The 105,255-nt window shown below is 41.6% G+C and overlaps 7 protein-coding genes across 13 annotated transcripts; 2 read left to right on the top strand and 5 right to left on the bottom strand.

Annotated features, from left to right (window-relative positions):
• Positions 1–5,190: 5,190 nt before the first annotated feature.
• areg (amphiregulin) lies at positions 5,191–11,115 on the bottom strand. The gene is made up of 6 exons (XM_058071070.2): positions 10,935–11,115; positions 10,628–10,777; positions 9,000–9,213; positions 8,749–8,922; positions 5,940–6,056; positions 5,191–5,505 (listed from the first exon to the last, which is right to left on the bottom strand). The coding sequence occupies exons 1-5, from the start codon at positions 10,969–10,971 to the stop codon at positions 5,963–5,965; spliced, it is 669 nt and encodes a 222-aa protein (XP_057927053.2). The 5' UTR covers positions 10,972–11,115; the 3' UTR covers positions 5,191–5,505; positions 5,940–5,962.
• Positions 11,116–17,201: 6,086 nt separating this feature from the next.
• LOC131128678 (proepiregulin-like) lies at positions 17,202–24,378 on the bottom strand. The gene is made up of 5 exons (XM_058071763.2): positions 24,198–24,378; positions 19,531–19,614; positions 18,274–18,403; positions 18,030–18,176; positions 17,202–17,567 (listed from the first exon to the last, which is right to left on the bottom strand). Exons 1-5 carry the CDS (start codon positions 24,235–24,237, stop codon positions 17,501–17,503), a joined length of 468 nt encoding a protein of 155 aa, XP_057927746.2. The 5' UTR covers positions 24,238–24,378; the 3' UTR covers positions 17,202–17,500.
• A 1,391-nt stretch (positions 24,379–25,769) lies between these two features.
• On the bottom strand, positions 25,770–27,803 carry epgn (epithelial mitogen homolog (mouse)). Its single transcript, XM_058071762.2, has 5 exons — positions 27,657–27,803; positions 27,461–27,571; positions 26,429–26,549; positions 26,137–26,307; positions 25,770–26,075 (listed from the first exon to the last, which is right to left on the bottom strand). The coding sequence occupies exons 1-5, from the start codon at positions 27,679–27,681 to the stop codon at positions 26,021–26,023; spliced, it is 483 nt and encodes a 160-aa protein (XP_057927745.2). The 5' UTR covers positions 27,682–27,803; the 3' UTR covers positions 25,770–26,020.
• Positions 27,804–28,551: 748 nt separating this feature from the next.
• On the bottom strand, positions 28,552–39,565 carry LOC131128676 (bifunctional methylenetetrahydrofolate dehydrogenase/cyclohydrolase 2, mitochondrial). 2 transcript variants are annotated; one of them, XM_058071760.2, is made up of 8 exons: positions 39,262–39,365; positions 37,110–37,294; positions 36,825–36,947; positions 36,554–36,706; positions 35,816–35,923; positions 31,978–32,070; positions 29,427–29,552; positions 28,552–28,885 (listed from the first exon to the last, which is right to left on the bottom strand). In XM_058071760.2, exons 2-8 carry the CDS (start codon positions 37,198–37,200, stop codon positions 28,770–28,772), a joined length of 810 nt encoding a protein of 269 aa, XP_057927743.2. In that variant the 5' UTR covers positions 37,201–37,294; positions 39,262–39,365; the 3' UTR covers positions 28,552–28,769. The 2 variants fall into 2 exon arrangements, with proteins under 2 accessions (XP_057927743.2, XP_057927744.2); XM_058071761.2 differs by lacking the exon at positions 39,262–39,365 and adding an exon at positions 39,394–39,565 and having other exon boundaries at positions 28,553–28,885.
• A 3,666-nt stretch (positions 39,566–43,231) lies between these two features.
• On the top strand, positions 43,232–85,696 carry slc20a2 (solute carrier family 20 member 2). 6 transcript variants are annotated; one of them, XM_058069559.2, is made up of 11 exons: positions 43,232–43,313; positions 43,496–43,818; positions 66,410–66,550; positions 66,707–66,792; positions 69,012–69,108; positions 69,267–69,386; positions 71,380–71,613; positions 72,489–73,131; positions 73,227–73,412; positions 77,459–77,543; positions 81,050–85,696. In XM_058069559.2, exons 1-11 carry the CDS (start codon positions 43,255–43,257, stop codon positions 81,212–81,214), a joined length of 2,139 nt encoding a protein of 712 aa, XP_057925542.2. In that variant the 5' UTR covers positions 43,232–43,254; the 3' UTR covers positions 81,215–85,696. The 6 variants fall into 6 exon arrangements, with proteins under 6 accessions (XP_057925542.2, XP_078645781.1, XP_057925547.2 ...); XM_058069564.2 differs by lacking the exons at positions 43,232–43,313; positions 43,496–43,818; positions 77,459–77,543 and adding exons at positions 58,000–58,327; positions 64,414–64,965; positions 78,683–78,767; XM_058069563.2 differs by lacking the exons at positions 43,232–43,313; positions 43,496–43,818 and adding exons at positions 58,009–58,327; positions 64,414–64,965.
• Positions 85,697–86,336: 640 nt separating this feature from the next.
• LOC131127560 (E3 ubiquitin-protein ligase KCMF1-like) lies at positions 86,337–95,428 on the bottom strand. Its single transcript, XM_058069565.2, has 7 exons — positions 95,258–95,428; positions 93,102–93,269; positions 91,430–91,569; positions 90,391–90,492; positions 89,333–89,513; positions 87,776–88,094; positions 86,337–87,480 (listed from the first exon to the last, which is right to left on the bottom strand). Exons 1-7 carry the CDS (start codon positions 95,271–95,273, stop codon positions 87,153–87,155), a joined length of 1,254 nt encoding a protein of 417 aa, XP_057925548.2. The 5' UTR covers positions 95,274–95,428; the 3' UTR covers positions 86,337–87,152.
• A 2,753-nt stretch (positions 95,429–98,181) lies between these two features.
• On the top strand, positions 98,182–103,777 carry lipg (lipase, endothelial). The gene is made up of 10 exons (XM_058071359.2): positions 98,182–98,454; positions 99,180–99,370; positions 99,463–99,642; positions 100,830–100,941; positions 101,019–101,237; positions 101,309–101,551; positions 101,644–101,764; positions 101,838–102,065; positions 102,132–102,236; positions 103,115–103,777. Exons 1-10 carry the CDS (start codon positions 98,364–98,366, stop codon positions 103,125–103,127), a joined length of 1,503 nt encoding a protein of 500 aa, XP_057927342.2. The 5' UTR covers positions 98,182–98,363; the 3' UTR covers positions 103,128–103,777.
• The last annotated feature ends 1,478 nt before the right edge of the window (positions 103,778–105,255 follow it).

The raw sequence follows: 105,255 nt of genomic DNA, 5'->3' as shown, positions 1-105,255 counted from the left end.
CATGCATGCACGGGGAGAACATGCAAACTCCACACAGAGATGGTCGAGGGTGGAATTGAACTCCGGTCTCCTAGCTGTGAAGCCTGCATGCTAACAACCTTGGCATATATCACAATACTTTTGGGATATATCACAATATGATGATAGAAAATTGAAATACAGCAGAATCTTAAACCTTTAAAGGGGAACTGCACTTTTTGGGGACTTTTGCCCATCATTCACAATTGTTATGTGAAACATAAACACATATTTCTTTCCCTTTTCTGTGCATCCAAGTGCAAGAAAAAGAGTTCATTTGAGCTACCTACAACGGCCGTAATGGGAAATACTTATTTTGACGCTAAAGGTCAAAGAAAGCCATACCTCAGGTTACTACTATGCATGACAAACCCAAAGAAAGAATATGACTTTACATCTAAACTGAATTCGCAATGAGGGTTGACTCATTTGAAATGAAGCCTGATGGTGGAGCATTTCTGTGAATGACGAGGGCTAAATGTTCTCAAGAACACGGAGTCCTGGCCCGCACAGGAAGAAAGGGGTTGGAATGAGACAAAACCACAAGAGAACTGAAAAAAGGTTGGTGGGTCTCAAACCCACCACACAGGAAATGTTGTGCAAAATGCCGAGAAACATAAAAGGCTGTATTTACGCATGCCAGCTTCATTTGCCTACAAAAGGATTTGTTACAAATGTAATCAACAAATCAAAATGTAGAAATTGTGTTACGATAGGGGTGTCCAAACTTGTTCAATACCCGATGCACAGGCCCGCTTTGAGATTTGGTAAAATTGCATCTAAGCTTTGTGACATAGGTGAAAAATAATATCAGTATGATCTTCAGTCTCTTTTTTCACCCATTTTGGTTGTTTATTTTTCTCAGAATATTTTGACTTTATTCCCATAATATCAGCACTTTCTACTTCCATAAACAATGGAGCCTAACCCTGTTATCTTCGGGTGTGAGGCGGGGTACACCCTGGACTGGTCACCAGCCAATCACAGGGCACATATAGACAAACAAACATTCACACTCACATTCATACCTATGGACAATTTGGAGTCACCAATTAACCTAGCATGTTTTTGGAATGTGGGAGGAAACTGGAGTACCTGGAGAACATGTAAACGCCACTCAAAGATGTCTAAGTGGAGGATCAAACCCAGGTCTCTGACTGTGTGGCCAACATACTGAACCAAAACATTATATTTTCTGTAATATTTCAACACAGTGCAACATTATTTGTGCTCATGAAATAATCAGTTTTTTTCTATAAATTGAGACTTTTCTTCACTCTTTGTTGTTTTTGTTTTTTTTATATTTTCCAATTATTTCAAACTTTCTCCTTGTAAATTTTCATCGAGTTTTCCAAAAATTACAACTTTGTTCAGAATATTTTTTTCTGAAATATTTAAACTTTAAGCTACCAAAATTGTACTTTTTTTCATATTACAAAGTAAAATTTAGTTTTATTTTTTCTCTTCTTTTTCATTTTTCATTTTTCTTGTTAAATTCTATTTTATAAAGAGGCACAGACCAATAAAAAAACAACTGTGGGCCACAACTAGCTCCCAGGCTGCACTTTTGGAGACGTCTGATCTCATGTGTATGTCTCCAGTACCACCAGGTGGCACTGTATGCAAATGAGAGGGAGATACTTAAAAGTCAAGTGGTAATATATGTCACTGGCACAAATATCATTTTTGAGACAGGTTGTCTTGCCAAACAACTTCTCCCTAAGCGAGTCAGCGCTTTTCTTCTTGGTATACACACAAAAACACTAAAGAGTCTTATATTCTGGGTCATCTTATGTTTTAGAACAAATAGTTCATTAAAATATCATCACCTTATATAATAAATTCTCCCATAGACATCATTGCGGTTGTTATACTGCTATACAGCTCCACTGTTGCACTGTAAATACTGTATTTGAAATGCCTCATTTTGTTGTTTTAATGCTGCACTGTGAGATCCTTTGTTTGATGAGAGGTGGAAAAAAGAAAAGAAATCGCCATTGGGACACAAAGAATGGCAACAACATAAAATATATTGCATGTGGTGACCCGCAACCGACCTAGAGATGATGCAAGCGAACACCGTAAGCCGCTAGACAGCTAGCAAACCAACAAAAGAAAACTCTGTACACAAGCCTTACTTTTCTTGCTTGAGTGAAGCTTTCTTTGACGCACATGGAACTATAACATACAAAAAAATGCAATTACTATCAATACATGTACATATTCTTAATGCTAAACACAAGTAGCTAGCCAAAACACGGCTAACTGCTAATAGCACACCACACACTCCATGGTTTCAACATTTTAGAGCAAATCTAATAAAAAAAGAACTTTTTCCAGACCTTGTTTCTGCTGTTTTGTGCTGCTGCTAGCTTGAGACACGTCAATGATTGTCTTTTTAGAGCAAATCTAATAAAAAAAGAACTTTTTCTGGACCTTGTTTCTGCTGTTTTGTGCTGCTGCTAGCTTGAAACACGTCAATGATTGTCCAATGGCAAGAAGAGCACTCACTCTTGCTGTGGCTAAAACTATCCTTTTTAGGATTTAACTTTTTATCCATAGCTTTTGAACCATATTTTACCACATATTTTTACTTATTTATATACCAAACAACCAAATCACATGAAACCACTGTATTTGAGCAAAAAACATGACAACAAGCATGTTGGATCAGATATCTTACACCTCAGGGTGGATAAAGTGTGAGACAAATAAACTACAGATTGGCTTAAAAAAACAACATGTAAAAAATGTAAAATAGTCGAAGCTAATACAAATAAATGTCATTCAACAAAAAAATGCTGACCTGCTTCCATAAAAAGGCAACTGAAAAGATAAAAGTGAAGCCACACCCAGGAAATTCCAGGTGCCCTTTGTTTAAACTGGATGCAAAATCACTGGGATTGACCAGCCATTGCTGCTTTGTTTACCTGGTTTCCATGGTCACCCACACAAAAGCCCATGTCCCACATGCAAGCAGCGGAAACTCACAGACCACACCTTTATGAACCTATTTTGTAAAGCGAATTAAAGTAGCCTTCTGTTTACAGTCTATGCAAAAATGAAGCATACAGAGAAACCTTCTGTGGAGACTTGGTTCAGGTCTGTGTCCTTATTTCAGGTGTTCTCTTTCTGAGTGAGGATATTTTTTTTTCTACCACAGGTACAGTTACATTTCAAGACTCTCAAGGGAGCCATATGACTTGGTCTCAGTGGCAGGTCATGGGTCCTGACCAAAAACACACACTCAAGAATGGAAAATGGTGAAACATTGGATTATTCTGAAGTGGCGTTCTATGAGTCCTGATTTAATTAGGACTCCAATGAGTCAAAATATAAACACACGCATTAATCGCACATTTGTAGAACATCAGGTCGGAAATGGAAACTATTTGTTTCTATTTAATTTGAAAAAGAACAAACATTGAATAAAAAACTAAAAGTTAACCGGCTGCACGGTGAACGAGTGGTTAGCGTGCAGGCCTCACAGCTAGGAGACCCAAGTTCAATTCCACCCTCGGCCATCTCTGTGTGGAGTTTGCATGTTCTCCCTGTGCACGCGTGGGTTTTTTCCAGGGACTCCGGTTTCCTCCCACATTCCAAAAACATGCTAGGTTAATTGGCGACTCCAAATTGTCCATAGGTATGAATGTGAGTGTGAATGGTTGTTTGTCTATATGTGCCCTGTGATTGGCTGGCGACCAGTACAGGGTGTACCCCGCCTCTAGCCTGAAGACAGCTGGGATAGGCTCAAGCACCCCTCACGACAGAAAATGAATGTATGACTAAAAGTTAACCACCTTGTTAAAGGGGACCTATTATGTTTTTTTCACTTTTCTGATGTACTTAGAATATTGTATTCTCTTGCTAAACGATGCCACTGTTGACTTGCTAGCAATGCTTCAAAAGGCAACGCCACATTTGTTTATAATTCCTAAAGACGCCACCATCAGGCACAAGTGGTTGGAGTTCCTGATTCCTTACCAGCAAAAGAAACACATTTTAATCTGTCAACTGCATTTCACACTGGACTGTTTCGTAAACATGGGCCAGTATGCAGCTGGACTAGCCAACAAACTTGCTGAAGCCCTACGCCTCTCCAACGGTAGAGTCAGAAGAGCAAGCACTAAGTAACAGTTTATCCGTGTCCTTTATTTTGTGTAAGTCATGGAGCAAAAGCGCTTTTCTGTGTAGCATTATAGCATAGAGAAGGCTGTGTTGCCCAGGTTTTTTTACACAATGGTAGTCCCGCAAAACACATTACACATTACAGATGCTGTAGAAAAAGTAACGCTAAAGTGCTAAAGCTACTAACCATTGAGAGACGTCTTGAAGTAACCTCTTTTCTTGAGAAACATCGGGCTGTCCAGTCTTCCGGATCGGATTCGGGATCCAACACATATGGCTGTATGTTTATTTTGAAAAGATAAATTGCCATTTATTATCAACTCCTATACCGTTTATCAACTCCTATAAAGTTGGCGATACAAACTGAAAGTCTTTCTATGCACTCGGCAGTGGTGGAAACCACTGGCTATTATTAACAATCTGAACTCTTACACCATTTATCAAGTCCTAAACAGTTAGCGACACAAACCGGAACTCTTTCTCTGCACTGGCAGGGTGACCAACCACAGCAGAGTGGGCATCCCACACTGTGGAATACATTAAAACACACCGTTTTCACAGTAACCACGAAATCCAAAGAAATACAACTGAATAGGTGCAGATACTGGAAGAACCACAACACTTTCTGTGCTGCTCCATAGGAGTCCACAACTCAAGCAGTCATGCAGTAGTCATGCAACCCCAGACGATGACACTACCACCACCACGTTTGACTCTAGACAAGACGCAATTATCTTGGTACTCACTTGTGTTGCCATATGTTTGGACATTGCATTGCATTGCTATGCACTGACGACTTATATTGTTTTTTTTTTGTTTTTTTGATGACTTGTATTGTAATAAAAATGGTTGCTGAAATGTGTGGGGTGTACTCACTTTTATGAGATACAGTCTGGTTGTTTCTATTGTATTTCTATCTTTTGTGGTACTCTAATGCTTCAGTGATGTCAGCGTCTGTGTGTCACACCGTAAAATTCTGAGTACAAAAGGTTGAGGCGTTGAGGTAATATAAATACAAAAGTCAACACAAAGGTAACACTCAAGACATTTTATTGTTCAAATGTCACCTCATCTTTTCCCACAGTTAGATAATGACAGTTTCTCTGACCTATATATATATATATATAACAAGAGCAGTGCAATAAATAAAACTGTCTGTGAACTGAACGCTCAGCATCCTCACATACAGACAATCATGTAATAATAATGGAAATAATAATAATTCAACATACAAACACTCATACAGATAAATAATCACACTAAATAAATTAAGTGCTAAATTGTGGACAGTTTATGCTGCATCTAATGTAGCAATTATTCAATCTTCAGCTTCTGGTCGTCTGGAGGAGATGCGGCTGCCTGAGGAGACACCATAAACACACAATGTTAGAATGAGTCATCTGTTTTGTATTACCTGTGTGAAAATACACCACATTATGGCACCCCATTATTACACCCCATAAGTCTAAGGTGCTCTACACACTGCAACTCCATGAATCACCCCCAAATTTGGTACACATCTTTAGGGGATCGACAAGCACACATGTGCAAAATTTGAGCAAGATTGGTTAGAAACCATGTCCCCCATCAAGCAATTTTTGCGGGAGTACCAAACTAATTTCCTGTACTACATGTATGCTAGCATGTCTTCCAAAGCATTTTGACCACAAGCCATAAGGAACTCACAGGTAGTGAAAACACATGACTGGATACGTTTTGTCCTTGTGCTTATTACAGTACAAATTATTAGACTCATTACAGTATGAATTATTAGTGTGACAAACAGAACCCACCTCCTTCCAATTCATGTGTTCCGTCACACCATTACATCACTGGTAGGTTTCTGCAGCTTCTGTTGCTCAGACCAGCTACCCAGGTAGGACGCCAGAATGTTTTTATGTGACCTGTAACTACAAAAAATACATGATGTGAGTAGTTTCAAAAGTAAAATTCCAGCAGCCGTTTTCACAAGTCGCCATTTATGAATCAGGTCATAAAGTATTGGGTAATGTGATGTATCAAAGCCAATAAAAGTGATAATTGAAAAAAGAAGTGCAATATTGATATTATAAATTCGTCAATTTAGAAGAAAAAAAGTCATAATATTACGAGAATGAAGTTTATGAGAAAAAGGCAAATGTACAAGTTGCAATATTAAGAGATTAAAGTCGTAAATTTACAAAACAAAAGTCATCATATTACCAAAATAAAGCCGTAAAATTACCCCAAAAAAGTGGAAAATTTATTTTTAAAAAGTTGCAATATTATGAGAATCGATCCATCCTTTTTCCTACGCTTGGTAACACAGAGAAGTAGGGAAGCCTAGACTTCCCAGTCCCCGGCCACCTCTTCCGGCCCCACCGAGAGGACACCAAGGCGTCCCCAGGTCAGCTGTGAGACATAATTCCTCCAGCATGTCCTAGGTCTGCTGGGGGGCATTATCCCGGCTGGGCCTTCCCGGAACACCTCACCAGGGAGGCGTCCGGGAGGCATCCGGACTAGATGCTCGAGCCACCTCAACTGGCTCCTCTCAATGTGAAGGAGAAGCGACTACTCTGAGCCCCTCCCGGATGACTGAGCTCCTCTTAGGGTGAGTCCAGCTCCCCTATGGAGGAAGCTTATTTCACCCGCTTGTATTCGCAATCTCGTTTTTTCACATGCAGACCGGTTGGGCAAACTCCCTTCAGCACCGTGACCAGGATGAAAACCGCATGGAACCTCTTGTAGCAGAGGTTTGTTATCACACAGTGTGATCCCCTTATAGTTGGAACACAACCTCCAGTCACCCTTCTTAAAAAGGGGGACCACTACCCTGGTCTGCCAATCCAAAGGTACTGTTCTCGACTTCCACGCAATGTTGACGAGACGTGTAAATTTATGACAAAAAAGTCATAATATTACGAGAATACAGTGGTAAATTCACAAGAATAAAGTCGTAATACAGTATTAGGTGTCATATGTGACAGGTGGGAAATAGCTTTTATTTTTTAGCGTGGTAGCAAAACTACAGTTGAGCACGAACCTATTATGAACAGCTATGAAAAGAGTGGATTCGTGTCAATATTCAGTCATATGCAGGAAATGCTTGTCTATGAAGGATGAAGAAAATTAGGATTATTCAACACTAATAGACTACTGCTGATTTCCATTCTATTCTCTTGTTATTTTCACCTATATTTGTGGAGAGGCATGTGATGTTTTTATTCCCAGCGTAATAGTTTCTTCTTCTAATCAGTCCAACACCATTGCAGTCTCTGCAGTTGTAAAGCCATAAAAAAATCAAGTAATATGGACTTTTGACCTGCTTGCACATGCATCCCTTTGGTGACATATTGAGAAGATTAAGCTGCTGTGCTCTTCCCAGGAAGTGTGTCACTTTCAGGTGAAACATGAGCCATCGTTACTACAGCATAGTCGGGAGATTTGAGGAGTAAAAAAGTACGAGTGAGATGCAGACGATGTACACTGAGGGTGTGTTTAGGGTGTGTTGTGTACTTTCTGTTGTGTAAGTGGCTTTTGATACCAACTCACAGGATGTTGCTCACTTTTTTACCTGTGATATTTGTGTAAAATAAACAGTATTACAGCAGGTGTTGTTCATTCATTCATTCATTCATTTTCTACTGCTTATCCTCACTAGGGTTGTGGGGGTGCTGGAGCCTATCCCAGCTGTCTGGCGAGAGGCGGGGTACACCCCGGACTTGTCACTAGCCAATCACAGGGCACATATAGACAAACAACCATTCACACTCACATTCATACCTATGGACAATTTGGAGTCACCAATTAACCTAGCATGTTTTTGGAATGTGGGAGGAAACCGGAGTACCTGGAGAACATGTAAACTCCACTCAAAGATGTCCATATGGAGAATCAAACCCAGGTCTCTGACTGTGTGGCCAACATGTTGAACCAAAACATTATATTTTCTTTAATATTTCAACACAATGCAACATTATTTGTCCTCATGAAATAATCAGTTTTCTTCTATAAATGGAGACTTTCTTCTCCTAATATTTTCACTCTTTGTTGTTTTTGTTTTTTTATATTTTCCAATGATTTCAACTTTCTCCTTGTAAATTTTCATCTCATAATTATAAATATTCCATTAATACTGTATTTTGACTTCATTCTTGTAAGTATAACTTTTTCCACCATCGAGTTTTCCAAAAATTACAACTTTGTTTTGTTTTTCAGAATATTTATTTTTTTTCTGAAATATTTTAACTTTAAGCTACCAAAATTTTACTTTTTTTTCCAATTAACGTAGCATGTTTTTGGAATGTGGGAGGAAACCGGAGTATCTGGAGAAAACTCACACATGCACGGGGAGAACAAACTCCACACAGAGATGGCTGAGGGTGGAATTGAACTCAGGTCTCCTAACTGTGAGGCCTGTGCGCTAACCACTCTATAATTAATGCACGGCGGGTGCATTAATTATAATATTTAACTATGTGATTTTACAGTATTTTTTTCTGTTGTGATTTAAGGAGAAATATTTCTTAGTTCAATTGCAATTCATGGACAGTTTCACCTCTTACGTCAAGAGTCCTTTAGACTTTTCTCTGATCTCAACAGAAGGTGCTGCGGTGTACTCACTGTGTGCAGGCCATGAGCAGCACGCCAGTGCAGCTTAAGATGGACAGAACCAGGGCAGTGATCACCAAGGGCATCTGGACCCACTCAACGTTGTCATGGATGTGTTCTGGTTTGTTTCTTATCGTCTCCAGAGTTTGGATTCCGCAGCGTTCGCCGTCGTAACCCTTCATGCAACTGGCAAATGTAGGAATAAATCAGTCAATGATGTGGAAGATCAAAATAATGAGCAAATAAACGACTTGTGGACTTACATGCACACAGGCTCCCGCAGGCCCTCCATGCGCTTGCAGTAGCCGTGAATGCAGTAGCCTAAGTGGGTAGAGGTGCAGGGGTCCTCTGTGGTTTCAATGGTGGATGTGAAGAACGTGTGCCCGGGGTTGGATGCAGTGGTGCTCCTGCTCTTCTGCTTGTTCTTCTTCTTGCCTTTGCCTTTTTTTCTCTTTCTGTCATCTCGGAGAAACTCACCTGGAAGTAGGAAAAAACAACAAAAAGGTTATGGCAATATTGTCTAACTCAATTTCCGATACCAATATCAGCCTGTGGTGGAATGAACACAAATGTGTTGTATATAATAGCTTTTTTTAAATATAGGATTTGGTAAATGGTATTCAGCTTTGATACTCTTAGCACATTTAGCTACTGATGAAGCAGCATCAGGAGCAACTGGGGATTCTTGCCCAAGCATACTTCGACATGATCACAGCAGGACGGAGGACGCACCCACAACCTTCAGGGTAGGAGACGACCACTCTACCAGCTGAGCCACATCGCCCCCCATAATTGGGAAAATACCGATATCAACTGATATCGCATTTTTATGCCCATATCAGCCTAACTGGAAAATGGTTTGATAGCATCACCGGCGAAGGAAAAAAGAGTGCAGCTATGAATCCAACAGAAGATGCTGTCTCATGAGACAATATACTCAACATTTTCCAACAGGAAGATGCTTTGACAAGATGTGATGTTGTTTAACTGCACAGTACAATAATGCAGGCATGAAATTGTTTCTTAATATATACAATTTTATTTTAAATAACTGTGAGGTTTTTTTGAATATCAAAAAAGGCATTTTTCTGGCTTTTTATGGGTCCATTACTAATTGTTTACTTGCTTTTATTCAACTCCATTCTTCTGTAATGTGTCTGAGTATTTTGAAAAGCGCTATACAAATAAAATGTTTTATTATTATTATTATTATTGCTTTTTTGCTATTCGCTGGGGTCTTAGTATTTTGTAATTAATACAGAGCCACGTGAAATGATTGTGTATAAATGTACTGTTGGTATGAAGTATGTTAGTTGAAGCGCCATCGAAGGAAGCCAAAGTACAGTAATGGCTGTCAAAAACATGAAAGAACTGTATTATAAATATTGATGTCAACTTCAAGGAAATTAAAGATATAACCCACAAATAGCTTTATTATTTCGTATTAATGTATAATTTTTCAAATTGTATTCATTCTCTTAATAATGCACAAGGTTTATAGTGTCATTATTTTAGGTAGGATTAAATAAGTTCTGTTTCTTTCTTCTCCTTTTCAGACAGAAAGAATTGTGCCAATGTAACCATGTGATGTAACTTGCTACACATGTCTGAAACAAATAAACATGCTATACCATACCATGCCAAAGTGGCTTGTAGTTTTTTTTTTTAAATTTACTTATGGGGCAGTTACGGTTGAGCCCTGCATGTGAAGTCTGCCTAGCAACAAGTGGCTGGGCCAACATGTAAAGAATTGTAGAAATGTTAATATTAATCTTGTTGTCTGTACAATTTAGAGCACTGACTGATCTAATAGAACTAACTGACAGGTGCCTCGCCCAGTTTTTGCCATATAAAAAAGAAGAAATCCGAATCAAACCAAAGAGAAACTCACTTGCAAGTTCATCTAGGTCAATATCGTCCTCATCGGCATTGCCCAGCAAGACCTGGAGGCCTTCCCCAGAGGCCGAAGTCCCTGTTACGGTCCCTAACTCTCCGGAGGACGAGGCTTCAGATCCCTGAGCGCCAAGAACACTGTAAAGTACTAGGGTGGGTGTGGAGAGGGGGACACAAATATTTAAAAAAAATAAACATGAAGTGGTCTTAAGGAATAAAGTTACTGCCATATTGTAAACCATATACTGACATTTCATGTGAAAACATTAGTATTTAATATCCCTGCAGTAATTGGTAAGACTTACCGAGGCAGAGGAGGCAGGTGAGAATGAAGGTGTTCATATCCCAGGAGGAGAGTGTGTGTGTCCGACTTGTTCGGTGATGTGTGTGTGAAAGAGACTGTGCTCTCTTTAACCTATACTGTGCTTGGGTGCAGCCTTTATAGACGTGTGCCTGTCTATGTACTCCAAGGAGAAACGTGTGTGTGTGTGTGTGTGTGTGTGTGTGTGTGTAATGATTAAGCTCTGCCTCAGGCATTTTCAGTCCTCACACATGTTGGTGTGTCTGTGCTGGAATAACGAATGTGAAGCAATGAAGACACCAATTGCATTCATGTATTCTGACCCCCCTCTCATCAACATTAAAACTCTCTAAGCAACATTTGGACTTCCGTATTTAATTGTTATGACTTCCACTTTCCTTATATGGTCATATATGCATTGCAGCATCCACTCATTGGATAGTAGAAGTAACATCTCTTAAGTCATGTTTTTAAGAATAAAAAAGGCTAAATGAATGAAAGTACAAATTGATGGCATTTAAAAGATGTGGTATGAAGTGTAATACAGTACAGAATATGTGATGGGAAGTGATGTGTGTAATGTCAGCTGTCAGCTGAGTGTTTGCAGCAGTGTTAGGAGTGTAGAGAGTGGCCGACAGCAGCTCCTGTGTAAACGTTCTCTGCTTGTTAATAACAATAATTAAACTGAAGCGCATTCTGAGTGTTTGCTTAACCATAAACAGCAGCAGTAGACTCGATGAGTTCAATGATAATCTTATCTATTCATTTAGAGTCGTCAATTAACCTAACATGCATGTTTTTGGAATGTGGCAGGAAACCGGAGTACCTGCAAACTGCAAGCAGAGATGCCCATGTGGAGATTTGAACCCAGGTCTTCCCAATCTCCTGACTGTACCTACATGCTAACCCCTCGGCCCCTGTCTTTTCTTATTTGCTGCATGTGTATTCATATGTCTACTGTATTGTTATATAAAGGTGACTATATGGGTGTTATTTCATATCAACAGGGCTCTAATAATGGTTAATTGATCCTAGTATGTAGAAGATCATTAACAGGTTTTCTGAGCTCTAATTATGAAAATATTCCATTTATTAATATTGAATCCTACTTTGCTTATCTCGGTCGGGTCTGGAAGCAATCAAGGGACGAGTGTATGTATAAATGCTAATGTAGTAAATCTCTTTGTGGTCGACATTTTTGAAATATGGTCCATAATTTTATTCAGAAAACAACCTACAGTTATAAATCCCACAGTTTTTGCATTTTTAAGTTGGTCCTTGAAGGTACCATCTCCCTCTCTCACGGTGCGCAGATAGACTCCCCGTACGGTATTTTTCCTATTTTTCATTCACCTCATCTTTGGTACCAAATGTTGATAATGTGTGTGAATGCATAAAGGTAAGATTTCATGACGTTGTTATTATTATTATTATTTGTTTGGTGCACCTCACTGAAAAAAAAAGTCCAGGCTCCTACTGGTGGATGACGGGTCTCTTAGTGCTTTTAATTTGACGTTGTTCCTGTCTTAGTTTTGCATTAGTTATGCATAATTTGCATAATAAAAAAATACTGTATATAATAATATAAGTTGTTGTTTTCATGATATGAACCTTCTCCGTCTGTGTGTTACCCTGCAGGGATGTCTTCACTGGTTCTTCACTATTTGATCAAAAGATGCCGCAGTTACTATTTCGGTACATATGAATTAGGGTGGGTTGTGTTTCAGTGTGTTGTTGTGTCTGCACATCCTTGGTGTTGCCCTAGAATCCCGACACATGGAATGCTGGGACTTCTTGGCAATTTTTGTTGATGATGCTATTGTTTGGGTTACGTGTCTGACATGATGAATATGTGAGAAGTCTCACACAAAAAAGCCTGAAGGGAACCATCTCGGAACGGCACACAACACAAGCTTTAACAAGAAAATAAAATGTCTGGACATGACAAGGAGTGTCAATGAAACAGCGTGTGTTCTGTAATTGGGAGTATTACAAACAAGCATTGCATGCAGGTAGGTGTGATTTGCAGAAATATTCCACATTGTGGCAGATCAGAGTATCATACTGTATCATACTGTAAGTATAGTGAAAGGACTGGCTCATACATGCAGTCTGGTCGAAGATCTGTAGCAGCTTCTTGTATATGTTGAAGGACGCCAGCCTTCTGAGGAGCATCCATGTTGGCCCAGTCTAGTTTATCGTCCAGACTCCCAGGTATTTATAAGTTTCTCCAGACGGTCACCTTTAATTTTGTGTCTTGATCGTCCTTCTGGTCCGATGTCAGTTGTTGGCCAATGAACCACTCTGCTGGTACTAATGCATTATGGGTAGAGATTAAATTTGTTATTTAAAACTTGGATTTATTCTTGTCTTGTATATTTCTTAGCTACCTTTTCAGTGTTAAGTTGCTGTGTGATAATTGTAGCGCGTTCTTTGGAACATGACACCGTGAGTCAGACTGTTATGTTGAGTAATGACCTCCTGCAATTTCCAATGGGTTGATAAGCCTGTGGCGAGTTTTCTCATATCTCATGAGGGGTTCCTGTCAAACAAAGAGCTACCCGTTCCTTACGGACTTGTGCCCATGACAATATGTCATTTTAGGGCTGTCAAGTGATTAAAATATTTAATCAGATTAATCATTTTTTTAGCCTAATTAACCATATTAATTGCCATTAAAGGATGAGTGGTTAGTGCGCAGGCGTCACATCTAGGAGACCCGGATCCAATTCCACCCTCTGCCATCTCTGTGTGGAGTTTGCATGTTCTCCCCTGTGCATGTCTTGGTTTTCTCCGGGTACTCCGGTTTCCTCCCACATTCCAAAAACATGCTAGGTTAATTGGCGACTCCAAATTGTTCATACAGTGAAGAAAATAAGTATTTGAACACCCTGCTATTTTGCTATTTCTCCCACTTAGAAATCATGGAGGGGTCTGAAATTTTCATCGTAGGTGCATGTCCACTGTGAGAGAGATAAACTAAAAAGAAAAATCCAGAAATCACAATGCATGATTTTTTAACAATTTATTTGTGTGATACAGCTGCTAATAAGTATTTGAACACCTGAGAAAATGAATGTTAATATTTGGTACAGTAGCCTTTGTTTGCTATTACAGAGGTCAAACGTTTCCTGTAGTTTTTCACCAGGTTTGCACACACTGCAGGAGGGATCTTGGCCCACTCCTCCACACAGATCTTCTCTAGATCAGTCAGGTTTCTGGGCTGTCGCTGAGAAACACGGAGTTTGAGCTCCCTCCAAAGATTTTCGATTGGGTTCAGGTCTGGAGACCGGCTGGGCCATGCTAGAACCTTGATATGCTTCTTACGGAGCCACTCCTTGGTTTTCCTGGCTGTGTGCTTCGGGTCGTTGTCGTGTTGGAAGACCCAGCCACGACCCATCTTCAATGCTCTGACAGAGGGAAGGAGGTTGTTCCCCAAAATCTCACAATACACGGCCCCAGTCATCCTCTCTTTAATGCAGTGCACTCGTCCTGTCCCATGTGCAGAAAAACACCCCCAAAGCATGATGCTACCACCCCCATGCTTCACAGTAGGGATGGTGTTCTTCGGATTGTACTCTTCATTCTTCTTCCTCCAAACACGCTTATTGGAATTATGACCAAAAAGTTCTATTTTGGTCTCATCTGACCATAAAACTTTCTCCCATGACTCCTCTGTATCATCCAAATGGTCATATGCAAACTTAAGACGGGCCTTGACATGTGCTGGTTTAAGCAGGGGAACCTTTCGTGCCATGCATGATTTCACATCATGACGTCTTAGTGTATTACCTACAGTAACCTTGGAAACGGTGGTCCCAGCTCTTTTCAGGTCATTGACCAAGTCCTGTCGTGTAGTTCTGGGCTGATTCCTCACCTTTCTTAGAATCATTGAGACCCCACGAGGTGATATCTTGCATGGGGCTCCACTCCGATTGAGATTGACCGTCATGTTTAGCTTCTTCCATTTTCTAATGATAGCTCCAACAGTGGACCTTTTTTCACCAAGCTGCTTGGTAATTGCTCCGTAGCCCTTTCCAGCCTTGTGGAGGTGTACAATTTTGTCTCTGGTGTCTTTGGACAGCTCTTTGGTCTTCGCCATGTTACAAGTTAAAGTCTTACTGATTGTATGGGGTGGACAGGTGTCTTTATGCAGCTAACGACCTCAAACAGGTGCATCTGATTCAGGATGATACATGGAGTGCAGGTGGACTTCTAATGGGCAGACTAACAGGTCTTTCAGGGTCAGAATTCTAGATGATACACAGGTGTTCAAATACTTATTTGCAGCTGTATCACACAAATAAATTGTTAAAAAATCATGCATTGTGATTTCTGGATTTTTCTTTTTAGTTTATCTCTCTCACAGTGGACATGCACCTACGATGAAAATTTCAGACCCCTCCATGATTTCTAAGTGGGAGAAATAGCAAAATAGCAGGGTGTTCAAATACTTATTTTCTTCACTGTAGGTATGAATGTGAGTGTGAATGGTTGTTTGTCTATATGTGCCCTGTGATTGGCTGGCGACCAGTCCAAGGTGTACACTGCCTCTTGCCCAAAGACAGCTGGGATAGGCTCCAGCACCCCCGTGATCCTCGTGAGGATAAGCGGTAAAAAATGAATGAATGAATGAATGAATTACCATTAACAATTATGTCTGGAATATGCTCGTTTTTTACTGTATTTAATGAGTAGAAAGATAGATAATTATATATATTTGTATGTATTAAGAGCTCCAAATGAACTGAATATGTCAATCAAGCTAAAAGATAGCACACAAGTCAACAAATATTTTTCTAACACTCGTCTGTTTAATTTTAGTAGAACACTTGAATCACACTTTAAACCATGTTATTATGAGCAATTAGGGGTTGCATTCGCAGACATCACGTAATTTAAGGTTAATGTTCTTTCAATATAATTTCCAGCATACTTAAATGTAACAAATTGTACATCTGAGGCACTTGGGTTTCTTTCAAGAAGATATTCAGTTTCAGGGGTGTCCAAAGATTTTCCACCAAGGGCAACATACGGAAAAATCAAAGGTAAATACTTGATAATATTTATATTTGATAAACACTTACATTTTAGCTTTTTCCCTTTGCATTCTACCTTTTTGCTTTATTTTCCCATTTTTGCTCAGATGTGTTTTTGGGGGGTTGAATATATGCCACAGACCAAAAAAAAAAAAGGTTTCATCAGAGCCCATGCAAAGGTACGCATTACTGCAGAGCATCCATTAGTAACCCTCTGACACACAACCAACCATGAGGTAATAATAATGACAACGTGAGCACACTTCCAGGAATAGCAAAACGGAACAGCGCTACAAATAGCACCGTGTGTCGAGTTAATGTTTACGTGTGATCATTGCCTCCATTTGCATCAAAAGCACCATGACACGCTTCATTCAGGGGCTTGTAAACGGCTCAGTGAGTCTGCATTAGACCCTAATTAGGCTATGTGGAGTACGATGCTGGTAGGCATTAACCTGAAACATGACGCTTAGCTTTGCATTATACTAACACATAATGTAAGGTCTCCAATGAATGCCCTTTTCAATGAACTGCTCAGTCTCCTGTAGTCACCGGGCGTGTGCTCTACAAGAGCAAATAACTGTCAGCGTCTCATATTAGGTCCAAAACATTTGCATTAATGACAACATTTGCATTTTTCATTAGTAGCTGCATGTGAAGTATCAGTAGCTTTATCTATCTCTGCATGTGCTTTAAAATGTTGGTTGCATTACTCAGCTGTTGGTGTGAAAATTGTGTTATTATTGCCGCTCTGTTGTTTACATTGTACTCATCAGTGTGCTGGTCAGTGAACTCAGCAGTTTGCCCCTTACCGCTAGTACAACATTGGTTCTGTTGCTGATGTGTTGTGCAATATACAATAATGGGGCATTTAAGGAACACACCTTTTGAAAAGTATTAAGTAAATTTCCATTGTCCAAGTTATTTTACAGGCGGCATGGCGGTCTAGTGGTTAGCGCGCAGACCTCACAGCTAGGAGACCAGGGTTCAATTCCAAATCTCTGTGTGGAGTTTGCATGTTCTCCCTGTGCATGCGTGGGTTTCCTCCCACATTCCAAAAACATGCTAGGTTAACTCCAAATTGTCCATAGGTATGAATGTGAGTGTGAATGGTTGTTTGTGTATATGTGCCCTGTGATTGGCTGGCGACCAGTCCAGGGTGTACCCCGCCTCTCGCCCGAAAATAGCCATTGAGAGACTTATTTAAAATAAAACAGAAATCAGTGCAGGAGTTCAACAACAAACTGCTTTTATTTCTTTGTGGCAATAGCAGAACTTCCAGTGTATACACAGAGGCAATCCTTTACAATAAATTATCCAACTCCTCGCCGACTAAACAGAATGACAATGACAATCATGGCTTTTGAGTTAAAAGTCATCCTGCTTAGAAAATGCAGACAAGTATCAATAAATACGAGCTAAACCTCAAGAAAAATTAAAGTGCCAGGTTTAAATAATAATAATATTGAAAAAAATACAGCAATAAAAGGGTTCTTGTTTGTCGTTGTCATTTTTCCAGCGTGGTGTATCACTACATTGTCTGCACGCCTTTGTAGCCTTGCCGCTTCTGCCTGGGATTGCATTTATTCTTCTTATACCTGGAAAAACAAAACACATGCACATTGTTTATTCAAATGAAGCTTGTAATTCAAGCATAAAAATAGCTTTGAGGGCATCAGAGGACATGCAGCGGTATGGGGGACTATGAATCATTCGGAGAGAAACACTTATTAAAAATACATTCAATAATACCCAATAACCAGGGGTCAAAGATCAAAATAGTCCCTCATAAGAACCCATCTTCTTTGAAAAACTTTGACGACTATTGTACCACATTATTACATTATCTTACTATTTTACTGATGTAAAATGTATGCATTTTCAAATTAATTCAGCCATAACCAGAAGTATCTTCGGTATCCCAGAAAATAAACAGGGTTGCTAAAGGCTATGATGACTGACGTTGTAGTCTCCACTAAACTAAAACAGCCAGGCTTTGCAGTATTATATATGTTATAATCTGAAAAAAAAAAGAATAATGGTAGCAGTATGATATTTACCACTTGCAGCACAAGTACAGAGCTCCAGCCAGGGCAACAAGCAGCATAGTCACACAGAAAATGGTGAACACAATCTGCTTTTCTCCCATTGGCTTAAAGACCAGCTCCAGGTTGCTGCAGCGGGGACCATAGAAACCACTGTGACACCTGTGTCGTGGGAGAGAGACAGCCGTCACACACTGTAACACACACACACACACACACACACAACTGTGTACAGTATGTACAATATCCACACACTCACTTGCAGTGATGCTCATTGACTTCCACCAGAAGCATGCACTGACCACCGTTCATGCAGTAATGGTCGAAAGAGGAGTCACAGTTCTGTGTTGAGCGTCTCACCACCACATGAGGGCGCTGTTGTTCCTGCTCTGAAGAGGCAACAGCAACATGTCATTACAGTGTTCATTCATTCACTCATTTTCTACCGCGCTTATCCTCACAAGGGTCGCGGGGGTGCTGGAGCCTATCCCAGCTGTCTTTGGGCGAGAGGCGAGTACACTTTGGACTAGTCGCCAACCAATCACAGGGCACATATAGACAAACAACCATTCACACTCACAATCATACCTATGGACAATTTGGAGTCGCCAATTAACCTAGCATGTTTTTGGAATGTGGGAGGAAACCGGAGTACCCGGAGAAAACCCACGCATGCACGGGGAGAACACACAGAGAAATGGCCGAGGGTGGACTTGAACTCGGGTCCCCTAGCTGTGAGGCCTGTTTGCTTACCACTCATGCACCGTGCAGCCCATCATTATAACAATACAACTAATTATGAACAATCATTCATTTTCTACCGCTTATCCTCACGAGGGTCGCGGGGGTGCTGGAGCCTATCCCAGGTATCTGCGGGCAAGAGGCGGGGTACACCCTGGACTGGTCGCCAGCCAATCACAGGGCACATATAGACAAACAACCATTCACACTCACATTCATACCTATGGACAATTTGGAGTCACCAATTAACCTAGCATGTTTTTGGAATGTGGGAGGAAACCGGAGTACCCGGAGAAAACCCACGCATGCACGGGGAGAACATGCAAACTCCACACAGAGATGGCAGAGGATGGAATTGAACTGGGGTCTCCAAGCTGTGAGGCCTGCGCGCTAACCACTCGTCCACCTTGCAGCCTTCATAATAGTCATAGTAATAATGTCAAATTTAAAAAATTACATTAAAATTTATGGTTTCTGTGGCATACATAAAACATAAAAAATAACTATTATTATTATTACAATTATAGTAATATTTCATATAGTATTGTAATGTATGCATTAGACTGCATTGCACTGCGATATCAGAAATTGAGAATCGGACAATATCAGCACATCAGTTTTCAGCAAAAAAGCCAATATGGGCCGGCCCTAATTCATCCATCCTATATAAAGATAAAACGTTACTCAAAACTATAAATTATATTTTTAAAAATGACTTCATCACAAAAAACATGACAGTGCGTTTAGCGGTGCATTGGTGAATGAGGGAGAATACCTGCAGACATGAAGGCACCGTGTGCCGTTTGGAGTTTGGATGAAATACTCTTCGTCAGGGCAAAAGGCCACAGCAGCATGACACCTGTTAGACAGAAAATAGTCATTGTAAAAAAAAACTGCTTTACAGAAGCTAACAGGCCCCATGTCGGCCACAATGATATTGGCGTGTTCAGTCTGACATGCTAACACAATGACAGTACATTAAGCGGAATCAAGGGAGAAATAAATCACTGTATTTGCATGTCTGTACTGGTCGTGTTCCTGCACGCAGGATAAAAAGTCACCAATTCCAAACAAGATGTGTTTGTATTTCATTCATCATGGTTGTTTTCCATGGCAAAATACTGACTGGTTGTTGGGTGTTTCTCGTGCTTGAAGAAATATTGTTTTTTTCTGAAATATCTAATTATAATTATCTCATATATCATTATCACATGAGTCACTCTCTTCTGACGTGGTCTCCGTTCTATCCATTCATTCATTCATTTTCTACCTCACGAGGGGGTGCTGGAGCCTATCCCGGCTGTCTTCACGCTAAAGGTACACCCTGGACTGGTCGCCAGCCAATCACAGGGCACATTTAGACAAACAACCATTCACACTCACATTCATACCTATGGACAATTTGGAGTCACCAATTAACCTAGCATGTTTTTGGAATGTGGGAGGAAACCGGAGTACCCGGAGAAAACCCATGCATGCACGGGGAGAACATGCAAATGCAAACTCGGTCCTCGCTGTGAGGTCTGCGCGCTAACCACTCGTCCACCGTGCTATACAGTTGATAGCAATACTTTGTACCTGGATGGCTTTTTGCACCATAGGCTGCTATAAAAACGTGTTTTACAACATCCATTATGAGCGCTTACGTCAAAACTATACCACATATCATCAACATTAATGTTTATACTAATACCTGCATGACAACAACTACTACTATCAACACCAATACCACTATTACAACTATGACAACCACCAAAACTTGTACTCCAACTACTGCTTCAATAACTGCAACAAATACTAATATTATGACATCTTCTGCTACAACTTCAGCTTTGACTACAATAACTATTGTTAGTACTACCACCTCGGCTACTAATACTTACCATTACTACTTCAATTACCTAGTACTACAAGTAGAAGCACCTATCTACAAATATTATTATTACAGGTAGATACTATTAACAGTGCATCAACTATTACTAACACTACTACTGCAACTGCTACTATTACTTTAACTTCAACTGCTTATAGTTGCTACAACTACAATCATTTAGTAAAACAACTACAAAAGCAACAAGTATTCCAATTACTATAATTATGTATACCTGGACTGCTATGTAGATGTTATAATAATAATAATAATAATAATACATTTTATTTGTATAGCGCTTTTCAAGATACTCAAAGACACTTTACAAAAGAATGAAGTTGAATAAAACAAGTAAACAGAATAGAAGACACACCAAAATACAACATTCATTGGTTAATACATGAGTAAAAACATGAGTACAGTTAAAACATGAGTAAAAGCGGAGCGGGGCACAGCAGTCAGATATAAAAAGTTAGACATTAAAAACAGATTTAAAGAGGTGGGTTTTGAGTTGTTTTTTGAAGGGGGGAAGGTCAGGGCAAGCACGGAGTGAATGGGGCAAAGAGTTCCAGAGGGTGGGGGCAGTGATGGAGAAGGCTCTGTCTCCCCAGGTTCGGAGCTTGGTCTTACAGGGGAGTGCCAGGAGGTTTGAGTCTGAGGAGCGAAGGGGACGCGGGGGATTGTGTGGATGGAGGAGGTCTGTGAGATATGGGGGGGTCAGATCGTGGAGGGCTTTGTAGGTGATGAGAAGAATTTTGAAGTGAATGCGTTGGGGAATGGGAAGCCAGTGGAGGTTTTGGAGGACAGGGGTGTTCACGGGAGCGGGTGGAGGTGAGGAGGTGGGCAGCGGAGTTCTGAATATATTGTAGTTTGTTGAGGGTTTTGGATGGTGTACCGTAGAGAATGCTGTTGCAGTAGTCGATTCTGGAGGTGATGAATGCATGGATCAGGGATTCAGCGGCAGAGAATGTAAGTGATGGACGGAGTCGGGCTATGTTCTTAAGATGGAACAATGCAGTCCGGGCTAACTGTTTGATGTGGGGTTCAAATGAAAGGGTGGGGTCTAGGAGGATACCAAGGTTGCGGAGGAGTGGGGATGGAGTGAAGGTGGCGCTGTCAAATTGAAGATGGAAATTATGGGTGGGCGCTGTGGTGTTTTTGGGACCGATGATGATAATGTCTGTTTTGTCACTATTAAGTTTGAGAAAATTTTGTTCCATCCAAGTTTTTATATCAGCTAAGCAGTTGGTGAGGGTGGAGTAGATGTTGGAGGTGATGGAGGTGGTAGAAATGTATAATTGAATATCATCAGCGTAGCTGTGGAAATTGAGGCCATGTCGACGGATGATATTGCCAAGTGGAAGGATGTAGAGGATGAAGAGAAGAGGACCAAGCACCGAACCTTGGGGAACACCTTGAGGTAAAGGGGCTATGGAGGAGGAGCAGCTATTTATGTGCACAAACGGTTGACGATTGGTAAGGTATGATTGGAGCCAGGACAGAGCAGAATCGGTGATATTGAGGCTGGTTTTGAGGCGGGACAGGAGGATGGAGTGGCTAATGGTGTCAAAGGCTGCGGTGAGGTCTAGGAGGATGAGGATGGTAAGATGGCCGGAATCGGAGGAGAGAAGAAGATCATTGGTGATTTTAAGAAGAGCTGTTTCAGTACTGTGTTTGGGACGGAAACCGGACTGGAAGGATTCAAACAGGATGTTGGAGTTGAGGTGAGATTGAAGTTGAGCAGCTATGACACGTTCAAGGATTTTGGACAGGAAGGGGAGGTTGGATATGGGACGGAAATTGGAGAGGTTATTGGGATCGAGACCAGACTTTTTGAGTGTGGGGGTTATGCAGATCTACTACTACGTACTTGGAACAACAAACTTCTATGACTAACACTACTATTACTAAAACAGTACCTACAACTATACCTTCACTAGTTACGATTACTACTACTACTACAGGTACTACTCATTCTACTACAATTACCTAGTATTACAACTTCAAACAACTATTGCTACAAGTACCATTAATATTTGAACTAGAGTTATTATTACTACTACTACGACTGCAACCAACGTACACATAAATAGGGTAATTATTGAGGAAATAATGAGGACTAATAAGTACTCACTGAGGAACTAACGACTAAGGCACCTACATTTAGAGTAGTTACTGAGGATCTAATGAATAACTAATGAGAAACAAGTATCACTACAATTATTGCTACTACTGTTACTTCATATACTACTAGGACTATTACTTCAACATCTTGTGCTACAAAAACTACAATTACAACTATTACTCAAAATACCTATTAATATTACTTCAACCACTCTACGTACTACTACTGACTACTACTACCTTACTACCCGTTCTAAAACGACTACTATTGTCACTACAACGGATACCAGACCGTTCTTAATTGTGAAGTCATTACAGGAACAACATATGTGTTTTAGCGTCCTCTAGCGATGAATTGGTTGCATTGCAAGTGGGTCTTCCTCTGCCAAGCATGCCTGACTGCTAGCTGGCTAGCAACAGGTCAAATGATGACAACAAGAAAGACACATTTGACGTCAATGTGACAAAATATTGCCCTGCATCCGTGTGGACCGTTCAAGTCTTATGTAAGACCTTCTCTCTTTACTGCTGCTCCACATTTCATTTTGCCGTTTCATGTTTTGACATGTTTGACAAAGACTCACGCAGGCAAGACATTTGGCAATATCAGCAAATCACCAATTTTGCACTCACTAATACCAGAGGTTATAATGACACATCGAGTACATTAATTAATGGAGATTTAATGGAAAAATACATTTAATGACCTACCAATACATATCTTCGACATATAATGAAAAACTAATTGTATAATATATTCCATAAATGCCAAATCAGACTCAGAAATAGTCCGTGCTTTTAGTGCTTTTGCAAATACTTGGCAAAGTATACAACCAATAAATAACCAACAGTGATGTGTTTTCATCTTTTTAATCTTATTTATGCGCTTGTTATGATTATAGGTTGAAAAGGAAAGAGGTGTTTATTATTGTGGTTGTTGAAACTGACCTTTTTATGTATATTGAGTTAAGTTCAGAGGTTTCACGATGAGTTAATGCTGCCTTTTTTCCAATAATTAGCCAGAAAATGTGTCGAATATTTACAAATATTTTTTTCCTATCTTTGAATGCCTGTTCTTGTAAAAAATGATTTGTTTTACAGGTCGTATTAAGAACGTTTTTATATCACTTTGAATGGAAATATCCAGACTAATTCCTAATTTTGGTGTGAATAAAATAACAAAATAATAATAATTTTAAAATGTAACTTTAAATTATACACGACTTTAAATAATCCACCTGCGGTTTTGCTAAGCAACTTTGATTGTACACGTTTGACGTTTGTGCTGCATTCAAGACTCAAAGTCAAGTACGGTAAATTTCAATGCAAATGGTTTCAGTTACTAGCATACCAAACAGGAAGGTATCAACAGATAAGCAACGCACGTTGGTTTTGATTCAAACAACAGTCGACGAAAAAGTTGTGCAGACATTTTAAACACAACTTACCAACAAGTGAGAGAAGAGCGGACACTTTTCCGTTTGCCATTTGGGAGGATGACGTGAAGCTGTTTCGCTGTTGCTAAAAAGCGTAAAAGTAAGTGTCGTGTCTTGTCTTGCGGAGGAACTATCTAACAGTGAGGTGAGAGTATCTGGGCGGTGTGGGCGTGGTCACCGTTAAGTCAAGATGTGCTCCCAGCCGAAAGACGGGCCCTGAAGGCATCATCTCATCGCAGGAACAATCGCGCTATTGTTCCTGTGGTTGTAATGATGGGACTGTGCTGCGCAGCGCAATCACATCATTTTTATGATTACTATCATCATCATTCGTTTTTTCTGTCATGATGGATGGCTTTAAACATCCCGGCGGAAGCCCACCCGCCACCCACCAGCCTCCAGGACTCTTATTATGATTTTTTTCAATGACACTCTACCGTGGACTTTTAAACACCCACCGGCCACTTCATTAGGTACACCTGAACAGCTCCAATACACGAGTTGTATGAAAAATTGTGTCTTTTCAAAGACAATAATGTTTATATTTCACTGTCAGGAATATGGTAAATGAACAATACAGCTGTGGTTGTCACCAAAAATGATCAAATACAGTTTTTAATGAAAGTTTTATTATTAAAAGAGAAAAAAGTCCAAACAGTGAAAAAGCCATTGTCCCCTAATAACTGTTTGTGCCACCCTTAGCAGCAACAACTACAATCAAGTGTTTGCAATAACCTGCAAAAAGTCATGCAGGCCATTTTTGTCCAATGTCTTTCTTATGTTGGAGTCATGAACACTGATCTTAACTGAGGCAAGTGAGGCCTGCAGGTCTTTGGATGTTGTTGTGGGGTCTTTTGTGACCTCTTGGATGAGTCGTCGCTGCGCTCTTGGGCTAATTTTGGTCAGCCGGCCACTCCTGTGAAGTTCCACTGTTTTATGTTTGTGGATAATGGCTCTCGCTGTGGTTCGCTGGAGTCCCAAAGCTTTAGAAATAGCTTTATGACCTTTTCCAGACTGTTAGCTCTCAATCATTTCAAAATAGCATTTTATGTTCAGTTGTGTTGTGAGTGACTAATATTTGTAATTTTTTTGATGATATTAAATATTTAAGAGTGACAAACTCAACACCCGCAGGCCTCACAGCTAGTAGACCTGAGTTCAATTCCACCCTCGGCCATCTCTGTGTGGAGTTTGCATGTTCTCCCCGTGCATGCGTGGGTTTTCTCCGGGTACTCCGGTTTCCTCCCACATTCCAAAAACATGCTAGGTTAATTGGCGACTCCAAATTGTCCATAGGTATGAATGTGAGTGTGAATGGTTGTTTGTCTATATGTGCCCTGTGATTGGCTGGCAACCAGTCCAGGGTGTACCCTGCCTCTCACCCGAAGACAGCTGGGATAGACTCCAGCACCCCCCGCGACCCTTGTGAGGATAAGCGGTAGAAAATGACTGAATGAATGAAAATACACACCTTTTCACACCATTGTAAGCATCTTTCATTTTAAATATGTTTTTTTAAATCAGTGTATTATAAGCCATCATTTATTTTGTTTTGTTATTCTACTGGAAGAAAAGGACACAAAGGAGATTAAAAGTTTAATTTATTATTTTAACCATAATAAATACAAAAAGCACAAAATAAGTTAGATTTTACAAAATAATAAATAATCACACTGTGTTGTTTGAAGAATCATTGTTTTTCTGTTGATTGCTGTGTGCTTGGTAGAAAACATTTAAGGTGCAAAACAGCTTTTCTTCCTGCTGTACTGTAAAATAGTGGAAGGGGCGACGTCAAAAACGATAACGATGGTAGAAGACATTGTCAGGGGAAGATGTCACACCGTTATCTCAGATGGACTGGATTCGACTAGTTTTGTTGACGTCATACACCTGGAAATAAAATAACGATGAGCCATCTGAGAATCAATAATGTAACCATGATCTGACTCACCTCTTTCGGACAATACAATAGATGAGAAAGGCCAGGCTGAAAACAAGTATGGCCGCCGCACAGCTGATGGCGATCAAATGCTCCGTAGAAAGGCGATAGCCATAACAAGAAAGCAAGGATTCCAGCTCACGGTCAAATTGGCAGCGATTCCCGCTGAAGCCGGCCGGGCAGCTAACGAGCAAAGAGACAAAGATCAGTGGGAGAGCATTCCAGGGTGGGGGGGGGGGCACGAACCAGCATGTGGACATGAAAGCAGTAACGTGTTCATACATGCATGTCTTTTATATCTTACATGCAAAATGCTTTTGTGATGTCTTGGGGGTAGATGCATGTGCCGCCATTGAGACAGTAGCGCTGGTCTGTACTTCCACATGGCCTGTGTGAACCCAGGAGCTGAGGGTCCTCCATGTTGCCTGCACAAAAGCCAACATTCTCAGCCAACTATAAAAGCATCTATTCCCATAAAACAGGAAAACTAATCTTTAAAGAATAATTTTGGGGCCTCCCCTACTGTTTCTAGAGCATATTTTGTGGATGAACATAACTCGAGTTGGCTTAGCAGGCTTGAAAGTTTTTCTTCGTTTTTTTCAAGCTGCTGTGCAACAAAAACTCCCTTCACAAACATAACCATGCTATTGCAATGGTGATTACTTTCTGTCATGCTCCGATCCCTCAGGGCCACAAGGTTATTCATTCATTCATTGTGCTGGAGCCTATCCCAGCTGTCTCTGGGTAAGAGGCGGGTTACACCCTGGACTGGTCGCCAGCCAATCACAGGGCACATATAGACAAACAACCATTCACACTCACATTCATACCTATGGACAATTTGGAGTCACCAATTAACCTAGCATGTTTTTGGAATGTGGGAGGAAACCGGAGAAGCTGGAGAAAACACAGGGAGAACATGCCAACTCCACACAGAGATGGCCGAGGGTGGATTTGAACTCAGGTCTCCTAGCTGTGAGGCCTGCGGGTGTTGAGTTTGTCACTCTTAAATATTTAAGATCATCAAAAAAATATTAGTCAATGACAACACAACTGAACTGGTCATAAAGCTATTTTGAAAGCTTTGGGACTCCGGCGAACCACAGCGAGAGCCATTATCCACAAACAAATTGAATTGCATGATTATTACAATAGATGAATAAGAATCTGTTTCCAAGATACTCATGCCCCCTTCTGCCTCAATATTTGAGAAACACTAGCATACGGTAAATAAAAACCCAATATTGTATGATGCATGGCGAGAAAATAATTCTAAATTATAGACAATTATTTTGTTGTATTTCTTAAAGTAAAAGCAAATGTCATCAATAGTTACTGTTTTCAAGCTGAGTGGTCAGTGATGAGTTGCTCAGAGTGGGATCTGTGGTTGGTTCTTGTGCCGATAGTTTCGATGCCGCCATTAGAAGTAGACTGGCTGAGAGGATGCCTGGAAAAGACCCAGTTATTCACTTCACACCAACCCAATAAAGGAAGAATGTGTATTTTGTGACCAAATCGAATGAATGACTTACCCATCTGGAGATTCTGCATGATCATTTTGTCAATCGTTGCTTCAATAAGGTGCTACTGAGATCCTCAGAACTTTATATAGAGCACGCTCCCAACCGCAGGGAATTCGTTATCGACCAATCAATGACACAGAGGCTTCCACAGAAACCAAGAGCAAAAAAAAAAAAAAAGCATCACGTACTTAGTGCTTGCTCAGACAAGTCCTGATGGGCTGATGATAGGTGATGAGAGTGGTAGTGGCGCTGTTGTGGGTGGGTGTAATCAGCCGGAGGCTCATTGTTAAACGTGACTGCCTGAAAATCAAAGACCTTGAAACTCGGATTATTCATTCATTTTCTACTGTTATCCTCACGAGGGTCACAGGCGGGGTACACCCTGGACTGGTCACCAGCCAATCACAGGGCACATATAGACAAACAACCATTCACACTCACATTCATACCTATGGACAATTTGGAGTCGCCAATTAACCTAGCATGCATTTACATTTGCATGCACATTTTTGGAATGTGGGAGAAAACCGGAGTACCCGGAGAAAACCCACGCATGCACGGGGAGAACATGCAAACTCCACACAGAGATGGCAGAGGATGGAATTGAACTGGGGTCTCCTAGCTGTGAGGCCTGCGCGCTAACCACTCATCCGCCTTGCAGCCTTCATAATAGTCATAGTAATAATAATAATCAGACAATATCAGCACATCGGTTTTCAGCAAAAAAGCCAATATGGGCCGGCCCATATTACTCTAAACTAAACGCTACTAAACTATAAATTATATTTTTAAAAATGACTTAAGCACAAAAAACATTAACACACAAGCACAATTAACCTACCATGTTTTTGGAATGTAAACTCCACACAGAGATGGGAAACTCAGATTAGACGTGGTTTTATTTCATTTTTGGTTTCCAGTGAAATGTTCAACCAGGAATTGAAGTAGAAAAAATATGAATCTCAGAAATAAATACCAGCAAATAAAAACAACCATGGTATTATACAGTATAAACGTGTCAAGTAAACGTCCCAGCAGGTATGGAGTCTTGTAGTGAAATGTGTGCGTCTTTGTGTGTCGTATCATTCAAGTGACATGAGGCGACTTTTTTTTCGGTCCGTGTTAATGCATCAGTGCGTTTCTGGCAGCGGTCACAGTGTTCTTCATCAACATGGCCACAGTCATCGGACCCACGCCTCCCGGAACGGGTGTGATGAAACTAGCTTTCTCTTTCACACCTGTGTCACAAACAAGACAAGCGGTTCAGTTACCTGCCATAGGTGCTAAGGAATAAACACACTGATAAAATCAACCTACAGATAAATACACGTTTCTCCCTCCTTTGCAACGCTCTTTCCAGTGTGCAAGACAACCACAGGAATAAAAGTAAAACATGGTTCTCTATTTTTTTTTTATTATTGTTTTAATTTTTTTATATAATCTTTTTATTTTTGTATTTTATACGCCCCAAATACGAACACTCGACTTACATTGTACTACTTCATTGACAGAAGACCAAACCAGGGCTCTCATCCGAACAAAAAACTCTAGAAGTCCCAGAGACAAGATCCAGTTTTCTTCATTTTTATTGTATTAGCCTGTTTTTGTGAAGATTAACTATGATTTAATACTGTATATAATGCAGAACCAATGTTCGAAGCTAAAATAAGGGAAAAAAAAGTCTTTAGACTCTACGACCAAAAAGATTTGCATGTTGCTTTTATTGCTGTCCGTTGTGCTAATTCACACTTCTAATTCCTGAACCGGAGTGTCATTTACCCTCAAAGTCCACGTCCCCAATGAGCCTCAGTTTCCCCGTTTTAGGGTCCACGATGCGGTTGATGCCCACGTCAATGACTGCTGCACTTTCTTTCACCATGTCTGCCGTAATCAGCCCGGGAACACCTGAATACAAGGAGGGGTGACAAGGGATTGTACCATGTGGGGAAACATTTGTTTTCCCTCCGAAGAAACATTTGACGTTATTGCCAACATCACCACTTCGGAGGAAGATGATGATACATGAGCTTATCTTTGTTTTCTTTCGACTAAACCTGGCTAAGGCTAACTTTCCCTCCACTGTGTTGTAGTAATGCCCGTGGCCAATAAATGTTATACTGGTTGACATATTTTGTAGATTATTCCCTTATTTGCAACTCATTCTCTTGTTTGGTGTTTCTGATACACTGGCTGACTTAAGTCTTACAGTGAAGAAAATAAGTATTTGAACACCCTGCTATTTTGCTATTTCTCCCACTTAGAAATCATGGAGGGGTCTGAAATTTTCATCGTAGGTGCATGTCCACTGTGAGAGAGATAAACTAAAAAGAAAAATCCAGAAATCACAATGCATGATTTTTTAACAATTTATTTGTGTGATACAGCTGCTAATAAGTATTTGAACACCTGAGAAAATGAATGTTAATATTTGGTACAGTAGCCTTTCTTTGCTATTACAGAGGTCAAACGTTTCCTGTAGTTTTTCACCAGGTTTGCACACACTGCAGGAGGGATCTTGGCCCACTCCTCCACACAGATCTTCTCTAGATCAGTCAGGTTTCTGGGCTGTCGCTGAGAAACACGGAGTTTGAGCTCCCTCCAAAGATTTTCGATTGGGTTCAGGTCTGGAGACTGGCTGGGCCATGCTAGAACCTTGATATGCTTCTTACGGAGCCACTCCTTGGTTTTCCTGGCTGTGTGCTTCGGGTCGTTGTCGTGTTGGAAGACCCAGCCACGACCCATCTTCAATGCTCTGACAGAGGGAAGGAGGTTGTTCCCCAAAATCTCACAATACACGGCCCCAGTCATCCTCTCTTTAATGCAGTGCACTCGTCCTGTCCCATGTGCAGAAAAACACCCCCAAAGCATGATGCTACCACCCCCATGCTTCACAGTAGGGATGGTGTTCTTCGGATTGTACTCTTCATTCTTCTTCCTCCAAACACGCTTATTGGAATTATGACCAAAAAGTTCTATTTTGGTCTCATCTGACCATAAAACTTTCTCCCATGACTCCTCTGTATCATCCAAATGGTCATATGCAAACTTAAGACGGGCCTTGACATGTGCTGGTTTAAGCAGGGGAACCTTTCGTGCCATGCATGATTTCACATCATGACGTCTTAGTGTATTACCTACAGTAACCTTGGAAACGGTGGTCCCAGCTCTTTTCAGGTCATTGACCAAGTCCTGTCGTGTAGTTCTGGGCTGATTCCTCACCTTTCTTAGAATCATTGAGACCCCACGAGGTGATATCTTGCATGGGGCTCCACTCCGATTGAGATTGACCGTCATGTTTAGCTTCTTCCATTTTCTAATGATAGCTCCAACAGTGGACCTTTTTTCACCAAGCTGCTTGGTAATTGCTCCGTAGCCCTTTCCAGCCTTGTGGAGGTGTACAATTTTGTCTCTGGTGTCTTTGGACAGCTCTTTGGTCTTCGCCATGTTACAAGTTAAAGTCTTACTGATTGTATGGGGTGGACAGGTGTCTTTATGCAGCTAACGACCTCAAACAGGTGCATCTGATTCAGGATGATACATGGAGTGCAGGTGGACTTCTAATGGGCAGACTAACAGGTCTTTCAGGGTCAGAATTCTAGATGATACACAGGTGTTCAAATACTTATTAGCAGCTGTATCACACAAATAAATTGTTAAAAAATCATGCATTGTGATTTCTGGATTTTTCTTTTTAGTTTATCTCTCTCACAGTGGACATGCACCTACGATGAAAATTTCAGACCCCTCCATGATTTCTAAGTGGGAGAAATAGCAAAATAGCAGGGTGTTCAAATACTTATTTTCTTCACTGTATTAGTAACAAGGACCTAGACCAAGGCTAGGTTTGGAGTCATTTTTAGTGGATAGTAATTCTATACTGCTGTACTTTACATATATACCAGCATGCATCTTAGCTTAGCTTACCATAACAGACAAATAATCAACTATAATTACAGTACCGGCGGCACGGCGGTCTAGTGGTTAGTGCACAGACCTCACAGCTAGGAGACCAGTGTTAAATTCCCGCCCTCGGCCATCTCTGTGTGGAGTTTGCATGTTCTCCCCGTGCATGCGTGGCTTTTCTCCGGGTACTCCGGTTTCCTCCCACATTCCAAAAACATGCTAGGTTAATTGGCGACTCCAAATTGTCCATAGGTATGAATGTGAGTGTGAATGGTTGTTTGTCTATATGTGCTCTGTGATTGGCTGGCGACCAGTCCAGGGTGTACCCCGCCTCTCGCCCGAAGACAGCTGGGATAGGCTCCAGCACCCCCGCGACCCTCGTGAGGAAAAAGCGGTAGAAAATGAATGAATGAATGAATTACAGTACCTGCAGCAGCGACAATGATGTCTGCCAGGCTGGTTAGCTCCTTCAGTCGCTCCCTCGGCGTACATCTGTGAGTGATGGTCACTGTGGCGTCACCTTCGACAGAAAAAACCACGTGCTGAATTACTAATGAAGGTATTTGCTCATATTTTGGCTAGCTAACAATGAAGTTAAAATCAAGCACATAGTTTATGAAGATGGTTTTTAGTACACGATGCAGCTTATAGCTTAGACAAGCTTAGTGTGACCCTTGTCATCACACACACACACACACACACACACAGAAAAGAGAACTAGGGTGATGACCAAGGCAGGGGATATCTGGTATGTATGATATGGCTTGTTTACAGCATAAGAAATCGCAGAACGTTTCAGAACGTCCTGGCGCCGTCCTTGCTGACAAGAAAGAGAGAGATGGGCCGGTGATGCTGAAACCAGGGTGACGGCGTGTGCTGATTGGTCCATGTCTTGCACAATATTGAATGTATAAAAAGCCGGGCAGGGAAAGAAAGGGTGCTTTTTGCAGCTGCGCTGTACTAAGACCCAACTTACTGTTGGCATACAGGGAATGCAATTAAGCCCGGACGTCTGTATTAGATATTGTTTGTATCAGGAATAAATACTCTGCTTTTCATATACTGGTTTGGTTATTTAGTCTTCCAATATCCTCAATTCGACACCCACGTACGGAGATTTCCGTCACTAAAAAACAACATTAGTGCACCTGCGCTAATGTAATGCCTTAAGAAATATAATTCTCATTTTTGATTGACACTGTCAGACCGGTATTCATTTAAGTGGTTGTCATATACAGTGGGCTACAACCGCTAACATGCGGTAAAATGAACTCATTGGGTTTGATTAGGTTTTCAACTGCGTTACATGACATAACACACATTGTTATCAGCAGTTATTTCGAACATCATGTAAAGCACAACAAACCAAACATAAATCAACACAAATAAAAATACCTATGCATATATATAAATGTACACATGTTCGAAAGGGAATGGGAAGAAGTCAAGACTTAGCAGTTAAATCGACATATGAAACTAAACAGGTATTTTCAGGTGAGAGAGGAGACTCAACCGGATTAATGTAAACAACAACCTATCAATAAGACACGCATTCCTATTGCTGTCTTCAGTCAGCAGCGGCAGTGAAAGTCGGGGGGACTTAGTTACACATAAGACACAATATTGTCAGTGTTGTCATTATGGACCGAATCCTTCTTAAAACACTGATCCCTTCTTAAGTACACACGGATAAAGAAATGTTTACACAATTACACAATGGTAATGATAGCTGTGTGTTGTTTTTTCCCGCCTCCTGGTATGTATGCTTCTATCGGTCACAGCTGAGATGTTGTTACCCCTCTAGAGTTCAGGTGTTCAGCGAACGATAGACCACAAGGAACATTTCAATGGAGTAAGAATGTAGAGGAAGGAAGGGCAAGTCAGAGCACATCACTGCTACCATATTACATACCTGCGTGTGTGTGTGTGTCCTGATGCCACTAAAGTAATTTTGGCCCGCTGTTTAACCTCTGATTTGCTCTGACTTTGATGTAATATTCCGCAGAAAATGATAAAAATACTAATAATCTGTTCCGGGGTGACAATGTCCTGATTAAAAACCATTTAATAATAATGTTTTAAGTAGCATTTTAACATTTTTACCATAAATGCTGTAATTATGGCCCAGGCGTTTCACAACCAAAACCATCAATACGACAGGGCGTAAATTGGAAGCAAATGACAAGGCTGAAATTTGAAAACTCATATATATCTACTTCATATTTAAACTTTAATAATGATTCGGCGTGCGTGAGACGGTCGAAAGGAGAACATAGCTCTCTTCGACCACATGGTCATTTATTAAGAAGTATATTGCACAACATTGCAATAGCCGTAAGTAACAAACTACTCAGCTAGCATTAATACCGCTGATGAGTTTATTGTATACAATAGTACGGAAAGTAACAAACTGTGGTGAGACCACCGATGTTGTTTGGTCTAGAGACACTGCCACTGAGAAAAAGACAGGAAGTAAAACTGGAGGTAGCAGAGATGAGGAGGCTGAGGTTCTCATTGGGAGTGACCAGGATGGATAGGATCAGGAACGAGTACATCAGAGTGACATTACATGTTAGAGGCCTTGGAGATAAAGTCAGAGAGGCCAGACTGAGATGGTTGGGACATGTCCAGAGTAGAGATAGTGAATATATTGGTAGAATATCTCAATATATTGGTATATTGTTTTGAGCTGCCAGGTAGACAGGGTTGGATGGAGGAGATTGATTTGCTGTGGCAGTCGGGGTGAGTCTTTTTATTTGCATTTTAGGTGGAGGAAGTTCACTCTGGCAAGGGATGCACATGAATATTTTACTTAATCCCATACGGATTTGTTTTATTGACACTTTGTTTAGAGGGGTTTCTTTTCATTAGTAAAATAAAATAAGATATTCCTGGTAGCAGGAATGTACACTTGTCTAAGCAGGATATTTATTGGACAATATCACTCACTTTCTGTCTGTAAGCTGCTCATGCCTTTGACTTAATGTTGCTGTTGCTTCATACTTAAAAGGAAATTCCAGTGAATGCCTCTCCAAATCCCCTTCCTACTTCCTACAGCCTTATAAGGTCAGTTGATCCGTTTATCCCCCCCCCCCCGTCCCCGCCCCTTGACCCTCACACTCACAAATACACACCCTGGTGTTTCTTTCTTGCACGCAATAGGAAGTTTACGATGATGTAACATGTACTTGAACATGGAAGTGAAATGAACAAACAATGAAGAATGAAATGAATGAGTATGATTAATTGTGGTCAATTACACTGTTGCATCATCATGTACCCTCTCGAGTGCTCTTTCACGGTACGCTGATGTCTCGTGAGATGTACAAATTAGATCAGAGGTCGGCAAACTACGGCCCGGGAGCCACATGCGGCCCACCAAGCGTTTGAATCCGGCCTGCCAGTTCCTTTTTAAGTATTTCAACTTTTAACATACAAACTGGTAACATGACAGATGTCTTTCATTCATTCATTCATTCATTTTCTACCGCTTTTCCTCACGAGGGTGGATGAACATAACTCGAGTTGGCTTAGCAGGCTTGAAAGTTTTTCTTCGTTTTTTTCAAGCTGCTGTGCAACAAAAACTCCCTTCACAAACATAACCATGCTATTGCGATGGTGATTACTTTCTGTCATGCTCCGATCCCTCAGGGCCACAAGGTTATTCATTCATTCATTGTGCTGGAGCCTATCCCATCTGTCTTCGGGCGAGAGGCGGGGTACACCCTGGACTGGTTGCCAGCCAATCACAGGGCACATATAGACAAACAGCCATTCACACTCACATTGACAGATGTCTTATTTAGTTAAAAAAAAAAAACTGTAAAATTAAATGACATAGTTTGATGCGGTCTGATGTTTAAAGTGTTCCTGAAAAAAGGGACATGAGAACATACGGCTGACAGTATAGTATGCAACACTTTTACAGATAAAATGAGACAAATACTTCCATGAAAATTATAAGCATAAAAGAGTGTTTGTTAAATATATGTTCTGGCCCCCCGGACAATTTTGTTAACTTAATGCAGCCCACGAGTCAAAATATTTGCCCACCCCTGGGTTAGATTCATGTTTCTCCTGAATATTTTCTTCGCTTTTCAAAATGACCTTATTTTGGAGGTTACGCCGTCATATAATGCTGACTCACTTGTGCTGACAATGATCACCACAACACCAATGATGATGGTTGATGTTATGGGAGCTTCCTCTCTGTCGGAGAGTGTAAACAAAAGCCCGCAACGTGCACATTCATGACAAACACATACCCCCAGATCGTTCGTGGTTGCGATCGGTGTGCAGTAACATCGCGATAGGCATCCCAACATTTTTGGAGCGTCCGGCAACCAGCACATTCTTTCCCACTGTCTCGATACCTGCAAGGGACATTTTCAAGGGGAAATAGTTGGAGAGAATTATTCTCGGCACCTCAGGGAAAAAGATAACTCAAAGCTTGTATGCAGATGGAATGAATGAATACATTTGTTAACATGAATTTTGCTGCATTTTTTCTCCTTCCTCAAGGTTGAAAAAGGAAGGAGTGGTGGAAAATGGGTTATGTTAAGCATCCGACGACTGCAGCCTGATATCTAACTTGACGATTTACACATATACATCATTTTATACACTACCAAATGAACCTTATCATTAACCATCATTGTGTACTCATTAAAATTAAGAAACTGAGAAATCCCATCGATACAATGTACAGCTTTCACGACACAAAAATGTTAGAAATGGATGGCACTGTATAGTCATGACTGCAGGATACATAAAATTACAATTAATCACCATCTAGTGGTCTTTACGTGGAAAGACAACAGTAAACAAGTACCTAGGGGACATTACATAATCCTGTTTACCGCTGTTTACTATTATGTATTATTCAATGGGTAATTGGAAGTGTATAGCTGAACTTTTTCATGCAAATACGGGAGCTACAATCATTTGCACCCATGTGATGAAAGAACAGAAATGCAATGCAAATGTTAGTTTTGGTGGTTTACCTGATCTTTTGATGATCTCCCACACAGCTGCAGGCGTGGCAGGCACCATGGATTTCTGGTCAAGACACAGCTTGCCGATATTCACAATATGGAAGCCGTCCACATCTTTCTCCGGAGCTATGGCATTACACACTGCTCTTTCGTTGATGTGGTCTATAAAAGTAGATGGATGCAATTTCAAGCCCAGGTTAAGTACTGTAAGGCAACAAACATGGTGCAATAATGATAAATCTTCAGGGTGATGTCTGCACACATTTGCATTTGTGTTTACCAGGAAGTGGCAGCTGCACCAACAGTCCGCTGACACGCCAGTCACGGTTCATCTTGTCAATTAGATCCAGCAGCTCCTCCTGGGAGACGGAGCTAGGTCGCAGCACTGTGTCACTGGAAATACCTGTGACGTGCATAAGCATTGCACAAAAAGATAGAAAATAGATGTAGTCACGCACATGTTAGTTGGATTAGTTTTGCTGTTTGTCCTTGTGTCAAACATCAATCACGTCCACGCATGCCTACAGATTCACAGAACAAGTCATAAAAAGTGTGTATATCTGACCCAAAGTGCTAGCAGCCCGTGTCTTGTTCCTAACGTAGGTCCGACTGGCTGGATCGTCCCCCACGAAGACCACTCCTAGATGAGGTCTCATGTTACCCTGAGCGACAAGCTCTTCCACGTCACGTTGGATTTCTCTGTGAAGTTGACGAGCCAACGCCGTCCCCGAAATCACCACAGCGGCATGTCTGGGGATGAAAATAGACTTTTAAAACTAAAAAGTAGATCTAGTATAAATGGGCTGCACGGCGGAGGAATGGTTTGCGCAACTAGTTCAATTCCACCCTCGGCCATCTCTGTGTGGAGTTTGCATGTTCTCCCCGTGCATGAGCGGGTTTTCTCCAGGTACTCCGGTTTCCTCCCACATTCCAAAAATATGCTAAGTTAATTGGCAAATTGTCCAGTGTGAATGGTTGTTTGTCTATATGTGCCCTGTGATTGGATGAGTGGTTGGTGCACAGGCCTCACAGCTAGGAGACCTGAGTTTAATTCCATCCTCAGCGATCTCTGTGTGGAGTTTGCATGTTGTCCCTGCATATGTTGGTTTTCTCCGGGTACTCCGGTTTCCTCCCACATTCCAAAAACATGCTAGGTTAATTGGCGACTCCAAATTGTCCATAGGTATGAATGTGAGTGGTGCGGGGTTGTTGTCTATATGTGCCCTGTGATTGGCTGGCGACCAGTCCAGGGTGTACCCCGCCTTTTGCCCGAAGACAACTGGGATAGGCTCCAGCACCCCCCCACGACCCTCGTTAGGGTAAGCGGTAGAAAATGAATGAATGAATATAGTATAAATGTCATCACATGCTAAGATAAGCCAATCATGAAAATGTCATCGTGCTAATATAACCAGAGTGTAAAATCGAATTCCAGATTTAGTGGACCCAGTACAAAACCTTGTGGCACACCGGCAATGATTATAACTCTTGTAGCTGACCTGGAGAAAACAGGTTTTCTATGGTCTAACTACAAAAATATTCAATTTATAAGTAAGGAATCCTACCTTGTGTGAATTCACTTATCAAGGTCTGGTACGAACTAACAGCGATAAACAAGGGATTACTGTATACCATATATGCGTCAATGTTGCACTAGAGGCGGGTACAATAGGAATATAAATGCATTTGGAGTCAGTCCACAAAAAACCTGTATACTAGACAGAGGGGTAATGGTAAATTGAAAAAAATGTTTTCCACCATAAGGCGCATTTGTAGAGCTTAGCAGCAAATGTAGCCTTGAGAGTGTCAAGGCTGGAGTGTCAGAAAGTATTTGTACCCACCACCACTGTATCTGATTACCATGAAATCCAATACGTGAGTTGGATTGGACAATTTGGTTTACTCCTTTGATGGAATTCGCTTGAATGCCACCAAAATGTAATTATACTAGACCGGGGGTGGCGAACCTGCAACTCTCGAGCCACATGAGGGCATGAAAGCATGTTGAAGTTTAGTTCATTATGGTATTTGCTGCTTGAGTTCATTACGGTATTTTTGCTAGCATGCACATGCATTGAATGAAAATAGCTTGAAGTTTCCCAGTTGGATCACAATCTTTCCAGCAAATAATTTGTCACACTCGCGCTCAAAATGGCAGGGGAAAAAATGCCCACCACCATCAAAATTGACCCCTGTGGTCTATACAGATGGGCGATGACAAATTGCTATATTTTAGTTTTCCCCGGATGTTGTTGATGGAGTTTGTTATTATGACCATGCCATTCCCAAATAGCAATCCCCCTATCGGCCATGAGACATCGTCATCATCTTTGGAAGTGCTATATTCTTCTGGATATGTAATATTTTGGCACAAAAAAATGCTTGAACTGAGAAAAAAAGACAACGTTTAGCATTTAGCATTGCAGGAAAGCATTAGAGTGATGACTTTTAATATGCACTCAAATGAGATGCTTGGTAATGCTAACCTCACAACCTCAGGAAAAGTAGAGAAGCAGCATACAGCGATTGATCATTGGTCTGTGCCCCAGCCCCCCACCAGGAATCATTCATTTCTGACAGTGTAGGCAGCCATGCAACTGAGTGAATGCGGTCAGCGTGGTCTTTAACGTGTCAACCGGTCAGTGTACATGTTATTACGTGATGTTATGTTGTTATGTTGTCAAATGTGATTTAGTCACAAGCAAAGTGAGCAGCACCTGCAGTCTCCACGGTGAAGCCGCCTGTCATTCACCTCACTGGTCCATCCCCCAACTACAGTACAACCTCCCTCCGCCTCCCGGGTACTCGTGTGAATAGGCCAACTACAGCTGACCGTGTGAGTCGTTTACCTTGTCGCCGACTGGTGTACGTGTCTCCGGAGACTCTCGCATTTTCTGTGTATGCGCAATTTGGCCCGGCAGCAGCAGTGAGGGTGCGCTAACCTGCTACAAAGCGTGAAGGAGGAGCGTAGCGGTGAAACACAGGACGCCATGTTTGCGTGCGCGCGAGCGTGTGCGCGTAAGCGTTGTCATAGTGACAGTGTAGCTAACGTTAGCTGCTGAACAAGCTATGCTGTAAGACAAGAAATGGCTAATTCTGTGAATATAAAACTGGAAACGAAGAATAAGAACAAGAACATTTCTAAAATGGCAAATGTCAAGAAATGTCAAGAAATGTCAACTATATTTATTCAATGTAATAATCTGAAATAACCTACCTTTAATCATAATTTAATTGAATTAGCCTAAAACAGCGATGTTAGACAAAAAGCTACACATTTGTTCTTCGTGACAAAAAAAACGTCCTAATTAAAATGCCATTTTGGATTGTTTGGAATGGTGCATATATTTATATGTAAATGTGTATTTTAGGCTTTGTTTTTTTGTTTTGTCTATCAGCTGGGATAGGCTCCAACATACCCCCGCGGAAAGGCATAGAAAATTGACTGATGGGTGTTATATATTGTACTACTGTAAATAATGATAAACAATAGTACTGGACTTTCATACTTTTTGGCCACTAGATGGCGACAAATACGTTGTCACCAAGGAGGGCTAGCCAAAGTATCCCTGGAGCAACAAAGCATGCCAACACTATCAGTTCAAATGGCCCAGAGGACATTTATTTACTGTTGGCTGTAATTACCCAGGAGAACAATAAGTGGATGTTAACATAATTAAATTGTCTGTGTGGACTACACTAATGGTTGAAAGAAAATGACCAGTGCACTGTGAGCATTGCCTTGTAAGAGCGTATGTTGTTTTAGATATGAATGTAGCATGTTTTCTATGTTTCATATGTTTATGTCATGAAAATTGTTGAGCAATAATAAAACTGTGTACAATATACTCAATAAAATGTGCTTTAAAACAGATTGGTTGAGTTGTTTACAGCATGTGGCACTGTATTAGATGTGTCTGAAGGGGTTGTTTTGTACAGATGGGTAAACACCACACCCTACCAAGCTTGCCTAGACAGGAGATTTCATAAAGGATGCTGGTGGCATTTGCACTAAAGCATGTAATATTTAAGTACTCAGTCAACCCACAAAGTATAATAAATCCAAAAACATTCACATTTCCTTCGTAGAGAAAACTCAACCATGTTGCTGCTGATACATCCCAGTGAGGGTATTCATTGCAATAAGTGAATCCATAGCGTTTCCTGCCAGGAAGACTGTGAAAATGAGAAACAAAAAAAATCTATTTCCTGTATTTCCTGTGAAATACTGTAAGTTCATCGTAAGGTCAAGATTATGGCATTCCTAAGACAGACAGTGAAACCTTTGGGGTTGAACATGTGTTCCAGATCCCTACCTTATTTGTACATTGAAATGTATAGAAAAATGTGCATGCTAGGTTAATTGGCGACTCCAAATTGTCCATAGGTATGAATGTGAGTGTGAATGATTGTTGCTGACCGGTCCAGGGTGTACCCGAAGTCAGCTGGAATAGGCTCCAGCGTACCCCCGTGACCCTAGTGAGGATAAAATGGATGGATGAATGAAAAAAATGTTTTAGGGTCACCCTATATAAAACTTTACAGGCAATTTTGTCTACAAATACACAAACTACTGCTAATATCAAAACCTTTTTTCTCTCAGATAGTTATCTCTCATCTCCTTTTTAACCTTTTTTTCTTGTCACTACAGTGTAAAAACAAGTAAAACATCAAAGCAAAACTCCGCCTGAGTGATGACGCATAGAAGCTGCAAGCCAATGTCACAAAAAAATCCATAAAATGCATAGAATGAATTATTTTCTGAACTGAACTCTGAGTCACATACGACTTAAGGCATATTTGCCCCCCCCCCCAAAAAAAAGGCATCCCACTGTATTAAACATTCAAACTAACTTAAACTGAACTCATCCTGGTGTTATTCTGAAATAGGCCGATGGTGCCGCCATATTAGTTCAGGGAATCCTGCCCAGTGCACAAACCAAGTAAAGAGGGGGGCTGAGATTTGCCTGAATAGAATTTTTTAAAAAAATCTACCGTTTACATTTGTCAACCGCTTTGTTCACTCAAAGGGTGACTCACTTTTGCCTCTTGACAAGATGGTACAGGCTTAGCGGGAGCTTGTTTTCAAAGTTGGGAGGAACATGATCTCATAATATATCCTGCTTCGTCTTTGTTTCTGCACCACATGTTGATATAATTAAAAGAAAGGGCCCTATAATCTGAAATTGTTACTTTTTTTAACTTACCAATGGGGTTTCATGGGATTTCATCAGTGTCTTCACTAGGGGTGAGGCTCATATGAAAGTAGGTTGAACTACTCAGAAGAAAAAAAGACAACAATGATCATGATACTGTAAGCGGATACTGTGAGCAGATAAAACAACATTGTGTAAAACAATGTGATAATTGTCATGATTTGTGGATTTATTATTTTGTGGATTTATTATATATATATTTATTATTTATGTAGTAGTATAATGTAAGTAGCTAGACATCATGCACCCCTAACAACTGTTATGATGTTTGTCAATGTGCTGTGGCCGTAGCCTTGGCGCGTTGAACAAATTAGATGTCTCTTAAACCCACTGTGGAGTAAGGAAACTCCAACAGGCGTGGGTGAAATTCTTCATAGTAAGTAATATGTTCCACCCAACGACTGAACGGAACACTCATGTCTCAACTAGACACAGACTTTATGAAAGGGGAATTTGTTTCTCAAGAGTATCATTACTCATTTGTACAGGTTTTTAAGCTGATAATGATGCTCCTCACAAGTAGAGTGGAACCTCCAAAGTCGAACATGAGGTTGATTCTTAATTGTATGCACATGCATCACAAGTTAAACAAAATGTCTAGGTTCAAACCATCGCTTTTCATGACATCAGCATCGAATTAGACTTCAGCTCAGTGAACCACTGTAGCAGAGAGGACGTGTGATGATAACCGTACGACCATAAATGCAACTCTACTGGAACACTGTGTTTATCTAGCTGCTCGGAGTGGTCATTCCCTAACAAGTATGCTGTATTGTACAACACAGTCGAAACAGAACCAATGTTGTAACAGCAGTGAGGTGCAAACTGCTCAGCCAAAATTAATACTGCTGATGAGTTCATTGTAAACAACAGTATGGCAATACTTCAAACGCAGCTACTGTCATTTTGTTACATTAATAAAAATGTTTTTTTGACAAAACACAAATTAGGTATTTGCTTTTGTAAATCATGCACACGGCTACTATTCTTTGAATAGAGGCGTCATTTAATGCAATTGCGGTAAGAGTAAATATGCTTATATACGATAAAGTAACCAACATTCCTGCAATACCTATAAAACTTCACTAGGGGTCAGCAGCGCTCTGCAAACACGTTCGTTCTCCCTCCCCATTATACCGTACAGAACGACTTTTGGGTGAGTATTTTTAAAATGTATTATACCGTGTTTAAACTGTGTACGATCATATGACAGTTAGAAATGTTCAGTTTTAATTTAAAATGCCCTCTAAATGTAATAAAGTTGTATGATGAACCAGGAAGTAATTAAGTTACTCTGAATGGATTAGACATGATAATGGATACTGATGGAGATTCCACTGCTCCTCAAATGATCCTCCCTGCCTCCTTTCTTCCCTCCCCCTTTCCCAAACACCGTTGCTGACTGGTTGCGCTGCTTACGTAACACATATAGAACCCTGAGCACGTTGCTGCGACCACAATGCATAGCAACACGTAGTGGGATTAGACAGCATTATGGAGGCATTGATGGAACGACCACACACACGAATCCAAACAATCAATGAATTTATGAGGTTGACATGGATTCCTCTGCTTTGACGCGATGACTGTAAAATGTATCCCACAATGTACAATATACGCATGCTGTAGGTTGTTATTAAATCATGGGCAATATATTAATGTAGAATGCAAATCCAAATCATCTTGGATGTATATGTCTTTTATTTGTATAATTATGTCCTGTATCCCGAAGCAGATTGACCACAGCTCCCCGCCTCCCCCTCCTCTATCCCAAAAGCTGTCATCCCGAGCGTGCTCGCCTCGCAATCCCTAAACGCCCGGATGATGAGAAGAGCCAGGCGACGTGCGCGGCAACATGGTGGCGTGAGTGGCTTCCAGTGAGGACAGACATCACTCTCCCAAGGCACGGAGACAGCCAGGGGCACGACGTCAGACGACCACTGGAATCTGTGACATATTCGACGCAGAGCAACCTCAGTGGGAACATACGGACGGAGACGTGGAGGCGACACACGGCGGCGTATTTCTCCCCCGCTTCCTCCTGGAGGTGTTTTGTCGGTAAGTACTCATTATTAAAGATACCCCGGTGACCTTTAACCTTGCATTGGGCGCCATTGTTGTCTTATGGGCTAGTATTTATTAGCTAGCTTGTTGTGTGAAGGAAGAACAGGCCTGTCGGGTGAACGCATACATTTCAATCAGCTCCCGAGTCTGAAAGTCACGCTGCCTTCTCGCTTGTGAAATGACACTTAAGTGTTGCATTTCGCTGCCGAGTGGCGACATTTTTCTACCATCGTCCTGTGGCACGTTGCAAGCCGAGTGAATGGTAGCGTAGCTGCACGTGTGGGACTTCCCAGCCGAGTGTGCGCCCACAATAGCGCATATTTTTAACAAGAAAGCCTCCCTTCAAAGACTTGGATAGGTCCCCAGTCGTAACAAATGTGGTAAAGTGGACACGCCAAGCGAGGGAGAACGCTCGGTGGAGACGTTTTCACCAGGTGTCTGGCCATTTCACTGTGAATCACGCGAGTTCCTTTCACTCCGTTGGGCAGGGAAAGCCACTCGAGTGCTTGGCGTCGAGGCGGATTTGCGCATGCGCACTCTACCTCATTGACCAATATTTTGGGGAATTGGACACACGACTAAAATATTGTACTCAAGTACAGTTACTTTGCTTAAGTTTTAATCAAAAGCAAGTAAAAGCACAGCTCTAAAAATCTACTAAAGCAAGGGGGTTAAGTCTTACAGTCTAAATTCATAGTACAAAATACTCAATGAAATAGCCGGTGATTGCAGTGATAAGTCTGATAGCATGTTGTATCTTCTATTTAATTGAGTGATAGTTTGTCGGGTGAAGCCCAGCCAATTCAGATACAAACCTGATGCATGTGAGGAGCCAGACACAATTATGCTTCTCCTACTGGGGGGGTACCAATCCTATTGTCAACATGATACATTTCCACCACAACAGAGTAGGCATGCAGGAGGTGGAAAGAATAGCAGGAACACCCTGCAATACAATCCTTCTATTAGTGAAATGAAAATCACAAAATGAAGAAATATTACAGTCAGAATGTATTTATAGCTAGGCTATTGTTCTTTATTTCAGGCAACTAGTAACACGGGACACTTTTCTGGCTCTGTAATGGCTTAAAAAATAGCGTTTCTAGTGTAGTATAATTCAAAGCACACGCATACACTGTAGTGGTGTTTTGGGTTGGAGTGGTCTACAATTTAAAACAGAGGAAGTGATGGTCAAAAAGGAGTTTGTGAGTTAATAATCAATCCTCGTATAACGATAAGAGTGCAAGAAAGGACACAACTTTGTTTCTGTTGTTTGCAGTCAAAGAAAAAGGTGTGTCAGAGAAAACACTAGTGGTTTCGGGCAACTTGGAAAGTTTCAAAAACGAAAAAGACACGGATTGTCTGTCTTGTCAAGCCATAAAAGCAGACATGAAAACACATTCTGATAAGATAGGCAGATTAATGACTTCCGTCTTTTCACACATTGTTTTATGAGCTGCCGGTGTGACTGAGACCTTGTTCACACTGAAATGCTCTTGGGATTTTTTTGGAGGGCGGTTTGGAAAAAAAACGTGTATCCACATTGTGTTGGATTAGTAAATAGTGGCTTCCAGATGGGAACGGATCACTGGTTGACAACAATATAAAACACTAGGCACACCTGCCTACGTGTGGACATGGGTCCATTGTCTTTGGCTTGTTTAGACTTAGGACGATGTGGACTTAATTCTGTAAGTTATTTTTGAGTATAAAACAACAAAGTATGTCAACTATGGTGAGTCATGTCAGTCAAAATATTAAGTTATTATATTGGCTTGTCGAGTTGTCATTTCTGGTCACCTGACCGCAAAAGGTCGGTGATGTCATTGTTTTCAGAAAGTAGCCACTTTGTTGTCTGAATGGCAAGTACCAGCCAGAGTTTTTCAGATTTTCCAACTGTAGAAGTCGTTTTGGGGAAAAAAATCCACAGTTTCTGGGCACCCAGAACGCTGTTTGCATGTGAATGAAAGGCTGAAATGGTACTTTGCCATTTTGACCTGAAAACGTTTCTGTGTGGACAGCTCCTGAGCTTCATATAATGAGGAACATGCCACTTCTGGCCTCTCCCTTACTTATACTTCAAATCATCCATCCATCCATCCATCCATCCATCCATCCATCCATCCATCCTTTCTAACAATAGGGAACTAATAATGAATGTATTTGCATTTGCCCACACCCTTTCACCCATGTTTGTATTGTAGAACCCGCGAGTGAGACGTTTGTATACTGTTAAAAGGCGTGGTTTACCATGGTGTTTTTAATCCAAAGAACCATTTCATCAAGTTCAATATTTGGTTGCATTGGAAGCAGTCTGACTGGCTGGTTTGGACTTTGTTTTTTCTGTGAACTAACATGTCAAAACAAGGCCCTTAAACAGTGCTTTATTCTTCTCATCTGTTTAAATGACAATAGTTTTAGTAGTTTTTACACCTGTATGATCATTAAGAATGTTACAGCATTGCATAAAATATTGACTGTACAGTTAAAATATTTTAGAATGGAGATAGTTATTTCAGTTGATATTATTTCCTATGGCAAATATTGTCTTTAAGAAATCTATAAATTGTCTAACATCCTGGAATGGATTATGGATTGTTTTTGACTTGAAAAGTTCCACCTAATTAGTCATTTCATTTCGTCTTCTTAGTCTGGCTTTGTGCTCCAATTAAGAAATAAAACTGAGAAATTACCAAATAAAGTGTATATAGTGATTGTTTTTATGTCTGAGGTATTACAGTTAAGTTGCTCTCTATTTGTTCTCTGCTGTCAGCACAAGCCCCCACCACACCTGTATGAATCTGAAATAGATTACATGGAATATGGAATTTATTATTAGTGTGCTCAGGTTTTGCAGCCAGTTGTAGTCTTACTGATGGAATACCTGTAGACAGTGTGTTCACATCGACCATGATTCTTGTGGTGTTTCCTATATGAGAAGATCCCCTGTTGAAACACTGCTATTATAAATCAGTGGCAAAGGAAATGACGGCTTGTCTCTGTGGACAATTTCCTAAGGTTGGTTCACCGATGTGTTAAGGACAGTTTTGATTAATAAGTGGCTGTTCTTTGACCTTTTTGCCAAGAAAAAAAGGAAAAAAATTCTGTGGGTGCAGCCTCAGCTGAGACCACATCATCGTATTGACACAAATGCTTCATAGCAGACAGCAAATAGTTGTTATGTCATTTTTGGTAGTTTAGTGTTGGAGCTGTTGTCTAAGTGTCGAGGAACAGTGGTGGTGTTGGGCGGGTGTATATTGTGTAATGTTGTGTAACACAGAGTACGGAGTCAGACCAGTTTTCATGGAGCCGAGCTGCATGTTGACAGATCGGGGAGACTTTATGCCATTGAGGCATATTCTTTGCTCATTGGAGTGAGTAGAGAAAGTACTATATTGACCTGAATGCTGTAGGTCAATATATTGTGTATTTTGAAATTGTCAGTCTTAGGTGAAATGTGTCTATAATCTAGGTACATTAATCCATTCCAATGCAGCGAGATCAACACATACGTTGACCTCATATAACTCGCAAAACACAATGGTGGTGTCTGTGTTGATCTCGCTCCCACATTGTCTTATCTTTATCAGAAATCACAAACTTTAAATCAGGAGAGTTGAAACGAGGGCTGCATATTGAAGGGTGCACAGGATGCCTTGATGTTTGGATACTGTATGTTTAAAAAAAAATGTAAAAAGCTTCAACTTAAACAAAATACTACAAACATAATTAAAGACAAAGCTCTGTGTTGGTTAACAGTGTCAGTATTCAACCTTTTTCTTTTAACATAGTGCCTTTTATCTTTATTTTCCACATTTTTGCTGTCTACGATGTGCCGCAAGCCCAATAAAAAATGAGTTGCAGACTGCCAATGGCCTCCAGACTGCACTAGTGACACCCCACAAAAAAAAAAAACACAAAAACTGCCGGAGTTCGGTTGCAGAGGTTGTTTGTCATGTCAAACTCTACAGACGCTTAAGTTTTTTTCAGGTTTCAAGACCAGCTTCATCCGTACATTTTGCTGGTTTCAGTTTTGGGCAAAATTTTAAAAGTTTGGACACCCCTAAAGTGTTCATTTATCCTTTTCATTCATCATTTCGAATTATTACTTATGGGGAAAATGATTTGGCTTTTCAGTTTGAAACTAATTAAAGACGCTAACCAAGGTTCTGCTATATTTGGGTCAATACAATAATACTTCATGCCAGACGTTGCTTCACGTCTGATTTCTATATCTAGTTTTTATCTGTAATTCATTCACTCGAGGCCATGCAAACCACACCACCAGAGCAGTTGCACCACAGTATGTTAGTTAAACCAAACAACACAAACAAGAGTGAACACTGCCTCTCTTATCAATTTCTTGCCCTGGCAAGTCTCGCTCATCCTGTCAGACCTGCACCTTTTGAGACTTTTGCTGTTATTGTGAAACGGATAGGCTCAGGTGGGATGGTGAAATGCACATCACATATCTGTCACATTCAAACTCGCTGCATCATCATGTTGTAGTCTTTTTACAACTCTCTCTTCTGTTATATTGTCTAAGAAATGTGTTTGGACTTCGATAAATACTTTGTTAGCATTCAGAGCTATGCGTTTGAAAAAGAATAAATGTATGGGTTTTAATGCCAGGAGGTTGACTTCACCCTTTGAGTTGTGGAAGTCTATTAGTGGTTTATACAAGTGGATACCTGCTGTTTGGTTATAATGATCATGCCACAAGTGTAACAATAGGTGACCATCTCATTAAAAAAAACAGGACATATGGAGCAAAAGCGTATTGGAGTTCTCTTTTGGTTTCCATGACAATACTGCAGGATGCCGGCGGGTTCTTGTTGCTCATGTCTGGCAGTGTCACAGTTGCAGTAACAGAACAGTCTGTCTCTCTGGTCGTCCCACCTCACCCTCGGAGCACAATCACACTGTTATGTCCAAGCTCATCATGGCGATGACAACATCACGTGACTGCGTAGGCAGAGAGGAAAGCATCATGCTGTGTGTATGTATATATTTGAGTGAATGTGTGTGTAGATTCTTAAAGGGGAACAGCGCTTTTTTGGAATTTTGCCCAAAAAACATGAATACATATTTCTTGCCCTTTTCTGTGTATTATAACGCGAGAAAACGAATTAATATGAGCTCGCTTACAATGCACATCATTGGGACACATCTATATCTCGACAATGAAGCCGTCTAAGGTTGTGAAAGGTCAAAATTCCAAAAAAGTGCAGTTCCTCTTTAAGCCCGGGTTTCCAAAATAATGTTTTTAAAATGAAAAATTAGAATTTTGGAAAACACCAGTAGATTTACACAGACTGTCAAGCATGAGTCACAGCAACAAATGGCATTATAACCCCTAACAATGAGCTTGTTTTACCCACTCACAAGCCTGCCGAAATTCCCTTCTGGAAAAGCCAATATAGCAAGAGCAAATTGGACAATCATATGGGAAGAAATACTGAAAGCAACAGTTGCAAATGAAGCGTGTAAAAGGATGAAACATCAATAAGTGAAGAATCACGCAGGCACAAAAAAATGCTGATCGACCCCCCCACTCCACCTAACTTCAATGTCAGTTTGAGTGTAGACAAAAGGTTAAAGAGCATAGGATTTTATTGTGCTTGTGTGAACACGGCCGAAGGCATAGCAAGAGATCAGATTCCGAAGCCTTTTTTTTTTTAGCGTTTCACACCTCTGTATGCCTCGCCTACTTGCTGACCCTTACCAAAACCAAACCGGGTGTGAAACCTTTTGACAACTCATCTCCACAGACTTACAAAAGTAATGTATTCATATGGTGGGACCTCAGTTAAGGAAATACCTATTTTATTGGTTGGTTAGTTGTTGACAGTGACAGTGTTGACAGAAAGAGGCTGAAAAGAAACACTGACAACTTAGAGGTATTCTTTGCCACTGTATTGTCTTGACGGCATTAACTTTTAATGCAAGCCAAGCATTATGTACCGCCAATGAGTCCTATTGCTTCTCTGCGACTACTTTTGTGTATGTGTGCGTGTCACAGGCATGTGCATGTGTACGAGGCAGCCATGAGTGACAACCATTAAAGGCAGTCATGCCATTTCGGCAGAATGACAATTTCTGTTTTTTTGGCCAATTATAATATATATTTTTATTAATCTTTCCTTCTAAACCACTGATGGTAACATTCTAGCCAGTGGTGTTCTTATATATTTTTGTTAAAAAAATTGTTGAGGCAGTTGGAGATAGGGTAGTCCCTTTTAAAACACAGTGTGACTCTGAGGGTCAGTCACCATTTAAATTAATCACAACTGTTTCAGAGTTTTAAAAGTGGCGGTTCAGCTTTGCCTCAGCATCACGGGGGGGTATGCCATTGCTTTTGTAGCTGTGTATCTTTGGCTCGCTTTCACCCTCTCAGGCCTTGAGAGCTGCGTTAGTATTTTCTGGTGGGCTTCTGGGAGCTGCATGGTCACTATCAAAGTGTGGTAAACAGAGTGTCTCTTGTTTGGCTGCCGATGTGGCGTCAACTATGCTAATGACAAAGCTTGCTGTTAAACTGCAAGGCAATCCCCTTTTACATATGGAACACAGTGCCGACATTGTTTTTCCTGCTCTCCCCTTTTACAAAATGTTATGTTTGTTCAGGAGTGCCCAGGGCTTGTTTGACTCAATTGAGTCATGATTTTGCTGCTCCGGGACCGGGTCATTTTGGGTATTTGGGGAGAAATTAGTAACTCTACATGAAAAATGGGCAAAATTGTTTGCCTGGAGTCATGTCGACGACACATATCACCACTATTTTCATGTAATTTGCCTCAACATGTCTACTTCCCTGTAATGCATGGCATACATTGTAAGATTTTAAAGTGTTGTTTTTAAATCCAACAAAGCATCATCCTTATCTTATTTGTGCCTTGATTTGTATACATTTGTATAGCAGCCACCAGCCACCTTCACTCAGTTAACTATGGTTGCCAGGTTTATGGTCTACAAAAGCATATTACCCCTGAGGTCTCTAATTAGTCAAAAACATTGTCCACAGCTTGGCGGTAGCTTAATTTCATACACACCACCACTGAGGGAAAAAGCCTGTAATAAATATAACTGCTTCAATTGTATGAGATTTCCTTTTTAAATTGATTTGTTGTCATTTGTGTGCCCGGTTCGGTCGAGTTGAGGTAATATCGTAACTAGTCATTTCACCTGAAGGAATTATTCAGAATTTATGTGCTTTTCATTTTATAACTGTCCAATTTTTATGTGACACTCTTGTGTCGTTGTTGTGTTGAGAGCAGCCTGTTTGCTTTGGTCCACACCGCCATGTCAGTAATGGTCTGGGTCAAAATTTGACTGTAGGGGCCAGGGCAGGGGCTCCATTTAAGGATGAGCAGCTGGCTCACTGGTCACCGCTCATGTGACGCTGCTATTTCCAGCCAAATCATTCCCGCTTCCCGACGTCTTTAGCAACTAGGCCCAAGCGATAGACATGTGACACCTCAGGCAGCGAGGAGGAGGCTGAAAGTTGGGGCAGGTACCGGTAGTTTGTCTGAGGTGACATCCAGCCATCTCAGAGACTGGGAGGGTTGAACAATGGCATGCTGGTCGATTTAGTGCAGATGGCTGAAGATAAGGCAGGAATGAAGGTATGCAGTGTGGAAGACAATGACTGAAATTTAACCTCAGTCCTACAAACAAACATATGAAAGCAAATTACTTAGAACTTAGTTATTTAAAGGTTAGTTAAAAAGTACTTAGTTATAGTTACTTGTTACAAACTTGGAACAGATAATGGCAGTTTTTGTGCTTTTTTACTGTTGCGCAATGGTGTTAAAACTCCCATGAGACACTCCATAGAGGGCCATAAAGATATGATAAAATGATAATACTGCCTTGCAATTCTCAACAAAAGACAATAACACACTGGAGACAATGTACTGGTACATTTGTTTTCCCTATCCATCGGTCTGCCAACCGGTTTAATTAACAAACTCCCATGCACTCCCATGTTTCGTGACCAGGACGAAAACCGTATTGAGCTTCTTGTAGCAGAGGTGTGACCAACAGCTGTACCCTTCTCTCCAGCCACCACCACGGTCTGCCAATCCAAAGGTACTATTCCCGACTTCCACACAACATTGAAGAAAGTTGTCGGCCACGACAGTTCCTTAACATCCAGAGCCTTGAGGTATTCAGGGCAAAACTCGTCCACCCCGGAACATTTTGACCACCGCAGATACCTGAGCCACCATGATGGAACTGTCTTCATTCGTATTCTCTCACTCTGCTTCCTCTTTGGAATGTTTGTCAGTGGGATTGAGAAGGGCCTGAGGCGGGCCTGATGACGCGACGTTGCAGTATTTTGGCCCATCATTGATTTAGATATTGGACGGGTGAAAATGGAAGAGACCGGGTTATTTGGGAAATTTGAGTCATTCATAGCATGTAAACTTGATATTGCTTTCAATTCTGATCAGAAACAGATTGAAAGCACCCAGATTTGGATAATTTTTTTTCATCTACTTACTGGTTCACTGCTGAGAACATTATTGTGATCATATCCCGGTACTGAATCATGTGATTAAGCTCCGATTAAGTTCAGTCTGTTATTTGCCAATTCTGTATTTCTCAAGAATAAAGGGTATTTATTTATACAGAGGGGAACTCTGTTTAGCAGTCTTGTACAGTTTCCCTTGTACTCCCCTCCTCAATTATTGATGTTAACTTGCATAATTTAACCTTCTTGGATGGATGATACTCCAAACATAGCCATGAAAACCAGTTTGGAATGGAGCCTGGAAAATGCACTGATACCCAAAATACTGTACTTGTATTCTTTAAGTAACCCCAGGGAAGCACTGAGTGTGTGCAAGAATAAACAGGTCTTCTCCATATGTGACGGTGCTATTCTCGGGTAAAGTCAGGCCAGTGAAGTAGGAGAGCAAGATTGAATGTCGTTCAAGTTCTCAATGATTCCCTGACTCTGAACAGCTGATGACATCTTCATAATGTTTCACACGTTATAAGTATAGTTCTCCATGAGGAAACAACCGCAAGTATTAATGCTCAATTGGCGTCTGTGGCAAGTCTGTCAACATAATGTTTACACATGAGTAAGAAATGAAATTAAATCATGTTATTTTCCATTCACTCTGCAGTTTGTTTTGTTTCCTGTGGGGATTGTGGGTGAATCCACTTGACGATTCTTGCTGCACTGATTATGTCAATGAGTCATTATGAAGGACTGCTATTGTATTGTTCATTGGCAACTTTCTGTCCACAGTTTTTGAGATATCAACTCGGGGTATTATTCAAAGAGTTCAATTAGTATTCACTTATTGGTGACTTCATTTGTAAGATTTGCATATGTGAACATGGAAAATGATGCTAAATGAACAATGTATTTTTATTTTGCTTTGGTCCCAACAAGAGTACCAACATAGACCACATTGTTAATGTTACTGCCACAAGTTCAAATTGTCTAATTCTGTCTGCACATTTGTGAGTGTCACTCTTAAGTTTTCACCTTAGCATAACAGACCGCTAATCCACTGACTTGCGGACATAATCCGACGAGCCTCGTGCCTCTGCCGCCACCGCGGCTTCAAGAAGCCCTCGTGCGGCAAGGTTAAATGCATTGTTAATACGAATCGTGCGTCCACGTCTGAGTAGGAAGGAAGCCATTGCTTTAGAGTGGCAGCCAAGGAAGGACCTCATGTACCCCCACCCCGCCTCGTCTCCCACTATGTGCTCACAGCAGCAGGCCTAATCAAAGAGCCCCCTAATACTGTTAGCTGGGTCATGTGCTGAAAGCCAGGATTAGGAGCAGGAGGGCACAGGCCAATAGATCCAGCTTCCAGTTTAGCAGGGAACCTTCTCTGTCACTCGCTTACTCTTACTTTACAGTGACTCTCTCCGTGTCTCTAAAAATATGCTCCACATACAGTAACAGTAGGTTTATTCTTTTCCTCTAAACTCTAAGAAGAGATATCTGAGAGATATGTGAGAAGTTGTACATATGTCTGATCTTTTTAAAGCGTGCCTTATTGCTCTCAAGGATCATGTTTCATTTGAGTGCATTATGTAACATGACAGCCATATGTTAATTTGCTAATTAATTCATTGATTTTCTTGCTTATCCTCATGTGGGTTGCGGGGGTGCTGGAGCCTATCCCAGCTGTCTCCGGGCGAGAGGCGGGGTACACCCTGAACTGGTCGCCAGCCAATCACAGGACACATATAGACAAACAACCATTCACACTCACATTCATACCTATGGACAATTTGTCATCGCCAATTAACCTAGCATGTTTTTGGAATGTGGGAGGAAACCGGGGAGAAACAGAGGAGATTCACGCATTTCCATAAGCATTTTTCTGTTACTAATTAATGTTGCCCCTCACCGTCTATCCAAACCCTTGCGTCCTCAGCTGCTCTTTAATAAAGTCCAGTTTGCCCCACTTCACATCGAGACTTGCCAACGCTAGATTACCAGTCTTGGCTGTGGAGAGCGAGGTCGGTATGTAGAACTTCCTGGTGCTCCTGTATTTGCAAGCTTCAAGCCAGATTAACATTTGTACAGTTTGCACACACAACCTTCAGAGAATTTAGAAATGGGGGGTGGCAAAGTGCCAAGTTTTTGCCTCAGAACTTTATGGCTTCTTTTCTTCTTGTTTCTTTGTTAAACATTTAAATGAGCAAAAATCCAGAGTAATGCATCACATGCTTTTTTTGTCAGTTATTCAAGTTGAAGTGATGACAAGCCAAAGTGGAAATATGTTGTTAGCTAGCTCATATGAACTTGTTTTCTCTTGTTATAATGCACAGAAAATGGAAAGAAATGCATCTTCATGTGCAGTTTTCCTTTAATGATACACATTCGCTGAAATGACTAAAGCATTAAAGAATCAATAATTTGATCTGAGAATCGATTTTAGAAACTAAATAACTCGCATCTGCCGTATCGATAATGCATTATCGATATGTAGTACATCCCTACCGACCTGAGCAACATAACAGAGTCTCTGTCCTGGATGTATACCATGAAGTAAGTCAAGGCAACTCAACTTTCAAGAAGTAATTCCATCTTTGCTCATGATCAAATGTTCGATCACATGATTCAGTACTGGGATTTGATCACAATAATGTTCTACATAATGTACATTTTAATCCATTCACTGCTAAAGACATTTGTAGACATCTTTTCAAAAAGTAGCACTGACTGCCAAAGACGTCTTTTGCTTTTTTTAACGGGAACAATAGATCTCAATTGGGTTAAATAGACGCTATCTTTGCTATTGTGTATCGTTTGTATTTCTGCCATTTCTAACCAATTAAAAAGTTCTAAACTAAAGAGCTAAAGCTAGCAGCGTACAGGTATTTTTTGCTATTCTTGATTGAGATTGGCACTCAGTGTCTCAGCTTTTGTTTTCATGCTGCTCATTTTCTCAGCTTTCCAGCTTGCTAGTGTAACCCCTTCTGCTTAGTGTTGACATATACAACGCCACGCATTTTGACCAATCACATGTGCCTTTAACAGGAAGAAAAGATGGGAAAATGGCTCAATCACTTCAAAAGGCTGACTTTGAGCTGTTTCGTTTTCCACCGTTCACACATCGCTCCATTATAGGTTCCACTCCAACTTGTTTTCGGCTGTCATGGTTTCGCTGTTATTCAGCGTCTAATTTTGGATAGTTTGAAACCAACAACACTCACTCACACAGTGTCAAGACAGCAGAGTGTTATTCAAAACAATCAAAAGTGAGGAGTCACTTTGCCATTTCAGAGCGGGTGAGTCAAAGCCGAGCCTCGGTGAAACCGAAGAGATCTGACCTTAAAACACAATTTTAACATAACTTACTCATCTCTCTAGGGCGGTGGGGTGGGGGGGATGAATTGTTTGCTGTTGTAACATGGCTGGCATTGCTGGTTGTTGCTAAGGCCTCAGGCACTGGTGGATTGTTTGGAGCCTGACACTTTTAATCTCTCCAAACTTTAATTTCTTTTTATCTTTGGTTTGTATTTGTAACTGAACAACTTCATCCATCCATCCCTTTTCTATGCCACGTATCCTCATTAGGGGCGCACAGGGGTATGCTGGAGCCTATCCCAGCTGAGGGTGAGGGAGGGTACACCCTGGACTGGTTACCAGCCAATAGCAGGGCACATATGAACCATTCACACTCGCATTCATACCAATGGACAATTTAGAGTCCTCAATGAACCTAACATGCATGTTTTCTGAATGTGGGAGGAAACCGGAGTATCCGGAGAACACCCACGCACACACGGGGAGAACATACAAACTCCACACAGAGATGCCCAAGCAGAGATTTGAACTCAGGTCTTCCCAATCACCTGACCGTGTGGACAACATTAACTGCACAACTCAGTTAATGAAATCAACATTTGCTTGCCACTTCACAATACTGAACATGGTAATCATCCCGACTTTAATGGGCAAATGGATGTGTTGGTCGAAGTAGACGTGTGTGTCTGCATCAGCTTCTTGTTAGGATGGTGGGATTGTGCTGCAAGATGTTTTACTGTAGAGTGCTGACAAGAAGACAGCATGATGATGCTCTCCATGTCATTTCCACAATCGTACATCAGACAAATTTCTATTTATTCTTCGCGATAGCCTTGGCTTTCTTGAAGGGACTTGATAGTAAAGATCACTGAGCCTTTTACTTCCATAAAGATGCCAAGCAGCTTGTTTTTTTTTTTTAAAGGTATATACGGTCCAATAGCAACAATAACAGTGAGAGTTTGCTTACATTGATATGATGGTCTGTCCAAATATAATCGGGAGACAGTGTTGATTTGGCTTAGTTTGCTTATGTGACAATGTAGGTCCTGCATGAGCATGTCGCAGTCAAAACAGTATAGTCGGAACATTATGATATAGTAATGTTTGTGCTTATAAAGGCCATTTCTGGTCATTTTTGGTGGTCAGTGACCATTTTCCAAATGTTTAATTTGACAATTGCAATGAAATATAGTGTCTGCAAAGGTCCATCCCTGAATTTGACTTGCATCTGCAAGAAAGCAGCAATACTATACATTTAATGGCTATTCGACCGATGCAGATAGGTTATAATTATCTGTGCAGTCATCGCTCCCTCACTCTATTGCAGCTTTTCAAAAATGTATCCATATTTAATTTGTGATCGCTGCTCCGTGGTTCACTACGGTCTATTATTAGTCCAAAAATATTCATATTTAAGCAAACTCTATGTAAATCTGGCAAAATTAGGCATTGCCTAAATCTGCTAAAGTACAAATGCAGTATGACCTTAAGACCACCAACTTGTGAATGTTAGTCTAGATCAGTAACTGTTTGCGACCACCACTGAAACACCAGATTTGAACAACTTGCTTTTATTGCAGGTTTAAATTATCTCACAACAGGCACAATCATAATAATAACACAAAAACCATAATCATAATAACATGGATTACTGTTGTGGCGGCCACAACAAGCTGAAACCCCACTCTGAACCCCAAACATCACTTCCTGTCCATCGATTCTACTCCCTATAATGTGATTTTAAATGGATAATTTTAAACGGTGGCTATATGGTTGTTTCATGTCTAGATAATAATAATGTTAAAATGTTAAAGTTTTCTATGTTGCAACTATGAAAATATTCAATTTCTAAAGAAGGAATCCTACTTTGCAGAAATTCACTTTTCACAGTCGGGTCTGGGATTAATTAACCTCGATAAAGGAGGAAATACTGTATAATCAAACGTTGTAATGAGATTAATTATGTCAATGTCATAAAATTTAAATAATTCACACACAAGAAGCATGATGAAAGTGGAGTCGGTATAGATTGTGTACTGTACTAATAGACATACTGTACATAGAGAAATGCAAATGGTATGTCAAGTTATGTTCACTGAGTCATCATGTGGTGCAGTTAAACGTGATGAGAGTTTGCAAATGCGAGGTTGTACAAATGTACAGATAACTCCACTGTGCCACTGAAATGTTTTCAACGCTGTTGAAAAATTGTCAGTGGAGCACTGGCTATGTTGAGACACGTGAGAGATGTGAGAGACGGGTTGCATATTTCTGTGTACGCGTGCGCGTATGTGTGTTTGTATGTGAAGCCATTAGAGGTGGTGTTGAAACAGACATGCTCAATGCAGTCATGAATGCTGTTGTTGTCATTCTTTAACACCCCCCACCTTCTCCTCTTGTACATGGAGCCTGACTGATCATAACAGTGTGTGTTTGTGCGTGTGCTGGGCTCGTCGAAGGCAACAGCGCCCCCCGCTGCGGAGCACAAAGTCAGAGGCAGCAGGTGCAGCTGACGCAAAGGCTTTCTAGCAGGCAGGGCCAGTTGGGGCACCGAGAGGGAGAGGAGCCACTGGAACTCCAGCAAACACTGAATCAGAATTCACAGACAGACTGGACAAATCAATGTGTGTTTAGAGAGGGAGAGAGCGAGAGAGAGAGAGGGAGACTGGACCGAAGCCAAACCACTCGACAATCAAAATACCTGCCTCAGTTATGAATGTAAGTAATATTTATGTTGCTTATGGTTGAGCTGCTATAGCATTTGTGTGGCAAACTATGTGGCATGTACTGCAGTTCAAGTCAAAGCAGTCATAAACTGTCAAATATTACCAAACCATTGTGCTAAAGATGTGGAAGGGGAAAGCAGCTTTGACAAGTTAGTTAATCATGTCTGCGGCTCTCACTGAGGCATTGAAGCATTCCTCTTGCAAGATTGTTAAGCATTAGTGAACCGGACTCTGCTTTTTTTGTCTTGAGATCAAAGATCCTGCTGTGACTTAGGACAAGGCTGGGAGAACCAAACACAGCAACATAACGGCACACTGTTTCCATTGTGTGATTGAAAGGAACAATTGTAGCAGGGATGGTGTGTGGTCATGTGCCAAGAGCCTCTGTAACCAAGACAATGTCTCTACGTGTCGCAGCATCAGCATCATTACCTCCTCCAAGGTTGCAAGGTCTTAATTACTGTTTGCTTGCAGGGTTATGGTAAAAAAAATATTTTCCATGATGGCTCCGGGACCAATATACGGTGGTGGGTCCAATTAGGAGGTCGTTGCATGACTAACCTGCGATGTTATCTGTAGGCCTGAAGGAGTTGTGACATTGTGTGAATGGATTGTTGCTTCTGACCGGATTCTCCTGTAAATGCCTTTATTAAGTTTGCTGATATGTATCTTATAGTCGTCAGGTACGTTTTCTACAAAAGCAAATAACCGACAGCGTCTTTATCGTCGGGCAAACGAATACAATTACAACAAATTAACTCCACAGATGGCAGTATTGACACTACTCTAGCGACGAATAGTCGGACATACGAACAGACTGTCGTATTAGCTTTAGCCTTCACGGTAATGTAGCAACTAAACACTAACCCACTATCATACTATTCATACACTATGTTGCCCAATTTAGATTTTTTTGTTGTTGCTAAAATTTGATATTTTTTTTAATGTGGTTTTTCATGTTACCAAAAAACTACCAAAAAAAAAAATCACCTCCCCAATGTTTTTAATTTTAAAAATAATTTTCGGATGCCTACATTGGTGAGTACCTTTTACACCTTTCGACGGCCTGAGTTGCATTAAAAAAAGGTAATTGTTCTGGTCACACTGACATGAACATATCAGGTGAACGACCCGTCGCCTGCAGGCATGCCCAATCTAATGGTCCCACTCGTACAGCTAACTTCTACAGCTAACAGCTTATACAGCTTGTACCGGGGCACGCCCATATAAGGAAGTCCTGCTCACTGTGATGTCACAATATATCAGTGTTAGAAAAAACTACCTGAAAACGAGTGTTCAGAGCCATCCCGAACCTCTTCCAGGGCTCACGTCCAAATGGGCAAACCTTCGTACTGAAACTTTGGCATCGTTAAACATGAGAAGACAACATTTCTAGGTCAGAAAAGTGGAAAAAACACTATGTCCCCTCTAAAATAAAAAAAAACCTAAATTGTCATACACGGTATGTAAAATTTTCAAATTTTATAAAAATGATGCATCTCCTGCTTCCAGGTAACAAACCATCCACTTTGCAGTTTTACTAAATTAACAGCCAAGCTGTGATTAGAGCATTCATGGTAGTTTCGGTTAACAGGGCCTTTGCTGGTTGCACCAAAGAGGTACACTGCATTCAGTTCAGATACCATCAACCATCGATTTCACACACTGGACTTCTCGCTAAGCCCATCCCTACTACTGAGTGCTATTATCGTATTTCATCAGTGGTTGTGTCCTATCAGATATTCAAAATGCATCCTTCAAATTGATCTTCCTTTTATTTCCTTTTTAAGAAGGAAAAGTTCTGGCTTTGAATGTCCTTGATGGACCGTCTCCCACAAAAATCACCTGTCTTATTTCCGCTGCTCTGACATCATTGGCTGCCTCCTCCTCTCCCGTCCGTCCTCTTTGCACGCCGACAGCCACTCATTGGCCGGCGTGTGTTCTCAGGGTTGGATGTTATCATTTGAAGAGGCTGTCTAGACTCTCCTCTGTTCAGCTTCTCCTGCAACACCGTCACAACCTGCTGAAGTCCCACTCTGTCTGTCCTCCTCTGTCCTGCCTCCATTTACTCCTCCTGTCATCGGCTGTTCTCCACTCTCTACTCATCTCCTTTCCTGTCAATCACAGGCTCTGCCTCGCATTTAATTTTCCTCTTGCTAGCTTACCCCTCCTGTCCCCTTGCCACCTCCCGCCCCCCTTTGGCTATCTTCCTCTAAAGTGCTGCTGCTGTTTTGTCTGTATCTGCGACACTTTCTCACAGATGTGTGGACACGTGAAGGTGAGTCGAGTTGACTTTTAGGATTCCTCACTTACTCTTGCTTTTCACCACACCGCTGTCGTAACTCAGTGAGACATTTGTATATACAGGTACAGCCCGTGGATATCAGGTGTGTCAGAATGTGTATCCCATGCATGTGACTTCCGCCTCTGGTCCTTTCAAAGTCAGAATGAGGGGAGGACGGTGCTGCTGCATGTCAATGCGGGACTGAGCTCGTGACACAGTGTTTTGTACCCGACTGTGGTGGTGGTGCTGCAGTGGCATCTCAGGCAGATTAATGAACATTGTGCTGCAAACAGTGAAAGGAGGGGAACACATTGTTTGCACATTGGTGGTGCACGCTTCTAGAGGCTGATGCTGTCGCTGCTTAACGTGATCGTCTGGCGTTGGGGAAAATGTTCTGCTTGTCTGGTTTTTACCCTTATGTGTTTGCTCCCTGGCACATAAGAAAGAAACTGTCTCCACTAGAAATAATTCTTTAAAAGCTTGTTGTCGCAAAGATTGTCGTGTTACAGTGTGTTTATTGTATTCAGGTCAGGGTAACAGGTTGTCTGGGCTTTTTTATACTCTTATGCACAAAATGCCCATTTGATTCCTCGTTCTTTCAGACTTGCGCTGTGCTCAGGATGAAAACTACCTACTTGTTTACATTCAAGCCACTTTCTGTTTTATCAACTTGCGCATTGTACACTATGGTTTGGTAACTTAGCTTGGAAATGCTAAAAATAGCCATAACTAGTGTCGCCCAGAGTGTAATTGGAGGATTTACCCTGCAAAATCTCTGACGTTACAATTGTTGTCTAGATTGCCTCCAGAAAGCACTGATAGAGGCCACATTTTCTGCATATGACTATGAACTCTAAACAAACTCTGTACTGATTATGCACCACAGAGATCTAAGAGATTGCAGGGTAATCTTCTTTGCAGTTTTTGGGGAAATTTATGTTGTGTAAACATGAACTTTGTCAGGGTCAGCACCTCGGACAGAGGTTGTCCAGGTAGGTTATAGAAGATATTGACACATGGGTATACATTATACAGTAGGCTTATCACTGTGTTTATAGTTAGATGTAGTGCAGAACTGCACTGCATCATACTGAGATCTCGAGATTTTTCATGTGTGCGCCTTATGTTTTGACTTGGCTATTCTGCTAATTATATTTTTCTTTTTCAGTTGCTTAATGATTGCTTAAGTATCTTCTGTTTGGCATCAGTGCTTGCATGTGCCTTCTTAAAGAAATGCCCAATTCTTTTGTTTTTGAGGATGTTGAAGATATTTTGTTAGCTTGTTTCTCAGTTCTTCATGTAATTTTTTCCAAGATATGACCTTCATGTAGGTAGCATAATTAATTAATTACCAACATTTGTTTCAACTCAGAAGTCTAATTTTTAAATTAAATGTATCTGCTTTCTACCCGCCTTATTTTTTGTCATCCATACTGAGAAGTTGAAACACGATATAAAAACAAAAACTACACCTTCGAAAAATAAAATACACAATCTATGGGATGTGCCAAAAGGTGCTGAAATCCACTTCCTGCTTCTGTGGAGACAAGAGACAAGGAAAACAGACAGGCATGCACATTGCAATACAGATTCAGAATTTGGATAATAGCAGTTTTGCATGCCACTTGAGACGCCATCAGCCACTTGTCGCTGATGGCTTCTGCCTGTGGGAATTTCACATTAGCGAATCAGGAGGGGACTTTGATGTCCACCAACTGATGTCATTTGACATCTACGGGGTGATGTCTGTGACTTGAATTACAGAATTGTTTGAGCCATAGTGCGTATTAACTCGAGACAACTGTACTGGATGTTTCAATATAGGCACATGTACTGTATTATTGCGTCCCTAGTGTTCATGTATCGTAACACATATCACAGGCAATCAGCTGACCATGGTTTCATTTTGGAGGAATGCCAAGTAGCAGGTGTATTTGTTAATATATGGTAGTCTGGTTAATATCCCTAGGTTTTGGCGAGTAGCTGACAGTTTTTAGTGAATGGTGAACCAAAGTATTGAACTCCTTTATCTTCAAAGGGTGTGTAGACCATAGTAAATTACAGGAAAAAAGCAACAGATTGTGCACAGGAGGGATGGATTTAGAGTCTCAGCAATGACCAACTAAAGCCTTTCTGTGTGACCTCTGGTTGTCATTTGTTCTCACTGTAAACACGTGCATTTTTAGACCCATTTCCTCAAGCTCTTAGCCTACAACAACTCAATAGTTAGAATGCCATGGAGGCCGTTTCCATTCTTGGATTAACATAACTTTTCCCAAAATGTGCTCATTATAATGGCTTACCCATCTAATACTGCTACAAATTTGTTTTCTTGTGCACAACAATTTGAAATGCACAGATTTAGAGCTGTAGATGAAAGGTAAAATTAATAGCCAATAACTAGGACACCCCCTACCTGTGTGGGCTGTGCTATTATTTTTCTGACAAAGGTGGCATGGTGGCATTATAGTAAATACTCCAAGACACCTACTGTAACTTTAGGCACCAAATCACCATGAAATTGCCAGTACTGACAATCACAAGTTGGTAAAGTTAGTGCAAAATTGTTTGGAAAACATGGCTGCCTCAACCAAAACATTGTTGCACGGTGGGGTTTTGTTACTGATTGCCTATAAGTCTCATCCTTATGAAACTTTGAGCCTATCTGTATTACATTTACAGTATGGCACCATGTCTTCCAACACACACAGAGGTATGCATAACCCAATAGAGGTAGAAATGTGACAGAAGTCTGGTATTTCCCTGCCCGGTGGGAGCGACAAGATTCCGTCCTTTTATGACCATTTAGTAGGAAGTGCTGTAACTTTCCAACGGGAGCTCAGGGCTATTTTACTTTGTTGTGAATTATTAACTTGATGTGGTAACCATTTAGTGGCTATCATCTTGGCAGACAAGCATCTTATGGCCCAACACAGCAGACTGTTACTTGTTGCTGATTCCTCGGTGGAAAAGGTGATAATAGTTATCTTTTCACAGGGATAAGTGGCACATCATATAATTTGCTGCCATTTTAGAGACATGACAGCAAAGCCTGAGCTCCCTTTATAGCCGGCTGCTCCACGGGAGGCGAATTTAACTAAGGAATTAAATAACAGTTGTGCATCACTCCAAGATGACACATAACGATCCAGTGTGGTTTGACCATGACCTAATCAAAAACAATTAAGCTTTTTATGTGCCTATTGTGGTCCAACGAGGAATAAAGAATAGTGTGTGACCTCAGTATTTCCAGATGGAGCTCTCCTATGAGGAAGAGGGTAACTGCCTGGCCCCCTGCTTGTGATGAGCACAGCTCATGCTGAGCTAATTGACGTGTTTATATGGAAGTCTGCCTGTGAACAATTGGCATAACCATCGAAGGCAATGGTGCATTCGCCTCCTGATGCAAGCGGCAATATGTTTGTTTCTAATTATACCTCACAATAACAGTATTAAAATCAGTTGGCTGTTATGTCTGCTAAGAACACCATCTATGGCATTAGCTAAGGATGGCCATAGTAATCGTTTTGCCAAAGAATTGTGTGGAATTAATGGTCAGTAACGGCATCTTGAAACGATTGAGACAAACTACTTGGTCAACAAGCACTTTTAAATCAGTCTCGACTAGTTTGTGGTTCAAAGAAGAACATGACTTTCACCATGCAGAGCTCCACTACAGTAAAAATAATCTCAGGAAATTACAAGGCATTGTTGATATATGTGGGCTGATGCTGTTGAAAAAGAAGTCATGAATCACTCATTCCGATAATCTGTTTCTTCTTATTCTCCTGCAGGTTAGGGAACGTGCAGACAACCTGCCTCATATTAAACTATGGAATGCTCCCTGAACTCACCATCACTAGTCTCCAATCTTTGGACTCAACTCCAAGAGCTTAGTTAGCAGCTGTGTTCCTCCCCTCCAACTCTTTCCGACCAGGGGGCGAAGAAAAGGAGTGGGACTACCTAAGTCCTCCGCAAAAACACAGCGCAGATCACTTTTTTTTTTAAATTTCATTTTGTTGTCGTGTGTTTGTGTGTGAGGGAAAACCATATCAACATGGATCTGGAATCGTACCTGTGGATGGTCATTTTTGGCTTCATCATCGCCTTTGTTTTGGCTTTTTCCGTGGGCGCCAACGATGTGGCCAATTCCTTTGGCACGGCGGTGGGGTCCGGCGTGGTCACACTGAAGCAGGCCTGCATCCTCGCCTCCATCTTTGAGACGCTGGGCTCTATGCTGCTGGGAGCCAAAGTGGGCGAGACCATCCGCAAAGGCATTATCGATGTCAGCTTGTACAATGACACGGTGCCTGTGCTCATGGCGGGGGAGGTCAGCGCCATGGTTGGTAAGTTACATCAAGTGCACAATTAATAATTTGGCTCCAGTCTGCAGGCTCTTTACTGTAGAGTTTTTTGTGACTGTGCTGCAACCAATATAAACGGAACTCTTAATATCACACGTACGCTACACGAGTGAAACAAACTTTCATCTTGGGTATTACAATGTACATCCAGTGTTGGTTGAGGCATATGTACAAACACTCATCACCATGACACACGTACAAAAGAACAGGCAAAGAGGCTACACAACTGAATAAAATATAGGTGAAATGTACATGTCAATTTAGGATATGAGAAAATTGCAAATATTTAATCCTAAAATGGATTATGGATACTTTCTTGCCGTGTATCGTTTTAAAACAATGCTTAAAATACAGCCCCTATAAACTTCTCCCACTGTTCCGACATTTTGCATGTCATTTGCGAGGAGAGAATGCTGCCCATTGTTGTGTATATGTTCCACAGTGTTTACATGCGTCTCGCATCACAGCAGTCTTCTTCCACAGTGGAACACATACACAACAATGGACAGGCGACAGCATGCAGTGATACGATGGGAGAGAAAGTAACGCCAAACGATTCAGAGGTCAGATTTTATTGAAGAGGCATTTTTGTGATGCAAATACATTACTCTTTTGAACGCATATTGTTTTGAGAAGCCAAACTCTTTATGTAAGTGGCCCCATTAACTATCTCAAATCCGAAATATCTCTTTAAAATAGCACCACTGATCGTCAGATACCTAAAATAAACATCCTGTTAACAATTATGTTGCACTGAAACAGTGTTTGCTTTTTCACACTTGCTGGTTGTGTACTGGTTAAAATATGTGAAATATCTACCTATTTTCTATACCCCTTGAACTCATTAGGGTCGTTGGTAAGCTGGAGCCTATCCCAGCTGAAGGCTGCAAAATAAAAACTATGAAATTGAAATTAAATTGAGGAAAAAGTGGTAGAAAATGAATGAATGAATGTTATTTTTTGTTTTCTTTCACCCTATCATCATATTGAGGTATTATTGTAATCGTATTGTCGTACCCTGAGAGTCCAGCCCTAATATAAATTACAGCGGTTAGATTGTCGTTCAATGGATTAGGTATTCTCAAATTAAACTGAATGCTTTTTTTCCCCTTCAGATTTCAATGGCATCCACAAGCGTTTGAGTACATGTTTCATGATTTTCAGACAGCACGAATGCATGTCAATGAATCACATAAGCCCGCTTTCAGTGTCTCAGGTGTCTGGATTCTCCAATTCAGTCAGTTATTTGTGTGGTCACGGATAAGGAACTAGCCTGAGTCATGTTGTGACACAAACTGATGCACACAGCACACAAACTGATGAATGGCTTTTTATGTCTAAAAATAGCGGAGGAGTAAATGTGTCCATTTGCTGTGGTATGTGCTGTGATCATAAATTCATGTAAGATGACATGTTTTGTTTACAGGCTCGGCAGTGTGGCAGCTCATCGCCTCCTTCCTCAAACTGCCCATTTCCGGAACGCATTGTATTGTGGGCGCCACCATCGGCTTCTCCATGGTTGCCATCGGCACCAAGGGTGTCCAGTGGATGCAGCTGGTTAAGATTGGTAATGCTGTGAAACTCAGTTGAAAGAGAAGAACGTTGCTTGCATAATTAGTTGACCCAGGTTCACATGAGCTGACTGGAGACGCTAATACAAGTTGCTATGATATAAAAAGCTTATTAGTTGCCTTCCACTTGTCTGATCATTTTCTTTCTGCAGTGTCGTCGTGGTTCATCTCTCCCTTGCTATCTGGACTTATGTCTGGAATCCTCTTCATTCTCATCAGGAACACCATCCTGAATAAGGTGGGTTTGTGTCATTGGACCTAATATGATATGATATGATATGATAATAGACAAAATAGGAGTGGTTATGGCATAGATGAGGTTGGGATTGCCAAGTAATGCAGCAGCCATTTTGTGTCATTGCTTCATTTTTGCAATGAATTGACAATTTTACTCAACGCAACTGTATGAATATGCCACCATAGTCGTTGCTTATTGAGTTGGATTGCCTTTGGTTAGAAGCTGTTATTTTCAAAAAAGTTGCAATGTTTGTAGTTTTGAGATACTTTTATACTGTCAACATGTGGAGGTACTTGGTGGTAAAATTGGGGAGAAAAAGTGAAGACACAGAAACACACACACACACACACACGTGTCCACACAGACTTGTCTAAAAAGCTTCAGCACTGATAAAATCCATTTGATTTGGCAACACCGCCGATCTCATCTTACATAACAGGCAATCTCTGGCGGAGACAGAAGGAGAACGTGTGGTGGATCATCGTAAGGTCACAAACGCAAAATTGATGACTCACAGGAGGTGTCGTCCAATCGGAGCAGGACTGTGTTTCGGCACAGTCCTGTGCGGGTCATCGAAAAGGGAAAACGTTTGATTATTAATATTTAAGGCTTATATTTGACTTGCGGGTCATTTATCAGACTTCTCAAACATGCACACACATCTTGCAAGAGTGAATAGTTTGACGTCATTACCTGTTATCACAATTTCACAACTTGAATATAAGATCTGTAAGAACACCAAGCACAGTGGTACAGTACTTCTTGCATAAAATAACTGGTAGCTTACTGTAGCAAAACTGATGATGTCATTGTGTTTGTGAAGCTATCTCTATCCTGCAACACACTAGATTAGGATTTACCAATTCTGTGTCATGATGATGTGATTTGAACTGTACTGCTAAATGGAAATATGGCTTAACGTTATAGGGTGCTCAACCCTTATTACTGTTTTGTAAAATATAGTATCTCCTTGTATCATTTAAATAACAGGCAGGAATTGGTGCATTCTGTGCGTGTCATGATGCGCTACAACATTGCTGTGTTTGCATGTGACTGTACATACAGAGACAGAACAGCAGCTCTGTGTTTCAACAATAACGGTGTGAGCTAAAATAGTCTAACCGGCAGCAATATCACGCGACTGTTTGCTAAACAACACTGACATCGGAGAAGCTTCTCATCAGCTGATCTGACTCAGCAGGGGTAGAGTTCAGCGGCTGTTGCCATGGTGATGCCATAGCTTTTTCACATAGGGTTTCAGACTTGTCCGCTAGAGGGCCGAGAGGGCTCATTTACAGGTTATATAATTGTGAATGCTAGCATATGAAATTCTGAACCACTTTTTCATCCATTTCTTAATATTACACCCTTTTTTGTCCGCTAACTACTCCCACAGTTTCCAACCGATTTTTCAACATTGATACATCAAAACGTCATCAAAAAATTATTTTGCATAATTCCACATTTTCCAGGACATTTGTCCCATAAAGATGAATTCTCACATTCCTCAACTGATTGGTCCAAGACAGACTGCTTATATAATAAGGGACAGCAAACAGTTTTGGTCTGCGCCATATGGTGTGGGAATTTTCTTTGCGGGGTCACTCTGGTGTGAACTCCAGAGCTGTAATTCAGGGTGCATGCAGCCTAGGGCAGTAATGCTTGTTGAGAGACAGTAATGTGAGTGAAAAGAAAGATGTTCCAAGGTTTCCACATAGATGAAATCCCTACATAAATACAGAATAAATGTTCATCCACGAACTAAATATGTTGATACGGCGGCCTGAAACGCTGGCGAAAGTTGGTGGAAAAACGCCTCTTATGGAGTGTGAATGGAAGCTAGCTGGGTTTGTCTAGTTTAGCAGAGCATGCTAGTGGAGTAGTGTGTTTGGGACTCAGGCTTTTTCAGCGTGTTTACACAGTTTTCTTTCGCCTTCTTAATGTAAGCCAGCATTTTACAATGCATGCAGACATTGTGAAAGTTATTAGTTGCCGTTAACAAATCACAAAAACACACACTTTAATGTCATGTTACACTGTTGCTGTGCCTGAGCTGTGGAGACAATTCAATATTATGCAGTCCTACAGTCTCCACTTTGCTGCAACAGCCTGTTTTCATGTTGCCCTCAGTCTCCACTTGGATAAAATGCCCCATGTGTGTCTTGTTCGCCTTCACTGTTGCATGTCAATGCAGTTTGTTTTTCTTTTTACCTGTGTAGGAAGACTCTGTTCCCAATGGCCTGCGAGCGCTGCCGCTGTTCTACGCTTCCACCATTGGGATCAATACTTTCTCCATCATGTACACTGGAGCACCATGTAAGAATTGCATGATGCGTGTGGTCTCACACCAATGTATGATCAAATTATCATGTCAGTCATAAGAGGTGCTGATGCCACTGTAAAATTCCTACTGCCGGTGTGACAAAAGTATTGATAGATTAAGATATTTTCTTTTCCTCGTAATCATGTTGCAGTGCTTGGCTTAGAGATGCTCCCGGTGTGGGCAATCTTTCTCATCACACTTGCCGGATCGCTGGTGTGTGCGGCTGTGGTTTGGATCTTCGTCTGTCCATGGATGAGAAGGAAAATAGCAAGTAGGTATCCCAACACACCATCATGACTCATGCCACCTTAATGGTGAGCACTGGCTTAGTGGGAATTGCTGTGATTATCAACCTGCTACAATAATTGACCTAAAGAGCAGAGCCTGTGCACTTGAAGTTCAGAATTTGTGACTAGTCATGAACCCTGCACATGAGGCCAAGTGGACCTGTTGCCAAACGCATTGTGACCTGCATACCCGGATGGATTATAGGTGTTGTTAACACTCTTAGCTCGCTCATTATTACATCCGTCTAAAACAAAGTGGTTAATGGCTGAAGTTGTGTTTGGATTGGGGGATGTTTTTGAACTAGACTGGGTGAGGGTAGGGGTCGGGGTGGGGGCTAGCTCTAACGGAATTCTTTGGCTTTGAACCAGCTGGTGGCTGAACTTGTGTTTTGTTTCTTCAGCGGAATGTCGTTCTGTAGTTTTCAGTCCAACTATTGCAGTTTGAGTCCAACTACAGTACAATCTGACAGTGAAGCATCTGCCATGTCTAGTTTTACATTTGTTGAGAAAAAAAAAACAGTGTGCCCTATTTAACGGAGTCTTAAAGAGGACCTAATGTGCTCATTTTTGGGACCTTTGTTTTGAGTTGTGAATTCCTGTAGAGCAGATACACACATTAACTCATACACCAAGCTTTATAGATCTTACAGAATCGGCGCCTATTCCAGCTGTATTTCCTTGGCTTTCCAAAACAGTCTGTGTTAATTTATTCTACCCACGGCGCGTCTTTGGGCATGCCCACTCCTTTGTGATTGGTCACACTCCCAAGCGGACCTCCGGACTACTGCTGAACCCTATTTTCTAATTTTGTCAGTATAGGAGTTGAGAATAAATGAATAAAGCCTTTGAGGAGGTACTTGAAAAGTGGTTAGGAGCTACAGGTAGCTCATTAATAACAGGTTGGAGACCCATGACTTCACGTGTATGAACCCAAAGAGTGGTAACGTAGGTCTGCGTTAATTGAGTGCAGACAATCTTGGCACAACATTGGTATTGGTAATGTGGTCATTACACATTTGGCGGATAGTCAAGCTCCGCCCATGTCCACAGAACAGTCCCATATTTTTCTCTTGCTGGTCAACCTGCAACTCCAACCACTTCTACCTTATATTTTCCACTTTAGGCAAGTTAGCATTCCCTCAAACCTGAAAAAATATTTCCTGGAAGCCATTGCTCTGTGCTAACACAGTGAAATCTTCAACAAACTGTTGTACCCAGGAACATAAGGAAGTCCGCCTAACTGTGATGTAGGAACTCCCCACCCCACACACACACACAAACACATCACACTGACACAATTTAGTACGATATAGAAAACATTTCTCTCATCATTAAAGTTTGTGTTGTGCACGCTAAAGACAGAAGCTAAAGCAGGCACGGCAGCTCCAATCCGTTCTGTGTGTGTGCACATGCTCGGAGAGAGCGCACATACAACACGACACGCATTTAACCTCAGCCCGGCGTTCGCTGAATGAAACTCCTACAAACACCATGGGACTGAATTGCCAGCGTTGACATTAAAGAAGTGTTCGCTGTACATACTAGCCTCCAACTACATCAACAGCTCCCTAATTACAACTGTAGGCATTTTTAAAGATGAACATTCCTATTTCAAAGCAGGTGGCAATATTTCAACTAAGTTTAACTGTTAGAGGCTAATTAAAAGTTGAACACGTATCCTTGTTGTGATTCACCACTCTTGCAGTGTGGGAGGGGTACCGCGACTGCATGTGTTGCAGGGTCCTCCGGCAACACAAAGCTGCCCAGCAGATGCCTGTCTGTAAAACTTGCCGCGAATACACACGCCTATCAGCTGATACCGATTCAAGTAAAGAACGCAAATATTGGCCGGCCGATGTATCGGTTGATCCTTAATTCTAACTACATTTATAGGTCAGAAAAGTGGAAACAACATTATTGGTCCCCTTTATGTGAAAAATGTCTTTTCAGCCTTTTAACTCTCCTCCCTTTTTACAGGTCGTCTAAAGCAGGAGCAGGCCTTGTCCAGGATTTCTGACGAAAGCCTGGACAAGATTCCCGAGGAGGAAGAGGAAGGCCCTGTCTTTAAAGAGCTGCCCGGGGCAAAGGGCACAGACGAAGCTGTGCTGCCGCTCACTGGAGGCAGCAGTGAAAGGAACGCTCGCACCTCCAACAGCGAGCTCACCAACTTGGCCAACGGAGGCGCTGTCATGCCCAACGGCCGAGTTTATGGTAAAGCATTTATTTTAGTAGCTTTGCTACTATGTGTTGCCATGTAGGTGCAAATACATCAGTTTGGGAAAAATACAACACGATAATGCTAAGCCAACTTAATTTGTATCAAATGGCAGTGGCAAAATTACATCGTTTGTTAAAATGCATCTCCTGGAATACAGCCCCAGGCTGAGATGTACTGATGTAAACACATCTCATAATTGAATTGATTTTGAGTTTCTACAGTGTGAGAGTAAACTGAGTTTGAGGTGACCACAAAACTGAAGAAGAAAAATAGTGGAGGCCCAATTACATTGTACATTGATGGGATGGGATGGGATGGAATGGAATGGGATGGAATGGAATGGAATGGAATGGCCTTTATTGTCATTATACAAGATGTACAACGAAATTGGAGAGCTTCTCTTTTCAGTGCAGTAGTCAAGTTTAAAAAACAAAAAAGTATATAAAGTAGAGTAAAAAGACAATTTAACAAGATATATACATGATATATACAAGATATCCAAAATATACACATACTATTGCACAGGAGCAGATACATTAATTTTAGTGCAATGATCAATGGGTCATAGTGCAAATAATGACTGGTGTGTACAGATGAGTAAAGTTACATATGAGTGTACTGTAATGGGTTGTTAAATAAATAAATATGATTGAGGGTATGATTGGATAATGGAGGCTCACAGTGACACACTTTGAAAACTGCCTCTAACTCCATAACTGGATATACCTGTTATTGCTTCTTTAATCGACCAGTCCAGGGTGTACCCCGCCTCTCATCCGAAGTTCCAGCATACCCCCGTGACCCTAGTGAGGGTGGATGGATGGATGCCTCTTTAATTTCCCCTTCCACCTACTTCTCTTGCTTGCAGGTCGCACCCACTCAATGACCAATGGCTGCCTCAAGTCACCAGTTTCCAATGGCAGCTTTAGCTTTGATGGCCATATGCGCAGCGATGGCCAGGTATACCACACTGTGCACAAGGACTCAGGTCTGTATAAAGACCTCCTACATAAAATACACCTTGGCCGCATGGACGACAACGAACGGCCAGGCGCCAGTGCAGCCCAGCCCGACAACAACTACCGCCTGCTGCGTCGTAACAACAGCTACACTTGCTATACAGCCGCCATCTGCGGCATGCCTGTCCAGCCGCTCATGCGCACAGAGTCGCGGGATGACAGCGAAAAGCTGGTCGGGGAGGGCGGCGGCGGCGGACGTAGCAACAGCGTGTCGTACTCCAAGAAGCGTGTACGCTACGACAGCTACTCGTCATACTGCAACGCCGTGGCAGAGGCGGAGATAGAGGCAGAGGAGGGTGGTGTGGAGATGAAGCTGGCCACCGAGCTGGAGGGGGTGGAGGAAGAAGGGGCGCCCGCTCCTGTGCCTCTGGATGACTTGGCTGAGGAGGATCACGAGGAGAAGGACAAGCCTGAGGTTTTCCAGCTTTTCCACTTCCTGCAGATTCTCACAGCCTGTTTTGGCTCCTTTGCACATGGAGGCAACGATGTCAGGTGTTCACATCACACAGCACCCCTAATGACCAATTAATCACAGCCTCTTTCCCAGCAAATGATAAACTTTTTGTGTAAATATTCCTTCTTTTCAGTAATGCCATCGGACCCCTGGTGGCGCTGTGGATGATCTACGACCAGGGTGGCGTGATGCAGGATGCCGCCACTCCCATCTGGCTGCTGTTTTACGGCGGCATAGGCATCTGTGCTGGCTTGTGGGTGTGGGGTCGCCGGGTCATCCAGACCATGGGGAAAGACTTGACGCCCATCACACCATCAAGGTGAGAAAGCACACACAGTGTGAGGTTGACCAGCAAGTGTATGGTGTGTGTGTGTGTGTGTGTGTGTGTGTGTGTGTGTGTGTTTGCATGGATTGCCGACATGCAATTGTAGCAGGTTTTACCGTAAAGCTTGGCAATGTCCAATTGTGTTTGGCTAAAACTTGGCTAGTAGGTGTTTACATGTGTTTACATGTATATGTACATAACATCAGGACTTACAGTAAGGCACAATTGCCACAGTTGCCTCAGAATTTTAATACATTGAGTGGCGGATAAACTTCTGGAATTAACAACCCATGAAATACACAAACGGTACTGATTATCAAGTTATTGGTAGTTATTAGTATGTTATGATTTTACAATTTTATATTAGAAAAATGTAATAGAAAAAAAAACACCTATGTCCTTTCCCCCCAAAGGATGACATTTACACATGATGCTTTATGGTTCTGTCGACCAGTCCAGGGTGCATATCTCTCGCCCAAAAGTCAGCTGGGATAGGCTCCAGCAGGATGAGCGGAATAGAAAAAGGATGGATGTATGACTATGGTTCTGAACTAACTAGGAAATGGCCTTTAATACATATTAGACCTTTACACAGAGAAAGAGCAACGTGTTTGTTGTTGTTTTTCTGCCTTTCCACTTGTTACATAATCATGAATAAATCAGAAAGGATGCAACACATAAAGCTCAAGGGTTCACTTTGTCCTGAGACCTTAACAGCTGCCAGCGTGCATCCTTGACCATGGATGACCAGATCGATCTCTGGCTTGCCGTTTCCTTGCTAATGTTCAGGGACGTTCTTGTTCATCAGCTCTATGCTTATTGGTACACATTTAGTAAAAATTAATGCTTCTGCTTCTATTGCAGTCCCAAATTTTCTAGAATGATTTGATTTAAAAGGTTATGTTTGCGGTCGCTCCCTCTTTAAGCAATGCAGGCTTTCATTACTTAATAAGGCAAAATTCAGGCCCAAATAGTTTGCTGCCAAATTGTAACAGGAACAGGGTGAATTTGACAAATGTTGGCTGTACATTTGGACTAGTGGAAAGTGAATGGAGTTTGGTTCCACAAACATGTGAATATAGACTGCTTTTGCCAACTTCAGATTACATGTATTTTGCTGGAAGGACAGTTTTAGGTTGTTTTAACATGCGTTCATCATATTTGTGAACAAAAATCAGTAAGTTGGAAATAATTAAAGTTTTGCTTGGGGCCTTAATTTCTGCTGCACTTTTTTTGAGCACCTGGCAAGAGGTCTGCTATTGATAGTAGAGTTGCAAACTATTTTGGTGCTTTCCTGACTACACTTTGGGAACACAAGATCAGAACAGATTGCTGAACAACCTCAACTTGAACTTGGACAGGCTGCCTACCAACAATGCAAAAAAAACCCCAAAATGATACTAGTCCTGGAATCCCTGTCCAAAATCAGAAACTGAGTTGTTCTGGCTGACAGATAAATTATATTTTACATTAGAGGGCATTTTGAAGAATAGAGCACAGCATAGCACAAGGATACCATGGCACTACGAGATGATATCAATGTACTACAAGACGATAATGCAGGGATAATATTTAGATAAATATTAAAGATCAAATCATGACATCAAGGAACATGGAGCATATAATTCTTTTGATACCAAAAACTATAAGAACATGACTGCTGGCTAGTACGCTAGCAATATTCATTAATTAATGAGGGTCGCCGGGGTGCGAGAGGCTGGGTACACCCTGGACTGGTCGCCAGCCAATCACAGGACACATATAGACAAACAACCATTCACACTCACATTCATACCTATGGACAATTTGGAGTCGCCAATGTTATTTTGTGTAAAAAAGGTCTATATTGTTCACAATTGTGAATTAAACTGTATTGTTGTAAAATTTTTGTTCAGCGGGAATAAAATAACTGTCGTTCTTGGCTATTCACATACATGTCGGCTATAGGCTATACATTCAATAATAGCTAACGTTAGTAGCTAAACTTGGCCAAATTGCTAATATTAGCTGACAACAAGCATAACGAGTGTGCATTTGTGTGTTATGTCGGCCTATTCAAAGCAGCAAGGACATAATGCTAACAGCCCTTTTTAACTAATAAATAGTGCAAATTTTTCATTTCTTTGATGGTTGATTGTTTTTACTTGGTGTGTGTGTCGTCAGTTGCCTGGCAGAGGCGTTCTACAGGGCTACAGGAAGTAGATTTGATAGTGTAGAAGGGGGCTTTGGTCACAGTCACACTGAGAACACTGGTGCTGATGAAGGATGCCAACCTGACTCGTCCTTTTGTGCTTTCATTCCTTCATGCCCTCCCTCTTAAACCTGGTAGTCTGTGCTTAATGTTCTTCTTCATTACATCCCCTTTCTTTCTCATCTTTGTCTTGTTTTGTTTTCCTCATGTCTCACCTCTAAATCTTGTTCCTTCCCACATGGTCATTCTCACGGTCTCACTGTCTCATGATTTTACCCTCTTTCTTCATTTCTCCTCTTTCCTTGGCACCGTCCTTCCTTCCTTTTCTTCGCTAATCTCCCCTGTTTCCATCACTGCCTCAGAGCTTGCCAGCACTCAAAGACAAATTTGCTCTGCTTCTGTGTTCTAAAGGATCTCTTTTCCTCCTTGCGTCTGTTTCCATGCCACAGTGTGACAAAGTAGTGTGTGTGTGTGTGTGTGTGTGTGTGTGGGAGCAAGGACAGGCCAGTGTCTTAATGTGCTTGAATGGTTGTGCGTCTATTATGCGGTTTCACATTTGTTTCTGCGGGCAGTGGAGATGCACATTGCAGCTTGATAAACAGTTTGAGTCGTTTGAGACATTTATGTCCTTCTCTCAGCAACCACTCCCACAAAGCTTTGCCTGCCAGCCACTGAGAGAACGCTCCAAGCGGATGAACAAACCTTTTACAACCCAAGAAGTGGTGGACTGTATTGTAGAATTGTTATTTACCATTTAAATCATGATATATTACTACCAGTTGTGCAAGCTAGGAGCTGTAATTCTTCTTCCAATGGGGACAGTCCATTTAGTGTCCAACCTGGCAGTTATGTGTGTTTTGTGTGTGTGTAGGTGCGGGAGAATGCAGAGAGGACAGTTGTCTGCTGATGTTGTTTAGCCGACGGTTGCCTGTTGTTTTTACTTTCATAATTATTGATAATTTGTAATATTGATAATAATTGTTGATCATCCACCTCCCCGTCATACTTCCAACATCCGGGAAGATCCTATAATACGATCTTTATCCTTAAGGATACTCCAACAGTCGAACGATTGAGACAAGTGCAGCCAATATTCAGCATGTGTATTCTTCATAGCGAATTCTTCTCCAGCCAGTCTCATGTTTTTAGACCATAATTAAGTTTTAAAATAATGTATGGGAGCACACACGTAATCAGAAGATGCTGTAACACGGCACCAGCACCGATGTTGTAATACCTGCAAGGACAAAACTGTTTAGCCAACATTAATACTCTAATCACTTAAACTGTACTGTGTTTTACAGCTGAGGAAATCAACCAATATTTTAAAATGAATGTAGAGGTAGATGAAGCTGCTGGATTCTGACTGTCGATACTACTAAATGCGGCTACTGCCATCTTATGGTATCTTATGGTACCATGAATTGAGAATTCAAGCCCATGTGGATTCATTTTGCCTCTCTGCCTATAAGCAAGAAGTTGCAATGGATTATGGGTTTCTTCTAATCTAGCGGCGTCCAAGTATTTTTTGTTTGTTCAGGTTTCACGTAGTATGCAGTGGAAACACAACCCCCCACCTGTGAGACCTGATGGAAACATGTTTGTGTGCGTGAGTAAGGTGGAGCTGATCATGTTTTCCATTATTGTGCGTGTGTGTTTTCAGCATGTTTTAAAGCTGTTTTAAGCTATTGCGTGACTTGCTGTGTTAAACATGGTTGCTGGAATGTGGTCAGTCAGTGCTATCGGCAGCACCCCCCCAACAACAACACTACCCATATCCCCCCAGCCTGCCGACATTACAGTGAAAAAATGTCTTTGCTCCTCTTCCTCTGTCCTCCCCCCTCCACAGTGGATTCACTATTGAACTGGCGTCCGCACTCACTGTCGTGTTGGCTTCCAATATCGGAATCCCTGTCAGTACCACACACTGCAAGGTATGGCAACCAAGCGGGGCCCCACGCTGGCCACCCCAACAACTCACCCTTTCCTCCTTCAGCAGGCTTCTTCAGGGGAAAGGGCGCACAAACACGTCTGACCAGCCCCACCAGTCATTAGGCTCAAAAGCATATGTTTATACCAAAGTATTTAGATATCACTATTAGTTAGACCATACACGGTGGAGCCTCTACATTTTTTACATTTTCCCATAGGGAATAGTGGAATAGAAAAACTTTCAGGGCCAGAGAAGTGGTAAACACGTCATCTATTAATGTTAAAAAAAATAGAAGTTAGCCACTGTAAAACGATTTACAAAAAACTATCGTTAATATTAAGTAATAGTATTAAGTAATATTAAACGATGCTGGAGTCTTACTGTTGTCAATATGATCTTCTAGTCATGCTCTTCTTCTCTCACACTTGTCCTTTTATTGTAAAAAAATGCTACTCCTTTGATGCTGTAGTGAAGTTTTGTGCAGGTTTAGAGGTTCCCTTGTATTTATAAATGACTTATTAGATAACGAGTGTTTAAAGGACAATCAGAATGACTTTAATTGGGGATTTCTCATTTTGGGAATCAGTGGCTCCAAGCTTGATGCACTTGTCAGATTAGCGCAGGAACAAGACAAAAATGTTCCAAATTAGCAGAAACCTGTACAATCCTTTTCATCCAAAGTGCATCCAAAGCCAGCCAGCCAGATTGTATGTGCAGCCGGATACTGGTCGCCCCATGCAGCCGAGTGTGTGCCCCCTTTCCTCTGCCTCCTTACAGGAACGTCGGCTCCAAACCAGACCATACAGCAGGACAACTCCCACCCTTGATATCCCCCTTTCAAAACAGCATGGTGTCTCATCCTGTCTCATTCCTTTTTTCCCCATTTCTCCTCGTCAGCACTGGCATGGTTTGGCGTGTGGGCCCTCCACCCTCCTGTGCTTGGCTGCAAAAGCAGACCCTCCCCACCACCACCAATACCCACAGCAACAGAACCCTCCCCCCCATACCCCTCCATCCACACCTGTCACAACTTGTTTTCCACTTTTATTTTATCTCTCCCCTCTCTCCATCTTTCTGTGTCTCCCTCTCTCTCTCTCTCTCTCTGTCTCTCTGTCTCTCTCTACCCATCTGTCTTCACAGCGGATTTTGCATTGAAGTAATGAGTGCGCTAACAGTGCTTGTTGCATCAAATGTGGGCATCCCAATAAGCTCCACCCACTGCAAGGTATCCCAGCTTCTAGTCGTGAAGCCGTGCATAAAGAGATGCCCCCTGGGCTCGGCGTCATGGCTTCACACGTAGATGTCACTCGCCAATCACAACACCACAGTTGCGGTTTTGAGCCTTTCTGTAGTTTCTCTGCAACTCTGTACGAATCCCAATTAACTGGAACCAATAGTGTATACTGTATGTCTTCCAGTTGGTCTTTGCAGATAGACATTTAATGTTGTTAGTGGCACAGGGCAGGAAGCAATAAAACCCTACATATTTTTCCATCCATGCCAATTGAAGACAGTCGGAATGATACAAACCAATGAGTTGTCTAATGGGGAGACTACAAAAGCCTCAAAACTGGTATTTACAGTAATTCCTCACCACTAATTGTAGGGTTGGGTGTCATTTACATATCTGATACCGGTGCCAAAGCGGTAGTTTTCCAACGATTCCGGTGCTTAAAGATAACATATGCCTTAATTAGTCCCACAAGGGGAATAGTGTACTCTAACATGTATTTCAAAAGTTACTAAATATCAATAATATATGTACCAATCATTTTTTTCTCTTTAAATTTAGACAGTGTGGCTTACATACCTGTGCGCTCTACAATCCAGAAATAATTGATACAATGTTGTGGCAACATGAGAGTCTTACCACTGTGGATATCGTTTCAGCCTCTCATCCACACAGAAACGACATTCTGGGTGTCCTTAAATGGTATTTTCCGAAAACGCCTTCCAGAGTTGGAAAATCCAAAAACACCGGATTGTCTTTTCCATATTGACGCAATCCGCTTCTTTAAAACGATGATGTCAGCGACCCGTTGCCGTCATGATGTGACCAGAAGTGAGCATTAACGACAAGCCAACACTTGAAGTGTCATGACGCGGTTGACATGCTCCTGGTGTTTTCTTGTCTTATACTGTAAAAATGATGCACATGTAATTCCTCTTTGTCATAACTCCGGATGAGCCTTGGAAAGCTCATTCGATAGTATGTCATATGGTACCACCTGCGTGTCAGTTCACAGCGCCACACTTATAGGTGTTATCCGTTCCCGTCTGGATACAAATATTTGCTTATCAAGGGCAGTTTGCATGCAATTTTTTTTCAACCCGCTAAAAAAATTCTCTGAAGCGTTCCCGTGTGGACAGGGCGTTATACTACCATTATAACAGTGTTTGCTAGTTAATCCTACATGAGAGTCGTATATTAATTGAACAAAATTAAGTTACTGTAACAACATCCTTTTGTTGTGTGCATTAATTCAGCAGCGAAATAAGGCACCAATAGCTACTTAGTACGCCTTTACTCCTGTTCACGTTGGCACCGGTGCCATAACGATACCAACTTCCGGTACACATCCCTACTAATTTGTCACGGCCCTCACATTAATATTCCTGTCTCACCCCCCAAATACACACTTACGGCAAAATGCTTGAATCTTCTGATGCTTAGAGTTATATTACAGTGATTTCTTTGATTGAATGATTGCATCTGGGGGACCCACTGAAGGTGTCAGATTTCAGATGCCGTAAAAATGCAATTCTTTTATGTCAACTCAAACATTAATAAGGAGTAATTCCAAAAAGGAGCCGACAACTTCAGTGAACGTTCCCCAGGTGACCGAAGAGGTTCAGACGGATTGATGAGGAGCCTTGAGCTGCTCCATGCTGTGATTATGTGCAATGACCGCCTGTCTTCAATCTGCAGGCATCAGCAGCAGCAGAGAGGTCACGTAAAGTTCAGGTTTCATCTTGGCCTTGGACTCAACACACTGACAAAAATGATCCAAAACACGTCTTACACACTCTTTGATTTGATTTGATTTCATTGCGGTCATTGCACATACTCGTCATGTGACCTGTCAGAAATGTGAATTTTACACAAATTTCTCTGATTGATTGAGCTGAATAAAGGTGAGTCCAGATTGCCTTAGTGGAAGTCTGACATGAGCAAATAGATCAAATGTTTTTACAAATAAGACCATTGCATAAGATGCTGATTTCAGACTTCCTCATGTTTCATGTTAAAAATGTGGCAAATTGTTTAACAAGCTTGCTCCAACTAACCAATATGAATGAAGTTTGGACATAGAGTCTGCAGGTTGTTTTTGTACTTTTGTTTAATGAGTAAAAACAACCTAGTTGAAACAACCTATGAGATGAATAAACAATTACAAAGCAGCCTGCAGCTCTTTGGTGTGTCTTTGGCTGTGTGACATGTTTACTTCCTCCAGAATGTGGGGTCTGATCCTGTTCTCTCCCCACCCGCTGACCCCCCTCCTCCAGGTGGGCTCCGTGGTGGCTGTTGGCTGGATCCGCTCCAAGAAGGCGGTGGACTGGCGCCTCTTCAGGAACATCTTCCTTGCGTGGTTCGTCACTGTGCCCGTGGCGGGCCTGTTCAGCGCTGCTGTCATGGCCGTCTTCGTCTACGGCATCCTGCCCTTTGTGTGAGGGGATGTGGCCGGGAGGGAGGGAGAACCACGGAGGACCTAACAGTCAGAGAGAGAGAGGAAAGGACTGGGTGTTGAGAGTGGGGGTGTAGTAAGACGGGATGACGAAGGGTCAAAGGTGAAGAGAAGCAGAAACAACGGGATGTGAGGAGGGTTGGTTCACATGCTAGCTGGCGCAAATTAGCACCCTTCAATCTTGTGTACATATGGCTAAATTCCACACTACAAAAAAACATGGCTGGCATGCGTTGACATGACAACCGCAGCTCAGTGAAACAGTTATTCCAATATGCCAGAAAGCGACTGTACATATTGCTATCAGCATCATTACAGGAATTTGTCATCTTGATTTAAAGTGGGAAAAAAAACTGTGTGTGGTCAACCAACCCATCTCACCTTCCCCTCATGCTAGCCAGGTACAAGTGAGAGGGGAGATGATGGAGCCTCAATGAGGGCTGATGAGACTGTCGCTCTGCATTTTTTTTTGTTTTTATCACTTGATACCGTACAAAAACCTGATTCACTACAGAGTTGATTTGTTTGTATGGATGGCCTGTTTTTAAAAGATGTACTATACCATAATCTGTACTGTAAATACTCACCTTCAAGAGGGTGAAAGCGGGGTGATCATATTTTGTTTTTAAACTGTTGGGAAGGATGTGCACCTTGTCATCATGATGTCATATTTTGTTTTTATCACGCTATTTTTATGACAAATTAGACAATATGTATACAAGGAGAGGCCCTCCTTGGTGTAATACTGTAATACCCTGGCGCTCCGCTAGGTGACGGCAATGCGTCTCTAAGCTGGTTTGCCGGATGCCACGCAAATGAAAAGAAGAGGACTTTGTTGGCGGCTTTTGTCTGAAGAACATGGCGGCTCTTTCGAGACACTCACCATGCCAAAGTAAGCTAATCTCGTCGCCACGCCAACGTTTAAAAGAATTATTAAGTTTTAGGTGCAGCGAAAAGCCAAAACACACACATACGCACACACACCAAAAAAATATCATGCCTTTTTGTTTGTATTTTCCCCGTTTGGTGTCGTGCTACGTGATCTCAAGATGCCTCAAACCTCTAGATTGTGTCATATCAAGAACTACCGTTGTATTATTCATATTATTAAGTCATGCAGAGCTAAGAGGGTTTCAATCTTATCTTACCTTGGTGTGTAGCTCCTCCAAACCTGCTCTTTGAAACCTAGAAAGTAAAATATCACCTTATTAATGTTAGATGGTACCTGATGGGAATTACTGATCATCACCAGCGCTCTAACAAGGTCACGTGACATGACCTGTAGACGAACAAGCTTTTTTGGGGGGGAGAGAAATTATCAGAACAAAATCAAGTTGCTTGTGGTGTGTGTTTTCCTATATTTTAATTTCTCATGAACAAACTATGCTTACGTAGCCACTTGCCTTTGTAACATTGTGTGTTTTCTTTGTGCAGATGATAAGTACTGTGGTGTTTACATTGTAACCATATCATGTAGATGACCTGGAAACAAAAGTACAGTTGCCTCACAATGCCAATGAAAGCGAAACACATGAATTAACTGGAGTAAGTTTAAAAAATATATATATAACCAGAAGTGTCTCGAGAGAGAGTACGATAAAAGTGCAGCGTGATGAGTTGTTTTATTTTTGTAGCTGTAGCGCTAATCACCATGCCGCCACTTTACACTGCAAAGAGTTTATCTAGAGACATTTCATCAAAACTATATATTTTTCTACAATATTTTAATGGAGGGGATGAGTGGACACGCTGCAGAACACGCTACTGTGGCTGATGCTAAGCTTGTCTAAGTAAAAAACCATTAAAGTGCGTCGTCTGCCAATAGGTCGAGGTTTGGGAACTTCACATTTTATTTTCTATTAATTGTCATTGCAAACACTTTGTCATTTTGTTGCCCTGCTGCTTCAATGGGTATGCCATTGAGGGAGCGTTAACCGCCAAAATGGATAAAATTGACAGCTACACTATTAAAAAAAAAAACAAGTAGCTGTGACTTTGGGGAGGTGTTTGTACCATTTTAGTGATTAACCTTGAGGGGGGTGCACAGAGGGCAAGGGAGCCTGAGGTAGAGCCTGAAGTATGACGCATCTTGATGGAATTAGTTTGCATGCATAAGACCTGATGCTGTAAATGGGCCATTGTTAGCTACTTGAAAGCATGGGCAATTATAAAAAATGCCCCCCCCCCCCCTTCCTGGCTAACTCCCACTGCCATCGTTTTTGTCATCATGCATTTGCAGCCCTCAGAGGCCAGAAAGGACACACTGTGCCAGATGGGGACAGAGCAAAAGACATAGGGTGGCAAAACGCCCTCTAGTGGCAGCGTTTGAGACACAAATTATTTCATCTAAAGATTAAGATTAACCCTTCCAGCAGTGTATTTCCAAATAGATCATAAAGCGCTTGTTTGGGTTTTAAATTCCTCATTACAAATTCAGTGGAACCTCCATAAGTCATTCTTTGCGATGCTAGTTGACTCCTAGGCCTGTCATGATAATTGATACATTGTTTAATCAAACCGGTCGATAACACCCTCGATAAATTGACATGGGCATTTATGTGTGTCTTTCCTCAACTTCTAAATTGTTATAATTTTAAGTACAGTGATTGATTCAGTTTCAGGCATGCATGGTAAAAACCTCATGTCCAGTTTTATCAGTCTTAGAAGTATTAAAAGATTGTAACTACTGTATAATAAAAGAAAAGTTAAGTAAAACTACTCACAAGCATAATGGAGGGGGAACAAGAATGTGTCTACAAAACAACACTGTAGAAATTGCAGCAATTAATACAGGCTGTGTAGCATGGAACTATATTTACATCAGCTTCCTAAAAAGGGTCCATGGTTATCCTTGTCTTCTATTCTTGTCATCTGTCTTCACTGGTACTATAGGGCTGGGCGATACCGACCAAAACTTATATCCTGATTTGTTTAGGTTGAATATCGATATACGATATATATCCCAATATTTCTTCCACAAAGTGAAGACAACGCCAAATATGCAATTTATTGAAATGTAAACAATCTTATAGAACCAGAGCTGCTGAAATAAAATAACAGACAGATAGGCGGACAATAATATTGTTTTCTCTTTAATAAATCTAGAAAAAGTTCAATCTTCAGTGCAATCATCTTTATACAGCAACCTTTATACGGTCTTTTTCTCTGTTTACTCTCGCTATGCGGCCTCTCCTCTGCATCTCTGTGGAGAATCTGCAATCGCTCCGTGGGGGTGCTCAAAGCTAACAGCTGCTCCTGAGTGTAAACAATGGAGCAAGAGGCAAGTTACAAACGTAACAAGATGAACATCCATAGCTGCACACTTGCTTAGGTGGTCCGGTATGACATCAAAAACAATAAAGTCATAAATAAGACACTATTAAACACTAAAAACGTCACAGAAGATACAGACTCATGAGACCTCCGCATCCAATCTAGTCGATATCCATATGAACGATATGCTTGTTTTTGATATCGTGCTTAAAAATATTGATATATCACCCAGCCCCAACTGGTACCCTCCTACGGTTAGCCTTACTTATTTTTTTTTTAAAGCAAAATGCTTTTATGGTGTTAATCCTTTGAAGTTTTTCGGCATATTTTTGCAGAAAATGTTTGAGCGTTCATCTCTGGAGGTTCTACTGCAATGGAAATCATTTTAGCATCGTTTGTCATGTGCAAATGCACAAAGCCCTTACACAAGTAACTTATTTGTAGAATGTCATAAAATAAAATGAGAAATATACACAAAGAATAACTAAAGGAAACATAATTTTTTAATATTTTATTTTTGCCTTTTAGGCCATATTCCAGGTTGTTCCACCAACAAACTATCTGACTGGCCGTATTGACAAAGAACATCTATGTACGGTATGAAATTTCATATTATTACAAACTAGCAATCGTCCCACGTTATGATGTAGTGTTTATACATTGCCACTAGATGGTGTTATTTCCTCTGCATATCGATTAGCGTGGTCACTTCTGTCCAACTTGAATGGTTTTACATATTATGGAGCAACTAAAAGAACACGATGTGCCATTTTTCTTCTGCCTGACGTCGCTATCGCTCCTTGACGTGTAGCTCTACCCACCCCGCTCTGATAGCGCCCTTTAGTGTGTGTGTGTTGCCAGAGGGTCAGGTCAGCATGGCGTGCTCAGTCAGTCTGTCTCCAGTTTGGTGGTAGAAACATGTGTGTCTCCTCCTCTTCCTCCTTCTCGCGGGCTTTTACAGCTCTGTGTTGTCTTTTTAATGTTTACTGCTACGTAGCCGTCTGCTCTAACGACAAATACAATACATGGATTTCAAACAAAAAAGAAAGAAAACTGTAGCCTGCTTTGACGACATCTTAACACCTCTGCTGATTTGCTTCAATCGTACTGTAATGTTTTATTTAAGATTTTAGTGAGGAAAACAATGTCTGCATTTTAACTAAATTATGGGGATTAAAATGACAAAGAACACCCACTTGTCACTGACTTGTCTCTTTTTGTCTTTGGGACTTAAACGTGATGTTTACATTGGACACCATAATGCAGTGTGATTTCATCCCAGCCGATCAGCATAGAACTATCACAATTACAATAAATATCTTTAATAAAATTGAATACTAGCAATGTAAAATGTTGAGTAGATATAGCCATTTAAAAAAAATGATTTAATAAAGACATTTTTAGTTTAATAAACGTAACATGTTTTAAATGATTAGTTTAATTAGTTTTAAACTTATGAACATCAAATGTTTAATACATGTATGTACTTTAATTTAAAAAACAAGTTTTGTTTCATAAATATTCAAATGTGTAAACATGTATTTTTTACTCAAATTAAATTTTTATTAAAAACAGAAGGCGAGACCATGGGACACCGGGGACCAACCCTGGAACTAGGCTTAACCTGAGAAAGCAGATCCCCAATGTAGACCTCCACTTATAGTCCCAAGATCATGGATACAAGCAACCAAAATGAGTTTCCTCTGTAGGGTGACTGGATTCACCCCAAGTGATCCGGGAGGAGACGTGAGTAGAGCCACTGCTCCTCTGGAGCAATACACAGACACAGACCAGTGTTGTTAGTTAATTTCAATCCAAAACAATGTACTGTCCTCCACACTGAAAAGGTTTATTACACCTGCACTTTGCATACATTGCATTTCTTTATGGTTTATCCGTGGAGGCTGAGAGAAGTTACTGGAAAGAGCGTACAGGGTTTCCCTCCAAGTCATGTGATGAGACAGGATTGGTTTGTGATCTGAACAGATGTGGTCTTTCAAACAAACAAAAAACAGCCCCCCAAAAACCCCAAAACAAAAATCAAGAGTCAATGTTTGTGCATCATAAAAAGGCCCAAAAAATGGTCCGAGTGAAGAGATCCAAGTAAAGCATCATCTCTTGGTTGTGTGCACTGGCACTGCCATTGAAAGTGTCCAAAGTCTTATAAAGCGTGACCTGCAAGAAGGGAAAGGGTTTGAGTGGACATTGAGTGTATGGTTTTGGGAAGGACCGCCCCCTTGTGGCAACTGGATGACGTTTGAAGCTCATGCTTGTTAGCGAGGATGACTATTAATATGTAACAGCACTATGCAGCCAGCAGGGGGACACACTGCACCTCTGCTCCGTGGCTTGAGGGAAGTAATGGAGTTACATGGAACTGATTATCAACTGATTTCATATAGATATTTTTTAATAATATATTTATATAGCTCTCTTTCTCGCTTGCGTTCCCATTCTCACTACTTTTATTCAACGTACACAACATGGGTGGGAGGAGCGCAAAGCTGAATTAACAATCACTGAGGAATAAAAACAAAAATAAAACCAAGAAGCCAAAAAAAGAACTGCAGTCTTGGTTGTCGTCCACTGGCAGTTGGCCGGTGTGACTGATGCTTCCAGGAAAGGGAGTGGTGTTAGGTGGGGCCGTGTCATCAAAGAGGCGGGGCAGGCGGCTCTTTTTTTGCCTGCGTTGTTTTCGTGGCTGTTTTGGTGGTCTTAGCGGGTGGGGCGGTCTCTTTGAGGTTGAGGTTCTCCAGGGCCACGTCCAGGGTCATGACCTCCACACAGCCCATGGACTGGAAGTCGGCGAAGCTCCGCAACGAGCCGGGACAGTCGTCCTCATCCTCAGAGGACGACGCTGAGGCGTCGTCGTCGGGCAGCAGCGTAGACAGCAGCAGCTCTGTCACAAACAAGCTTCTGTCGGCCCACTGGGCCTCACATAGCTGGCGTTCGGCCTCTGACAGCCGCGGTTCGCTGAGCCTGCGGGAAAACACGTTAAAAATCAATATTTTAACATGCGTTCCATGGTGGAAAAAGCTGCATGAGAAAGCTACATCAGAAGGTTGCCTACAGCCACAGCTGTTGGTGCCAGTGTTTTTTGACACAGCACTGGATACCCCAAAGTTATATGCTTTTAGAGGCCACGTTACCGGGAGGCTGTAGAAATGTAATTCCTAAGTGCCACAAATATGTGTACTTGGTAGTACACATGGTAGTCTGAGTATCAATGGAGTTCTGTGAGAACATACACCAACATATTGAACATTTTACCAACCTGCTGAGTAGAAACTGAGAGCTATGCGCCGTGTGCTGCGTGTGGCTCTCCGATTGGCCCGGGTTGGGGCTGGGGTTACTGTTGTGGTTGGCGCTCAGGTTGGGGTTGGCCGCGGCAGAGTTGGCATTGAGTATGGCGTTGGCGCGGCTGCCGCCTCGCGTGGCATTCCGGGCCGTCTCCAGCTGCTGCCGTGCCGCCTGCGCCTGCTGGCGTTCGAGCTGTAGTTGCATCTGGAGCTGCTGCAGCTGTGACGCTGAGGGGCCCGAGCTGAGCTGGCCGCCCGCTGAGCGACGTACGCCCGAAAGCTGGGATAAAAGCTCTACATAGAGAAGGAAGTTCTGTGTCCAATAAGTCCAAATAACATACAGTTTACATAGCCTCATCTTGGGCATGCATGTCATATTAAATGTGGGACCATAGTGATTTATTTCAACCGATCTTTTACCAGGTAGTATTGCTGATACCATAGATCTTGGCTTTATGTAGTTCTTACATGGTACACCTACCATATGATAATTATACGCAAATTTCTATTTTAAACACCCAGATAGCTCCTACCCGCTAAATCCTCCTGATTAATGTTCTCCTCTGATTTTGGAATAACATTTGCAATAAAAGCGACTGCTGGAAATATTATAATCAGTCCCAGAACTTCAATTTCAATTGACAGAAGCTAAATATGCCTCACAAACATATGAAACACATTTTAAATTGTAAAATGTATAGGTACTTAGGATATATATTTATTATATATATATATGTTCACTATTGTGTCTATCAACAATAGCAACAATGATGCCTTCAAGGACCACTGAACAAAGTGCAATCCTTGACGAAAAACATTATCCGTGAAGCATAAAGACATACACATGTAAAAAAAAAAATAAAAAACGTGGGCTTTTCTACCAGTGGTACATATGTGATGTACATTTTACCTTTTTTGTCATGTATTTAAAACTTATTACAGACTTAGCAGGGTTTCCGCTACAATGACTGTGGCACATAACCAAAAAAAAATCACGTTCAAGTTACATGTGGACTTTGTTTTTTAAAGTGTCACTTAAGCTTGCCCTTTTGTTATCATAAATAATACTTATGGCTTGTCAAAGACAATGAAAATTGGAAGCCTCAGCACCACTTATTGAATTATTTACGCGATTATATGTATATACTGAACATCTATGTAGAATGGTGACCCTAGCTAAATTACACACTCACACACAAGTCCAAAATAAATAAAAAATGTTTGTATTTTTAAAAAGTACCATGGAAAAAGAACGGTTTAAATAATTAAGGTCACAAAATAAATGCCAATGATGCTCATGATGAATGTGAACCTCTGACTGCAACTCTGTTAAATGTGTTGCGTCGCAAACTCAAAACATATTCTACTTGATGGCCCAGTGGGTGGAGGTGGATCATGAGGGGAGGAGTTCATAACTGACCCAAATAAGAAGCCTCGTTATGACACAGCTGGAGCTGACAGGGCAAATTCCAGCCAGAAAACCAGATTAAAAGTGGGCGGGGCTGCGCGAACTATTGGTTGATGTGACCCACCTGCGATGGGGTCCATGGCCTCCCGGCTGTAGTTGGAGCTCTGTGAGGAGTTCTGACTGGTCGAGAGCCCCCCGGTGGTGTTGCTGGTGAAGTGCATGTTGGACCGGCGGGCCCGAGGACCTCCCAGTCCACGTCCGGGGTGGAACATTCTCCGCACGTGCCGCACCCCACTTGACTCGTCGTGAAGCTCAGTGTTAAGGAAGGGACTCTACAGCTGTGGAACCCAAACTTTTAACAGTCAGATACCCTTCAGACATAAGACTGGAAGTCATGTAGCCCCTGATGAAAGTGTTAAACACTTTTAATGACCTTGTCAACTCGTTTGATAAATGTTACAAAAATGAGTAAAACCAAACCTTGGTGACGCCTAATATAGTCAGTAGTACATTTAAACATTTACACTGCATGTATTGTATGTGATCGGTATTGGTATCGGCTAATTTCACTTATGGATTATCAGTATCGGCAGCATAAAATCCTGATCTGAACAGCCCTAGTTCTAGCATATTATGTAAATCTCAGTGTTCAGAGCAAATGTAGTCAGGCTGCTTCTAGGTTTTATTCAGATATCCTTTGTGTGTGTGCTACTTCTGCACACTGTTGTGTTCGAGCTATTTGCATAGAACGACACAGTGGCTTGACTATTCTTGCTTGTTCTTTTGGTTATTCACCACAGTTCAAGTCAGTTTTTTTTTTTTTTCAAATTCAAAGTGCTTCTATAAACAGACTGTCACGCTGCAGTCCCCAGAGTGAAGTTCTGTGTGGATAACAATGCTAACACAGGCAAGGCAATTGTACTCCACGGTGATACACAGAATTGGGACGTGTCAATGACAAAGCATTTCCTCTAATTGGCATTGAGCCATAACAGAGGTTGAGAAAACTACCACTGCAGGCTTTAAATTACAGCCAAAATGGCATTTGCTGACATTTAGCTCATAATGATGCCCTGCTGCTGCAATGTTTGGATATGATGCAACAATTTTAAACAAACAGAAATAGAGACAACAGGAAGTTATGATGCAATTACATCAAACGTTCTAGAATGAAAAGGATATCAAGTCTCTGGGTGCTCTGTGTTCAAGTGTGAGATGAGCAGCAAAGTCGTCTGTCACATGATTAGGGTCGCCGCCTGGCAGTGCTGCACAAATGGGGCATATCTGCAAGGCAAGAAGAGAGGGGGACGTGAATGGAGTGCGGTTCCCCATGCTGGTAATGTTAACAAGTCAACCTTTGGAGGAGGTTTTAAACGACTGGACTGACATTCAGTAGGACATACCACAGAATCAAGAGACTAGAGGTACAGCGGTACCTTGGTCTTTGTTATTAATTCGTTCTAAGCGGTTCGGTAAAAACCAAAAGGTACGAAAAGCGTGAACATCAACGATACAAATGCTGTATTCCAAAATGACTAGAAAGACGATTTGCACACAGCACATTTGCATTTACAGCGTAGGAGTATGAAAATGAGCCAGTTTGACTTTCAAAGGGTCATCAGCCATAGTTTGTAGTGGGTCATTTACAAGATGGTGGATGATGTATTGTCATTTCATACGCTATCAGGTACATATGCAGCAGTTAACATCAGTAATACTGGCTAACATGTCGATGGTACTATGTAACTAATAATATATTGAATAGTCTGAGGCTGCACGACAGTCGAGTGTTTAGCACACAGACCTAACAGCTAGAGACCCGAGTTCAATTCCACCCTCGGCAATCTCTGTGTGTAGTTTGCATGTTCTCTCCGTGTATTGCGTGGGTTTTCTCCGGGTACTCCGGTTTCCTCCCACATTCCAAAAACATGCTAGGTTAATGGGTGACTCCAAATTGTCCATAGGTATGAATGTGAGTGTGAATGGTTGTTTGTCTATATGTGCCCTGTAATTGGCTGGCAACCAGTCCAGGGTGTACCCCGCCTCTCCTGTCCGAAGACAGCTGGGATAGGCTCCAGTACCGCCATGACCCTTGTGAGGATAAGCAGTAGAAAATGAATGAATGAATTAATAGTCTGAAACTGAAATCAGAAAAGAAATGTGACCGTCATGGCTGCGCGAGTAAGAAAGTGTTAGCAGATAAACTATGTCAGACACATACCACTTCGGTGGAGGTTTCTGTGTGCTCTGCAGCCACGTGCTCCTGCAGGGACATCTCAGTGTAGCCCATCCTGCCACAGTAGGGACACGTGAAGGCCTGTGGCTGCTCCACCGAGAACGCTTCTCCACCGTAATACAAGTCTGCAACCAAGAGAGGACAAGGTGTTCGGGCTCACTACAGTTTTAGGGTCCCCATGCAACTTTAATACAGGCTTCGGATATCAATCAGATGTCAGCAACACATACTTTTATTACTTATTTTGTAGTTTGGACACAAAATGGTGGAAAAGGCTTGCTCAAGTGATTACAAGATCTAGGAGAGAGGAGGAGCGTTAACCAGTACAGCTAAATATGACCATTATATGACTTATTTGGCTTATGACTTATAACAGAGAACAATGATCAGCACCAGCAGGTATGAGAAAAATTGACCCATTTACTTCTTTATGCATGTGGGGTATAGTTTTTATCCACAATGTAGTGGCAGCTGGGCATAATATAACAAGGTTCAACTCAACTTTACTCAGTACTCAACTAAAGACTTCTCCCATGGGAGTTTCCCTTGTGACGCTGCTTCAAAAGAGCAGTGAGTATCATACTAGTTTAGTTTTATGGGAAACAACTGCAAAGTACTGTATTTTTTAAACCACGGCTGACATCACTCCTACTCCATGCATAAAATGAAAACTGCACTTTTTGGGGGAATTTTGCCCATCATCTCACATAATGATGTGTATAAATTAGTCAAATAAAAGCCGACCAATCACAGCCACAGAATCGCCACCGCTCTACGAATTTTTCAAACATGCATGTCATGCTTGCACAGAGACCAAAGGCTTCATTATGCTCCAATGTCACGGCACTGGCCCAAATGACGCCGGCTGGCTGCACAAGGAAACTAAACCCGGTGGAATGCAACAAAATGCGTACTTGAGGGCAGCAAAGTGTACAAGTGTATTTCAGGTTGAAAACGGGTACCGTGTACACATGTTGTACAGTTGATCTTCTTAGCCTTTGTAGGCTATCATAACAAATAAGGACCTTCACTGCAGACTTGCACCTTGTATGTCGTGTATTCACATGACCCAATCAGATCATCAAGACTTTATAGTGATGTCACCACAAAGCATTCAAAGACTGAATCAAAAGGTCCAAATATTAAACTTCATAAATAACTGTGTTAAGCACGTGTAACACAGGCAACATAGATTTACCAGACTGCAGTGGAATACTGTACATTCTCCATTTTTCTGCAACAGTCCTTTTTCTTGCTGCCCTCAGTTTCCTCTTGAGTCATATAAGTATATCAATGCTCTTATTTCCTATATCAAATTAATATATATTGGTTATCTGCTTTTTCCCACCCCCAATATCAGTATTGGCCCCAAAAATCTCATATTGGTCAGGCTCTACTCCTAACCAACAGTTACATGCTGCCCTTGTTCAACTTAAGTGTTATTGTTTGTTAGCTCAAAACTAAACTATTTCTGACGAGAGCAAACAATCTACTGTGCAGCCTAACAGACAAGCGTGTAACACAGGACCCCTTTAAGTACACACATGAGCAGCATCAGTGTCGAGCCGAGGCAAAGATCTCATGCTTCTGCATTCTGTCAAAGCCTAATCAGGCATCCACGTTCAATAGTTTGGGGGACGAAGTAAGCTGTACTCACCAAAGTCGACACGGGTTAATATACACTGCATGGGATGTTCCGTGGTGTGTCTGGTGGTGGTTGCGCCACTCTCGTAGCACGATGCGCACAGGTCGTAGTCGTAGCAGATCAAACATTTGTATCGTCGCCCTCGGAAGTTGCCTTTTAAACACGCATCACAGCTCACGCCTGAAGATGCACAAACAATGGATTATCCGTGTGAGGTGTGTGTATCCATTTAAAAAAACAATGTGTATGTTTGACAACTACTTGTCTGATAATTCAACATTTCAACTTTTTGTCTCAACATTTTTTATATTTTAAATGTTTAGTGTGGGCTGCACAGCCGTCGAGTGGTTAGCGCACAGGCCTCACAGCTAGGAGACCCGAGTTCAAGCCCACCCTCAGCCATCTCTGTGTGGAGTTTGCATGTTCTCCCCATGCATGCGTGGGTTTTGTCCAGGTATTCCAGTTTTCTCCCACATTCCAAAAACATGCTAGGTTAATTGGCGACTCCAAATTGTCCATAGGTACGAGTGTGAATGTTTGTTTGTCTATATGTGCCCTGTGATTGGCTGGCGACCAGTCCAGCCTCACGCTCGAAGACAGCTGGGATAGTGGAGCCTATCCCAGATGTCCCTGCGACCCTTGTGAGGATAAGCAGTAGAAAATGAATGAATGTTTAGTGGTGCCATAGTATCAAATCCAATGTGATGTTCTGATGCAGGTTGTGATTAATTTTATTTTCAGAATAAGCCATGGGCCAATTTAAAAAATGGTGAAATGGCCCCTAGGCTGGACTTTGGATACCACTGGACAACAGTACTGGGCCATAGCATTAGGTACACAACACAGTCCAACAAAGTCTGTATCAAAATTGAAAATAGGTATTAGTTTAACACAATGCTTATTATTGAAGTATTATTGTACTTGTGTACAACTGCACCGGATCATAGTTAAAGATGTTTATCATAGTTGGGTTTACTTCTAGAAACAGGCTCTCAGGATGATGAAATGCACAGCAAACAACAACCATCATAATAAGCATATTGTTAAATCAACACCTCTTTGACAGTGTCAATATATTTTGTTTTGTTCACAGCTCATGTGTTAGATCTCATTAGAATGTGCAGTGTACCTAATGAAGAGCCCGCTACTACAATGCTCTCATGCCGCTCTTGTGATTCTTTTCAGAGGTTACATTATAATTGGTTATCATGCAACAGGCTGCTTTGACAGTTCACGAAAGCTACTGTGATTACAATTACCTCATGTACCGATGTTTATCCAGCTGTCACTTAATAGTGTCCATGTCCTTGCAGGTAAACAGTGTATACACAAGTGTCAACAGCCTATACTGTCAGTCGGTGTCAGTGGAGTTGCTGATTAGCTTCTCATGTTGACATCTGAGGGTCTTTATATTATGAGGGAAGTTTAAGTTGACGTAGAAGATAAAGGCCGCCTGGGCCCGATTCACCTGCCTTTCTGACTAACCTTTAAACGACTAAACCGGCTGCTGTTAGCCATCTTGTGGGGACAAGCAAGCAGCTATGACCAGTGCAACTTTTCTAACTCTAAAATCCTCACTGTGTCACCAACAATTTGACACACACAAGAAGGTTTGTCGCAAGGGCATGCTGTATATGTTGCTTTGCTACATATTAGCTCGCCAAACTAGAATGGAGGAAGGCAGGGCCAACTTTTAGCTAAGGAAAGCGGCTAAAGCTAGTGAGCAGCCTCGCCCCCTACCCTCCCAATGCCAGCTGCAAGTTGCACCCCTCGTAGCCTATTCTTGGCACCCCCCCCCCCCCCCCCCCCCCCCCCCATCAAGTCAGCAAGGTAACCAGCAATAGCCAGGCTTGAGTTAGCTCCAAGCTAACAAGAGCATTAGTCCCACTTAGCCAGACCTTGTCTTGCTTCTTCCGCTTATTTGACAGCGTCGTCTCCGGGTCGAAGCAAGCTTACAGTGATTCATGGAAACATGACCATTAGACCATTATGTGTGCCGTCGTTCGTATTTACTGGTCGCCATTATGCTACTCACACAAGCGACTAAATAACAAGACATTCTCCGTTAGCTTCGTTTAGCTTCAGGCTAGCAGCCGGTGCTACCCCTGTCAAAACGTTTATGATGACAAACACCGATCCTGCTCTCTGAAGTGTGCCCGTATTCTTACCTTCATGACGGGACATCCTACGAAACCAAAAGCGGTCCCTAACTCGGGCCTGACTAGCAAAAGGAAAATAATATTAGCAAAGAGAGGAGAAGCCGGGGCTGGCTGGCTGTCCCTGGCCTCTTCCCTCATGAAGGATCCGGTGTGCTGCCCCCCTTCGCCTCCTGCTGCTGTGTCACTGCTCGGCTCATTGGTCAGCCGGCCACGAGATAGCGCTGTTGTCATAGCGATGGAACAGTGAACACGGACGAGGGTGTCAAATAAAACAACACAATACAATATCATTTAAAAAACATAAAATCAAGTCATATAAAGTGAAATGAAATACAATACAACATACAAAATAAATACATTGAATACAATTAAAGAAAAATAATAGCATAAAATGAGGTTAAAAATCTATAATAGATACATAAAAAATGTAATATAATAATACCAAAATAATATAATTATTAAATGTAAAATAATTTTATGCAGAAATTGGAAGCCTTTATTTTGTAGTGCACATAAGAGGTGATAAGCAGGTGCCTCAGTTGTGCTAGTTTACTGTCTTCACAATGTTTCATTGTTGGGTCCAACCAGAAAATAATAATTCAATGTGTTACTCAGTTTGGCGGATGGAAAAAATAACAACCATTTCAATTTGAAGCCAATGAAAGTCTGACATCAGCTCAGCATCAGACCAAAAAAAAGCTTTCTCTTTTAACAATGTGGGAAGTCAGTACTGTACTGTACTTTCCAAAGAACTGGCATGAGGATGTTCAGTGTAGTAGTGACTTTTATGCTTCTTGCAGCATCACATTGTGTGATGTCATTATTTGAACTCTGCTCCACAGATACAGTTGCATGCCCCTTCTACTGTCCTCTCAAATTTGATGGGGCTATTAATACAGAAGCGTACGGCCCGGGTGCTAAAAATAGGATGTTATTCTGGAATCTCCTCCCATGCTTGTTGCCACTTTGATTAGGTTACAATGCATCATTTCTAGTCAAGAATGGAGCTGGTGATGATTGGTATATTGCTTTTATGAGCTTGATACCTCATTAGCCCTGGCTGTTACTACAAATGTGTCATATAGAAAACTTTTTCTTTTCTGAGAGGATGTATGATATGTTAAAAATTGAGAGCGATATGAGATGTTTCACACAAAGATGCTGCAGAATTGATGCTTCAAAGCTATGAGTCGGTGCCACATTTATTCGCCTGAGTTTTTCCACAGAGAACCCAACATGGCATGCCAAGTGTGCCTCAAACATTAAACGTCACCTATCCTGTCACACAGCTGTCATGCCGCCTCTGTTACATCACTGACACTACTTGACCTTGCAAAACGGTCACACCCAAAATCATAACAGAAGATCGGTTTGATCTGCTTCTGATTTTCACACAGAACCCAGCAAATCAAGGGATATTACCGCAACTGTGTGCACTTTCACACAGTTAACAGGCAACATCCAGCAATAAGTTACAGCATTTGCACCACCGGGCGCTGCCCTGCCTCTCTTACGCCTCTGCTTTTTACACTGACCATAGACGTTGTCCAAAAAAAAAAATGTTGCATAAAAGCCGTCTTTGATTTCTCACAAGTGCAACTGTATGCACTTTCATACAGATAATTAGATGCGTGACAACGTCAGCATCGACCTCTCCATTCTGGACTAGCAACATGGGAAAAAGTCGCAACATTATTACTTTATGATAGACAGTGTGAAAGGGGCTAAAAAGTCCAACACGCGACACATATCACAATTTATTTGCGACATATCTTACAGATCTTGCTTCTTTCACACAGAGTTCAAGATAAGATATGCCTACAAGGTAATACAAATCAAGAAGTTATATACACGACATGATACACTTGATTGCGTCACAAGTTGCACGGTTATTGCACAGGATTTTTGCACATTTGCCCACATGTGTGAGTGTGAATGACTATGAGTTTGTTTATATGTGCCCTGCGATTGACTGGCGCCCGGTCCAACGACTAAGTCAGCTGACCCGTGACCCTAATTAAGATATTCGAGATGGATGGAGGATTTTTGCACAGAACCCAGCAAAGCAAGACACTCCTCCTTTCAATGCTGTTTACACAGAAATGCAATGAAGAAAAAATGTGAACAAAATGCAAGTTGTGAATTATAGTAGGACAGCATAAGTTTTCTTCAGAAATTGTAACCATAAGCCTAAAGGTCAAGTAAGTGAACCACTATATGGCTGACGCTCCCTTTGACGTTTTATGACATAAGCATTGGGTTTATGTTGTCAAATTATAACGCTTCACTGACCCCCTACAAATCAGGACAAGAACCGGACCATGTTAAAATGGTCTAAGTGGAAGATAAACCGAGGGTCCGCCATGATGGTGGCGGGTGACCCTTCTCCAGCATGCACACACAATGTGCACACTGGTGTTATTGTAGCACTCATCAATTGAAAGTGAACTAAGCTGATGGTTGGGCAAAGCGCCAAGCAAAGAAAGGGGAGTATGGGGGCTGGGGGATGCTTTCAATGAGAGAGGGTGCACCCCCCCCCCCCCACCCCTTTCCCTTCCATATGAGCCCCTTTTTAAGACATTCCAGAGAAAGTGGAGACTGCTATTGTAACTGGAATTTTTATTTCAAATCCCAATTGGGACCGATGCTCCTCCTCCTTTTTGTGTTCATTCTAAACTTTACTACAAGCAGATAAGCCATGTGACCTTCATACTACACTAGTGCACGTTTATTTTTGTTGTTTGTGGTTTTTTTTATGGGGGCTTGCGTCAGTTGCACACACCCCACCAAGACGCAACGTGAGAAGCTTTTACTACGACTTCATTCAACTTAACCACGCCCCTCAACGTAAACAAATGGGGGCTTGACCAATCAGATGCGCGACAGATCAGCCGATGATCAGATGACTGAAAGGGGGAAACTATTTAAAACTCTAATGAGCGCATTGGTGCAAGTTGGTACATTTTTCTGGAGCGAAGCGCATCAAGGCAGGGCGCACCGATCGAGAGGCACAGCTGCCGCCCGGCTTCCTTCATTGTTCTCTTCTTTTTTTTATCACTACACACACACACACAGCAAAATCAGGAAAAACGCTTTTAAAATATACTAGCCTGAAATGAATCAGAAAGACTATTTGCTGTGGACGCTTCTGCTGCTGCTGTTGTGTGCTGCTGCATTTACGCGAGGAAATCAAAACAGCTTCGGAGGTAAGAAACGTGCTTTTTTCATTCATTTAATCATTAATGGAGTTTCTTTATAGTAGCACACTTCCAATATGTCCTGGTTAGTTAATTAGATATGGTGAGCAGATAAACTGGATCCAATTATGTTTAAGAAAGCGACGTGTCCTTTTTAGGGAGAGCGGTCGTCAAGTGCAGTGTGTCAGAAGAGACACGCCACATTTGACACACAATTACTTTGGGAGAGGAATGAACGTATTTTACCTTGAAATGATTTTATGTATTTATGGCCCATTTATTTACTCAGCAAGGGCCGTCGAGTTCATTGGTTCAATTCAAACATGCCCTTTCACTATTGGCCTGAAACGTAGCATTTGGCATATTGTCATAGTTCTAACAACCTGCTTCTGCTGGCATACGGATATTTAACTCTATTATGTAGCACACAAACCATAACTTGAGTGTGATAGTGAGATATAATGAAACAGCAAGGTGAACTTCAAACTGCCTTTACCTTCATTTAAAATGAGGCCTATCCCTTTTTAATTTGATGGCGGCCATGTTTTTCAACCAATTTCAGCACACTACAGATGTGTCCCAAATTTCGGGGTGCATCACTCTATACGGGTGCATGTTTTTACAGACTTGAACTTTTGTTTTTTTTAAACTTTTTTGGTTCAGTAATTGAAGACTTATAATGGTTGTAGCTGCATGATGTGTAAATATTAACCACTTCTGGGGCTTCCACTCAGGTGGCGCTGGTGGATCGGATGAGTTTGCAAATGAAAGCGGCTCTCTGGATGGCACCATCAAGTATAACATGAGGAAGAGTTTAGATCTGGACCAGGAAGGCTGCTATCTGCAGGCTGGCAAGAAGGAGTGTCTGCAGGAGTGTGGCTTCAACGCCACAGCCAAGACCATCTTCATCATCCATGGCTGGACGGTAGGCTAGATGTTTCTTCTGGAACCGCAGCATCGTTGGAATGCATCATACATGTGTGACCTATAGTGTTAAAAGGGGTTTTGTGTGTGCAGATGAGCGGCATGTTTGAAAGCTGGATGCAGAAGCTGGTGTCTGCTGTCATGCAGCGAGAAAGCGAGGCTAACGTGGTAGTAGTGGATTGGATATCCATGGCGCAGCAGTTGTACCCTGATGCGGTCAACCACACCCACACCGTCGGCCTGGACATCGCGGCCATGCTGGACTGGCTTCAGGTATATGCTTGATAGTTCCCTTTTTTAAACTTTGGACAGAAACCAGACCTGAAACTTTGCTAAATGTTACTGAAACTGAATGCTATCAGTTACATATGTCTGTACACTCTTGCAGGGTTTCACACATCTTTTGAGTTCACAAGCTAACGATTAAGTACATAACAGACATTCATGAACCAAAGAGGCCTTAACAAAGAAGACGTAAATCTTAACAATTGGTGGACATATTTATAAATGACTCCATTTGACCTCAAGTTGGGGCACAGGTAGCCTCCCTGCAGAATTAAAATATAGGTGGGCCTTCCCCTAAAGCCTGAAAAAAGAATTTGGGTCAATACATAACCTTATGCTATATTTCTATGGCCATTTTGTCACCACTAGATTATGCAGTATCAATTTTACAGATGATAAAATGTAGATTTCCTCAATGCAGTATCTTTTTTTGACAAGTTTTCATCTTAAAATGTGACAAGATATCTCCTTCATAAAAACATTTTTTTTGTTCTGCTACTAAATTAATCGCATAATAAATGAAAATGAACTTGATGATTTTGCTGCCCTAAATATATTGCCATGTACATTTTTGTGTTCCCTTGGTGCCTTAGTTTCAGCACTTTTGGCATGTTTGTTCCATAGAACAATGGATTGAATGGAGTGAGTCCCTTTGTTAGTCATAGAGTCCCTTTTTTCTTTATGGGGGAAGGCGGGGCTACTAGCGTACACACAGAGTGCAGAAGATGGAATATGTAATTTTTTCACTGTACTTTACTTAATGTTAAAATCTCGTCTTTGGTAAAGGATATATACGAGTAGCCAGTGTACAGCTTGCACAGATGAAATATTAAAAGAAATGTACTCTGCACAGAACCATTGTATATTATAAGAATATGAGTGCTGTCTGATACAGTTTTGGTCAGAGCGTGTGTAAAATGTTCCTGGAGCTGCTACCACGCGTTTAAAATTGGATCAGCCTACAAAATGTCCAGCCAGAAGAGCCGCTCGGCTGCTTTCATGCTGCAAAGTGGGACAAAAGAGTGTTCTAGTGAGACAGATGGTAGAGGCGGTGTAGCAGGAAATCCTTGTCCAAGTTAGCAGAGCGTGGCTCAAATGGAGGCAGGCTAGCCAACAACTAGCATTTGTTCACTACAGCAGGTGCTGATGTGTTTTTTTTTTTAATATTTTACCAGGATGAGTTACATTTGCCTCTGGAGAATGTGCACCTGATCGGCTACAGCTTAGGTGCCCACGTAGCAGGCTACGCTGGAACCCATGTTCGAGGGTCCGTCGGGAGAATCACCGGTACGTTAAGTCCCAATGCGGGTCTCTTAAGATGCGTGTCCTTGAACTCAACTAACAGATTGTGGTGTCTGGACCAGGTTTGGACCCGGCAGGGCCGATGTTTGAGGGCGTGGAGGAGGACAAGCGCCTCTCTCCGGATGATGCAGACTTTGTAGATGTTCTTCACACCTACACCCGGGAAGCCTTGGGGGTGAGCATCGGGATCCAACAGCCAATCGGTGATATCGATATCTACCCCAACGGTGGTGACGTCCAACCCGGGTGCGCACTTGGCGATGTGTTGGCAGTCGCTGGAAGTAAGTCACAAACAAAGTCTGATTCCGGTTATTGCTTTCCATTTAATTGACACCACTTCCCTCCGCTCCAGATTTCATGGAGGTGATGAAATGTGAACACGAACGAGCCGTGCACCTGTTTGTGGACTCCTTGATGAACAAGGACCATGTCAGCTTTGCCTTCCAGTGCACAGACTCGGACCGCTTCAAGAAGGGCATTTGTCTGAGCTGCCGCAAGAACCGCTGCAATAACATTGGCTACAACACCCGTAAGATGCGCAAGAGGCGGAACAGCAAAATGTACCTGAAGACGCGTGCAGACATGCCCTTTGGAGGTGAGTCACCATGTTATGATATTGTGCTTATTTGAATGAGACTGATAAGAACGTATTCAGTGGATGAATCATGAACCCATTTTATTTTGAAGGCTACCACTACCAGATGAAGATGCACGTGTTCAACAGGAAGCAATCTGATAACGCAGACCCAACGTTCCACGTCAAGTTGTTCGGCGCCCATCATGACACTGAAGACATTTTTGTTGACGTGTGAGTACAACATGGAATATACCTGAACACCTCACCTCACAGCAGCTTCCCTAATTCCATTCTCCTCACGCAGCCATGACGAAACAGTCGGCCTGAACCTGACAAACACCTTCCTGGTGTTTACCGAGCAGGACATCGGCGATTTGCTGAAGATCCACCTGAGCTGGGAAGGCGACGCAGACTCCTTGAGCTCTGTCTGGAAAAACATCAAAAAGACGTTCTGGGCCTGGAATACGACACCTCCGACACCTGTCCTGGAAGTCCGACGGATTCGTGTGAAATCTGGAGAAACTCAGAAAAAGTAAGCTAGCATTGATTAAACCAATTATGTCGAACTTGTAATCTGAGTCTTGTGTTGTAATTTCAGGTATACGTTCTGTGCCCAAGACCAATCCAAAACGGAAATCTCTCCAGGTGAAACAATCGCTTTTGTCAAGTGTCGTGATGGCTGGGAAGTGAAGCCAAGGAAACGGTAGGTTTGAGTACCTACAGGTGCTAAATGGGCACCAAAGTCACACACTAGTGAAGTAAACCATGCACCCATTGACTCTGTAGTTCATTGAATAGAGGCATCAACAGGAACATTTGTAGTCACTTTTATCCCAGAACACGTTAGACCAGGGGTCTCGAACTCAATTTACCTGGGGACCACTGGAGGTAGGGTCTGGGCAAGGCTGGGCCGCATCAGGTTTTCCAAAAAAAAAACCGCATTTATTAAAAACAGAAAAATATGCAAACTTTTTCAGTGCTTTGGTTCCGATTTTCTACAAGAAAAGCTCTGATAAAATATTCCACTGTTCTCAAATATCTTAATTTTTATTTTTCTGCACAAAATAAGATGAAAAATAAACAAATCAAGAATAAAAAGAGTCAATCAGTAATAAATAAATATAATAAACTATAGTTGGTGGGTAGACAAATTATTTTTTTTTCAGATTAAAATGAACAAAGCATTATTAGAGCCCTGTAGACATGACAAAACACAACTATAGTCACATTTATACTTTTTTTTTTATTTACAACATATTGCGCGACTGCAGGGTCTTGAGACACATGCTAACTCGCAAACTAGAGAGCTAGCGACCTAAACGGTAGCCTTCAAGTTATTTCCTTTAAACTTAAATAGCCAAAAAGTTACCACTTCCACACGAATTGGGAGGATAACTATTAACAGTCAACCTTTTAACATGAACATTAATCAAACGTAATATTTTTTTTCTGGGTACATACCATACAGCATCCATATCAAACTTGCGTGGGCCTCACTTACATTAAACTTTCATATCAAGGCGGGGGCCTCAAACTAGTGTTCTGTGGGCCACATTCACTAAAATGTGTTCTTGTATCCAGAGTGCCCATGTAACGACGCAACGCCTGATGCAGTGTCATCAACACGGGGACCCAACACGTCGAAAAGCGAGAAGCACTGCCTTTGCTTTATCTGAGCACTTTTTCATGGGAGGAGAAGTAGGTGGATGGATCGGCGCACGGTGGGAGGAGCTTAAGGTCTCGGACATTGAAACTAACTGCACCTGCATGGTTGGTTCCTGAAAATCGGGGACTCTGAGGGAGTCGGTCCAGCGGTAAGAAGTAAAGCTGGATCGGAGGCCACTGCTCGAGTTACAGAATGTTTCTTCATAAAGTGGGCTAGCGGCCATACACCAGCTATTGTAGTCTCTATACTGTACATTTTTAAGTGTTTTTTTTTTTAATTTATGAAACAAAATTGAAGCACTGCAAGACCAATGTTATTTATCATAGCACATCCCATAAATGAAATGTTGAATGGCTTCCTAGATGCAGTAATTGTGTATGTGTGGGTGATTGTGACCAACAAGTGTGCCTTTCTGCTGAGTGAGATTACTGATACACTGTATACCTGGAAGAGATGCCCATCTCATTGCACATGGTTTGTTTTTGTGCTTCGTGTTACTGTATGTACTGTGGGGTGTGTTTATGTACATAATGTAAATAACCTTTTGGAAAAATGAATAAATTCACCTGTTATTTGTATTTTGTCTCGCTGCTTCTTTATACTGATTTTACATTATATTTGCCAAATCTGGTGTACAAAAACAAAATTGTGCGGGATCTTAAGGCATACAAGAAAAACAGTAACACACAATCTTTAAAGTTTAAGCAGTACAGAAGAGCATCTATCGGGCCTAGAACCTCTCATTCTTCAAGTGATTTTATTAGTTGCCTTGCATGTTTGCACTTGTCGTGATAATCATCTTTCAGCACGTACATAAGACAGATGGACTTGTCAGACTTTGCAAAGGAATGAATAAAATTCATTCAGAAAAACTGCCTCGTAAAAAGATTTTCTCCTTTTTTTTTAACACACTAACCAAATCACACTCAACTAGATGAGCAACAGAATGACTTTTTGTTTTTTGTGATACCACCCCCGAAAGTGTGGGGCCCACAATAGTTGGGCTTGTTAATTGTTCATAAAGGCATCTTGGACAGTATGGGGGTCCTCTAAAACCCGGAACGCTTGCCATGGAGGGCCGAGACACTGCAGATTTTCTTTCCAGTCGGTCACTAAAACGGGTGATTTTAATAATCAGCACCTCCTTCCATTTGAGGGAAGGAGCTTGTCAATTAAATCACCACCTGCTGGAGAGAAAACCTGCAGTGTCTCAGGCCTCCGTTGACACGTGCAAGTTTTGTCATCGCATGTGCCATAAGAGTTGATGTGCTGTTTGTTACAGGTAGGAAAAGCAATGGTTAACTTACTATGTTGGTGGTAAACATGTGAGGAATGTGAATATAGTATAGTTCTGGTTTTGACATATTTAGAAACATGTAGGAATATTATATGGTGTTGCAGTAAAAAAGACCACTGTTCGAAATGCCTGGATTTCTTTATGTCCAAGTGTGCGACAAAAGTCAAGTAGGCAAATGTGTGATGGTAACCATAGAACCTCCAGTACATTTCTCTGGGGACACAGAGGGCCAAATGGTACTTTGAAACAGCATATACTTTGTTACAAAGTTACCATTTTGGCTTTCCTACTGCATTTTTTTTTTTTGTCGTTAGCACCACAGTCAATAGAAGTCATCGTCTTCTTTTACTGTTGCTTCATTTTGAAGGGTATGCTTTGTTGTTGCCCCCTGCAGAGTGGAGGAAGTACTGCATGAATGAGCACTTCTCTTGTGAATGGTTAGCATCAGCTCCCTAAAACAGACACCAAAACAAAACAACATCAATTCATTTCTGTTTTGAATACGATAGCAGCCCATATTCCCCCAAACTATAAAAGTGAGCAGGAAAAACTAAACTACAAGAACAAAAGACACTGCTCCTACTTCTGCCACCTAGTGGCCAGTTTTATTGCATTAAAATTGCTCTCAAGTTCAAACCATTAGTGAGGAGTTGCCTCAGCACTTCATTTACTCTCTTGTGCAAAATAAATACGTTATTGGGATCAAGCGTTCGGGTTTATAAAAACGTCTAATTCAGGCTGCATTTCCACCATGTGACC

The sequence above is a fragment of the Doryrhamphus excisus genome, linkage group LG3, assembly GCF_037039965.1.
Source record: "Doryrhamphus excisus strain RoL-2023G ecotype Guam linkage group LG3, RoL_Dexc_Guam_v1.1, whole genome shotgun sequence".
In the NCBI taxonomy this organism is placed as follows: Eukaryota; Metazoa; Chordata; class Actinopteri; order Syngnathiformes; family Syngnathidae; genus Doryrhamphus; species Doryrhamphus excisus.
Note: the sequence above shows the minus strand (reverse complement) of the source record. Positions and strands in the feature narration are given on the sequence as shown.

Excerpts from the sequence above, each read along its gene's own strand:
- areg (XM_058071070.2), bottom strand. The coding sequence starts at position 10,971 with ATGAACACCTTCATTCTCACCTGCCTCCTCTGCCTCG. Across the intron at positions 10,778-10,934 it reads CACCTGCCTCCTCTGCCTCG|TACTTTACAGTGTTCTTGGC; the intron begins GTAAGTCTTACC and ends CACCCACCCTAG. Across the intron at positions 6,057-8,748 it reads CTGCTCATGGCCTGCACACA|TTACAGGTCACATAAAAACA; the intron begins GTGAGTACACCG and ends TATTTTTTGTAG.
- LOC131128678 (XM_058071763.2), bottom strand. The coding sequence starts at position 24,237 with ATGGCAAACGGAAAAGTGTCCGCTCTTCTCTCACTTGTTG. Across the intron at positions 18,404-19,530 it reads CGGTGCCTTCATGTCTGCAG|AGCAGGAACAACAGCGCCCT; the intron begins GTATTCTCCCTC and ends TTGCCTCTTCAG. Across the intron at positions 18,177-18,273 it reads GTCAATGAGCATCACTGCAA|GTGTCACAGTGGTTTCTATG; the intron begins GTGAGTGTGTGG and ends CCCACGACACAG.
- epgn (XM_058071762.2), bottom strand. The coding sequence starts at position 27,681 with ATGATCATGCAGAATCTCCAGATGG. Across the intron at positions 27,572-27,656 it reads CATGCAGAATCTCCAGATGG|GCATCCTCTCAGCCAGTCTA; the intron begins GTAAGTCATTCA and ends GGTCTTTTCCAG. Across the intron at positions 26,550-27,460 it reads GACCACTCAGCTTGAAAACA|GCAACATGGAGGACCCTCAG; the intron begins GTAACTATTGAT and ends GCTTTTGTGCAG.
- LOC131128676 (XM_058071761.2), bottom strand. The coding sequence starts at position 39,536 with ATGGCGTCCTGTGTTTCACCGCTACGCTCCTCCTTCACGCTTTGTAGC. Across the intron at positions 32,071-35,815 it reads CAACCACGAACGATCTGGGG|GTGACGCCACAGTGACCATC; the intron begins GTATGTGTTTGT and ends TTTCTGTCGAAG. Across the intron at positions 29,553-31,977 it reads CATCATTGTCGCTGCTGCAG|GTGTTCCCGGGCTGATTACG; the intron begins GTACTGTAATTC and ends CCTTGTATTCAG.
- slc20a2 (XM_058069559.2), top strand. The coding sequence starts at position 43,255 with ATGGAGGCATTGATGGAACGACCACACACACGAATCCAAACAATCAAT. Across the intron at positions 66,551-66,706 it reads GATGCAGCTGGTTAAGATTG|TGTCGTCGTGGTTCATCTCT; the intron begins GTAATGCTGTGA and ends TTCTTTCTGCAG. Across the intron at positions 69,109-69,266 it reads CATGTACACTGGAGCACCAT|TGCTTGGCTTAGAGATGCTC; the intron begins GTAAGAATTGCA and ends ATCATGTTGCAG.
- LOC131127560 (XM_058069565.2), bottom strand. Across the intron at positions 91,570-93,101 it reads ATTAACCCGTGTCGACTTTG|ACTTGTATTACGGTGGAGAA; the intron begins GTGAGTACAGCT and ends TCTTGGTTGCAG. Across the intron at positions 88,095-89,332 it reads GGCCATGGACCCCATCGCAG|AGCTTTTATCCCAGCTTTCG; the intron begins GTGGGTCACATC and ends TTCTCTATGTAG.
- lipg (XM_058071359.2), top strand. The coding sequence starts at position 98,364 with ATGAATCAGAAAGACTATTTGCTGTGGACGCTTCTGCTGCTGCTGTTG. Across the intron at positions 99,643-100,829 it reads CCATGCTGGACTGGCTTCAG|GATGAGTTACATTTGCCTCT; the intron begins GTATATGCTTGA and ends ATATTTTACCAG. Across the intron at positions 101,552-101,643 it reads TGCAGACATGCCCTTTGGAG|GCTACCACTACCAGATGAAG; the intron begins GTGAGTCACCAT and ends TTTATTTTGAAG.